The sequence below is a fragment of the Pyrus communis genome, chromosome 7 (assembly GCF_963583255.1).
Source record: "Pyrus communis chromosome 7, drPyrComm1.1, whole genome shotgun sequence".
NCBI classification, from domain to species: Eukaryota; Viridiplantae; Streptophyta; class Magnoliopsida; order Rosales; family Rosaceae; genus Pyrus; species Pyrus communis.
Genome location: NC_084809.1, coordinates 24,453,321 through 24,564,186, shown reverse-complemented (window position 1 = coordinate 24,564,186; position 110,866 = coordinate 24,453,321). Strand labels below are relative to the sequence as shown.

The following is a 110,866-nucleotide window of genomic DNA, read 5'->3' as shown; positions in this document are numbered from 1 at the left end:
CAATAATTACGCGAGCTTTATTTATGTCCACCTCGATACCACGATGGTGTACAAGAAAACCCAAGAAGTTACCAGCCAATACACCGAAGGCGTACTTGGCCAAGTTCATTTTGAGATTATGTTGGCGCATACGAATGAAAGCTTACTGAAGATCATCTAGATGTGTTCGGCGGCCCTTCGATTTGACTACCACATCGTCTCTATATACTTCTATGATCGTACCAATCAGGTCATGAAAGATGGTGTTCATATCACGTTGGTATATGGCACCAGCATTTGTAAGGCTGAATGGCATGACTACCCACTCGTAGGTCCCGAGTGCCCCTGGGCAATGAAAGGCAGTTTTGTGAATATCGGCTTCAGCGATAAAGATCTGGTTGTAACCAGCATAGCCGTCCATAAAGGACAACATTTCATGATTATCTGCAACGTCAATTAACAATTTTAAGATTGGCATCAGATATTCATCTTTGGGGGTTGCCAAATTTAAATTATGAAAATCGATGCAAATGTGTATAGTGCCATTTTTCTTTAACATTGGTACGATATTCGCCAACCATTCGACGTATCGAACGGTCCAAATAAACTTGGCTTTTAAAAGTTGAACTAATTCATCTTTTATGTCGAGTTGTACTTCAGTCGAGAATCGCCGACGGGGTTGGCGAAAAGGCTTACAACTAGCTTTGATGCGTAATTCATGCTCGACGAAGGTTTGATCTAGACTAGGCATCTCATGGTAACTCCGAGCAAAATAATCTTTAAACTCGTTAAGTAATCTACAAAGTTCGGTTTTCATGGATTGGGGTAACAATGCATTAATAAATAACGGCCAAGGGTTATTGGTCGTTCCAACATTTATTTCCTCTAGTGGGTATTTGACTTGGGGCCGACTGTCTTCGAGCTCAGCCAAGGCAGCTTAGACTTTGTCAAGGGAAAGGACGGGACCATTATATCCTTAGGTGAGAAACTTCACGAGGTTTACGCCTGATTTTGGTTGTTTGGACATAGTATACTAGTGGGCCAGCAGTCATTCTATGGTCGATGAAACTACGGCCCGGCGTTCAGCCTGCTTGGTGTCAGACATCGGGGTCATTAATAAGGTCAGCTAACCTGAGTGTCCCCGAATCCTGGTGAACAGTCTTGGTGCCAACCTCGATAACTTTCTGAGCTAAAATCTAAATCGGCCATCCTTAATCGTTAAAATCGTGTAAAATGATGTAGCCAATGTGATCGTCATAGTAACGTGCCTGGATCATGTTAGCTTCAAACGACTGATTGTCAGCCGGATGAACCACGACCGATTTTTCATCCCAGAAGATGAGGACTTGATATAAAGGTGAAATGATACAGCCTGTTTAATGGATTCAATCCCGACCAAGCTATGCGTATATTCAGTCTTTGAGTCGATTATGAAGAACGCAGTCATGTGATTGCGACCTGCAATATTTACTTCTAACAGAAGTACCCCCTTAGTTTGGGACTTATCATCGACGAAGCTACTCATGGTGATCCCTGATGGAATAAGTTCGTTGTTAGAGCAACGTAATGCTTTCATGATGGAGATGAACATGATATTAACTATTGCTTCGCAGTCGACGAAGATTTTGGAAATTGGATATCCTTTGATATGAGCTGTAACATACAACGGCTTCAAATGATAAAGGTTAACCAAATAAGAACTGGGAAACAGCTCAGCAAGAGCTGCTTTGAGTTTGTCTTCTCTACTTACTTTCTCCTCCTCCTCTATGACAACGAAGTCGACTTACGTCACTTCTTCAGCAACCACGTCACCATCTAAGAAATTTGGTTGGGATGTGGTTGGCTAAAATTCAGCCGGTAGAACGTGGACCATGCTAATCTCTATATTTTCGAGGCTCGACCAGCCCTTGCGTAGAGATGCAATTAGGGAGATGCGTCGTGGGTAGACCCTTTGGTATCGAAAAACCTCATGAGCAATAAGAATATTCTCACTTATATGCCTACCTGGCGGGGGCTGATTACCGAAAATCTTTCGATCCCATGCAGTCAATGCCAATGGGTGTGCTTAAGAGCTGGTGGCAACCGAATACCTTTCACACCTAACCCGGGCTTTTGAAGTATCCTGTTTTTTAGTGTCCTCGACCTGATCATTTTTCTTTTCAAGTAATTGCTCCTATGGTGCATCCATTGGACCTATTTCATTCTAATTGCTATCCCTGAGCTCGCTTGTCGTTAGCAACCAGTATTGCCCCCTGCGACGCTTTATGGGTACACTCTTGATAGGCGATTCGGGCGTCCATTTTGTCTAGGTAAGCATCTAACCGTGCCACGCGCTCTTTTTCATCGGCCGTCAGGTTGAAAAAGACGCAGTTAAGAAGACTTCAAAATGGTATCGTAAATATTGAAGGTCTTCGAGGGAGAAATGAAGCTCGGTGATTTCTATATCAGTATATAGATTGACCTCGAAGCCGAGAACTTGAGCTTCACGTATATACTGGAACCTAGCCTTCATCCCTAGATCAGTGGTCTTTTGAATAATCTGCTTGACATCAGGGCTAGTTAGTGCTAGGTCAAGATCTTCTTGAAACGCCTTTGGTAAGCCATACAGGTCATTAGCGAAATATTTCTTGTGAAACTCTCACATGTACTCCAAGGCTTCGCCAAGAAATGGGGGGTGTAGATTTCTTCGACTCTTATTAATGGCTCTTAGAAAGGCAACGAAGGAAGTTTGCTCTCCGCTTTTTGTTTGAAACAAGCTTTCATCTCCCCAGGCCGAAGAAGGAGTTTGATGTGCTTCTCAAATTCTTCTATTGTGGTCTCAAAGTCTTGATTAATCACCTTTTTTCCCTGGAGTAATTCAGCCATGATTGCTAGGGGTTGTTGGTCATCTTCATTACCTGTTATTTCCTTCGGCTGCCATTTTGTAATCGAGGTAGCTCGAGCCTCCTGTTGGTATGCCATGCAGTCTATTCGCTAGCACTGACATTTCTGCGATTTAGAAAGTGTGGTATATATGCCGGTAGGAGAATTATAACTATACCACCGTTGGTTGCGTGGCTCAGGTGGTTTGAAGGTTTTATGGTTCACGAATGAACTTGAGCTGCTAGAGTTAAACGCATAATAATCCTCGTTATAAAACGGCATGTCGAAATCAAGTCTCCGTCTCACTGAAGACGGTCCGTCAATCCTAATTTAAGGGTCGAGCCTTTTGAAAACTCCATGGCGTTGGCCTACATCAAGCGCCTTTTGAGGTGTCGGTGCAGCCATAGAAGGCAGCCGTTGTATTGTAGCCTGAGGTGGTTTCTTCTTTGGCTCGGTAAGGATGACGTTTGTCTTACACCGACTATATAAAACCATCGACCCATCCGATTCCTCTGCCCTGAAGTCTGACATAGGCTTGATGATAGCTAGTCCCGAAAAATCTTTAGGCGGCTGGTTTGAAAATAATTCAATCTTGAGTCGTGGTCGAGAGTTCTGCTTTGGGACGTGTTATATTGGAACGAAACTGGCCTATCATTTTCCTTTATCCCGGGGTAGACGAGCATCTACCATGCTCACTATTGCCGTGGGAAATGGATTGATGTCGACACCTATTTTCTTTTCTGGAAACTTGAGTTTACCTTTATCAATCTAGCTTTGGATGGCGTCTCGAAACATGAAGCGGTTGTTTGTCGTGTGCTTGTTCGAGTTATGGTACTTGCAATACGTTTTTTCTTTCAATTCTTCGGCCTTGGGGATACTATGTCGCGGCCGAAGTTTGATAATTTTGACAAGTAACAGTTGATCGAAGATGGCGTTAGCCTTAGTAACGTCGAAAGTATAAACTTTTGATGTTTTGACGGTAAACTTTTTAGGGGTCGAGCGAGTTTTGGCATCTTTAGAATTGGCATGAGCCAACACCTTACATATATATGGTTTGTTGATTATTATCTTGGCCGCATCTATACTGGCATATTCTTCAGCTTCAGCCAACGCATAACTGACTGTGGGGTTTTTGTAGATTGTTCATCGGGATGGAGACTTCGAAACCTTATCTTCTCGAAGTAAATAGTCGTATTGCTCGACATGTTGAGCTAGTTCGTACATGTCACGGAAGTCTGCCCTCAGGCATTTCTTTTTGTATTCCATGTCTAGCCTATTTAAAGCGAGCCTAACAAATTCGACATCAGGGAGAGGTACTCGGCACCAGTTTCTGGCCGATTTAAACCTTGTAAAATAATCCATTGGTGACTCATTAGATGCTTGAGCCATCTTGGCCAATGAAGAAACTAACATTTCCATTCCTTGCCGATATAATTGCTCATGAAATTTTTTGACTAATTCAACTTTGGATGGAGTTAGGTGGGAGGTTGATGTACTATGCGAATGCCGAGCTTGTCAATGAGAAGTTGAATAGTCACAGTTTATGGAAGTCACTATTAACATCTCCGCATTACGCAATGAACCGAGCTACATGTTTTAACGAGGTCAGGGACGATTCTCCAGCAAAAAGGCTGAAATTTGGGATCTATTTAGCCTTTATGATATTCGAACTTTCTAGATAAACTGGGTATGGATAAATGAATTTTGGGAACTTTGGCCCCTTTTTCAAGGCCGAATCGATCATTCTTTGGACCTCGATCATATCGACGGATGTTGTTTCTGCTCTCTAGTCGGATCCATCTGATCTACTGCTTGATCCTCCTCTTTTTTCTAAGTTGATTGTTTTGAGCTGAGCAGATTCTGTTTTTGCCTGTATCATTGATAACGGATTACCCTTAGGTGGAAGTTGTCAGGAATAATCGATGGGTCCACCTTCATAAGCTTTACTAACCAATAGTTCGAGCAATCTGTTGTGTGCATCACCATTACTACGTATTACCTCAAGTATGTTTTTTACTTGTCGACTGAAAATCTAAGATTGCTCTTCAAGTCTTCTCCGAAGAAACTATCTAGTTGGTGGATCAAAACCTTCACCACCATCCTCGTCGTAATCCTCTATTAAAATGCCCTTGGTTTTGTTAGGGGTTTCTGCATTATGAGGCTGGCAGCCGAGGCAAACTTCATTTTCTCAGTGTGTCACACTTATGGCCTCAAGTGTCACGGCAATAGGAGGATTATGTGCCTATGACGAGTCATCTTGTCCTGGGTCCTGGATTGGAAGGTTGGTCGTGGACTTTCCCATGATTGTTTTCTTTTTAACTGATTGTGTCTCAATGGTCATGAACTTCGTAGTTTTAGCACTGTGTCCTACCAGGCATGCCAAAATGTTGACCCTAAAAACTACCAAGCCTACGTGGCACGCATGCCGAGTAATTAATAAGCTAACTACGTCCTTAGATTATGTGCAGGGCGTGCCAACTCGTTGACCGAGTTCAGCCTGGGAGCAAAATATGTTGATGTCACATTAGGCACGATGCTGACTCCTTGATCTTGCAGCAATCGAGAATGTAACACGTCTCGGCCTTCGGGTTCTAAAGCTTGAAGACAAGGCTGCTAGTTTTGCGAAGTTCAATATCAAATTCGGCTTTCAATCAAGGTTCTAAAAAATGCTAGGCGTTATTCGGGCGGCGAGTTGGCGTTTAGCGCCTAGGATGCTAGGCGGGGTCTAGGTGGATTTAGGTAAATTTCTTGTATATCTTGTAAATAAATGCATATTGACACTTACAAAAAATTAAACTTGTATGAAATCCATGGATAAGATAATAATAAAATAATAAAATGCAAAAAGAGTATCCAACAAGTCCAAAATTTAAAAACACATTAAGGATATATGCCATATAACCATAGTGAGGAGTATTGTATGATGACACATATTTAATAAGTTCACAATTTAAACCCGCATAAAATGCAAAATAGGAGGAAAATAAGGAAATATAAAAATGTAGATAGGATTTATTTTTTTAATTTCAAAAAAAAAAAAAAAAAAAAAAAAAACCTTCTAGCTACCTAGCACCGCCTAGCCCGCCTAGAGCCCAACTGATTTTTCCAACCGATTTGCAAGAAAATACCTCTAGTCACCACCGCCTAGCGCTTAAGTGGCCGCCTAGGCCGTTTTTTAGAACATTGCTCTTAATGTATCGAATATAGTAACCTCATAACACCTCACTTTGCAGAGAAGGTTGATGAGATAACCTTTACCAACAAGGACTCGAAAATCCTTGTCAACCGAGACTTGGATAGGTAATCAGTCGGCCGAGAAGTAATGCTGTTTATCCAAACTGAAGGTGCTCCCTGATCGGCTGATTTTACGGCTCTAGTGCTGTTTATCCAAACTGAAGTTGTGCCGGTGGGAAAAAGAAAATAAAAATCTCAAGGTTGTTGAGAGGTTTCGTGTAGAGCGAGAGTTTGTGTAGGGCAGTTTGTGTGTTGAATTGGAAGGGCCCTGAATGATACACACCCTCCTCTATTTATAGCACCGAGAACCTCTATGGCCGAACTAGAAACATATTAGGATTAGAACTCCTCAAATTAATCTGATTAAACTTCAACCAATCCTAATCTCCATAGGACTCTGAACCAAACCTTCAAACAAACCAATTTCATCTCCTAATCCCAAGTACTTTAGCTTTGAGACTCCTTAATATACCAGGATTTGACTACTCCACCTTTATCCGAAACAATCCTCTTTGTAGCAGGATTTAGCCAACCTCGACAGGGCAGGCCCACGACAAGATTCTAAATAAACACCATTGGGCCGAGAATATCTGAACTCAGCCTAAAATAACATTTTGGGCCCAAACAATTATATTATACATATTATTTAAGTCGGATTTGAGGATGGATACGGATGAAGGACCCCTATAACCATATCCAAGACCATAACCGAATAATATTCATGGTTTTTCTTCATATTCAAACCAAACCTGAATTTTGCAAGTGACCCTTTACAACAGTGGTGGAGATGAGTGTTGCTCTTGCACCACAGCATGGGTTTGATCCTCATTGATTCTGTAATCTTATATCTAATCTAACAAATCCAACGTTTGACCAAAAAAAAAAAAGTATACCTGAATTTTCATACCCAAATCCATTCCATTCAGACGGTTATTAAGTTTAATGGTTTGAATTTTCATCCCTAAACTAGTTTTTGCTTTTTTGGTTGAATAATGTCATTGAGACACCTAAGCTACAGAAGATAGAGAGTTTGCAATTTCATTTTCCGACATGGGATAACTCTTGATGCACGTCCTCATGTGTATGGTTTTTAAGTGTAACACATGGACAATTTTGATGCTATATTAGAAAATGTGCATCAAAATCAAGGTTCTAAAAGACGCTAGGCACTAGTCGGGCGGCAAGCTGGGGCCTAGCGCCTAGGCGGACTAGGTGGATTTAATTAAATCAATTATATTTCGTGTAAATACGTATCTGTTTATACTTAAAATATATATGATTTCATCATACACTACAAAATGGAATGGCATATTGTTGACCCTAAAAACTATCAAGCCTACGTGGCACGCATGCCGAGTAATTAATAAACTAACTACGACTTTCAGTTATGTGCCTGGCGTGCCAACCCGTCGGTCGAGCTCGGCCAGGGTGTAGAATGTGTTGAAGTTGCGTCGGGGCGTTGCTGACTTCTTGATCTTGTGACTGCGGCCGAGGAAGAAACACGCCTCAGCCTTCGGGTTCTATAGCCTGAAGATAAGGCTACTAGTCTTGCGAAGTTCACAGATCGTCAGCGCTGGGTTCGGTCACAGTGATTATATTCGTGAGAGTATAAGCACACCAAACTGGCACCAAGCTATACAAACACAAGTACTCGAAATAGATATATGTCTTGATGGTGCATGTAATTCGGCTGTCAGAATACTGAACTCTAAAACTTACTTGTGAATATCCAATCATAAACAACTCGGCGTTCAATGTGCCGAGCCCTGTAACTTGTAACACCTCACTTCATCGAGAAGGCTAATGGTATGACCTCTACCAACAAAGACTCGAAAATCCTTGTCAGCTGAGACTTGGATAGGTAATCAGTTAGCCTCGACGCAATGCTGTTTATCCAAACTGAAGATGTTCGTCGGTCGCCTTCATAATGCTGTTTATCCAAAGTAAAGATGTGTTGGTGAAAAAGGAAAATAAAAATCTCGAGGTTGTTGAGAGATTTCACGTAAAGCGAGAGTTTGCGCAAGGCAGTTTATGTGTTGAATTGGAGGGCCCCCCCTTTTCGTTACTTGCAGCTTTGTATTTATAGCGAGTCTCCTTGATCGCCAATCCAATAAAGACCTTTTCCGAATATCCCAAAAACAATACCAAAATAACTGATATTATCTTTAATATATTTTGGCAAAAATCTCCTTAGTCTCTTTATGCATGTAGACTTTTACAAGAGGAACAACAGTTGTCCTTTTGAAATCTCAAAATACCATTTCACACGGTATGCATATTGTATTCCCACCATCAATTCTCATCACTTTGCACTCAATCTAACAACACCCATCACCATGCAAAAAAGGCTAGCCTACCTAGATTTCTTATCTCATCATCAGAGACGGAACCAAAAATTTCTTCTAGCGAGGACAACCGAAAACAACTAAGAAAATCTTATTATAATATGGTTATACGCAATATGATATTAAGGATGGTTTCAAATGATGATGTATCATAATTCCAATGTTACAAAAATTTCAATATAGTAGTGGAAAGTGGCAAAGTGATGAGAAAAATATAAGTACATGAAAGGTGGGAGAGGGTTTTTTCGGTTTGAATGATAGAACAAGAGCATGTATTGCTCATATAATATTTGATCTGGAGTATAAGTAGAATGAATGTATGTTGGATATTATATACATATATTTTCTTCAAAGATAACCCATGTATATTATATAATTGTAGTCTGCAACTAAACAAACGAATTACTTGAGTGGGGGCATCTGCCCCCAATGAGCCTTCATTGGCTCCGTCCATGCTCATCATTATCCAAGACCATGATTTTACTTTTGGAGATCATCAAATCTCATATGCTGATCTCCACTCCAAACTATTTTAATCTACACATTCGTTGCCAGTCATCCCAAATTAATTTGAACTGTACTGCTTGCTTCATTATCTAATGTCGTGCATATCCTTAATTTAGAGTAATATTAGGTTCAAATAATTTAATATATTAGTAAGAGATAATATATGATTAAAATCACAATATTATTTCTCAATAATAATTAAAAATTATTTCAACCACTTTATTGTTCAACAGTTTAAAATCATGCTCATTCAACGGCCTTGATCACTCGGGTCGATAGTGTAAAATCGGGTCCAAACATTGCCCCCCAGTTTCCTTCAGCTTTGGCTCTTAAGGCGAATGGTTAAGGAAATTAATCATCTATGCCAAAAAAGTGCCGTTGTATTACCGGAAAAAATCTCTCGGCAATAATCATATCACAACCAAATATCATCATGGTCCCTTCAGCCAATACAAATACCAAATGAATTATCATCACTAAATCTTTGCATGCCATGATTAATTTCTACATGCCATACTTTTTGGCCAAGATTCCACTTTGGTGGGATTTGTCCTATTGCAAACGTTGCCCCGCCGAATTATACTACAGTCGAGCTCGACCAATTCATATGGTCGAAAGACAAAACTTGCAAACAAGGCCGAGAAAAAGCTGGGCAGCCGAGAGAACTGGGTCATGAAAAACTGGGTAGCCAAAAGAACTAGGCCAAGCAAACTGATTCTTGGTAGCACCTAAACTACTGCCGAGTCGGTGCATGCAAATATAGCAAGAATGAGTTCACGCATATATTGTACTAAATTGGGACCACCAAATGGGCTCACCACTTCATTTGGTCAAATCGACTAAAGAAAATAGGACTGAGAAAAACTTGATACTCGACAGCTCGGTTTACCACCAATTCTCGGCCATCGCTTCGGTGAATATTGCTTTTTGCTTCATGCCTATTTTTCTGCAGCAGACAGTAAACAACAAATGCTCCCTTGCATGCTGACTTGCAATACAAATATATGTTGCATATATCTCTCGGTGAGTGCAAAAATATTTAGCCGTTTGTACCACACATCGCCCCCTGCGAACATGATCCTCCTGTTATCCCTCTTCTTGATTTTGTTACATAAAGAACTTCCACCTCGTATGATTCCATGTGCTATGAAAATTTGATTTTCTTTTTTTAGCAAGGCAAAGTAGCTGAGGCGTTGATGTCTGGGAAGAAAGATAAATCCCACCAATTGCATGTTAAAGTCCGAGGCCATTATGCACACTTTATACATCGTTGTCGATAACGAAGAAGTCTATCATTAAAGCTACGGTCGAAGAAATATATGGTTGAGGACAGTTATGGTCGAAGAAATATATGGCAGAAAGTTAAAGAAAGTATAACACCCCACCAAAGAAGTTTATCACCAAAACTCCACATATGCCAATATATATTTTTTCAACACTGGTGAGAGCCCATCATGGCACCATGCATGTATAATATTATCCACTCAATAAGTGCAGCCATATGTAAAGACTCAATAATCATATTTCCAAACGTGTAGGACTCGGCCGAGTGTAATTTTGAAGACTAGAGTGACACAATCACTACGGCCGAATACCAACCAACAAACCTTACCGCCCAACACAAATATTTATTCGGCGAAAAGCATCCTGATGTATTTAGTCGTGATAAAAACCCAACTGAATGTAAATCAGCATGACACAATGCTGCACCCCCATATTTTTTTACGTATCGGTTGAAAAACCAAATGGTTAAGAAAATAATTTATTCATTATATATATTTTAACAAACGAAAACGAAAGTGGCCGAACCATAATCAGGAGGAGGCCAACAATGCTTTACTCCTAGTCGAGATTTTTTTATATCAAAATTCTCAATTTGATTTCGCTTTAGGCCGAATAAAGAATCATTTCCAAATACTTTTGACTTGGCGAAATATTTTTTATTCTCAGCCGCTGAATGCATTGAACAATTATTAAGCCCCCCATGCATAATAATTTCGCCAATTTCGGCTTTTAACTCGAACACTTTAGTTGAATGAGATTTCTCTATATTAGCTTTATCGCCAATAATCATATCGATTGGCGTGGTTTGTCCGGCTAGGTCTATGTCTTGGCCTTGTTCGTCATTGGAGTACTCTGACAAATAATTTTGTAAGTCGATTTTTGGCTCAGAAACTTGAACTTTTTCTTTTAGGCCAACTGAACTTTCAGTCTTGACCGAAAAAATAGGTGGCCTAGGTTTTTCTTCAGCCGTCTTGACAATTTTTCTAGGCCGAATTTTGATTGTGGCTGGAGCGGAAAATTGCTCCCATCTTCTAGACAACTTCTCAAAGAGTTTTGCTTTTTTCTTGTAGCAATTCTTTACTTGGCGCCAAATCTCGTCCACTGGAACCTGATTGAGATCTTAATCTACCATGTGAATTTCATAGTTTTAGCACTGGGTCTCATTGGGCGTGCCAAAATGTTGACCCTAAAAACTACCAAGCCTACGTGGCATGCATACCGAGTAATTAATAAGCTAACTACTTCATTTGGTTGTGTGCGGGGCGTGCCAACTCGTCGGCCAAGCTCGGCCAGGGAGTAAAATGTGTTGATGTTGCATCGGGTGCGTTGCTGACTTCTTGATTCTTGAGACTGCGGACGAGGAAGGAACACGTATCGGTCTTCGAGTTCTAGAGCTTGAATACAAGGCTATTAGTCTTGCAAAGTTCACGGATCGTCGGTGTCGGGTTCGATCACAGTTATATTCATGAGAGTATAAGCACGTCGAACTGGCACCAAGTTATACAGACACATACTCAAAAGAGATGTATGTCTTGATGGTGAATGTGATTCAGCTGTTAGAATGTCGAACTCTAAAACTTACTTGTGAATATCCAATCATAAACAACTCGACGTTCAATGTGCCGAGCCTAGTAAATTGTAACACCTCAGTTCGCCAATAAGGCTAATGGGATGACCTCTACCAACAAAGACTTGAAAATCCTTGTCAACCTCGACGCAGTGCTGTTTATCCAAACTGAAGGTCTTTCGTGGTCAGCTGATTCTGCGGCAACAATGTTGTTTATCCAAACTGAAGATGTTCACCGGTTGCCTTCACAGTGCTGTTTATCCAAACTGAAGATGTGTTGGCGAAAAAGGAAAATAAAAATCTCAAGGTTGTTGAGAGATTTCGCGTAGAATGAGAGTTTGCGCAAGGCAGTTTATGTGTTGAATTGGAAGGGGCCCCCTTTTCGTTACTTGCAGCTTTGTATTTATAGCGAGTCTCTTTAATTGTCAATCCAATAAAGATTTTTTCTGAATATCCCAAAAACAATATCAAAATAACTGATATTATCTTTAATATATTTTGACAAAAATCTCCCTAGTCTCCTTATGCATTTAGACTTTTACAAGAGGAACAACATGTGTCCTTTTGAAATATCAAAATACCCTTTCACACGGTATGCACATTGTATTCCCACCATTAATTCTTATCACTTTGCACTCAATCTGATAACACCCATCACCATGCAAAAAAGGCTAGCCTACCTAAGTTTCTTATCTCATCATTATCCAAGACCATGATTTTACTTTTGGAGATCATCAAATCCCATATGCTGATCTCCACTCCAAACTGTTTCAATCTACACGTCCCTTGCTAGTCATCCCAAATTAATTTGAATTGTATTGCTTACTTCATTATCCGATGCCGTGGATATCCCAGATTTAGAGTAATATTAGGTTCAAATAATTTAATATGCGAATTATAATTGGCTCTCCAAAAATCTCATTCAACACTCCAAACTTTCTATATTTGAAAAAAAAAAAAAAACACTTGTGAGGAGTGTAGAATGAGATTTTTGGAGTGCCAATGACACTTTCCTTTAATATATTACTAAGAGATAATATCATGATTAAAATCAGAATATTATTTCTCAATAATAATTAAAAATTATTTCAACTACTTTATCGGTCAACGGTCTAAAATCATGCTCATTCAACGACCTTGATCACTCGGGGCAATAGTGTAAAATCGGGTCCAAACACATATAAATTATGAGCTATTGGAACATAGTGAAAATATGGGAAACAAATATATAATGTGTGTTCCTTTAAATATTCAACAAGTCTCTTATAATTTATTGAAAGAATAAAATGCAAAATGAAAGTTATCTATTTTTGGTTTAAGTGAGTTGCAACCTAGACGGGTGTCTAGGCGGGTCTGGTTGGGTTAGGCGGGTGCCTAGAGGGTCTAGGCGGGCGCCTTAGTAAGTCTAGGTGCCCTTTCTTTACTTTCAACGCCTAGACATTAATCGAGGCGGTGGTCAATTGCCTAGCGCCTAACCCAGCGCCTAGGCGGGGCCTGGCGGCACTAGGCAGAAAGTTTTAGAACAGTGATCAAATTAAAATCAATTCGTCAGGAAAAGAAAAGGCTTCAATTGGCAATGGTAAAGAGATGCTCAATATTATTTAAAGTATTATACTACCGTTCTTTCTATTAAGGAGGGAGTTTATTTTTGTTTTATTTTGATTTTTTTTTCCAATGTGACATCATTTAAGGGTATAAATACCGTATTTCGAACTCTTTGTTCTCTTTTCAACAACTAAAGATTATCTCTGGAAACAAATAATTTGATTTAGAGATCATTTAACCACCCATTTATAATATATCCAACCAATCAACTATTATGTTAATAAGTAGATTTATATGGAAGACCGAATAGTCTTCAAAATCAAATGAATTTTTCTAAAAATAATCATTAGATGGTAATATAGAAAATAGACTGTTCAAATTATAATATTTGAAATGTGAATAACACGTTAATGAAAAATTAAAAAAAAAAAACCAAAATTTAGAACCCATATTGAATTATAACTACTCTTTTAAATTTGTTATAATTGTAATCAAAACTTGATTTTACTAAATATTAATGACAAAAAATATAAAATAATTAGATATTTTTTTTTTGGCCATCAAGATATATATATATATATATATATATATTTTTTTTTTTATAAAAAAAAGGTCAACTAGTAGCAAACCATAATTATCCACCATTTTCGAGCTTAAGAAAAGTTATGAGGAATTTCATTTTACTCATGGCCAAATAGACTCAACAGCTCAGAACATCGAACTCGAAACTATCCACATTTTCTTTTGTCTGATTGACAACTAATGGCAAACCATAATTATCTATCCCTTTCCAGCCCAAGAATAGTGATGAGGAATTTCACCTTACTCATGACCAAACAAACTCAACAGCTCAGAATATAGAACTCGAAACCGTCCACATTTTCTTTCGTCTCATCGATAACTAGCCAAATTTTTTACCATAAAATGAATTTTAGCCTCCCTTTTACGGTTCCTGTAAATTTGGTTATTTTATTCTTCTATTAGGCAAAAGCAGTGTGTGCGTGCTCGAGAGAGAGAGCGAGGGAGAGAGAGAAACGCCTTCACACAGACACATCCACCGATCCATAGATCTGTGTGTGTTTCCATCGATCTGTGTCTGTGTTGTCGTATGCAATAGAATACCTCAATGCCTTCACAGAAGCGTTCGTCACCAGAGCAGCACAGCGACGATGAAGACCATCGCCACCACCAACGACCCAAGCAATCTCGACCGCAAGATGAACACCAACTGCTGCAACAAGAAGAAGAAGAGGAAGAAGAAGAAGTAGTAGTAGAAGAAAAAGATGAAGACGACGAACACGATGCCGGTTACACATCATCTCTCTCTCCCAATCTCTATTTCATCTGGGTCCTGTTCTGGTTTTCGATTGATTAACTTAACAAGTTTTTTGCTTTATTTTCCCACTTCAGATTCTGATGGCAGCGCATCTTCTACTTCTCAAGAAACTCCTGAGTACACTCTCCCTCTCTCTTTACTTTATTCAATGTCGTACTTAAATATCTTATTTGGGTAGTAGCTAGCTAGCTAGCTAGTTGTAGATTCATGCTGATTCTGCCACCATTTTCGAGCAGTTTATGAAAGCTCAGTGTGCTGAATGTTGATGGGCTTTCGACGTCTCTTGGTATAATAAAAATTGAAAATTGGTTTTGATAAATATTGGTTCGTCGTTGGTTGTCAAATGGGGTATTACCTACCAAGTTGTGGTTCTGCTTGATATAATGCTTGAGTGATTGTTCTATGTTGGGATCTTGTGCTTGTATTCACCGATATATTAAAATTCGACAAGGCAGGGACTAGTTTTCTGATTTTCTATTTTCTGGTAATGTTCTGTTACAAACTGTATTGTGTATCATCCAACTAGTGATATATATATATGTCTGTATGTATGTATGTATGTATGTATGTATGTATTAATGTATATATATAATTTGAATATTGCACCTTTTTGTATTTCTGAGAAATGAGTCTATATGTACTTCTTGTGCCTTTGCAGATTTATATTCATACAACTGCCAGAACTCCGTAAAGATGTACACTGTCCAATATGTCTTGGTAAATTTTGCTTCTCAACCTTTTGAGTTTAAATGAGATGTCATGCTTTAATCTTACAATTGCTATGTGTTCACTCACTGGACTCAACTGATGAAGATTCCCCCTTGTGGCATATGGATTTTTTTCTCTCTCTTTCTTTTCTGCTCAGAAAACATGAGTGTTGCTTGCTTTAAGGTTGTAAATAACAATTAATTATTGCACTATGATGTAATGCACCTGCATACATAGCTTAATTACTAATTCACTTTTCTTTTCGATGGTGGTTAACTGCTAAGCTATGCACTTGGGTTCTTGTTGTTGCATTGCATGCCTGCATTGTTGTCATGGATTCTCAGTGAGGTAGTGAATGAATTGTCTTTTGCCGATTCTTTTAGTGTTCGTTGTAGTTCCACCACTGTCTTCAAACTATAAAACACAATGTGGTATCTTCTGAGGCAAACTGTGTAGGGCCTGCCAGTTGAATAATTTGGTTGGCTCCATACATCCTTCATCTTGTCAACAAAACTGACTATCAGTTTGTGATTAGTCTATAACAAGAGGAAGGCTAAGAAGGGTGTGACTTAGTTGAAGAAGTGAGAAAACCTCGGTGATACATTGTTTAGCAAATGGCATGCCATTGACGGATAGCCTGATAGGTTTATAGAAGATTCATTCTGAATACTGAGAAACAGAATTACAAGATATTCAGCAAACAGTAGTAGGTGGGAAATTACAAGGATATAAATATTTGGAATGAATCTTCTCTAAACCATAAATAGAGAACCAGAATTACAATGATATAAATATTCAGAATGAATCTTCTCTATCGAGCTGCCTCCATGAGAGGATTTGGAAGTATAACAATGATTTTTATGTAAATGTGAGATTTTGATGCTTGATAGGTTGTGAAACACCAGAATCAAGTTCTTCTTTGGTGATGGTTAATCCATAGTAGTTGCCCACCCTGCTTCCACAAGAAAACAGACCTTAGCATACCTTCTACCCGCCACCACTCCTAATCACCTTTGTGCCCCCAACGAGGGTTCCCAGTCATGGCCAGCTTCTAGGGATGCTTTACCTTCTTATTTTTCTCAATTTCGGTCTTAAAGCCATTTTTTTATGTATTTCCTGTCTACACACATGTGCTAAAGGGTTTTTTTACCTTCTTTTTTCTTGCATGATGCTGAATTCTTGGCAGGCCCTTTGTTCTGGTCCTTCTAGTTGCTGATTGGAATTTCTGCCTCATTTTTTGGGGCTATATGGGACTGTTTTGAAATGATTTTTGATGCTCTTGGGTCATTTTTAAAGTTTTTGCTGCTGTTCTGCAGTTGCTTTCCTAATTTTTTTCACCTAGGTTCTTCGGTTCTGTTTCCTGTATTCTTCTGTTCCAGATTTGTTCCATCTATCCAAGATGCTTTTCTTGTAGTTTTATTTTGTTAAACTTTGTTTGAGTTTACTTGTAGGGACTCTATTTCATTCATTGGGTACTAGCTAAGATTGTGTTCTATAGTGAAAGAGAATGAAAAGTCTCTGTTAGGTAGTCAGGTTGATTCCAAGGTGACCCAAATTTATGTCATTATGCACCTGCTTAACATACTAGTACCATTTCTGAATGGTTGGAAGTTAGCATCATGTGTACAATTTGTTCCCCTCTATCTTGGCAGGAGGGGAATTTCTGATTGGTTATTGGATACTACTTCCAAGAAGTCGAGGGAGACAGACATCTTTTACTCTGTGCAGTATGCATAACTGTATCATATTGTTCTGGTGTTTCAATTAGACAAAAATAATGGTTCTGCAATATTTCATGTTTCATAATACTGTTGATGGCTCGCGAATAGCTGCTAGGCAGGTGTATGTAAATGTTTGGATGCAGAGACTTGTGGGTCTATACAGATAGTGCAGAGACTTCTTAAGGAAGACTTAGTGCTAGACTACTACACGGGTGTCTAAAGACTTAATGAAAATTTGAAATTTTAAAAACTATACAGAGGCTATCTTCTTCTTTAGGACATGGAGTATTTATTGAACTTAGAGCATTGAACAATTAGGTGAACTTTTTGGGATTTGAAATTTTGACAGGAGTAAGCATTGTTTGAATCTATCAATTATTTAAGAGAGGCTATTAGTTGAATTTTACATACACATTGAAGACCTGTATAGATTTTCCAAGATCTAAGTTTGTCAGCATTAGATACCACCTTTCCCCAGAAGTTCTCATTAAACATCACCAGCCATTTGGATGTGTATTTCTAATGTTCTGGTAAACTACTAGTTATCGCAGTTTTGTTAAAGAAGAAGACTCTGATTCTGCTTCTTGTTTCATCTCTTGTTGCTTGCTTACATTTCCTCTTCTGCTATTCGTAATGGGTATATCAATCTAGTAAGCAATCATTTTTCGATTTCTTCTCCTGGACAGGAATTATTAAGAAAACACGAACTGTAATGGGATGCCTACACAGGTTTTGCAGGGAATGTATCGACAAGTCAATGCGAATGGGGTATATACTGTTGAGCGCTTTCCCTCTTAACTTTTTGTTATTCTCTGATTAAAAGAACGAAAAAATATATTAGAATACGAGTTGAGAACCAATCAAGTTTATTGATTTAGCTGGATATATAATTTCAGGAACAATGAGTGTCCTGCTTGTCGCACACACTGTGCAAGTCGGCGTTCATTGAGAGATGATCCAAAGTATGATGCCCTAATAGCAGCTTTATATCCAGATATTGAGAAGTATGAGGAGGAGGTATAAGTTTAGGTGTTGTACTTTTATGTTTTGTAGAACATTGACGGCTGAAGTAGAGAGGATACTTCAAATTAGTGTCTTTACAATGAACTTTTAAGTTCATAAACTTGAATGGATGAATATCAAATTATTAACAGATTATATTGTTTTTCATTTGATACATTTTTGAACTATAAGATATTTAAATAACAAATATGCCGGTTATAGCAAGTTGATTTGTCACGGACATAATTTTTGCTTAATTAAGTTTTAGTCAACCGCACAATACACACACACACACGTACACAATAAATGAATGAGAAGGAATTTAATTTGTTCTCAATTTCTCAGAATGATGTAGTTTTAGTTAGGTATTTTTGTTTTGTGAATGTTACACATGTTTTGACTTCATATAGATGAGTGTAGTCTAATAAATTTGCAACATGGTTCAGGAATTGGCTTTCCATCAGGAGGAGAGGACTCGAAACGAGCAGGTTAGTTTTTTATTTTTTGGGTAAAAGTTTTCTTCCTAAGATTTGGATGGTGGTGTTTTCTTTGCTGACAATTTTAATTATGAAGTATCGCATAGCATCTTTTTTGGGACATGCCACTACCCAAGAAATATGTTCTCCAGATATGGTAATTATTTCACATTACAATATGTGGTTTTATGAGTAAGAAATTATCTTCGAACCATTAAGCTTAACCCTCGCCCAAAGAAAGCAGGCCTTTGCTTGGTGGAACATGTCAATGAGCCTACTCTTTGACCCCAAGGACCAACGCAATGGAGCAAGACCAATGACCTTACGTGCTTTTTAATGTTTTTTTTTTTTTTTTTTTTTTTTTTTGGCTCTCTAAATAGGTTCATACTTCATACTGAGTTTTGTTCCTGGTTCCATATTAATGCTCCAATACAGATCCAAGCATCAATTGCCAAAGTTGTTGAACAACAGTCAGAAGCTCTAATCAAGAGACGCGCATCTGGAAAAGATACACCAGATTCGTTTCCTGTGAGACCGCTGCGCAATAGTCGGAGTTCTGTTTTAAGGAGACGGAATTCTCGAGCCACTGATATTCAAGGATATAAAGACAATGAGGATGATAATGACAATGACAATAATAACATGGGCAAAAATTTATCTTCCACTGATGACCGGCGTGAAGTTAGGCCAAGACGGCGAAGAAGACGGGCAGGATTTCGATCCTCTCAGCCTACTTCATCTCTGGCCAATTCAAGTGGAGGATGCACTGAAAATGATATAGAAGGGAAACGAGAGAACCACGGAATTTCACCTGGTGTTGTCTGTAGCTCTGAAATGCTTGTTTGGGGGCGGGGTGGTGCCCGGAGTCACACACGGCATGGCATTGGTAGTGGTTGCAACAGTAAGAATTCTCGGAGCACGCGCATATCGAAGTTGGTTGATTATCTCCGGAGCTTAGAGGAAAACAATAATGAGGTATAGAGAAATGCTGTTGGATTATTTGTTTGGTCGTTAGTAGGTCCATTAGTTGCATGTGCCACCCATGTAGTACTCTTGCTGAATTTTAGTTTCTCAAGGGCAGATGGAATGAGATACCATCATACAAATAACTAGTTATTCTGGGTTTCTCTGAGCACCACATTGACCAAATTATAAACTGCACTGCTTTCTTTTTTGTGGTTTTGTTTCCTCTGATGAAATACTTCTTCGTCTGCAGTTAGATGTTCATCTCTTGCTTATTCCTAAGGATACAAGTCGTACACCAAAGTTGCAGCAGCCACACCTTTGCTGTCGGTCGAGTTTGTCAGTGAAGCACCTTTGTGAAGTAAGATTGTTCTCCTGATATTACTAACCTTAAACTTCTAAAGATGTAAACTTCATTTGTCAGACTTCCTTTGACTATGTAGCATGCAAATTTTCTTCTTATGCTTGTTTGGATGAGAGTTATAACGCCTTGTCTGTGAAACTTGCTTGTCACGCCTCTTTACCTTGTCTTGTGCTGGAATATTTGTGTGCATACAATTGATAGAAAATATATACCCCATTCATTTGAAACTCTGACTAGCCTTAAATTTTCTAGGAGCTTTGGTTCATTGTCAAAATGTTAATCTACCGCTCTATATATTTGGTATTTTTCTATTTTACAAAATATTTCCAGTGCCTGTGTAATTTTTATTTTCTGTACAGTATGTTTCTCACAAGACGTCTTTGAGGGCTGAAGAAGTTGAATTATTGGAAGTGCCTCAGAGTTTCAATCACATTTCAGATGATGAGGAATTGGATTTGGATTCTGTGATGGATCCGGTCAAAAATGACCTGAAAATTCTGCAAGAAGAAGAAACTTTGGCAGAGGTTAGAGCCAAAAGCATTTCCTGCAGGGACTATTTGGTGAGTAGACATAAGAAGGGTTCTTGTCCAAAATTTATAGTACATATTGTGCAAAGAACAAAATGCATTAGCTGGTTGACTTTTTCTCTTATTTAACGAGAGGGAACACTCCGACATACGTCGTTGCATTACATTTGATTGTTTTAAACTGCAGGAAGTATAGAATATGAGTTGGTTTGTTACTCTTTTCAGATTATAGCATACAGGCGGAAGGAGATTAGTTAGAAAATTGTGAACTTGCCAAAAGAATTCGGACGAGAAAATTGTTATATTGGCCGTTGATATCAGAGTTGCTGTAAATGTGGTTGAAGATATATAGATACCGGGATGCATTGATCCCCAGTTGAGACATTGTTTCTTGTATTCTTTGTGTTGTAAAACACTTGTTTGTATCAATAGTTTAATTTTATGTTAAGGAATCTGGACGAGTCCTATTTACGTTCACAAGTTCTGTATTCTAAGCTAACGCAGGTTCATGAAACGCCTGGCCTCGTTTTTTCTCGGGTTTTTTAACTGCTCCAAATGTGAAACGGAAACACAGGGATGATGATGGTGAAGCAGAATGAACTTGTTCCGTCCTCCAGGAATCCTAACAGCTGGGAGACAACATGATAAACACCCGATCGGCGATTGAGCTTTTAACAGCAATAAACACAATCTAAAATGAAGCTTCTGGAGCAACAAAGTTCAATTGAAAATGAAGCAATCAAAGGAAGAAAGGCTTCGTGGTTTTTGAGTTTTCGGATAATTTGATTTCGTCAATCTGCGGTGTACGGTAATAGTGAAAGAATTACGCAATGGTTAACATTGATATAAGAATTGGTTTTACATGGTAACTGAAACTTTACAGCAAAAGAATTGCGTTCGGTCGCCTTTAACAGAATGGTACACTAATGCTGCTAGTAAAAATTGGATCACTTAAACTCGAACGGCCCTTGTACAGGGTTCAAGAGTTCTTGAACAACAGCCACACACGGTAATGTAGGGAAAGGTTTCATTCATCGCATCTGTGCCGCAGCGCTGGAAACTGCAGAGTTGATCATCATTTTTCGTCTTTCTTTTCGTTGGAGCACACGTAGATGTGGTGATTTCGGTTTTGTTGCTTCCTTGGGGCACCTATTATGTCATAAAACGCACCAATCAATAAACTAGTCATTGAAATAATGCAGCAGCAACAGTTAAGATTGCATTTTTCCTTACTTTTGGGGACAGAATGGATGCTCAAAGTTGGGCACTGGCCTTGCATGGGGTACCAATGTCCTTCTGAGTTGTTTCAGTGCCTTTTCTTCCTCGACCTGCAAACAATAAGTAGACAATTTTTTAGTACATGCCAGTTTAAATGATGCAAGTTTACTAACAACTAAGCAGCAAAAAGTACGTATGAAAAACACACATACCATTCTCTCTGCCTCGCTCTCTTCTCTGTATCTCTTGTACATCATCTCTTTCTCCCTAACCTTTTGATCAAATTCGGCTCTATCAACAGCTCGATGATCAACTTGGAGATTGAACTCCTGAACTTGGGTGAGAGGCTTGCGCTCTTTTTTGGGAACAGGAATTGGGTCCCTGCATACAAAGGGATATCAGTCATTCGTCTCTTTAAGACTTGGACAATAAAATCCTGAACAATGTAAGTTTGCTTACTCTTTCAAGATTGGTTGTGCCTTGAACACTCTTATCTGGGCTTCTTCTTTCTCCTTCCGCTGTCTTTCTTCCATTTCCCTTTGCAATTCCTCCTCATGCCTCACTAAACTCTCTAGTTGGAAAGGTTCTGGTTTTGTGCATTGCTTCGGCTCTGGCTTGGGTGGGATCTGCATTAGAACAACAGGAATCATCATTTAACTGTCATTGTTCCAATTTTGTGTAATTAAACTCGGAAAAACAAATTAATAAGTATCTGTACCACAGGGTAATCTGTAGTATAAGGATATGGATTAGCTTTTGGAACCCTTGCTCTTTCTTCTTCCAATTGCTTATGCCAAACTTCAGTAATGAATTTCCTTTCTTTCTCGGCCCCTCTTTCCTGATGACACAAACCAAAAACCAATACGCAGGTTATGAGCAGACTGTATGCATCACTGAATGACCCTAACTTCTATAATACTGGAGGAAACAAAAGGAATTATCATACCTCTGTGTGGAGATGGAATGGGTTTGGCATTGTGTTTCTCGGAACTGGATTATGGTGAAGTTCTGAATTTAGTGACAGCTGGAAGACAAAACAAATGATGCGTAAGAGATGCTGTACAGATACTACTTTTCTTTTGTATGCTACGTCTGCAGTAGGATCGGTAAGAATCGTTTCACTTACTTTATCAAGTAGATCAACAACAGACGAAGATTGCAGTGGTATCCTTTCATTTGTTGCAAAATGGAATTCTTCAGGTTTGGTCACATGTTTCTTTGCATTACAGAACACCCCCATATCTCCTTTACTTTCAAATATCTGTGAACAATGTCAAAGGGAAAAAACATTTTGATAAATCAATTCAATTCCTAATGTTTCCAAGATGAATACCATCAAACAGAATTGAAGGGCTGGACTGGACATACCTTCTTATTCAAAGGCTTGGCCTTGAATTTTGGGATTCTTTCGAGTTCTTCCTGTTCAATTTCCAACGAACTTTTCACCCTGGGTGGACGAGCCCTCAATGATGTGTGTAGCATAGGGGTTTTAGGTTCAGTAAGATGATGAGGCTTCCATGGATTATTCTGTATTTCAACACAGAAAGAGAACATTGTCAATGGGATACCTCAACTGGCTTATCGAGAACAAAAAATGGAAATAGCAAATCTGATTCTGTCTAATACCTGACGGGACATTTCGGTTGAAGCTATCGAGGATGTTTCTGCGTTCTGATTGGCCCTTGCCATTGTCTCCAAATGGAATTCCTGCAACAATAAGAAATAAGAGACTTATTATCACCACTGCAACATTGTATATCCTTTTTTCTAACATCCAATCCACAGCAACTTACGTGAAATTCCGGTGGCTGGGGCATACTTCTTGGCATTGCAGGCAATGATGGGGATTCTAGAATCTGTAATGAGCAATAATGATCCAATAAACCCAACAGATATATACCGCAAATGAAACAGAAGTAAGAGTATAAAATTACAAGTTACCTTTTTGTTTAATGGTCGAGCCTTAAACTTCGGAATTTTAGCCATCATCTCTTCTTCAAGCTCAGCAGTACTCTTTACTCTCACTGATCGAACACGCTGGGATGTTTCAAATTCAGGCTCCTTAGGCCTAGTCAAGGTGAGTTTGGGTTTCGTCTGAAAAATATAAACAACATCGATCTTTGATCATTAACATGAAAAATATGAGGAGACATGAAAAGGAACTCAACGAGGCAGATGGAGAAAGATGCCTTACATGCGGCAATGACAAGTCTCTGGCACTTGATTGGAACCTTTTCATCATTTCGGCCATTGAAACAAATGGTGATGCAGGTTCCCTAACATAAACTTTTCGGTCCTCTTTTTTCACAGCAGCTGAAGAACATGTATGACCCAATTTTGACTTGTGGGGCAACGCGTGGGGTTTGGGATTAAGAATCTGTTTTTTTAGAGGACATAAGGGAAAAGAATTAGGGTAAACGCTGTCACAATCAAGTTGATAAAGCAGTACAGGAGTAAAGGTTACCTGTCTAGATCTTCCTTCGTCCAATTTCTGCCGCTTTATCGCCTGATTTTCCTGAACTAAAAGTGGAGTTCCAGATGCATTCTTCACATATGTTTCTCTAGAATTTCAAGTTAAGTAGCTAATCAGTCATGACTGTTAGAATAAATCAACACATCAATCAGGAAAAACGTAAACACACCAACCTTTTCACACTATTTGGTTTAATGTTTTTGGTTTGGGATGATTGTAAGTGACTTTTTTGCTTCAGTGCTGATGGGTTTCTGACCATGCTTGCTATCTTTTTAGCAGTCTGGTGCTTCTTGGAATAACTCATGGGTGGTTTTGGAGTGCAAGCTTCAATTTCAACTTGAATGATAGGTTTACCATTCTCCTTACCACTGGTCACAGCAGTTTTCTTATTTGAAGATACTGTACCCAAAACACTGCAAAACAGTAAGTAATAAATGAGAAACCGTCGAGCTCAACGTTATATTCTAATCCACTAGTACGAGTCAAGAGACTCGAGACAAAGCTTAAGAGGACCCCTAACCTTCCATTTCCGCTAGTACATTTGTCTTCCTTTTTGTCAACTTGGCTAATACTCTTATCAGCTGAGACCTAAAGGAGTTAAGAGTATGATTAGATGCCAAACGCAATCAAGAAAATTGGTTTTTCAGAAGAGTAAAGTTGAAATTAATACTACGAATTGGCTTATGTTGCTTTCTTCTTTCGCTTCGCTGGGGATTGTTTCGACCACTTCAGCAGGCACGATCTTTGATTCAGGCTTAGTTTCGATAGACTTATCAGCAACTACATCAGGCTTAGTTTCGATAGACTTATCATCAGCTTTTAAGTCAGATGATGATTCCAAGTTCTGCAAAACATAAACAACCATGAAGTTAGAGAGTTACAAAACAAGTCCAAGTTTTATAGTAAAGAACAAAAGGACGTAAAACACTACCACATTCTGCATTTGCTCTGCTTCACCAAAGTCACACATGCTCTCGATCGTAAAGGATCTACCAGCCTTGATCTTAGGCATAAAAGCTGCACAAAAATCTACAGGTCCCATTACAAACAGAACATTGCCACGGTTCTTATTGATTAAAGACAAAAATCATCCAAAAGCACAAATTGAATATCCATTGCTCCGTCAAACGAAAATTCCAGTCAAGTTCATACCATAAAACCTAGTTCAAATACTGCAACAAATTTGGGAAAGAAAAGAACGACAATCCGGAAAGTTTAAATCTAATTCCTTTTAACAAGTAACAACTTCCTTAAATGCCTAAGATTGTTGCCTAATTGAGAACTTTCTTGGTCTCTCTGAGAATCCTCTCTCTCTACTCTTAACAGAAAAAATAAAAAGATATCAGCCCTTAATCTTCTGCGGGCAAACACAACCTAGCAAAATTTTCTGATAATCAAACTCCAAAAAGCAGAGCAAGCATCCAGATTGTGGTATCGCTTCCTAATCTATTTCAATTTCAAGAAACGTTTGGAATTGTGACAAAATTGGCCACGAAACCAAAATTAAAACCCTCAAAATCCAATAATTTTACAGAAATTTTACACAATTGAGAGAAGAAAAGCGAAAAGCCCTAAAATCCGAATCAACAGATCTGAGAGAAACCCTAACAAAGAAGACGCAATAAACACACAGATGTAAGGCTATAAAGCACAACTGGAATGGAAGAAAAGTAAGATAGAAAGAAGCATTAGGGAAGCAGACGTACGTGAAGGAGCATAAGCGAGAGCGCAGTCAAACCAGAGCTCGGCCTTGCGCCTGTCATCTTCGCTCTCGTCCTTTATGAAGTCAAAGAAGCGCGGAGCCGAGAACTCGTACGTATCGTCGACGATCATCCCCGTGGCTGTCGGAGCCGGCGCGTTGGGTTCTTGGTCGGCCATTTCCTCGTTTTCGAAAACTTGTTTCGGGTTGGGGATTCCAGAGGAGGAATTAGAAAGATCTGGAAGATTAATGAAGAAATGAATAGAGAATAATGAATAAATGAAAGAGAGAGAGGGAGAGAGAGCGTCTGAGTGGGTGCGAGTCTGGGGGATTGGAGTATAACGTTAGGGGAAGGATCTCTCTAACGGTCTGATTTTTTTGAATTTGGTAGCCAACGGCCAACTATGTGACTGCTCGGCACTCGGCTGTGCGCTGTTTCTAACGGCTATATTTACTGGCATTTTTTAAGCGGCTGAACGATGTCGTTTGGCGGAATGATGTCGTTTGGGTTTGGGTAATACCCAAAAAAAAAGAGCAAAAAAAAAAAAAACAGAGGACAGAGGGATGCGGGGGAGGGAGGAGGCCTGGGACGGGAGATTTGGGATGTTGGGGGAGGGGTGGGGGAGATTTTTATTTCATTTATTTTTCGAAAGCTTTGTAAATATATTTAATTTTAATTTTAATTATTTTACTATAATTTGAACATTAATTGTCAGTGTTTAATAAAATAAAAAAAATACCGTTTATGTCTTATTTTTTCTAATTGTATATTTAATTAGGGATGGTTTCGGTTTTGTAAGGGAAACAAAATTTTGATTAACTAAAAACTTAAAACGAAATTGAATGGAGATTTTGTAAACTGAAAAATTGGATTGTGATTTGTTTGTTAGGCCAAGTTTTTTGGGCTCTCCAAATTTTAGCCCATATTTAAGTGACTTTGAGTGCCAAAGTTTGATGTTATTTTTATGGGTTTGACTTTGAGTGCCAAATTTTATATAACTTCAAAATTTATATGGCATAAAAAAATAAGTTCGAATTGAAACTTAAAATAGAAAGCAACTAAAGGAGATGGACTGAGAGTAAGACTTAGACGAGTCATTGATGAGTGTTGATAATGGTTTGAGAGACTAAGATTGAGTCGAGAGGGATGAGAGCAAGCAAGAATGAGTGGAAAAGAGAGAATGAGTCAGAGAGGGAAGAAAGAATAACTGAATGAGTTTGTCTTTATGAATCAATGGTTGAGATTATCTCAACCAAGTACACTAATATAATAATAATAATAATACTTTTTGATAAAACTGAACCGAAAAGTTTGGTAATTTTCGATTTCAGCAACTTCTGTGAAAAAAAATGCCAGCTCTATATTTAAGCGGTGTAATCAAATTCAGATTTGATAAGATTCTAATAGATTTAAAATAGGGGTGTAGTCCATTAGTGTTTTAAAAGAGCTGAGACCCACAAACTTCCTCCTGGACCTCCATGTAATGTAAATTATCTCAGCAAAAATACTATTTTTACTATATATTTACGGCATTTATTTAATAAAGATAGAACTTATATGTCAGTGACCAAAACTCTAGTAAAAAAAGTATAAAAATAATACAAATATATAATAAGGGTGCGATTGTTACGTTGTACTATATCGGATTGAACTAATTTTGGGGACTAAATTGGACTAATTTAGTAAAGTATTAGGTACAGCATCGGACTAAGAAGCTGTATTAACCTGAAAAAGAAACCCAGCTTCATGCGTCATGCCTGACCTGAGAAAACCATTTCCAATAAGCCATTAACAAAATTAATTCCAAGTTGCTAAATTTGCTTCTCAAAATTTCAGAATCTGAAGAAACAAACAAGAACTTCAATGATGAGCAGTTCATCCAACTTGAAACACTTATTAAAGCAGATAACATTTTGAGGTAGGACTTAGGACAGATCGATCCAAATTAATTTGACATTGCATCAACTGATGATATTCACGGAACTGTTTAATTGAGTACAAATTATTTTTTCATGAGATGGATCTTTGCTGCCTCTGCAATGGTAACGAATGGATCGATAGAGACAAGTGAGGAGGCGTTGGAAGCATCAGACGTCTCTTCCTTGACATCATATTCAACTGTGGTTTTGATGATGCAGCAGCAGGAAGGTTCCGAATCAACTGCAGCTCCTAATTTCTCTATGATTTCAAACCGAACCCGGTATAAGCTCAGTCCAAAATCCAGAAATCCACCTTCAATCACCTCCACTTCTTTCACTCGCGTCTCATTGTCTATCTTTGTGAACTTTTCCTTGTGTTCAGCACCTATATATATATAATCAATTAACATTAATTATATATATTTAACCAAATCATTTAGCATTATAAATTAAATTGGACACAAGAACAATCAAAAGATCGAACAAGATCAAGAAGGGGGAAAGCTCCGTTTAATAAGTTAATTATATTATATACGTAATAAACAAGGAAAATTAGTAATTAGCCTAAAATAAAAATATGAGGCGCATGCAGGCGAGAGGGCCTAAGTAAACCATTTCTCAATCCAAAATCCTGCTGGTTACAGTCAATATTTGAGAATTCGTAATTAAGGACAAGTAAATGAGATTCTTTATAAGGTAGCTAGCAAATTAATCATCAGCAAGAAGATTAGCGGGCATGCAGCATGCGTTTAATTAATTTAATTAAGTATACACCTGATACAAATTTGACATGGACAATAGTCCCAACCCCTCCATCACCATGAATGGCTTCAGCTTTTTCAATCATATCTGGAAGTTGTTGTTCCACGAATCTTGCCAGTGCAAGCGTGCTGAAGAGCTCCCAAGCTTCACTTGCAGGCACCTCCACTTCTAATTCATGCCAAACTTTCCCAATCGCCATCCCTAAACTCTAACTAATTAGTTTGATGAATGATCGATCGATTCGATGCTCTCGATCTCTATTTAACTTCTCTCTCTTCGTTTCTATCTTATGTAATATATAGGTAAGCAAGCTCAGCCGCTTGCTTCCTCAACTGATGATGATGCGTTTGCTTTCAACTAGGGTTATTTATGCGTAATATAACTTGGTAAAGGACAAGGTAGCTAGAGCCAGAATCGTTTCTCACCAGAAGATGCCCTTAATCGTTTCTCACCAGAAGATGCCCTTTCTATTGTCTAACCTGTCTCTGAAACTCTAAATTGGTAAAGGACAAGGCAGCTAGAGCCAGAATCGTTTCCCACCAGAAGATGCCCTTTTTATTATCTAACCTGTCTCTGTACATGAAACTCTCCATCAAATATATAATTAAGATATCTACCTAGCTATTAATTAATTGATTGAGTAATACGTATATTCTAGCCGGTAGGTATGTAAATATATATATTTGATTAAAATATGCTCAATTTAGAAGAATGACTTACATAAAATAGAGATGCCAAAATAGCGGTATTATAAATTAATCACAACATCATGTATGAATTGTGTTCTTGGTCCAAGAAGTCCTTCATCTAACTAAGACGTATGACTGGCATTCATTCAAGGAATTGGACCCGCTTCCGACCTTATGGACCCGCTTCCGACCTTAGTGTCTGAAGTTTAGGGATCAATTTATCTGGACCGCACAAATTGAATCCAACGGTCTCCATTAACTTTTTTTTTTGGCCCACTACACAAAAGCAACAGCTTTGATTTCTTTTACACACCAATCAGCGGCCTAGATGATTTGATCCCTATGCTCTACACACTAAGGTCCGGAGCGGATCCAATTCCTTAATTCAATCCGCGTTCTATCTTCATGAATAGAAAATAGCTACTATATCTACAATGTATTTCACATGTGTAATTATATATATAGGGAAGTGTTATTAGCACTCTAAAAATCTCATTCTATTCTCCTCACAAGTGTATTTTTCTTTCCTAATATAAAAAGTTTGGAGTATAGAATAAGATTTTTGGAATACTAATAACAATTCCCTATATTATATATATATGCAGGCCCTTTATGCAAGGGGATTCCAATTTTTTGAAAAAAAAATGGGGATTAGATGTGAGACCCACTTCACATCGAATTTCAACAATCTGAACCGTCTATTTTGTTAGTCTCGATTCATAGATCATCCTTGCAAAAGTCAATTCAATCCGAAACCATTTGCCTATTTAATTATCAAGATCAAATTTCATTGTTTCTTATATAACAAAGTATTCATTCATTTCTTTGAACTCAATTAGATGTCTTAAATATTTCCGATTTGACTAATATTTTGTAAGGATGATCTATGAGATACAACTTGAAAAATAGACGCTCGGTTCGTTAAAGTTCAATGTGGTGTAGACCCCCGCAACTAATCCCTATTTTTATAAAAAAAAAAAAAAATGGAAATCCCTTCCCTTAAAAACTTCCTATGTATATGTATGTATGTATGTATGTATGTATGTATGTATATAATCAAGGACTAAAGTGTGATAGAGTGCTGCTGTATAATTCAGGATTTCTACAACCAGAGTGCCAGCTGCGGACGATGTTTTATATATTCAGCTGTGTATTAATATATTATACATGCATATCATATGCTCTAAATTAAAAAGACTATATAAATCATTATATATACGTTTAAAATTAATGACGAAAGAGATGACTCCCTCTTTATATATATTTATATATAAACACATGTATGCATTCAGATTCCAGATTGACTCGGCCGGTCCCAAGAGAATAACGACGTTATAACTTATACATCGCTAGCCGGCATATGTTTCATAAACGTTCAGCTGTCCATATCGAATGACCTCTTCTCGAGTACTTATTCCAACAATATTCTACGATTATATTTGTGTATTGAAAATTAATGCCTCCGAGGAGAATGATCCATCTCTTTACGAATAATGTATCATTATTGTATAAATTTTATAATCACGAAGTTCAGTTTTTAAATCTTCATAATTTGAAAATCATCAACGTCTCCAGCAACTTCATTCCAACATTTTCAATCAGTGATTGAATCTGGGAGAGCTCAAAGGCCAGGACAAATAGTTCAATGCTTTAATCTTGAGAGGAAAACCCGATTTATTTTCTCATACAAATTGACAGCAGCTGTGAAATCCTGTCCCGAATTTAACATTCAATTTTTCATATTTTGTATTTTCAGGAAAATTATTCTTATTTTTCGTTAATTTTAGATTTTTGTTTAGTTTGTTACAAAATTTGATATTTAAACATTCATTAAAAATTCGTAGACCTTTTTTAACCAATCTTAGTATTTTTGGATAGAGTTCGATCCCACAAACGAGTAGGTGAAAATTATTTGTGAAATGGATTTGTAACGATAGAAAAATAAGCAAGTAAAGACAAAGGCAGATGGTCATTTGGACGTCTATAAATAGTAGGCCCCAGTTTGTTGAGAAGGGGGACTTTCCATTTTTGGAATGGTTGACTCACGCATCTCACCTGATGGCCCGTTTCGTGCAAACTGATCCGATTTCTCGGCAGTTTTTCCCATAGTTTTTTCAAGGGTAAATTACATTTTATCCTTTCAGTTTTCGATGCAATTACAACCTCATACAACATCTTTAAAACATTTTAATCTCATGCATTTAGTATTATTTTGTCTTCAATTTCATGCAACCGTTAAAAAATTTGTTAAGTTAACCATTAAGTGATGAAGTGGCAAATATGGGGTCCCCATTTGTGATGACGTGACTGCCACATTTGTGCCACGTGGCTAAACACTTAATAAAAATTTTAAAATATTAAAATAATGGGTAAATTACATTTTACCTCCTCAGGTTTGGGATCGATTTCAATTCCATACAACATCTTTAAAACATTTCAATTTCATACATTTATTTATCATTTTATTTCAATTTCATACATCTGTTAGAAAATCTGTTAAGTAAACCGTTAAGTAATGACGTGGCAAATATGGGATCCACATTTATGTCGACGTGGTTGCCACATTTGTGCCATGTGGCAAAAATAATAATTTTTTATGCATTTAAAATATAATAATATTTACCCTATTAAAAAAAAAAAAAAACCCAAAAACCCCCCGACCCCCGACCCACGTCTCCATCTCGTCCCTCTTCACCTCCCATCCCTTCCAATCCGTGCTTTCATTTGTCACCATGGCTTCCTTCAACAGTAAAGACTCGTTGAGAAATGTGTTTGTTAGAAAAACGATGAGTTGCGAGCCGTTCGATATACAAAAAACGACGTCTAGGTGTTTGAGAATACACGTTTTGGACGAGTTTATATTGCAATTGCTGGAGGAAAAGAAGCTTGAGGATGACGCAACGACGGTGGAGGCCAAAAGCGAGGTTTGTACAACGGCTCAGCTGCAAAAAGGCTACACACACCTTGTTGGGGCATGGTAGTGGAAGCCGAGGCTTGAGCCCATCAGAAAGGCTTGGGAGAATAGTAGAAAGCTTTCTTCTTTTGGGATGAGGAGATCTTCCAAGGAGAAATCTCAACCAAATTCATTGAAGGCTTCCCAAAAGCAAAAGAGTAGTTCTACTAATGGTTCTTCCAAAGCCAAGATCAAGATCAAATCGTCGAGAAAATGATGATTAGTGCCTTTTTAATGATTAGTTAGGATTTAGATGTTAATTACACCCCACCCCACCCAAAACCCCAAATAGTTGTAGTTGCACACATGGCGGTCGGAGTACCGGTGCTCAGAGTAGAAGAGCTCACCGCACCGGCACTGGAATCCGGTCAACCCGACCTTTCTCTAGCATCTAGAGTATTGATTGACCACACGCCTATTCGGTAATTCGCCCAATCTCGCGATCTCCGATCATGTTATCTTTTGGAAGGTCTCGGCTGGGGCCTCGAAGCTGAATGTGGGTCGGGGGGTGAAGAATGAGGAGTGGGTCTGGGGAGAGAGAAGGGATGGGAGGTGAAGAGGGAGGATATGGAGAAGTGGGTCGGGCAGGGGGGTTTCTGGGTTCGTTTGGTTTTTTTTTAATATCTTTTATAGGGTAAATATTATTATATTTTAAATGCATATAAAATTATTTTTTTTGCCACATGGCACAAATGTGGCAGCCACATCAATACAAATATGGAATCCATATTTGCCACATCATCACTTAACGGTTTACTTAATAGATTTCTAACGGATGTATGAAATTGAAATAAAATGATAAGTAAATGTAAGAAATTGAAATGTTTTAAAGATGTTGTAAGGAATTAAAATCAACCCCAAACCTGAGGGTAGGTAAAATGTAATTTACCGAATAAAATAATTAACTACAGAAAAGTTTAAAAAAAAAAAAAAAAAAAAAAAACAGAAATCCCCTTCGTCTTCCCATTCATCACCCACCCCCTTCTCCCATCCACCATTACCCACCCCCAAAAATCCCACCCAAGCCCACCCTCTACTCCTATCCCCCATCACCCCTCCCAAAAATCCCCCATCACCCACCCCAAAAAATCCCACCCGAGCCCACCCCCTCCATCCAAGCTTCTGCATTTTCTGTGGGAGCGAAAACCGCCAATGAGCGTCTTTATGAATCGATCGGCGATAGGAAGAGGAAGAAGAAGAGAGAGGAGTGCATGAGATTAGGGTTATGGTTTGAGGCTTTGTGCAAAAGCTCATCTCCTAGAGAGAGGAGAAAGATAAAAGAAGAAGAGCGGAGGAAGAAGCTATCATAAATGGTGAGTGAGGAGAGGGCTGAGAAGGGGATTTTTGGGAGGCGTGATGGGGGATGGGAGAAGGGGTGTGCTCGGGTGGGATTTTAAGGCGTGGGTGATGATGGATGGGAGAGAGGTGAGGTGAAGGGTGGGGAAGACAATTTCTGTTTTTTTTATTTATTATTTTTTTTAATACTTTTCTTCAGTTCATTATTTTAATATTTAATTTTTTTTTTATTAAGTGTTTAGCCACGTGGCACAAATGCAGCAGCCACGTCATCACAAAAGAGGACCTCATATTTGCCACATCATCACTTAATGGTTAACTTAACAGATTTTTTAACGATTGTATGAAATTGAAAACAAAATAATACTAAACGTATGAGATTGAAATATTATAAAGATGTTGTAAGAGGTTGTAATTGCATTGAAACTGAGGGGGTAAAATGTAATTTACCCTTTTTAAAACCATTTCAACGACTTCAGGCAATGCCACCACCTGGAAACAACTCTTCACCTCACCATGAATAAAACCGACCTAAGTTTTAATGGGTTAGACCACCATTACGCGGCAGTTCCAGATCGCAAATTCACTTTAGTAGCTGTAGGTACTTTTCGGTGAATCCACTGAATAGCGTTGGTCTTCACCATTTCGCTTGGACTCGCCTCAACCCCAGCTTCAAAATCCCAGTCTCTAGTTACCCATCAGACATCAGACGGCAGTGTGCAGTGGGTGCGCCATTCACGGCCTTCCAAGACTTCTCAGGTGATTTTCACTGCCTTTCGACCACCTTTGGGAGTCGGCTCAGGTATAAGAATTATTTCCCTTGTCTTGTTTGTGAAATTTGTTGATGTTTAGAGTTGGTTGGAATTATGCCGAGGCGGGGCACGTGGTTGATGACCTAGTTTTTCTTCTTAAGCTAATTTTGATGCCCTTAATCTATTTTTGATATCCGTTTGAAGAAATTCCATTACTGTCCCTTGACCCTTGATATGGGTAGATTTGACCGTTGGATTGTTATGAAACTTTAGTATGTTGTTGTGTAAGTAATGTGACGTTCTTAGATACTTTGGATTGGAAATTCGATGTGCAGATATTTAGAATGAGAATAATTATGGTAACTAACTTTAGTGAAAATCACCTTGACTGAAGGTTGACTTTTGATCTACATATCCAAAATCATTCTTAAGTACTGAAGTTAGCATAACTATAGGCCCAAGCCTAGTGGGCCTACCTTGGTTAACGTGCCATCATGGGGATGAGCACCTTTGTTTGCATGCAAGTAGCACCTTACCAAGATTTACGTGTTTATTGGGTATCTAGATGAGAGTAATGTTAATGTGTGAATGCTAGTATGAGGAGATGAGCCGGGGATCATATAGAGTTATTTTGTAAAACTTGTACATCGGTGTGACTAGATATTCATTTGTCACATGGAATTGTAGTCTATGTGCTTACAATTGTGATTCATGATGCGTTGATGTATGATGTGTGATAATGAAACTTCACCATGTAGCAGTGTGATCATGCTTGGTAAATCTGCAATGAGTGATCATACTATCACAAGCATGCCAATGGTTCTACTTGGGTAATCCGTATTAGGGAACCATACACATTTTAGGAGTGATCATGCTTAGTAAATTCGCAATGGATCGATGCCTATCTATTATTGTTTGGTATGGTCTTATTTGGTTAATCCGCATTAGGGGACCATACGCATTCTAGGGGTGACTCTACTTGGTTAGATTTCAGCTGAATTATATTTTCATTTCCTTGGTCATTACAATCTGCAGCTGAATATATCACATTCGAATGTCAAGGAAGATTGTGTTTCTGCGCTTAGAGTCCACTATTTTGGTTAGTTGGAATGCTAGGTTAGCCAAACTTGGTTCATTTGATTTAAGTATGATATTGAGATTTAATTTCGTAACTGAGGCAAGCCAAATTTGTTCAGGTTTCCATCTGGTCTGCTGTTGGGCATCAACTAAATGTAAAATTAATGGCCCAAGTTTGGCTAAATTGTTTAATTCTACTCAAGTTTGGCTAAGTTTGGGAAATGGAATTGCTTAATTGTTTAATTGTACTCAATTAAACAATTTAACATGCTTTGCAAATAACGAAAACCTGACCAAGTTGATATCAATCACAAATCCAAATGAATGTTAAATAATGAAGCAAAACACTTAAAACAAATATGGTTTAACCGGTTTAAAAACTGTGTGCTAAACCCAATCATGAAGGAAACTGTGAAAAAAAATGAAAAAAATAGGTAAAAACTAAAGAGAAGCAGAAAAAGAGAGGTGAATACGTTTGTTTTCCATGTGAGGTTTTTGGGTCGATGGAATTTGTGTACAAAACAATAGGATCAATTAAATTTTGGTTCTTGTGTTTTAAGACCAATCCCACCTCAAAAAATAAGAGTAAATTTGTATTGATACCAAAATGATAAAAATGGATAAGTTATATACATGGATGGTTACAAGAGTAAATTTGTATTGATACCACAATGATAAAAATGGATAAGTTATATACATGGATGGTTACAGAGTTATGGGCTGACCTGGTTCATGAAGAAAAATAAGAAAAACTTAAATATTGACAAAAAAAGATGAAGTTTTTTTTATGCTGTAAGTGACCATATCAGTATCTATTTAATAAAGGTTTTTTTAGAAATGCAAAAGGAAAAAATGTTGAAAAAGAAATTAAAAGTTGAGAGTAATCAATTTTATACCTTGAAGACAACAAATAGACGCAGTTCTTTCAGATTGATTCCAATTTGGCTGTAGGAAACTGAAACAGATCAAATTGTAAACATTTTGCACCAAGGATTGGATATGGAGAGACACAAATATTGTTTCCAATGAATAAAAGTGAGTGCAAATATAATCGTTTCACATAAGATAAGGTAAGGAAAAAGACGGTCGACATATTGGGATCTGATGATCATATGTTAAGAACAATCGATAATGGTGATTAATACAAAATTGTAGCCGCTAGCGGTTAAGATTGAAACAAAGAGGTAAAACATACTGATGCTAAATTTGATTTTAAAGGTTGGTCACAATCATGGAATGATGCTGGATATGATTATAGCCAATGATGAAGTTACTTTTATAATTATTTACTGGCTAACATTGCATTCATGGTATAGTTAAAGGTTTTATACGTCTTTAGTGCCAATTAAGTTTGGTTCCAATGCGTATAGAATGAAAATAAAATGTTGGGGTTAACATTGAACAATTTAAAGATTAAACTGGTTACAACAGTTTAAAATCAAAGATATCGCTTGAGAATAGATTGGGCGATCAGATTATTCAACGAAAGATTATAAAATGAGGACAATGGGTTGCATAAAAGTGAAAGAGAAGTGGATAAAAACGAAAAAAATAGAAAAAAAAAAAAAGGCAGGCAGCAACAAAAATAACAGAAAACTAACAACACAAAATACTTGATACATTGAAAACTAAATGTCTAAACGGATTATATACCTTCAATAAACACTGGTGCTTCTTGAAAGTGAAGAAGAATGAATCAATCAGCGATATCAACTATGTGATTACAGAGACAAAATCTGCAAGATCACAAAAAGAGAATTTAAATGTAGAATTTATTTGTAAAGCAAAAACTCCAAAAAGAAAAACAATGAATAAAAAAATTGAGGTACATCAAGAAAAGAAACCTTACCAAGATCAAAGCCCTAATGTCTAATCTAAATTAGAGAACACTAACCCAGAAGAAGTAGTAGTACTACACATTTCTTAGGAAATTACTTTGTGGTGGAGGCTATATATATAAGTGATAATTTCAATAACTTGTTGTTGAACCTCCGTTTATCAAAACATAATAAAGTAAAGCACATAGAAAAGACATCGTTAAATCTTCCTAACTATAAAGTACCTGAACATTTTTTTACTCACACCTGGGACATCACAAAGTAAAGGCACTAATAGCCCAACTAATTGGTTAATGTCCTTTAAACCTTCCACTTCTTGTTTATATGAGATATGGCTGCAACAAAAATAAATATAGTTAAAATAAATTCAACCAATATGGCATGGAAACTATGGGAATTAATTATATGAACCGAGTCAATTGACCGAAAACACAACACAAAACGCATCAAACCACCAAGAAAACAAAACAAATTGATGTCCAAAGTCTGGGGTAAACAACACACATAGAGACTTAAAAATTAACAGAAAAAAACAGTGACAATTTATCAAAAATACACCCAAAGAGTTAGTGAAATGAGATACAGATTATGCAAGCATTCATAAAATAACATGAATAAATAGTGGACAAATTAACTGCTCACCCCATTGAAATCAATCGAACACCGTAATCTTCAACTATATTACCCAATTACACAAGTTCTTTTATTCGTATTACTGAACACAAATGGACCCTTAAAACCAAACCCGCCCAAATTCAGATACAAGACAAGGTTTTACAAAAATAACTCATATGATTTTTTATTTGAAAACTTTAACGAAAAACTCTTGGTACTGTTCACTTTAACGAAAAACCATATTTTTACATTAAAAAGTCAATTTTGGTACTATTTACTTTACCTTTTATTTTATCTATATCATTAAAACTCAAAGTTTTCAAACTCTTTTCATTAGTTTTTTATTTTTTATTTTTTAAGGGAAAAAAAACTCGTGCTACTAGTTAAAGAAAACAAAAACGAAAGGGAAAGAATAGAAGAACATGCAACTGTTGTACTTTTGCGTCTTCACGCTAAACTTGTCTTTCGGTTCTTTTCTTGCTATAAAAATGACTTCTCACTCGTTATTGCTCAGTGTGCAGTCTGAATTAAGCAAAATTAGGAGAAGCTGCATGTGAGGGTTGGAGGAAATGAAATTAATCCCCGTCGCTTTGCTCCGTTTAACTGGATGTGTTACGCAGCCAAACTACAACCGTTGTACTTTTGCCACTTCACACGCTAAACTTGTCTATCGGTTTATATTCCTCCAATACCTCACCTCCAGTTTTTGCTGCAGTCTACCTTATATCCAAATTTCAACAAGAAACCAATGAAAAAATCGACGTGCGTAAGCTGTACGAAAGAATTGGCAGAAACAATCTCCATCTGCTTCTATTTGCAAAATGGATTTAATTTCATCCAATATTATCTCCAGCTTTCATCTGGTTCTTTCATGTAACCTAGTTTTTCAATTATAAGATGAGCAAAACCTATTTTATTGGAAATGCACCTTTGATAGCAAGCACATTTACCCAAAACATGAACATAACTTGGTCTAATGTTAGAGGAAATGCATCTTAGATAGAAAAGCACATTTATACACTAGTCACGAAAGGCAACGGCTATTGTATATAGACATACCGTGTCCAGTAGGTTCATACATGGAGCAACACAACACATTCTAAGCACATAACTATGTAAGCTTACCCTATGTGTCTCTCATAGTTAAACAAGGAACTTAGTCAGGCCTATATAAACCTCTTCCTTCATCTGTGTGAGCAAGCAACCCACGTTTGATCGCTCATGGGCAACACAGTGGTACCTTCAGGATATTCCATATTTGACTTGCGTGGGTAAACGGAGACCTTGTTATACATACTCCTTCTAGCTGGTGGGTCAGGAGAAGAGTCCATAATGCAATTAGTGGAGCCATTTTGGGACACAGGGCCAGCACCATTGTTCATCTCCTGCGCACGGCCATGTACAACATAAGAGGAAGAGAATCCTTCCCCACCTGATGTAGGGGTGAAAGGTCCAGAAGATACAGAGTGTTGACTTTTTCCTTGTGCAGTTACTGTAATCAAAGAAGATAAGGCCAGTGATTTGAAAACTTCAGTTACATGTAAGATTGTGATATTTATGGAGTATATGAAGACAAAATCATACAAAAATATAACAAATAGAGAGAAGGATATTTCAATATCAACATCTCTTATGCGCCTTCATAGTTCATACCCTATTTAAATTCTGAGTTAATCCTGCAATGCCATGAATTTCTGTGATACTTGGGGTCTGGGTTTGTTTTCTTTACTTGTTATCGTCTCCTTTGTATCAATCGGAGTTGTAAGCACGATTGTTTGTATTAATAAACTGAATTATTAGAAGTAGTCAACTACAAAGTCAACAGAGGGTATGTACTTCATCAGACATCTAAATTACAGATTGAGATGACGTTACGTTTCTTTACCCTATGTTTGGACGAGAAACTTAAGTTCCAAGGATGCATGCACTTAATTCATTAAGAATGCATGCACTACAAAGATTAGATAGAGGAATTTCAAAATTACTAGATATATTAAATTTGAGAGAACTCTTAAATGACACTTAAATTTTGAAAGTCCTTTGTTAAATGTCTTTGTAGCACATTTGTAGTGTTTCCGTAGTAGCTTTCATGTACATGTTAATTAATGTATGCAGGAAAAACAAGTTATAAATTCAATACAGAATTTGCTTTTCTAATGAATTATACTTCAATAGCTTTCCAATATATGCTTATTTGCATCTGAGCCTTTCAAGATGCAGCAATTGTGAAGTATTCACATATGCAAGACCATGAGTACTCTCACAAATATTGAATCTCGGCACAAGAGCTCAATTCTTTCATACTCCTTCTAGTATTAACAAAAACATAAATGGTAAAACAACATTTCAAAAGAATGAGAGAGAGAGAGAGAGAGAGAGAGAGAGAGAGAGAGAGAGAGAGAAAGAGACTGGAAAGGTCTTTGTTTCGTTCCAGACATCATGGGGATTTTCTGAAAGCTAACCACTGAGTGACATCTAGAATTCTAAGAGAACCCTCCAAAATCTAACAATTGATTGAGTGAAGAAACATGAACAAATACCCCTTCGAGGGAAGGGATCCCCATTTTTGCCAAAAAATGGGACTACACTCTCAGCCGTCTGATCTGTTTTAATGAAATCGTGCGGCTAGAAATATAACATGCCTTAATACCTCATCTGAATAGTAAAAGATGCCAGAAAGTTCTCTGCCTCCTCCATCGACAAAACCTATTGGGTTCTGAATGGGTTGAAGGATCTGGTTCTCGGTCGTGATTTTATTTATTTTTTAAGCTTAAGGTAACTATTAATATTTTCACAAATAAAAAGAATTTGAGCTGTCCAACACAAATGCAATTCGTGGCAAATAGAGAGTAGTTGCTGCTACTCTTCTTAAAACCAGAGCTCCTTTCAGAGAGCTGAGAGTTTAGTTAAAAAAACATCATAACTGTTTAATCAGACCTTTATAGCTAACCAGCACACTCTAATTTGATGTACTTATTTTGTCCCAACAAAAAAAAAAAAAATGAAACATATGAAAGCAATGATAGTACAGCAGTAGGGTATAAAAATAGAAAAGAGTTTTCGGGACAAACAATACCATTATTCTCCTTTTTCTTCTCTTTAGTATTCGTATTCGGAGACAAGATTGCATGTGCATTACGCCTGACTTGTTGATGTTGAACAGAAGCTGGATTTGACTGGGAACTTGAAGATAAGATCTCTGAAGCTTCTTGCCCTTTCTGAGAGGACAGGACCAAAGGTAGCTGACTTGATTTACCTGAAGAATAAGGCTCAGAATGTTGTGAAGCATACAATAGATCTATTCTTCAGCAAGTGTGAGGATGCGTAATCTTTTGCTTCTCCATCTCATCAGATATTATTTCTAATGGAAAAGGTCTTGCAAAGCACATCTTGTAAAAGAATTATTGCAAAGCACATCTTGTAGATATGAAACTGAATAAAGTCCATAAAACCTATAAAAAAACATATTTCATGGAATTTGATGTAACAAATGCATTGAAAAAAACAAACACAACTTGAATAAATAAAAGAATAGAAGTAAAATAACTGTTTTAAGCACTCAACTTCCATGGAGAAACATCGTAATAAATTACAAAGAATATAAATACCCAGCAGCTGACACTAATTTGAAGTGAAAAAGATACCCTTACGCTCTCTCAAGGTATGGTAAGCGACCTTTGCTGCACTCAACTCTGCCTGCTTTTTGCTTCTTGCTTCTTGACCCATAAAAGTTTCTCCTTCTATCTCCACAGATGAAACAAAAACTGGAATGTGAGGTTCACCAGACATCCTTGAGCTATAGATTGGTATAGAAAAACCTTCCTTCTGAATCAGTTCTTGTAAAAGGTTTTTGAATAAACCAGAATCATCCTACGGAAAGAAAAAGAGAAAAACACACAAAGATAAAAGATATTTAGAGATGCTCTAAACTATCATATTTAACAAAAACACGAAGAGCACATAATACATAATTTTCCACCTCTTGAACTCCATTTGGAAGAAGGGACATTAAAGCAGCTTTTGCAACTGCATGCTCAGCGTCCTTCAGTGTGGGAAGAAACTCTTGACCCTCATATGTCTGTCCATCAATAGTTACCCTACACTTGAAACGACAGTTATGTGGTGGACCTTCGCGCTCACAAGAGTACACAGGTAGAAGCAGATTTCTCTTTTGTGCATAAGTTTGCAGTTGATTCTTGTACAAATGTTGCAAATCTATACCCCATATTAGAAGAGTATTAGTTGTAAATCGACTTAATGATAATCAAGACGAAGTTCAGACAATTCACATACGCTAAAGAATTTAAGGCATTATATGCTTGTCCCATTTATGTTTTGCAAATCCGTTTAAATTAGCGTTTAATTTTCAACAGTCTCTAGCAAAGCTAGCTCCAAAATTGAGATAAAAAATGCTATTTCTAGGCTCGGTTGCCACCAATAATTAAATTCAAGGAGAAGCTTCTGCAAGATAACTTTTTTTTATTTGCAAAATAATCTTCAAAACGTTAAGGCTCATTGAAAAGGTGGCATTCGCCTGAGAATATACCGATCTTACCCGACAAGGTGGCATTCGCCTGATAAGCAGCACCTGATACGTTACCACTAAACTGAAGTGGCAGCTGAGGAATCGTTGGTTCCACTATCTCTATCTCTATCTCTTGAGTCTTCGGTTCCACTATCTCTATCTCTCGTGTAGTATTGGAATCTGTGGCCGGGGTCGAAGGAAGCGCTGGAATAACAGAACCCATATGTGAAAACAAAGTAATATATTGAACTCAGTTTCGAATTAGACATAAATTATCTCCTAGATAATCAAACTCAACTGGTAACTAACATAGTTAATCAACATTCCGAATTTCGGCATTCAATTGAGGATATGCAAACAGGATTAGGAAAATAGAAAAATCCTAAATACATGTAAATAAAAATTTCCTTTCATAGGCAGAATTATCTAGTAAATAACGGCGTCGTTTTGGGATCTAGCGTATACCTGAGAACGAGGAAGCGGAGGAGGAAGAGGGAGGACATGGTTGAGGGAAGGAGGAGGGGCTGGGAATGGGATTCCTGGGTTTGGGTTGGGGATTATCAGAGAGGTGGTCGAATGCAAGCTTAGCAGCGTCGTTTTGGGCTTCTTTGGAGGACCTGAAGATATCGGCAGTGTGGAAGTCGAGGCCGTTGATTGTGACGGTGGCGGAGAAGCGAGGGTTATGGTCGAGGCCAACCTTGGTGGAGTTGTACTCCGGCAACCGCCATTTCCTCTGCTGGCAGAGCTCCTGCAGCCTGGATTTGTACATCCTGCTCTTTCCTTTTAGCAAATAACAATGCAAGCTCTATCGTTTCTTGCGATGGGAAATGGAATATATATGGGAAAAGCCTTGTTGATGCGGTTTAAGCCTGGTTTGGTAGTAAAGTTATTCCGAAAAAAAAGTAGGTATAAAAAAAAGTTGGGAGTTATTTTTCTATTTGGTAAGCATTCAGTTTCAGCTTTTTTTCACAGTTTTGGGTGAAAAAAAGCCAAAAATAAGAAGCTGCAAAACCCAGCTTTGAAAACTGGCTTTTTTCACATTTGTTTTACATAAAAGTTTACCAAACACTATAATACTGCTTTTTTTTTTCAAAAGCACTTTTACAAAAAAGTTTACCAAATACTTTGCTGCTTTATTTCACAGCTGCTTATTCTCACAGCATAGCAGAATCAATTTTTTCTCAAAGCACAGCAATACCAAACCAGCCCTTACTCGGCTTCTTTTTTTATTTTCTTATTTCATATTCGTTTGGTTGCGAATAATTGTGAATTTCAATTTCTGAGTTTGCTGCTTGCTTGGTTATGTTTTTTTCGCCTTCTTGTTCAAGTTAACTAATTTGGGCTTGGGTTGTGTTCATTTGTCTTTATTGGGCCTTGTGATGGGCATTTCATTCACAAGATTGGTTTAGTTTTTGTTTTTTATGTTCGAACACTGTAAAATGTCATTTATCTCTCTTCATTAGTACGATGTTGCTACAACTTAGTATTATGATTGAGTGATATTATTTTTTCTTGTAACTAAGAAGTCTTTGAATCGGATTTGTAGATGATGACTTTAATACCAATTTATTCCTCTTATCCGTATTGTAAATAAGTCGTCGTAAAAAAATTTTAAAAAAAATTTAGTTTCTGGTAACATTAGTTTAACTCACAAGCGTAGCATGGGCGTGGAGGACATGCCTATGATTCTATGTTTTAGTAGATGTACTAGTAAGATTAATTTCTGTCAACAATTAATATTTTGTATTTGTTCGGCTTATAGTGGATTTGTTTGTGACTAGCAAAGTGCCCGAAAATTTTCTCTAGAGGATAGGTTTAGTTTTACCTGGTGAAAATTGTCGTACACTGTGTGTTGCTATTTTTTTAATGTTAGTTCATGGTTATAAGATTGTTTTAATCCTGCATTTGCATTCTGACTTGAACGAATTTGTGTGTACTATTTTAGGGTTTGTTTGTAAGTATGTTTAAAATGGCTGAAAAAATTCTTTTGTTGAAAATATTTTTGAAATCAATTTTTAGTAAAAATGAAAAATAAAGTTTAGAAAAATACTTAAAGTACTTCTTGTAAGAAACACCAGTTATGTAGTAATTGTGCGGCGCGTACTTCCACTTCTTCACGACTTTCAAAAGTCTTGTAGCGACTGTGCAGCTCGTTCTTCCACTTCTTCTTGACCCGCCACAATTTAGGACAAATTGTTTCGAAAAATTGGTCTGGAGTTAGGCGGCCGCCTAGGCCGCGGGCTAGGCCTCACCTACACGGCTTTGAATTTTTTTTTTTAATTAATTGTGTGCTTTTTTATTTTTTAGTTTCATGGTGGTATACTTATGGAAATGGTGTACCTGATTTGCAAGGGATGGATTGACTAGAAGTTCATCCAATTGTGAAATGAATTGGAGAACTTTTGAGGGGATACATACAAAAAAAATAAAAAATAAAAAAAATAAATAAGAAGAAATAACTAAATACAACAACGTTAAATAATTTAGTTTATGTCCAATCCAATGCAAGGATCATGAACAAGAAGAATTTAGTTCATCCAAGAATACCTCATTATGATTATATGTTTACTGTTTTTTAAATATTGAACTTGTTGGATGGATGTATTCTGTGTATTCTTCTACTTCTATTTTTGCATTTTATCATTCTTCTATTATCCATACAAATATAGTTTTTTTTTAAGTGTAAATATGCACTTATTTACAAGATATATAATAAATTTACATAAATCCGCCTAGGCCGTCTAGGTGCTAGGCCCCTATCCGTCGCCCAACTAGTGCCTAGCATTTTTTAGAACCTTGAACCTGGTAGTGTGTTAACCTTTTTATGTTGCTTGTGATAGTAGCTAACCAAAAGTAAAGACAAATTCAAAAGGCTAGCATTAAAATTCACAAAGTCTTCCAATGTAGTTTTTCTAACATTATCATATCCTAATTTCTGACCTTAATGTCTTACTACAACACATACGAAATAGATTCTTCATATTAAATTTTGTAAAAGATTAAGGATTGAATCTCGTATTCATTCCTCTTGTGCTTTTAAGAAATAATATACAACTTTAACACCTCTTTATGTGCATGTAATGTAATAGGTGTAGGCTTCTGAAACCAAATCCAAAAACATGTTGTGAGAAAACGGAGATGCTCCAATAAGCAAACACATAGCCAAGCTATTGCGTGACAAGTGAATTGTGAAGCTGCCACATACCCTTTTCGCATGCTCAACCCTAATGCTATGCAGCCACGCATCTCTCTGCCCATCCCCCTATCTCTGTCCTCGTCATCGATCATCCATCTCTCTCTCTCTCACTAAGCTTCTCTCCCTCAACCACCTATATAATCCACCCTCTTGTTCCCCTCTCATAAACACCACCACCACTCTCTCTCTAGCTAGGGAATCAATTTGGTTTATACACCCACGTTATTGTTATTATTGTTAATTAGGGTTTGCATCCATCATATCAATCAGAGATGAGTAGTGTTTGCGCCGAGCAGCACAAGTTCCACCCCTCCCACCAGCTCCTATCATTCAAGAAAACCCTCCTCAGGGACACCAACATTGACATCCCACCGAGGAAGCTCCTCACCAGCCGCAGACCCCAAGAATTTCCCTCTTCTGACATGTACGCCGCAGCTGACTGCGGATCCCCGCGCTTCTCCTCCGTTGACGAGGCCCTCCTCCGTAAATTCCTCCCCTACAACACCGGCTCTGATGGCTCTGATCGCTCTGATGACTCTGATGACGACGAGGTCGATCCCTACTCCTCCGACCACTTCCGCATGTTTGAGTTCAAGGTCCGCCGCTGCAGCCGCAGCCGCAGCCACGACTGGACTGACTGCCCTTTTGCCCACCCTGGAGAGAAGGCTCGCCGGAGGGACCCGCGCCGTCATAACTACTCAGGCACCGTGTGCGCGGACTATCGGCGTGGATCATGCAGCCGCGGCGACAGCTGTGAGTTTTCGCACGGAGTCTTTGAGTGCTGGCTACACCCGGCGAGGTATAGAACTGAGGCTTGCAAAGACGGGAAGAACTGCAAGAGGAAGGTGTGCTTCTTTGCGCACACGCCACGTCAGCTTAGGGTTTTGCCGGCGGATCAGGTGCTTTCCCCCATGGCTGGTTCCAAGAAGAAGTACCACCTGAACAACTCATCGGTGGGATCGCCCCGTTCCTGTTCGAACAACAATAAACAGTACTGCTGTTTGTTCTGTCATTCAGCAGCGGCGACGTCGTCTCCAACTTCGACTCTGTTGGGCGGTATGTCTCATCATTTGTCGCCGCCTGTGTCGCCAGCAGCTAAACACTACTCGTCGGTGGACGAGGTTCATAATTCGCCAGTTATGTCTCCCTGTGGTGGGTTAGGGTTGGGGGGTTTGGATCAGGTGCATGCAAGCACATGTGGGTTGATGAGCTACAACGAAGTGGTTGCTGAGCTCATGAGCTCCTTGGAGGCCATGAAATTCCATGAAGCTGCCGCTGCCTCTGCTGCAGCTTCTCAGAAGAGGTGGGTCGACATTTCATTTGATATGAATATGAATTATGCTGCTGCTGATGACGATCTGCAGCAGCAGCAACAACAGTTTATTCTTTCGCCGTCCACTCCGAGCCCAAGCCGACCATTTGGAGGCGGAGGAGGACGCGGAATCAATTTTTTTGACTGGGATGAAAATTGCTCATCAAGAAATGGAAGCTTATTGGGTTTTGATCGTGATACCAATATTCCCATTAACAATAAGGAGATCATTAACGGAGGAGGGTTTACCTCAGCCGGTGACTCGGACCCGGATCTTGGCTGGGTTAATGACCTCTTGATGTAAAGGACTTTGGTAACTCTCTGACTGCCATGATTTGGGAGCCAGTTGATCATCATCGTGTGATGTGAAGGACGGACGGACGGACGAGATCCAACTTAATAAAAGATGGATGGATGGATGGCGATCGTATCTGTCCATCCCATTCCCAGGCCAACTGTATATATTGCATGCTTCACCAGCCGTACGTACGTACGCGTATGCATACGGAATTGAGCCGTACATTATTAATTGTTGCCATTATTTTCTGTTTATTTGTTTCAATTAAGTATTAATTGTTGTTAATTTCTTTCTTGGAGATGCTTTTTTCTTTTCTGAAGTCGGAGGCCGAGTGTATTTATAATTAGCTGATGAGTTGATGATGTTAATTTCATGTATCTATTTGATATTGAAATGCTTTGGAGAGGAATTATCAATCAATAATATTCATATATATATATATATATATATTATGCAGTTTCTATTTCACAAGCTCTCTTTAATTAAATTTGGTTTCTTTAATCTTCTGCCTACAATTGATATTTGCGTGTCAAACCTAATCAGCCAAGACGATAGGGTTTGAGAATCATGTTTGTGATACTATTTTCTCGTGAGAACTTTCTATGCATAGGTGGCATGGAAAATCTTGATTAGCTACGTGGTAGACATGCAGCAGTGTTCGTTTCTGGCTTGATTTTGGATTTTCATTTATCCAAATACTACAAACACCTTGATTTGTTAGTCACCTGATAAGATAACATTGATGGGAACAAGGGGTTGCAAGCACAGCACAAGGCATACACCCTTAATTTCCCTTTTGATCCAAAACTACGCACTACTCATACCAACCAACTACGACTTGCATGTATATTCTCAAAGTCAAGAAGTTAATAAAATAGTGATTTATTTTTTGGTATCCAAAGAAGTTGAATATTCTCAAAGTCAACAAGTTAATAAAATAGTGATTTATTTTATGGTATCCAAAGAAGTTGAAGTTTGAGAGCAATATGATTACTTATTATAATTGGAAATACGAGAAGCAATATGATTACTTATTATAAGCACATGCAGGGTCCTGTATTTCTCAATATACTCTCAACATTCAAACTGAAGAGAGATTTTTTAATGTGATCGGAAAATAGAGTGATATACTACGTGTCACTATACAAATGGGAGGAATGTGTGTTAAAAAGTTAATAACTTAAAAAATAAAATTTCTCACCACTTATATAAAAATACGTGATGTACCACCTATGTTCCGGTCATAATGAAATTTTTTTCCAAATTGAACTTCTTTGTACCAAATTAACAATTCTGATATCTATACCATCTCTTTCTTTTCTTGGTGAGTCCTTCAAATAAACTAATTTGAGGAACACTTCGTAGGGTTCTACGTAACTTCTTTTAATGATTCAAATTATCTATATTTTACCATCATGCATATATAAGTCATCCTTTAAAAAAATGGGACAAATTCTTCTTCATTAAGACATCCAATTATTGGTAAAGAAAAAATAGCCGAACACAATAAGATGACCATTTAATATAACCATCACGTGTTTTTTTTATTTGAATGACTTTTGTTGAGATGATCATCAAGGAAAGATCTAAAATTTACGGCTGGATTGCAATCCTATCTGTAGTGTCTTACAAGAGTCATTTTTTTTTTTTTGGAACAAACGATGTTATCTACACTAAGAGAGATGAGGATGGGCTTAGTCTCATCATGGGCTAGCAAAATGTGGTTCAAATTCCTTTTTAGCGAGAATTGAACTTAAGACCTCTTACTTATGAAGTATTACGTGGCTTCAAATGTCATTTAAATAAGCATACTTTGAAACAAATGTTGTCCTTCGATATGTGAATACATATGATCCCTTCTACTAGTTGTTGGAAATTTTGAGTAGAAATTTCATTGTCCTACATTGGTCATTCCCAAAAGGTTTCCTCACTTTATAAGGCTTTGTCCCTTATAGAAAGTGATTGGAGCAATAGGCATTGGAGCATAAAATTGGGCTCATCCTTGGGGTTGGGTTTTGAAGTGTACTAATTAATTGATAATTAATTAATATATTAATTAATTATCAAAAGATGGGCCTTGGGGCTCTGAAAATTAAATTCTTTAATTAATTATTTTTAATTAATTTCGAATTTAATTAAATTATTTTTGAATAGACTCATTTTTTCAGATGAAGTCTGAAGCCAATGAAAAAAAACGCAGAGAGCACATCACCCCTCTGAGAAGATCTCCCAACGGATGCATCCCTTCCTCATACCTATTGCAAACAGGCATAATCATATTATAAATACATCCATCCATCTGTATGGCATTTAGAACACAGAAAATACAATTCTTCTTTTATAATCCAAAACTCCTTATTGAGAGAATCACATAGAAATTCGCCAGAAGTTAAGTTTTTCGGTGCTGGAATTCTGACTTGATCGTTGAATCCTAATGAAGCAGATGTCCGTAGAACTACAAGCACTGAGTAGGGACGAAATTTCTGTTTCAAGGACATTGCGGTATGCAAGCCTTAATCTTCAATATTTCTGTTCAATATTATTTCATTGTTCATACTCTGTTAATTTTCTATTTGCATTTTTTATTTAATAGCATATTTAATTATATCATAGATTGTTGACATATATCCAACACTAGTGAAATTTTCCACGTTAATATTATTTATTTTACAAGTGTTTCACAAAGTTTGAATTATATATACCACCATTTACACACTAAAAAGAAGAACAATTAACAAATGAAAGTAAAACAAAATTAACTACAACTTTTTTGGGATAAGATTTATAGTTTCTATTGTGCATTCATTCAATGGATCACATATCACACCGAAACGGCCATGAATATTGTGAGTAGCATGGAATTCAATTACTAAATCGTCATGTAGAGCATATAAAGCTTTATTGTTGTGGCAAAAAGTAATCATGCTTATGCACTATGGCGCGATTGAGTTCAATCCTCATCGATTCTCCTTCTTTCTAACAACTAACTATTTAACTTAGTGACGCTATTGTTTGCAAAAAAAAAAAAAAAAAAAATGGTCACTTAGAGCATGAGAATCTTAATAACGTATTCATCAAAAGTAGATCAAGGGAACGATGGATGTACTAGAACACTCTATTCTATATGCTCCCTAGGAGGGATACTTATCTGAAGGACAGCTGGGATATATGGTAATGGTAGGGAAATACCCCATGAGTCTCTGTAGTCTGTACCTAAGAGAAAACGAAATTCAAAAGAAAACAAATGCAACGCCCTTTTCTTGTAGGGTTGGTTTGTTGTTGGCTGCGTACTGGCTATAGGTGCAATGCAAATTATGCAATGCGCAATGGTCCCTAGTGATTGATTTAGGTGATGATTTGTCAGATACCACTTAAAAATAATACAAATGGTGTGGGGCGGGAGGGGGAGGAGCCCATGCTGAAATCCAACGACGATATCTGCATTATATAAAACGAATTCATCGTTATTGTATTACTTTGGTTTAGTTTCATATGCAATGTAATGTGTAAATTTTTTTTGACATAACATTATATTATTGAGTTGAAAGTCAACATTACATGATAAAATGATGTCGTTTCATCTAAGTTTTTTACGTGTGTTGATGCCCCAATCTCAATTTTCATTTGATCTATATATATATATATATATATATATATATATATATATATATATATATATAGATGAAGCCAGAAGACAAGAAAGTGAATTATTCATAATTCTAAAAATACTCATTTCTAATTAGGATTTTAAAATAAAACAAATTCTATTTAAAAACAAAAAAAATAAACTATCACAGCAAAACTATCATTTTTCTTCTTTATTTATTTTAAATAAAAAAATTATTTCAGAACAAAAACAAAAAGAATAAAAATTGCAAGTGAAGGAGCAAATTGTCATACAATTGGAAAGAGGATAGTTTCTTCATCAATTTTTTTATTTTTTTATTTTTTTTATTTTTTTATTTTTTGTTTGTTTGTTTGTTTGTTAAATTTAGGTTTGGGGACAAAAGCCCGTGCCATGCTCATCAGACATGAGTAATGCTCGTGACAGAATTTATTAGGTAATATGTATGGCTGACACCTGTAAATGGGTACATTTTTGTATAGGCCCCTTGTGTTTATCGAATTAGGTAATATGTATGGCTGGCACCTGTAAATGAGCTAATGGAGAGGATCTTCCTGACCCATCATCGTGGGTTGTTGGATTTTTATCCAACGGCTACAAACAGGGAGATCTTTTCAAAATTACAATAATTATAACCGTTGAATAAAAATTGAACGACCCATAATGATAGGTCAAGAGGATCCTCTCCATTAGCTCAGGAGATGATCCAAATCCGTGTTTATCGATCAATTTGTCTGCAGAGGCAGAAACTTTTAAGGTGACTCTTCTGACGTTCATGCAGATAATATGGACAGATCAAACTTTGTGAACTCATGCATTGCATTTTGCAAGTAAATAAGGATGTGTTTTTTATTTTTTATTTTTTTCCTTCTTCTTTCAAACTGAGAAAACATTACAAAGGAGATCATCCGTAGTTTCTAAAATAACATAACATCTAGAAAATTATTAAAACAAATACGTGAATGATTGTAGATCTTCTTTCACCTTGTATTTTTTGAATGGTGCTAAACTCATCTCATTGTATTATCGCTCCATCCACTTTAAAATATAAATGTTATTAACAAATGTGTCTTCTCTAATTTTTGGTCGAAGGATAAATTTTTATGAATTTTCTTTGTTTCTATAGAAATTCATAAAATTGTTGCAGTTACAACCAGAGACGAAACCAGAGATTTGCATGGATGAGGGCATCCTCAAACAACAAAGTCACAAATTAAAAAGCTCAAGAATATACTAAACAACAAACTTAATTCATAAGGTTTTTCATACAACATATTACAATATCAATTGATGTGTTTTTATGTTTCAAGTGTTGAACGCTAATCTTATTACCACTACCATCAAATATCGCTCTCTCTATAATAGTAACCATGTTATCATTCATCCATTGATCTTCCTTACAGTTTCACAATCTATCTTTATAAATTTCTTGGCCGAAAATGGTTTTTCAACAATAGAAGTAGCATATGGAAGAGTTAATGCTACTATTACAAAAAACAAAAAGAGTACATTTTTCACAACCACAAAAAAACAAAAAAACAAAAAAACAAAAAAACAAAAAAATAAAAACAAAATAGTGGGGGCATCCATCCCCTATGAGCCCAAGGTGGCTTCGTCCATTGTAACAACATTGTTAATATCGGAAAAGGATCCTCACCGGATCTTTTTCCTAGGAATCCCATGATCTTATCCATTCATCGTATATTATGCGGTCAATTTTTGTTAAGTACTATTCATATTTAATTTTAAATTTTAAATTTTAAAATGACTTCTGACCACACAATATACGATGAACGGGTGAGATCACATGATCCCTAGGAAAATGATTTGATGAGGATCCTTTTCCATTAACATCCTTCCAATTGCATATGGTCCAATATTTTAATGGATAAGATGTTGAGTTTCTATTCATACATCCCCGATTCGAAATTCTCCACTTTCCCTAAATTAATGTGATAGTTTCAAACTCTCTCATCCCCTTAATAATAGTAAATTTAAAAAAAAAAAAAATATATATATATATATATATATTTCAAATACAAGGAAATGCGTTTGCCTTGCCGACAAAGTTAACACAAAAACAATCCTAGCTCAAAGTACCAAACACTTCTTGCATCTGCAATTATATTTATTCACTTGGAATTTTTGGCACCCATGATTTGCAGTAATTGAATTATCATTTTCTTTACCATTAAAAAGGAAAACGCATACAATGCTTGAATTTAAGCCATGTATATTGACAGACTATACCTGCTACACACAATGACAGTTCAACCACTGTCGGCAAGTATAATGAGTTCAGTTGGTTAAATGCTGCTAAAGAATTGTACAACTCAGTTGTCCTTACAATTTCTTGCGTAATTCGACGTAGACAATCTCGACTGGGACTGAAAGAAATCGAAAGGTGCGCTTGAACCGAAGGACCTTCTAGTTGAATTTGGTGTATCTGATAGTAGAGGCTCAAAAATTGGATTTCTGTTCTGGGGTTGAGTTATTGATAATGGAGAAACATCTTTTTCAATGGTTCTGGGTTGTGGCTCAATGCTCCCAATAGACAGGATAGGACCACCCAATCGTTCCGCCTGCTGAAGCGTATTGATTTTGCTTGGCCTGTACGTATACCTGAAGTACTTCAGAGCAAGAATCGGACCCATCCCGGCTCCAACTATGAGCTGCAATGCACAAAAAGTTTCCATCAGTATCACCAAGTGTACATATAGTCTCGTTCCTCTCCAGTGCCATATTCTGGCCCTCCATTCTTGATTTAAAAAAGAACATGAACGAATAAATTAAATCATCTGTTGGATAATACAAGATTACTGAGCGATGAATGTTTCATCTCTCAGTAGACCATTTGGTGATTCTGTATAACCCAAAAGAAACCACTAAACTAATACAACATCGTGTACTGTTCTGCGAACCATTTGGTGGTTCATAGCGGTGCCCTTCCTGGAAACACCTATTCAACATGATTTCCCTACCGAGAAATCAATGATGATGATATTTAGAAGGAAGCCACACTGAAAAAATAACTGCAAAGAAAGGGGAACGGAAATTTACCAATATTGTCATCCAATAAGATGGCTGTCTACACAAGCGAAACATTATTGTATACATTCCTGATGATGGAATGGCACTGAAGATCCAGTTGATGATATAGAAGGCAGCTAAATTTCCCCATATAGCAAGATGTTGCAATAGTGTAAAGGAACTGCACAAAGCAAACAAAAACAGGTAGTCAGAAAAAAATCAAAAACATTTTTTCTCTTGAGTTTTATTTAATTCTATTAAACAAGGGATGATTCAAACAATTATATAATAATTACCAAGCAAGTCACACCGTGATTGCAAAGGATGTGTATATTTTTCTCTAGTAATTACTTGGAAACAGTAAAAGCTATACGAAAGCCAGGTATGATAACACTTACTTTGTCTCTAATGCCATAACAAAAGCTTGCAACCAAATACATCCGGAGAGAGCAACCATTGAAATCTCCTCCATTTCACTTTTTTCATAGGCATAGGCATGTATGCTAATCACAAACACAATAATTGCCTGGAAACCAAACCTGGTATTAGAATTGATGGAGAGAAGTAACAGGGAGAAAATCTAAACCAGAGCAGAACTAAAGTTGTTTTGAGAAATAAAAAGCCCTTTCATTGACTAGCCCCCGTAATCTTAGAGATAACTTGAATAACCAATTAGAAAATGCATCTTAACCAGTGCATCGCCACCATCACTTACCACATGCACGCAGATCATCAAGATGGAAAATCTAAAAAGTGATTGCCAACAAAACTATTCAGGCCAAAAGGGACTGCGACCAGTTCTATAGAAAAATCTCTTGAGATTCACTTCTCAGACGATAAATTCGCTTGGGAGTCTAAATGGTAAATCTAACAGTTTTGAGTGGTCCAACAAATTTTTTCCCGCATTAAACAAGGAAACTGTTAAAATCTGATGGTTTTCAATGAGCGTTAACAAGTAACAGCAAGCTTCAAATATCTATTACTAACACCCACATTTAGGGCCTGTTTGGGACTCCTTCATGAAGGGCTTAAAGTGTATTTTGAGAACCAAAAGCGCTTCTGACTATGTTTGGCAGAAAAACTTAAAAATGCTTTTGGGTCATCAAAGAAATTTCCAGGTGCTTTTGCAGGAAGCACTTTGATTTTCAAAACAACTCAACGTGTTCCTAATAAAAGGCATTTCCAGCTGAACTGATTATGAGAAGAAGTGCTTTCTAGAAAAGCAGACCCAAATGGGCGCTTTGTTTAGATTACTAAAGAGATTGAAAGGATGAGCACTCACATGAAAAAGGGATCGTCCAAACCATCCAGCAAATGTGCTAGGATTCAGAAGCCTGTTTCAAGAACATCAAAAAGTTCATTTTAAATGACCAATGGAAAGTATAACTTAGCTCAGACAGCAGATGCCCACTGCAGTTTAAAGTGAAAAAGTCTTGCACATATGGACTGTAAAACAGAACAAGGATAATGCAGCTTAAAACCAAACCTCCCCGCTTGGCAGTAAAACAAAATTTGTGGATGCTGCATCACGGTATCCTCACTGAGATCTTTATCAAGAACACTGACTAAAACTGGGACACTCGTGTAGAAAACATTATAAGCCATCAAGCTAACTGAATTGAAAAGACTGGTTCCAGAGACCCCTGAAACAAAAGAGAAACTGGCAGCGTTCCAATGTCAGAATAACAGAAAATAGTGATGATGCTGATGGCGAAGAAAAGGTATCAAGAAAAGATCAAACAACAAATGCTATCAGAAATAACTGAAACTAAGAATCAGCTAGAAAATGAGAAACGTTGCCCATGGAATTGGAAACTCACAAAATTTGGATGAAACATATCACCAGGGATTTATAAAAGGAGTACTGGGACAAAAATGCTGTACGATTGTATGAGTAACGCCCATGCACAAGTATTAGTCTTTTCAGAAACCTAAACTCTGCAAGCCAGGAGAAGCAGTCATACAGTCAGGGAGTTGAAAATACATACATATATATGTATTGAAGCAAGATACATACAATTACAACATTAATAAATGCATTCAAAAAGGACAAGAATATGATCTCCTTTGTAGGTTATGCTCATCCTAGAACTAACCAGGCATGCATGTACCTCTGCATTTCTTTTGTAAGAAACAAGAAAATTATTGAAGATGAAAAGAGAAGTACATAACAAAATGGCCAAGAGTCCATCAGAATCATACAACTAAAGATAACCCAAACACTCAAGCCAAATTAAATGCAAACTAAACCACTTAGTAACAGCAGAACAATCCAAATGAACCAAACTAAATGGAACGTCCTTAAAGTGCTTTGTCAAGGAAGCTAAAAGAGAAGCCAGAAATCTCTTCCTGTCCCACAGAGATACCCTTGAAGATTTTTCTGCTTTCATCCCATACAACCCCAATTAACAAGACAGCAAAGAAACTGTACTTTGGTGGGCACCCTCACTTTCCAAATTAACTTCTAAAGACCAGACAAAGAGGCTAGAATTTTCAACCAGGGAAACAAAAAGACTTGCAAGAAAACACCTTGAACAACCCAACATCTCCTATGATCAGAAAACAAGAGTGGACCACTAACACAGGACAACAGGGTTACAAGAAGTTATTTCTAGGTGCATAAATATTTAACGTCATGGAAAAGTTGGCCAAATAAAATAAGATAAATCATATTCTAGCAATATAAGCATCACAAAATACATCTGATAATTTTTAGACTGCAGAGACACATGCACACTGACACCAGCAACCACACACACAGAGCTATCATTAACTTACTTCCAATACTATAATCAGCTGCCCTAGCTGCTTGCAGTCCTTCTCTACCACTGATGCCAACCCCAATGTCAGCTTGTTGTATCATCCTCACGTCATTTCCACCATCCCCAATAGCCAATGTTCTATAGTCACATGATTTTAGAATCCGTACAAGCTGCAATATATAGCATCACATAAATCAAATTGTCTTCCAATATTTCCTGCCATGGCACAGAACCGCCCAGATATATATGATATGCCAGACAGTCATATCATATGATTAAAGAACATGAATTACTCAAGTGACACATATTGCTCCATATTAAACACACAGCCTCTACAAATGTGGAAAAACCATGATAATTTCAAAAAAATTATTCATTCAGTTAGCATCTCTACCAAGTAGAAATGTATGAAACCGGCACAATAGAAGCCCGTTAAGACCATTTAAAGAAATGGATGTGTACTGCTGATGCTATATAAAGAAAATCAAAGCATGATGGCAAATAAATCATAGAATTCATCATAAAAACTGGTCATTGCAATGTATGTTACAGTTGATTTGCAGCAACTTACTTTAGACATTAGTTAGAAGGAAGCATATGGTATCACCTATGGTTGTTACTGCATAGAGCATTCGGAAGCACATGCACGTATTGTTTTTTTTTTTTTTAACAAAGAGAAGTTTACTAGCTCACTATAATGAAAATTGGATAATCCAGGGCTTATTGCATATTTTTCTTGCATGGGAGCCTTCCCTGTCATAACTGAGGAAAAAGCACGTAACTAACTAAGCAAAGCATAACCAATGAACACTCTTAAAATTCCGCATTTAGACAGGAGGGACCAAGCTTGAAAGAAAAATTGGTACAAGAAAAACTGAAATTAATTATAAAATTAAATAAATCTAAAGAACACCTGTGCTTTTTGTGATGGCGTCACACGACAACATATAGCAGTCCTTGACAATATTGCTAATTCAGTAAAAGCTTTCCGATAATGCTTAAGTGCAATTTCAAGGGACCAGCCATCGATGGCAAATGCCACGTCCTGTTGAAGGAAAATGTAAAGAGTTACAAGTAAGAGAGCAGAAGAGCAGAATAATCACCACAAATCTAGTATGGTCAAACTAATTACATACTAAGCCAAAGAAACGGGAAAACAAAACACTTTTGAGAATACATAACAATGTATTTGAAAAAACAGGACCACCTGGGAGAAAATGTTTTATTAAGAAACCACAAAAGGATCTACAAGAAACATGACAGGCAGTCTATCAGACCCTAAAACAACAGAGAATAACTACGTACTCGATTATAATAGTTTAATATGACCACAAACCTTTCTCAATACTTTGATATAAAGGAGAAAATGTTTTATTAAGAAACCACAAAAGGAGCTACAAGAAACATGACAGGCAGTCTATCAGACCCTAAAACAACAGAGAATAACTACGTACTTGATTATAATAGTTTAATATGACCACAAACCTTTCTCAATACTTTGATATAAAGTTGCATTAGAAAATCACAAAGCAGGAATAAATTGAGTTTGTGATAAGTGTACAAGCTGTACCTTAGGTTCTGAAGTTGTTATCCTCATTGTAAGTAAAACTCTCTCTAGACTTCTACGAACTTCATCTTCAGTTTTGCCATCAATTAACAAAAGCTGACCTTTCGGTTCTGTCAATTGAGAGAGAGAGGGAGGGAGAGATTAATGGTGTAAAGAATATGGAGAAACAGAAAACCACATTTATTAAGAAGCAATATAATGAAAGTCCATTAAACTATATATATATACATATATTCTCAATTATTTATTCATACAAATTAAGAACTCATACATGTGGTATTTTCTTGTCAGTGACAACCTGAGTTTTATCATGTAAGTACAATCAGTCTTTATAGACAAGCAAAAAGAGAATATTACTGAGGGTGCACAAATTTTCTTGTCCATGTGACAAATTAGATGCGAAATAATCGAGATATTAAATATGAGTCACAGGCAAAGCAGTAAAACAAGATAGTTATACCTCTCTTACTGCTCTAACTCAGCTAAAAATAGCCTTGCTCATACAGGGCAGGTTTGTCACATGTATGTAACTAAGCTGGACAAAGTGCACAAAACATATACGAAAAACTGATACAAGAGATGTGATTGTAACTACCAGGGGAAATGAAATTGCACGAAAGAGCAATCTGTATGGCAGTGTTCTGCTTGTCCCCAGTCAGCATCCAAAAATTTATGCCAGCTTTTCTCAACGCCTCAATCGTCTCTGGTACACCATCCTGAAATTTACATACCAACGACAACATGACAAGTTAGGTATCCAGAAACTAACCGGAATTCAACACTCCAGAAAATTAGACATTAAGTAGAAATTAACAAAACCTACATCTAAGAAATAACTTTCAAAGGTCTACGGAGAGATTCACCTGCAGGCGATCCTCTATTGCAGTAACTCCAAGAACTTCAAAGTCATGCTCTAATCTTTGGCAGACCTCAGCAATTCTCCACTGCAAAAATAGTTAAATTAAATAAGCAAATGTATAGTATAGATGCACATAATTTCCATGTCTGCGTATCAGTGTATGTACATACCGATTACCAATGTAATGGACGTATGTATATCTGAGCAATCAATGTTAGGAAAAAATTTCAGACATTTTCTTTACCTCCCTATCAACTAATGTGCTGCTAGCCTCTTTGAACATCAAAGACCATTCTTGATATTCCTCTTCTTTTAGTTCACGCCATGCTAGACACAGAGTACGTAGTCCCAATTGAGCATATTGGTCAACCGCTTCAACAAATATCCTTGTTTGCTGTCCTGAGGTATATAATTGGGATTATTGAATGACAATGTAACTGGTATATGACAAACGCTAACAGAAAAATTTCAAGTAGATGCAATGTTAGACTATTCTCTTTTGTTTATTGAGAAGATACAAACTTTAGTAAAGCAAAAGCGACGTTCATAATCATGGATCATGAGAGTCATGCGACAACTGCGGACCACTTTCAATACAACAAAATAACACCGTAAAATTCTAAACCGACAACAGATTACACATTATCAAAGAAACAACTAAACCACAATAAACAAATTACAAGAAATATCATGTCACCGCAGCTAGCAAACCCAGCGTAATAGATGAATAAGGAATCCCCCAAAATCAATGACCACAATGCTGACGAAAATCAGACATGATCCCAAACATATTCCACACCTGCCCTATTGTAATCCTCAAAACTATCATATTCCCTCCATCAACTTTATCCAGAGATTGCATACACCAAACAACCCCACTTCCTTTCTTTCCCCAAAGCCTTTAACAGAATGCTCAACTATTTGAACACCAATTTGGAATGACCTAGAACTCATAAATTCCCTTAAACAGCTTCGATAAAAACTAAAAATGAATAATGAGCCAGTGAACAAACACTTGATCTGCACTCTCCTTGCCCTTTTTACGAAAGGTGTACCCGTGACGATAGAGAAATGTAAGGCCTTCGCTTCTGGACATGATACAGCAGGTGTTCACATTCCCACAAAGCCAGAGTTTCAAGGGAACATTTTGATTTCCAAAGCTGACTATAAGGTGGAAAGGAGATGAAACATAAGAAACTAGTGTGCGATTTTAAAGCAAACTGATGTAGGACAAAAGGGATAACATGTAAAACTTATTGATGTTTCTTAAAATAATAAGAATTGTTATTATTTTTACAGCTATAAGCTTGTGGAGAGGTTGTGAAGTAGGAGAGTGTGGACTAAATAATTCTAGAGTTGATATTTGATCCAGGTATTTAGTAGGTTATGGGATTATGAATCAATTAGCCTTCTGATTAATTATTTTATCACTTATTTATAAAAAATAGGAGTAAATTTGGGTGTTACGTTTTATTCCCTATGTTCTCTCCCAAGTCAGCTTTACATTTCTTGTATATATTTATTATTCTTACAGGATGGAGAAGAATACTAACAAAGAACAATGCATTTTCTTCAATTTTCCAACATTGAGGAAGACCAATCGGGAAATTTTATGGAATGATGAGATAAAAACCAAATAGCCCATAGGCACCACTTTTAGTTCAACGGTGTCTAACTTTTGCATTCCTTTTTGGACACGGATTGAGTGTAATGGATCCAGGTTCTTGTGTACTTGTAAAGCAGCAATCGTGATGCAGATACTATATAATGTGCTTTCTTTGTGGCTTAGTTTTAGTAATTGTATAGCTCATAACCGTATCGTATCAAAGTTGGATCACTTGTGGATGTGGTTGGGGACAAGGGGGTAAAATAGTAATTCAATTAATGGTCCTAAAAAGTTGCTAGAGGAGTTTTGTACTTTTTAGCCAAAAGGATAAGACTACAAACATCACACCAGTAGGGTTCTGAATCACACCTAAGGCTAGGATGTAGCACACAAACCCAGAGAGAAGCAAAGCTTCTCCAACCCCCAACTTTTTATTTTGGTACAACAATATTCTACTCTAAAAGGAGGGGGCTAAGCCACACAACAGGCCACCCATAATTATTACGTATCAAACTCACATGGATGTGAGTCGAACTTGAGACCTTCCACTTACGAGTGGAGAAAAATACCACTAGCCCACAGTGCTAATGGCCGAAATTACCCCCAACTTATATATCATTAATGGTGCGTTTGGATGAGGGACTTAAAAGTTCCATGGAACATAGGCCAAATTTGTTACGAACGCACTGCAAAAAAGGACTAGATGCAATACATTTGAGAGGACTTTCCAATGACACCTTCAAATGTGTCATTTGAAAGCCCTATGTTCAGAGTCTTTGTAGTACATTTGTAGTGTTTGAGTACTAGTTTTCTAGTGCTTGACTAATTCATTTAAAGTGCTCTTCCAGTGTAATTTTAACTATTGAGAAGAGTCCAACAGAAAACATAACAAAAGAGTCCCACAGAAAACATAACAGAAACCCTAGATAGCAAAAGTACGTAGTACCATAACATAGGTCCAATATCATCCAACATGTGCCAAATTATGGCACGAGACCTAGAACCACCTTTAGTTTGTGGCGGATAGCCTTCTAAGGCATGCTGTTGCTTATATTATCAGGAACCTCGCTCACCCATCTAACTTCCAACTCCAAAAATTTGCCCTTGAAGGAAACAAAGGAAAGGAGCCCCTTCCAACCTCCAAATCACTGACATTCCTCCTAAAGCTGAAATTCCAATTGTAAGGAAAACAAATAGTATCTAAACTGAAACACTCTCATTGTGTTTTATAGATAGCATCAGCATAAAAACTTCTTCCAGCCAAAAACTCTGAAACTTTTACCCTTTCACCATTACCCATTACAAACTAGCAGCAACTTAAAATTGATGCGTAGACTTCAGACATATCCTTCTCCTTTACCAACCACAATAGCAGACTATTCTAAGCACTATTCCCAACAAAAGACATTTAAACACCACCATGAAAACCCTGACAATTGGAAAACATATAATCCACATATAGTCTGGCAGAGGGCAAGTCCAATTATAAGAATCAACACCTAATGTGAAGGACGTATCAGTTTTCAAATCTGAAACCTGAGTCTTGAATGGCATCCTACACATTTTTATCTATTGCACCCTTTTTGGAAAAGCAATCAGCAGCAGCAGTAAGCAGGGTTTTCTTATATATACATAGTTATACTATTAAAAAAAAAAAAAAAAAAAAAAAAAAAAAAAAAAAACTATTACCAGCACATGCATAAGGGAGAATTGCTTCATCTGCCCCTTTTGACAAAAGGATAATCCTTCCATTTTGGCAATCCTTCACCACTACTGACATTCTTTTCCTATCAGAAGTGAACTCCAGAATTTCCAAAGCTTCATATTGAATTGTAGAAGCATTAAATTTGATCTCTGCAATTTATTAGAGGAAAATATATCATCTTTTCTGCAATTAGGACCAATCTATTCTATAATAGCCAAAGCAATTTACCAAGAATATTTGAATTTTTATTGACAAAAACCATATGTAGCTGAGCAGCAGCATGAACAAGAGCATCTTCATCTTGAGATTGTGCCTTGTACAAGATACTTCCACTTTTGCTACAAACAACAGAAAAAACAGACAAGAAAGATTTTCAGGCTCTCGCAGGGTGCACACTTAAGTGCATTTTTTATAATTATCTGATGCTTTTGCTTCAGGCATAAAGATCTCCTTATGGGAAGGTTACCTTTGAATAGGTATCACTGTATTACATATTGCCATAACTGTAAGGAAACGAATAACATCAGAAGAGCCACCAGCAACAGCATTTATGAGCTCCTCATCTGCATTTCAAAGGATTGAATACATCAGAAACTGAAGTTCATAAAATGTCCGCAAATCCCAAAGAGATAGTAAAAGTCTGTCACAAAAACAAGTACATCTCTACCAATAAGCTCACGCCTAACATAACCATAAATCAGCAATAAAATCTCCCATATTTGTAACAGAATGTGCTTGATTGCACTTAATGTTTGTTTAAATTGGTTGATACTGGCCTATCAAAGCAACAATTTCAAAATCCAGCTACAAGAACACTTCAACCAAAAGGAAAGAAGATAGTGGAACTAATCTTTATATAACAGTATTAGAACTCTAACAATATCAAAAGGCTGCTCCACTAGATTGCATAGCAATGGTCGGGTAGAATTATAATTATAATGAAGGAGCCATCTTCTTTAGACAGCTTTGTCCACTATTTTATCTCAGATTCTATTACCAGTGACTCAAAGATGGCACATGGAAAGCTGTAATTTTAATATTAAGTATTGGCAGCAACTCATGCCATCCATATACAAATATTTCCTCATACACCAGAACTTAACACTTAAAGGCAGAAACCCCTTCAGCTGATTCATCTGTCAAGGCATATACAAGTGGTCCATATTTGAAAGACATTTGTGTAATCATTTACCTGTCTCGCGATGGAAAAAAGAACGATTTATATATACGATAATTTTAGGGGAACCAGTATTAATCTTAGTTATTTTTTGTCAATATCATGTGCAGTGTAGAGGGTTAAAATACAAAAAACCAGGCATAAAAGAATATACAGCAAAAGTTGCATAAGTAGAAAGAACCAAACCTTTTAAGGCATTCCCATTTTCATTGCCATAGAAAATTCCATTGATACAGCATCTTCTAAATATCATTCTATTTTCGGTTAAGGTACCAGTTTTGTCAGTCAAAATGTACTCTACTTGTCCCAGGTCTTCACTTATTGCTGTGCTGCCACATACAGCATAGACATCTTATATACAATAATCAATCTTACACGATTCTTTCAGGAAAAAATGGATGTCATTCCTTCTTTTAATACCACTTGAACTTACTTTGTTGCATGGGCTGGAGTACTCGTTTCTCTGTCAATCATTTCATTATCCCAATCAATAAACTTCGCATACAAGCTCTTCACAAGGTCCAGAGATACCTTTGAGAAAGAAAAAAATGCCATTTCATTATTTTAAACATTAGAATGCAGTCCTCAAAACTGATAAGACAACAAATACATGACTAATTTGGAGTTCCTATAAGGAACAAAGATTTAAATGCTGCCAGTGCCACAATAGTATCATGATCACCTTAATGGGTAATGCATCCTAAGACATAACAGGCAGCCCGCCTCTTCTTCAAACTTAATGCAGGAATTCAATTAACTCTGTTTTTGCCGTAATAAATTCAAACTAACAGCTCTCTAGAGTTGATATATTTTTCAGTTCTGATATGCTCCGATTATTTAAAAAATTAAGTTACATTTGATCAAAATAAACTCTTAAAAGATTGGATCTCTATATTTAAAATGACAAAAAAAAAAAAAAATTCATATAAATATTTGTTGGACAAGAAATTGATCTTGGGTGTCATAGCAGCCATTCTTATAAGCAGTGCGGGCATTTCCTATGTAATATGTGGGATTTGAATTTCGCAAATTTCATAAAGACAGGGATGTCCACAGGAATTGTAATTCTGACCGGTTTGTCCCAAAAAATAATAAAAAATAAAAAATAAAAAAAAATCATTAATCGTTAACAATTAACAGTACTACCTGGATAAAAGTGCAGAGAAAGCGTATCTTTACAAAATCATTTACTTCCTTCATTTTGTGTGTTAAAGGTTGGAGTTGACAAAATTCTTCTAACAACAGTTCCTCTTCGCCAATATCATGTGTGAAATTGATGGTACTTTATCTACTCTTATGAAGACTTTATTTCCAAACATGAGAGAAGAGACCATTTTTAATATATCATAACATGATGATTCTAAAGATAGTTACTTGTAAGGTTGAGGAAAAAAAACAGGCAGACTCACAGAGAGGATCTGAGTCCAAGTTAAAAAGCATTTTTAGCAATAAGAGAGCAGAGCTATGGTAACGAAACTCTTTCCTAAGAAATAATTACGATCCAGAGTCCCTTTAGAGCAGATCTCTAGTGGTACACATTATGAAATTCTTAAGATCTTTTTTAATGATGAAAGAAAACCTCAAGATCTTAAAAAACATTCTCTTCCAAAATAGGCCTTGGCTGAATTTCAAAAAACAAAAAATGAGAATGGTGCAAAACCATGGGACGACACTGTAGTCAACAAAAACTATCAGCATAATATTCACAAGCATACCTTAATTGATATGGGTATCATGATGGAACAAAGTAGTTCAAATCGAAGAGGGATTACTAATAGTACCATGGGAAGACAATGTAGTCAACAAAAACTATCAGCATAATATTCACAAGCATACCTTAATTGATATGGGTATCATGATGGAACAAAGTAGTTCAAATCGAAGAGGGATTACTAATAGTTCGTACCACGGACCTTCCTCTGGATATAGAACATACCATTGCTGCAAAAAGAACAAAAAGATAAAATAAATTGGGATGCTTGATAATAAGGTTCAATAATTAAAAAGGCAAACGAAACTTTTTAAAAACAAATTCACATTTACATTACAAGTATGAGAAGAGCAATGTGCTTTAAGAGGCCAAGAAAAATTATAAAATCTGAGTAGAGTCAAACTGTCAAATAGATGGAAAAAAAAACTATGGAAAAGATAGACATCAGCTTAAGAAACCAATGCACACAGATAAGTCATATGTTCACTGTTTAACTGCCACTATAACTATCTCACAAGTTTGAAGTAATTTTTCATTTTGAAAATATGCAAATACTAGTTTTTTATTAGAAACAAATATTTAGTTGAAAGCTACTGACAAGAGTACAGCAAAATGCGGACAAGATGTCAACTGATGAAATACATACAACATCCACAACCTGGAAAGGGGATTGTAGCTCAAGTGGTTACGAGCATTTACCGCTGCAACCAAGGTCCTATGTTCAATCTTCCCCCCCCCCCCCCCTTCCCCCACCCTTGCTTGTATTAAAAAAGAAAACGCTGATAATGTGACAGCTTCCAAGAGCATCAAAACCAGTTTAATTAATCTGAAAACTAAAACCAAATAGCTAAAAGGACTATTAATCTTAAAATACCAAAGCCCTCCAATCCGTGTGAACAAAATGACCTGACAAAGATGCCCCGAAACAAACTTCCCATTATCCTCCACTTTCATAATCCCAATGGTTAAGTTGCTTTCAGTGGCCTTAAAGTCCTCACTATCATTATAGTCTTTATTAGCATGATATTATGCACCTCAGGAAAACTGTAAACTCAATACCAATGTCAAAAACAATTTGAATAGATGAACAGTTGAAAAATGCAAGCTTTCACACTTTGACATACCTTCCTTGCTTCTGTATCCTTCCACACATTACCAGCAACGCCTAGAACTATCACCACCACTATTTGGAAAACAAATATAGCTCCAGTCAACTTGTCAATCATGGCATCAACAGCTGTAAGCTTTGGCTCAGGTATGCCCCTGCTCATACCTAGCTTGGTTTCATTGCCTAAAAAGTAAAAAAGGAATTATAGAAGAGACAAAAATGAACAATTACTTTTTACTGATGGCAATATCATCACAGGCATAAACCGTACATAACTGTGGTGTACCTACAGTTTACCTACATCAAGAATATAGATCCAAACTTCTCCCAAGAGAGAAAAAGAAAGTGCACCCAAAAAAAATTAGCACTTAGTTTTCAGGAAAGAAATTCTTGAACTATTAAATTATGGTATTTTGGCTGAAAATGTTACAAAACTAGTTTTATAACATTTCTTCTCTTTTTTTGAAAATCCAATCAAAGATTCATCATAATATTGTGGAAAAACTAGGTCCTGTGATTAAACTCTATTGCATACTGCTCACAACTTTCCCACTAAATTGTTAAATAACTTCAAATCCAACAGGATCAACATGCAACCTAAATCCCATTTTTTATTTCACGGTGCCAACCAACAAAACATTAGACAACTTGTAACCACGGAAACTTATATCACCTCAAAAAGGTCAAGAATAGAAAAATTGGCCCAATAACAGAAAAATCAACACCAAGAATGAATATTCCCACAACCAAGAAATGAAATACTTAAATGTCAAGAATGAATGAAATGCTTGTCAATGGCTTCACCAACTTCAATTTTTGAGTAAATTTTACAAGAAGAAAAAACAATATAAAGGACACAAATAAAACAAATTAGTGTATCATTAGCTACAACTTGGCATTTTGTCTACTTACCAGTGTACACTGCTACTCCACAGGCCCACTCTGTATTCCGCAAGTAACAAGACTGAAGTAGTGTGTTTTTTATCGTTAATGGGCACATGTCATTATCAATAAACGGGGGAAACAACCGCAGATTTGCATCAAATCTTCTGATGTCCTTATCGGGATTGGGACACTCAATTAAACCCTGCAGAGCAAAAGTTTTAACAAATAAATAATCACAAAAATGATAATATGATATGATATACCAACAGAAAAATTTTCTTTTAATCTTGCCAAGAAATGTTGAACTTTTGATCCTGCTTAGCAATGAAAATTCTTGCCTTAATTTTGTGCAACAATTCAAGATCTATCCCCATGCAAGTTGGGGGTATAACCCTTGTCTTCAGATCAGTTTCGCCATCTAGGGCTGAAGTCTGCAAAAACGTGTCACCTTATTAGGTCCTTGAAATTCTTAAGGGCATCATATCCATAACATAGAAAAAGAAAATGAAAACAAGTTAATAACCGAAACTGTAGAATTGCTACCACACGTAGACTTAAATCGTAATGCAGCAAAAGTCTAAACAAATAGAGTGCAACATCAGGTCTTTTAAAATTTCTTCCAATCATGTTTTTCATGCATTGAATGTTTGGTATCTTTATGAAATATTGTGTCATCTTGGCTTTTTACTATAGCGTTTAACATAATTTCATCTATATATATAGGAACATGTTCTAAATGTGGACCAATCAAGTTGCATTTTGCCAGTTGTGCGATCCAGGATTCCAGATTCAGTCTGAAAACATGTGCACAAAAATCTGCCCAGAAAAACATTACTCTCTCTATCTCTCTGTGTACCCACACACAAATAATTATATATAAGAGATTCTCTGCGCAGAAAAACCTGTCATTTCTAAGGGCAACTTGAGATGAGAAAACCTCCTACTCAATTTTCTTCAACTTTGATCCCAATTATTGACAAAGTTGATCATTTAGGGTATAGAAGGATCCTGTAAGGCTACAATTACATACATAAATACATAATATATAGAGAGAGAGAGAGAGAGAGTCGTCTATTCGGAATCAAAATCAAAGAAGAGATTGAAATATTACCTCTACATAACACAGGCCTTGTGCTTCAGAGGTACCAATCAAAACAAGATCACATGGCACCTCATCATTCTCTCGGAGCCAGACTATGTTACCAACATGAATATCTTGTGCTTTTATCTAAGAATAGGGAAACCAATGCACAAAAATATAAAGATGTTAGTCCAGTAAAGCCTGAGGAAAGGAAGATGACAAATATCCATCCAAGAAGACATTGAAAGAGACACTGGCCAGCCCCCCCCCACCCACCACCACCACCACCCAAAACCACAAAAAAAAAAAATTGTAAAATCAGGCATCAGAAGGTAATATAAAAAAAATATAGATAACAGCACTTTCATTTTCATTCATTTATTCTTGTTTTGGAAAATTGTACCAATACCAAATGGAGTAGAACCCCTGCTGCAAATTGCTACCTCGAAACAAAAAATGAAGAACATTTCCACCTCAATTTGTTGCAATGTCTCACCTACTACTAACTCCCTCCATTTTTATCTCCAACAAGTTTCACTCGCTTTGCATGTGACCCTTTAAAGAAGTGTGCAATGTCAAAATAGGTTGTGCAATTTTTGGACGAAAAAGTTGAGGCAGGTGGCAATTTGCAACAATGCCTGTTGTTATAGTGGCATTAGTATAACTTCCCCTTTTCCCTTTATTGTCCATAAGAGTTATTGTTGGTTGTTCCCACTTTTAACACCCAAAAGAGATACACGCTACAAAACAATTCATCAATCAATTAAGTTCATGAACCAGTTTAAATGGTCTCACCAATATAGCATGTGCACAAGTTTTAGTGCATGTAGATGCACGTATTCAACCAAAGAAAAAGAAAAACAAGATATACATACAATAAGGCAATCATATAAACAGGAGGTCCATGCACACATGAAAGAAGACAATTGTTTAGATATAATCAGACATGATTCTATCTATCATCCTTTATGTCAGAACCATCCATCAAGTTAACTATAACAAAATGTTCGTTCAAAAATCTCATAAACCAGCCAACCACCATTTGGTAATAGCTAATGCATGAAGCAGATTAAAGAATGCTGGTTGATGCCAAGCTAGTTAACCCATTTTATTGATTGACAACAACTTGTAAATTAACTTTGTTATTCTATTTAACTTCAAAAGGTAAACAAAATCAAGAAGAAGGTCTAATACATGTTTCTTGATGCCCTGCCTAACAACCCAAACTTCTTTCCCATTTGCCTTCTTGTCTGAGAGGTATCGGTTGTAATCATCCCATGCCTCTTTTGTTGCAGAGACTGCAAAAATGAAGATAAGTGGACCCCATGTACTAGCAGGATTCACTGGAGTAATAAGTGACCACAGCTGAAGGCAAGCAATCAGCAGAAAATACTGATTCATGAAGCGGCTGAAAATAGAGATAAAATTTGTTAGAGAAAAGGATGGCTGGGGGACAAAAAAGGAGTGTTCAAAACATAAGATAAAACAAAACAAATTAGCTGAAGAAATTGTAAGCAAAAAAGCTATTTGTTGAACCACAACAATTTAAATCAAGGCGGCAAATTAGACAGATTTATGCAGTCTCTATAACACGAGACTAATTAATGCTCCACAAAAGTACAAATTAACAGTGGCAAAATAGAAAACATCACTTTTTTTTTTTAAATAAAAGAAACATCACATTATCCCAATAATCTTCATGAATGTTATGATGGATTCAAGAAAAACTTAAATATAGTAGAATCTAACAAATTGAGAGAGAGTATGTATGTTAATAGAATGGAGGTTTTATCTGTCTGAATCTCAACGCAATGGACATGAAGTGACTGAAGTCCACCGAACATCATATTCCAATTAAAATGTTTAAACATATACCCAATCAGAAGCTTATTGAATGAATATAAAAACAAAATTATCAATTCCTGAATCACCTGAATTGTTCCCATAAATTCTTTGGGAGAAAGTTCAACAGAGTATACTTTCTATTTGATATGCGATTGTCACAGTAAAGATACTGGGATGACTCATCGTCATTGATGTAGATGTAGCGCTTCATTGTTGAACTACAAGCATATGACGAGGTTCAAATGTTATTTCCAAGTTACCCACAGTGATCAGCAGCATGTAGAACCTTCATACAAGACACAAGAGGCTGAAAAGAAAAAAAAAAATTAATGAATCAGACGGTGAACTAGAACAAGAAATACATTATACAAGGAACAAATACCATGGCTGAATCTAAGTAAGACACAAAACAAGGTAACCCAACATGACATGATTTAGGCAACCTAATGCAGTAATATTTCCAAGAACACCGAAATTCACACAATGCCGATGTTTCATCTTACAAACTTCAAAGTTGCTAACCTCAAGTAAACACTAACAAATAGCTGAACCATGCTGTTCAAAAATTTAAGTACAAACAAGGATTCGAAAGTATTGGACTTTAAAACAAGCGACCTCGAAAGGGGAATGAAACCGGACTTTCACCCCGAATCACCAAAATTTCAGGAAATCGGCTAATTATCACCGTATAAATGACCCTATCAAAACAAAGAAACGAATGAATAAATGGAAATTTCCGAAATTTTGAAGGAAGTTCATAAATTTCACTTTAAATTCACGAAATTGAACACGAAAAAAGGGAGACGGAAGACATCCCGAAAACCCAACCCCAATTAGAGTTGTAAATTCCAAACGAAGCAAAATCTAAATAACACAAATTAAGATGGCAATCTAATCCACTAACCCAGCAAATGACACTAAGAAATCAATATTATGTCGAAAAGAGGAGGCAGAGTTGAGTCACCTCTGGCGCGTTATTCAGGTACTCTGAGCCCGTCAAGCATCCCTACCCAACTACCATTCAACACAGGTCGGCATGAAAGACCAGAAAACCCTAGCGAATTCAGAATTCAGAATTCAGAAAGCTAGGGCACCTAAATCCGACGCGGACTTGTTCGTCTTCAGATCACACTTTTGACTGTATTTCTTTTCCTTCTGTTGACGACGCGGCAGAAAGCACTAAACGAAAAATGTAACTTTTTTCTGCTGTCAGGAATCGAACCTGCGTTAAGTTGTTAACCCACTGGGGGCCCGTTGGAACCATCAGGTCCTGGGCTGCTTGGGTATGGGCAGTTGGGCACACTCTTACGCGACCCGCGCAAATGAGTGTTGATTAAAATTAGTCTCATTGTCCGCTATACGCACCCTCATAATTCATTGTACCAAGCTCATTGTCTGCTTTCTTAAACACTAGCCTTCACTTGATGTGCGCATGACATTTTTCGAATCAGAGAGGGCTATGCACGATTTACACGTTTAAAATATATTTATATGCGTAAATTGATAAAAAAAAAGGTTCAAATATTTGAAGTAAATGAATAATCTTAGAGCATGCTAAAAGAAACTCCTCATAACCTAATTAAAACAGCTGAATCCACATAATAAAATCGATATCTATTGAATTTATATTAAGAATAGAGAAAATAATATTTAATAAACAACTAATTGAATCACATTATTGCTAGTTCATTGTGAGGCTAAGTCCACTCTCTCCCCCTTAGTATATAGATAATATCATTTGTTAAAAAAAAAAAAAATTTATTTGACAACTAATTTAATCACATTATTATCCACATGCAAAATTTTTTTTTTATAACCGGCATCACATGTCTCTTAAGATGATTTGAACGTGTTTAAAAATAGAGAAAAATAATATTTAATGAATAACTGATTGAAGCCTATTGTGAGGTACAAATTATTTAAAAAAAACTATACACAAAAAAAATAATAATTATTAAAAAATATTGTTAAAATGACGAAAATACTCCTACCACATTTGATACATTATTTTGGGTTGCTTTTGAAGTTTTTTGTTTGAGATGCATTTTTGTCCCTTTCTTTTCTTTTTTTGTGAAGTTTGTGACACCAAAAAACGCTATTCATTGGGCCATTGGCTCACACATGATTATCTTCTTCCCCTAAACAATCTTCTTATCACAAAAATCTATACTAAACTTTATATTTGACAATTTCTCGAAAGCGCATGTTTAGTGCGCTTTTATTATACTCGTTAAGTATTTTTCTTTAGTAATTTATTGAATTGTGTTTTACTATGTATTTTTGGTCAACATGGCTTATTTGATTCATTTATGTAGGAGTAAATTATAAAAAACTACCTCAACTATGTATTGAACCATAATCTCATATTTCATGTTTTAAAAATTACAATGTCATACTTCATCTTATGAATTTGTTGAAATGTCAGACATGCGTCAGTTTTTTTGTCAATTTCTCTTTTAAGTGCTGATGTGGTGACACACCCCGATCCAAATATTGGGGCGTGCTGGCCGTCACGTGAGGATGACGTAGCCAAGTGCGCAATGCAGAAGTACTAGAGTGAAAAATATGAGAATATAAAGCCGAACAAGATAATTTACAATAAAAAGATCAGTGAGTGATAGTGACGAAAATAAAAGGAAAAAAACGCAAAGTAAAAGTTCAAGTATCCTTGGTGTAGTTCCGAATAAACAAGTACTACACAAGCGATGACTAGAAAATCCTTCATGGAGGGTACTCAATCAAAACTGCCCCAATGCCTCGTTCGCCACCAACGTCACCGCTACCTAAAACCTGGAGGGGCGCAAAACAGAAAACGTGAGTGGGCAAAAACAAAGTTTTTCCAAACCATTTCAATATCAAGTAATAACCTCTCTCTGTAAAACTCATATACTTTCCCAGAAAATACTATACGTACTTGTATATCAAATCATGCTAAAAAAACGATAAAGTTCAAATATGCCATGCCAGAATATGCCATGTCAAAATATCCAATCAAACAGTATAAGCATCAAGCAATTGAGATAAAACAAATCATAATATGCTAATAATATCAATACGTCAACCACTATCCTGCACACGAGTCGGAACCACCTATAGTGGTCTATACGATAGGCTGGTGTATATAAATACGCTCAGTGCTCCGATCATGTGAAGGTTGTGCGATGTATCGCAATTTACCTATGAGTTGGAACCACCTATCGTGGTATGTACGACAGGCTGGCACCTGCCTTGGATCCAAGGTGAGCATACGGTGCGGGAGGTGAACAATCACATAAAGGCTAGGCTTTACTCTGGCGGAGCACAAACACCGAGGTGCAGGAATATGAGCTATAACTCAATCTCGTCATCATCATAACTATCACTAACAAACATACTCACTTGACTTACCTGAGCATCCGCGGTACCAAAACATAACCAACACAATCACAATAATAATATCAACGATATTCAACATGGCATTTCAATTATAAACCATTTCGATTATAAAACCTTTAAATCGTAATTTCTGGAAAAATACCAATCATAATATATATATATATATATATATATATATATATATATATATATATATATATACTGAAAACAAAAGCCCACTCACTGATATGTAGAAGATTCGTAGGCCCCGAGCTTCGCGTGGCTGCGCTCGTCCTCAGGATAATCCTCACCTATATGTGAAACAACTATAAAACCGTCAATTTAATGCACATAACCAACCTTAGGTAATAACTTCTCATACATTGCTCAATTAGGGTGTTTGAATATACCAACATGCTCTACTTAATCCCACGAACACCCCCATATTTTTAGAAATTTTTTTTTGAAGCCTCACGCGCCCCCACGTGCCGGCCAAGGCACGGCCACACGCGCAGGGACGTGCCTGGCACACGGACGGAATCCCTAACGTCGTTAGGAAATATTCCGTCAAAACCAGAATATTCCGTTAACTTTAACCTGACACCGCTAGTCTTCGTTAGGAATATTCCGTCAACTTTGACGGAATATTCCGTGGTCTCCTACCTCAGGTCATCGAAATCCGGCGTCAACAGCGCTGCGTCGCCGGATTCTGGAAAAATCTTCAAACCTACTTTTCTTACTCATTTCTCAACCAAACTTCACAAAATTTATGTCAAAATGAAGCTTAGGACAAGTGAAAGAAGTTTATACCACTTTGAAGCACCAAAAATGCCGGAATCTCGCCGGAGAAATCTCACAAAATTCGGCCAACTTTAGAACTTGTTATCCCAACGTCCAAAATCCTTCAAACTTGCTCTCCGAGCTTCGTGATAAGGTTTTAAGACTCCCTGTGATCTTAAAACTCGATAAAACGTCCATGATCACGAGCATGTGAACAGTACCATCGACGGAGTCCACGGATTCAAAGGGTTTTCGAGGGTTCCAAGCCAAACTAAGGGTATGTGTGTGCTGGTTAGGTCACAAGGAACACAAAGAGGGTATTTGGAATCTCGATCCGTGCCAAAATTGTGAGGTGTGATGATGTCCGCACAAATATGGTGAAAATAGAAGAAGTGTCGAAAAGGATGAAAGAGACAGAACTAGGAAAGGAAGAAGAAAGGTGCACGTGTGCATGTGTGGACATGTGTGTGTATGTTTAAACCAATCCCTAAAGCCAACCCAAAACGTAGCCCATTCACATACACACAACCACTAACGAGTAAGGGCAAAAATGTCATACCCACACCATCGGTAAATTATTTCGGAACGGGCTGTCACACGTGGCTCGAGGCAGGGCCCACTCTTTAGCCCAACTGAATTAAAAAATTAATTAAATATTAAAAATAAAAATAAAATCATTTAAATATTTTTTTTTAAATATGGCCCCCAGCCTTACAAACCCATCACCCTTTTTCACCATCTACCCGTGTGCCCCCAAACCAAAACCAAAAACCCACCGCTGCCTTCTCCTCCTCTACCTCCATCTCCTCCACCACATTCTGTTCTAATCTCTATCGTTACACCCTCATCGTCCTTTCTAAATGTGTCAAAGACTCAAAATCCATAACAAAAAACTCTGAATTTAGAAAAACCCAATTGCCAACACTAGCAAGTAATTAATGACACAAAGCTTAAATCTAAAAATAAAATAAAATAAAATATAAAAAAAAAACCCTAAGATTCCAAAAATGACAGAGTAGCAAAAAATGGCAGACTTGGAAGAGAGAGGTGCACTTGGCCACCATGGATGACGTCACCCTGCCCATACATTCTCTTTTTCTCTACATCCACCACTCACTGACTCACTTTCTCTCTCTATCTCTTTCCATTTAATGGGAAAAAGAATGTAAATTTTGTTTTGGGTTTTTATGAATTGTTAGTGCGGGAAGTGAGTCCAGATTGACATCCCGACCCGTTTTCTAGGCGAGCTTCCTATGTGAGTTTATGGCGAACTCCGACAACAAACACCGTTGCCACCACCACCGTTCCACTGCTTTCAGTGCCACGAACATGAACCACTCATAGTTTTGTTGTTTGGCCACCGTTCATGGCAGATCGAACTATGATTTCCAGGATTTTGAAGTGGGCGATATTGCCCTTTAAGAGGGCTATGAGGGTGCATAGGATTAGAGTGGAATGTGGTGGAGAAGGAGGGGAAAAGCACCATGGGAGGGAGATGGAGATAGAGAATGAGAGGGCGGCAGCGGGGCTCTAGTTTTGGAGTGAAGGAAGGTAGGTTGGGGAACACGGATGGATGGGGAAGAAGGGTGATGGATTTTTTGGGGTGCATGGGTCCCACATTTAAAAAATATATTTAAATAATTTTATTTTTGTTTTTAAGTATTTAATTATTGTTTAATCCAATTGAGTTAGGGAGTAGGCTTCGTTTTAAGCCATGTTAACATTTAATAGAGAAATTAACAGAAAATTGACAAAGGTCTAACATTGCAATAAATTCGTAAAATGAGGTATGACATTGTAATTTTAAAAACATAAGGAATGCGATTGTGATTATACCCATAGTTGAGGTAGTTTTGTGTAATTTACCCTTTATTTAGCTTTGACGTAGATGTTATGGATCTTTATGTGCATGAACATAAGTGTGGTGCAAAGAAATTAAAAGATGAAGAAATTGTTTTGTGAGGTCTCGGCAAAGACAAGAAAGAATTGGGTTTTATGTTCAAGAGTAGCTTTATTACCTATTGACCTAGCCCATGAAAGAAGAGTGATTTCTCAAATTAAAAGGAGATGTGACGTTTACCAGGCCACAACGGCAAAAAGGATATAAAATGAAAAGGTTGATGAAGCTTCTGCTCTCTCGCCCATTTTCTATCAATTTTACTTTAAACTTTAGGTAAAGTACAAAAAACTACCTCAACTATTGGTATCACGACACTTTCATACCTTATCTTTTAAAATTGACAATGTCATACCTCATTTTTAGAATTTGGTCCAATGTTATACCTTCCGTTACTTGACCGTTTGCTTTTCAGTTAAATGCTAATGTGGCTTGATTCGGGACCTACTTTCTATTAAAAAATCATTAAAATATTATTAAAAACTAAAAAAAAATTATTTAATATTTTTTAAATATTAAAATAATAATAAAAAGTAAAAAAAAAACCCTCAGTTCATCACTCCCCTCCCCCTCCCCTCTCCTTTCTCTTCTCCCCATCTTCATCTTCTTCCCCCCACCTGCAAACCCCAAAAAAAAAAAAAAAAATTTTTGAAAACCCATCAACCCCCCCTGCGGAAGAAGGAGAAGGAGGAAGGAAAAAAAAAAAAAACATTCCGCCCCCCTCCGGTGCGCATGGGCGCGAAAGAAGAAGAAAGAGAAGGAAAAGGAGAAAGAGGGAGAAGTGTTGGAAATGTGCCCTAAAACCAATCATATGATGATACTTTACGGACATTTCACAAAGTTAAACTAATGTAGTTTAAATGTAAAGGGCAAAGATTATTGTTTGAGCCGTCTCATATAAATGTTATATGCTTGAACGATAAGTCCAATGAATATGTGATTGGAAGAATGCGATCTAAAGAAGTTAGATTCATGAGACCATTCTTTCGTTGACACATCCTAAACGTTCCTGATCATAGGATTGTCAATTGGGCATTGACAGTCTGTTAAGATCAGTACGTGCTATGTCTTCTCTCAGGGAGAGTGACTAGTCTCGAGTCATTGGTGTGTGTGACATCAAGACAAGTACGTAGGTGCTCAATAGAGAATGAGTTCACTGAACACGATCAACGAAGAGTTCTCATATTCATGTCACATGAGAACTCATGGTTGGGATAATGCAAATGAGTCTTTTGACCTGAGGCATCACAGTTGTCTTGTGGTTAGGTCCTTAATCTTTGATTATGTCAAAGTCACTCCATCAGGAGGGTGTCCACGATATCGTTGGGGTTAAGCCACTTAGCCATGGAGGCAAGTGAATGCGCAACAAGGGATCTCTAACCTTCAAACTGTTTGAGGGAGAATACTTTATGATATGATTAAGAATCTTTGGCCAAAGTATGAATGAGATTTAGGAATGTGTTCCAAATCACATTCAAGGTAATCATATAAGCACAAGACTCACATTGGATAGTAGACCTGAATAAACTATCAAACCAAACAATGTGGTCAAGAGTATTGTATTAGAGAAAGACCGTATTGCATTTGTAATCCTAAAACTGAATAGGTTCTCCACCTCTTCTGATTAGCTTGGGTAACCATGACATGCTGCTAGGCGTCAACCATGGTTTGTGGAAGCCCTAAAAGTGTATTATCACTAACGGGAGAATTGAAAGTAAGTTTCAATTCACAATCGATTTGAAAGAGCTTGAATCGCCCACTGCCTCGCTAAAAGGAACCTAATGGATCGTACACCGTGTAAGGTAGAGATTGAAGATTCAACGGAGATGAGTAAGAATAATTAAATGGTTTAATTATTTATGGCAAGGATTAATTAATATGTTAATTGATCAAACGAATAAGTTCGTTAAAGACCTCGGGATAGTTTTTGACCTTAAGGCCCAATGGGCTTCGAACGTCAAGTCCATTGACTTAAGTTGTATGACAACTTAATGAATAATGATTCACAAAGGCCCAAATAGCCCAATAAATCCCCTTAGGCCGGCCATTTAGAGGAGGGTAGTGAACTTGGCTTAATTGCAAGTTTGCCACTCCATTGTGAGGTGGCATAAAGACATCTTTATAGCCATTTCATTCTTAGGGTTTTCTTAGGAGTAAAGATGAGAACACAAACCTCCCTTTGCTCTCAAAGAGGCCGGCCAATCTAGAGGGGAAAAGCTAGCAATCTTACTTCCTCTAGGCCACTCATTTCTTCTACAATATGCCTTGGTGTGGAGACTTAGAGGTTCTCAATTTTGGGAACTTGGAGAAACCTTTTTCATCCATCCAAATCCATGGATTTAAGATGCAAGGAATGAAGGCCCTCTCTTTGGGTGATTAGCCTTTGCTTATGCAAAGAGGAATCTACAAAGGTATTGATTTCTCAACTCACTTTGTTTTGAGTTGAGTCTTGGTTCACCTATCTACTAGGCTTTGAAATTCATGGGTTAAGTTTTGTTTTTGAGTGCATATAAACATGATTCCGCCTTTTAATTGTTAATTACATGTTGTTGATGTTGCTCAAATGAACTTGTTTTTCACAAATCTTCCTTCAAGAAGAAGAAGAGGAAGAAAAAGAGAAGGAGGAAGAAAAAAAAAATTGAAAACCCATCAACCCCCCCACGGAAGAAGAAGAAGGAGAAGGAGAAGGATAAGGAGGAAGAAGAAGAAGGAGAAGGAGGAAGAAGAAGAATAAGAGGAAAAAAAAAGAGGAGGAAGAAAAAAAAAAAAAATTTGAAAACCCATTAAACCCCAAATCCACCTTCTCTGTGCACCCATCCTCCACCTTCTCTACACACCCATTTTCTCGCCGACGGGATCTGGGGGCTTATTTTTTATTTATTTTTTTTTTTGGGTTGCAGGAGGGAGAATAGGGGGTGGGGAGGGGGAAACTGAGTGTGGGTGTGGGGGAGAAGACAAATTCGAAATTTTTTTTTTTTTTTTTTTTTTGGGTTTTGCAGATGGGGGAGGAAGATGAAGATAGGGAGAAGAGAGAGGAGGGGGGAGCGGGAGGGGAGGGATGAAATGAGGGTTTTTTTTTTTTTTTTTTTACTTTTTATTATTATTTTAATATTTAATATATTTTTTTAGTTTTTAATAATATTTTAATGATTTTTTAATACAAAGTGGGCCCCGAATCAAGCCACGTCAGCATTTAATTGAAAAGTAAATGGCCAAATAACGGAAGGTATAACATTGGACCAAATTCTAAAGATGAGGTATGACATTGTCAATTTGAAAAGATAAGGTATGAAAGTGTCGTGACACCAATAATTGAGGTAGTTTTTTGTATTTTACCCTTAAACTTTTTACAGTGTGTTTTTTTTCATGGTGAACTAAGGCCATCTCCAACCTAAGGGTCCAGAGGGTCAGATGATCGACAATAACTCTAAAATTGTCTCCAACCGAAGGCCAAGCGAAAGAGCTTATGGGCCCCATTGGACAAAAAATGGTAAAAGGGCCAACTGGCCAGCTTAAACCAGCCAGCCAGCTGGCCCCGAGCCGGGCTGAAATTCAAATTTGCAATGGCTAGCTGCTAACGTCAACTAATCGTTATTTTAAATTATTTTTTTTTTTTACAGTTTTTTTCTTTTCAAAATCTGTTTTAAAAATTCTTTTTTTTTTCCCTATAACTTCCTAAACCATTAAACATTACATAACATTAAATAATATGAAACAACATTGAACAATTTTAAACAACATTAAATAACATTAAACAACATAAAAATTATACAACATAAAAATAAAACATTTAACAATGAACTTAAACAACATTTTTAAAAACATTTAACAACATAAAACTTAGTTGTTGAATTTGAATTTAAGTTGTAGTTTTGAAATAATAAATTATGTTTGGCTCTATGGCCCTCATTTTTGTGACAGAGTAAAAACATGAATGTGAAACAAATATAATTTGTACCTACAACATCTAATTTATTCAACATCTAATTTATTCTATATTTGAATTTGTGAATGCTAGTTATGATTCATAAGTTTAATCATGTGTTTCTTGTACTTTTGTTTCACATTCATGTTTTTAGTGAACATAATGGTACGATTTCGACAGAGTAATTTCTTAATAATTTGATGTTGTAGGTACAAATTATATTTGGGATTATTTCTATAAGGAATTGAATGGACATTTTGTTTTGAATATATCTAATGAAAATCACTTTTCAAGTTGTTTTATATGGATAAAACTCAATTGCTATATCTTCCAATTGAGAGCACTCATTCTTTTTATCTCATTTGAATTATAAAAAGGAATAGGAATAGTAAAATTGCATAGTTGTATGTGAGAGGAACCATGATGCTTTAGTGTTTTTCATTGTTGAATTTTTCTTCTACAAGTTATATCTCATTCGGTCTTGTACTTTGCTTCAGTTTTGATAAATTTGGCATTCTTTTTCAATGCTCTTTGAGGAATACGACACTCAGACTTCAAATTTATACTGCTATGCAACACTTGCACTTGGGTTTAGCAAGCAATTTTTGGCATTGTTGCTAAGACATTAACTTGGCAAAGAGCGCATGATTTTTCTCCACTCGGTAGGCTGGTACATTATTTCCATTTATTTGTATTTTTGTTTCTTTTTTATTTGTTTGTTTTGTATTGTTTTTAGCTTATTGTACTCTTTGTTTCTTCAATTTTCATGTGATATATCGAGGCAGATTTGTTAAGCATCCAAACCTTAAGCTAAAACTTTGTTTGGAGATCTTTTTTATAATGATGTGAGTTTGTCAACATGGGTGATCGTAAAGTCATGGAAGCGAGGGAAACCCGTCCCCAATCCCCCCTCCAGAACATTCAAAGACTATTTGCATCCAACTCGTGTTGCATGTCTTTCTTGCTAATATGCCAAATTATGAATTTAAATATGGAATGATTCATCTTTTTCCTTATTTTTCATGGTTTGGAGAATAAAGATCCTTATGTGCATGTTAGGGAATATGAAGATGTCGTTAGCACTTTTTATAATATTGAACCTGATCAACTGAATGGAGTGAGATTAAATTTTTTCCCTTCTCCTTGAAAGACAAAGCAAAAAGTTGATTGTATGAATTAAAGGCTAGGTCTATTTATTTGTGGTTTGAAATGACTGATGAATTTTTTCAAAACTTTTTTTCCGAATCATAAGACTACATCTAAAGCAACAAATTTCTACTATTATCAAAAAGAGTGAATCATTGTACCAAACGTAGCAAATATGTAAGAATCTCTTGAGTTTGTGCCCATATCATGATTTTGAAAATTGGCGCCTTGCTAGTTTCATATACGACAGTCTTCTCTCTCGATATCGTCAATTTCTTGAGTCTATGTGATGGGAATTTTATGTCAAAGGAACCTGATGATCCTTTAAAATTCTTAGATCAGATTGCTAAGAAAACCCATCAATGGGAAGGTCTTAACCCACTTGAGAGCGTTGATTGGCTCTAAGCCTCCCATATCTTCTAGTAGTGAAGGAATTTATCAATGAAGGGAAGAAGATGAATTAATAGTAAAATACAATAATCTTGCCAAAGAGGTAGTTGCATTAAAAAATTGAAAAATATAATACATTTCAACAAGTTTATCAATCTGATGCTGATCAAGTTTGTGATGTTTATTGTGAGATTGATCACTCCACTAAAAATTGTCAAATGTAGCAGAAAATGAAATGAGTTCATGAAGAACAATATGTTGCCACTGGAAGCTATCAGAATCAGTATTCTCCTTTTTCGAAGACATACAATTTGACAACTAGAAATCATCTAAATTTACTTCGGAGGAATGATTCATAACCTTAAGTGCCCTAACCACAAATTTTATGCTCCTAGTTCCTTTCAACATAAACAATCATATGAAAATCATGTTCAAGCATTAGGTCAAAAAGTAGATTCATTGTTCGGTCAACTTGTTGAGGAAATAAATAAATCAAGAGTCCACTTTCCAAATAATTAATTTTATGTTGGTTAATCAAAAAGGATGGTTCCTAGCAAACACTCAAGCTAATCCTAAAAATGTTAATTTAACTAAGACCGAATTTGAGCATGCTAAGTTTGTGGTTACTCTTAAGAGTGGTAAAATAGCCTTTACAAGGCAGTTGAGAAAATTAAGAGTAATGACAAACTTGACAAGCTCAAAGAATTTGAAAATGACAATGAATATCATGCACTTGTACCTTTTTTGAAAGCTTCTGTAAAGAAAGTCATTTATAAGTCTAATATTCTTTAGCTTTTTAAGCAAATAAAGATAAATATTCCTCTGTTAGATTCTATTAAGTAGGTTCCCATCTATTATGTCATTGGAATTAATTTTATTGATCATGTTTTGCTTGACTAGGTGCTAATGTGAATTTACTGCCTTACTCAGTGTATTTGCAGCTAGGTCTTGGTGAATTAAAGGCGACACATGTAAAATTGTAGTTGGCTAATCGTTCTACTAAAACTCCAAGATGGGTTATTGAGGATGTGTTAACCTAAGTAGACAAGTTTTACTATCTCTATCACACCCCAACCAGCAAATAAGGACTATTCATAAGTTAGGGTGTGAGCCATATCTTAGCTATAGAAATAAATTCTATAACCAAGACATGGTGAAGAAATGAAAAAAAAAAACTGGAACACAATACATCATACAACAAAATTTTACATAATAAACGCTTGAGTTTACTATATAAAATTCATTTAATATGCAGCGGAAATAGCATTAGTGCACAAATTACTTTACAAATGAAAGTAACAACAAAATAATAACTGAAATAAAATGTATGCTAAGATGCATGAATGTACTCACTCCCTTCTAATCTCGCTAACACATACCTAAGGCATCTAAGCCTGCACGTCCCATACCATGCTTATATCACTTGGCTCCGAATACCATAGCATATGAGTTAACTCCCGTTCATTCTTTAAGTCCAATTTTTAGAATTAAATTCTCAATTTCCACTTTATTTATATAGGAACTTCTCCCAACGCCCAATTGTATATTCAACCCCTTCCCCAATGCTTGACATATACAAGATTTCATTATTTTAAAATCATCCAATTGTATACTCAAGCCCTTCCCCCGACACCTGACATATACAAGGTTCATTATTTTAGATTCAAGGCATTCCCCAGCCCATGAATATCTTCACAACTCAAACACTTTACACAAGTGAGTGCTTGACACAACACTATTTTTCTTGCTTTGCAATGCATATATATGTATATGTTATGCTCACATAGATATGAATAATAACATTTTCTCTAACAAGCCTGCAAGCTTCACCATAAATCAAATTGGTTAGTAACAAGAGTAATATAATCATAATATTAACAACAAAGCAATAATCTTTAATATAAATGATAAGCAATATATTACCATTTGTCCTTTTGTTGATCCTCATTTTCCATTATGTTTCTCATTTAAAACTCAGTGTTTTATTAATAAATGGTTTGCTTAACTGAAATTTATTTCAATTAGACAAATGAATGCGGAGATTTAAGTGGTTCACCAATTTGGTTACGTCCACTAGGGTTGTGTTTGTATTTGTATTTCACCAGGTAATGAGGATTTACAAATACACAACACGAGGAGGCACAAGGTTGTCTAAGTAGCTTCAATGTTATGGTTTGCAGAGTAGGTGTAGAAGCTTCATGGACAATCCACCACATCACTGGTTCCAAATGCAACATATCATTCATAGCATCAATAGTTCCAATCCATTTTGAACTATAATACCTACAACAAAAGAAATAGCACTTTAAGAATATAAGTATAGAGCTAAAGTTAAATTAAAAAAAAATGTTCAAGAAAATTAGCAAACAATCATTACCTTGAATTTAAAAAATGCGTCAAACAATGAAGTGGAGTGCTATTTTTAGTCCATCTCTCCAATAAAAAAGTTGCTTTTTTATGTTGTGCCTTGCATTCATACCTATAGATAACAACTTTCACCTTTTCTATCATAGCATCCCATCATTCATTCACCAATTAGAGACAAGGTTTATTTGTTTCAGCAATTGTAAAGAAAAGAATATAATTAATCTTCTCCAAAAAATACTCATCCAATATCTTTTGCTTCACCATGTTTGCTTTAACCAAATATTCTTCTTTGTACAATGACCAATTTGGACTAATCATCATTTATAGTAAATCTCCGTTTATTTTCTTAAATCATTTAAGCATCACAAGTATGGACGAAAATGTAAAAATTAAAAAAAAAAAATTAGTACATCTCATAATTGAATTTAAAAAAAAAAAAAAAAGTAGAGTAAACAAACCTTGTTTCAGATGGAGAGCAACTTTAGTTTGCAGTCTTCATTAAACATAGACAATCTCATGCTATAGTTTAAAAAAATTTATGGACCAAGCATCACTAACAATGGTTTAAATCCAATTGCATTCATCATACCAAACATCTCAAAGCAAGATTAATGGTTTGAACAACACATGGTGTCCAAAAGATGTTAGCATAGTGAGCCTTAATAAGTAATCTAGCAGCTCTACTAACGGGGGCATTGTCAGTGATCACTAGAACTACATTTTCATAATCAATTTCTTTAATGGCTTCTACAAGGAAATTGGCAATACAATGCTTGTCTTCATATCCACATTTGCAATTATTTGCCCTCAAGAACATAGGCCTACTTTCACAAGTTGCCAAATATATTAGTTAGTGATCTCCTTCGAGCATATGTCCAACCATCACTACACAAATAGTGAAATTGTATAGTTGTATGTGGGTGGAACTTGATGCTTTAATGTTTTTAATTATTGAATTTTTTTTAAGTTATATATCATTCGATATTGTTCTTCGTTTCAGTTTCGATAAATTATACATTCTTTTTTAATGCTCTGAGGAATACGATACTTAAACTTCGAGTTTATAATCATACGCGACATCTACCCGTGGGTTTACCAAGCAATATCGAAGTTATTCCCTTGTGAACAAAGGTAGTCATCTCCCTTCACACTATCTTTATGCTCAAGTTGGGGTTTAAAAATCAGAAAAATCTGGGTATGTGAGTTGTTAACCTTTCTACCTATGTTGCTTGAACGTGAAATTAAGGGTTCATCGTACTTGAAGAAATCTGAGTTTAGGGATTTTTACAATTATATTAAGATATGGCATTAAAAAAAAAGCTCATATAGCTTGAATCTAAGACATATAAGGTATGAATTAACAACAATTCAAAGGTTGATACATGCCTGAAGGACTTACATAAGAGGTTTGATGGCAACGAAGGATAGATGATTAAATACTAGTGGTCAAATTTTAGCAGATCTGAGTCATATAAATTTTAGTGGTCAAATTGTCTATAGTATGACATAGCACCGAGTAGCAAAGAAGGGTGTAAGTGACAACATTGGACATAGTTACGCTATTAGCAATGACAATGTTGCAAAATTCACCGACTAAGACTTTGCTTTGATTACTGGGTTGCAATATGACAAAGAGCCGAACATAAATGTGTCAAATATGAACGGTTTAAATATGAACAAATACTCTCTTGTTAAAGGCATGTGATTAGAAAAATATTGTAAACTACGTTTAATAGTTGCCATGATAAGGATGATTTAGTGAAATTAAGTTTGTACATTTTCTGATTTGTGAGGTTGACCACATTGTAAATGTGAAGGACATTTACCTCCACTGAGCAAATTAACCAAACAATATCCTCTAATGGTTTCCAAATAATAAATATGATTTTATAACGGAAACAGTCATAAAAGGTATTTACATAATAATATAGAAGGCGTACACTTGCAAAATTACAATTATAATTATCAAGCTACACTTAATTAGAAGTACAAAACACTAACATTTCATGTACATCTACTAAGGCCTTCATGCTACACTTTGTAACACACCAACTCATCATTCGTGCTCCTTGAGCCAATCTTGAAACATCTCACACATGATAAACCATGGCATAGAAGCAAAACAGTTCCAAACAAAATATGCATATAGAGCATTAGTCAGTCTACTTTGAATGCACCATAGACAGAGCACGATGGTTATTCCTCTGTCATACAAATTAATTAAGTTGCATACATGTTAATCTTTAGTAAAGTTTGCCACACAATGATGTGCATCTTCTTGATCTCCTAACCCCTTTCTCAAGATCTTCATTGAATGTTTGAACATGTATGACATTTTTTGCATCTAAGAATTTGTCTTAGAATCTAATTTTTTTATTTTTTTAGGTATTTTGTTCCATTAATTAGGTATCTCATGTGCCCATTCATGCATGTCTTTTCAATTACAGATTTTTTATCATCTGCCCTCCTCATCACATGTCAAGCCCCTCTTGTTCATAGATGTAAAACATTGTCCGCTCTACTCCTTTCGGTATCTTTGCCCAAACATTGATCAACAACAATTATTATTTTGTGGAATCCATTTTCTAGTCTTTCTTGTTTTGCATGCACTCCAATTTTTGTTGTTTCTTGCTTGTGTGAAATAAAATTCAAGTGTAGCGATCATTTAAATTAGGGTTACATCAAATAAACACCATTTCCATTAATGAGCAAACAAAAATGAAGTTATCCCTGTTGCACCCCAAAAATCTTGAGATGTTTGACTATCTTCCTTTTCAAATCATACTAAAATGAAGTTGACCTGGTTGCACAACAATCCACCTCAAAAACATACCAACATATGATAGCAAAAAAGGTTGGAAATGTTTAAACTCACATAAGATCTCGTACAACTTAATGTAATAAAGCATATTCCAAGAAGGTTCTAATCCACATTCCTTCATAATCCACACCTGATGAACGACGTTGATATTATTAACACAAAAACACAAAGATCATCTCAAAACCACCAACCCATGAGTTGATAAATCTAGATATTCATTTTACCAGAGCTAGAAACGATTGATATGTCTCAATGGTCGAATAAAGTGTAACAACGATCAAAGTTTTCATTCCCCATCACCCTAATCTTTTGTGCATCAGCCAACAAAGAATACCACATAAAACATCAACACACTCAAACAATGCAAATTGACATCCTGTATACAGATAAAAACCATTACAAGGTAAGTCATCCATCATTTTCCAAGAATTTGATTTCAAACTATACATAGAAAGTTGTCAACACAGGACTTCATAAGTAAAACATCTAATAATTTTGAAAATGTCACAAATTTATAATCATCATTATCAGTATCATAGCATAATGGCAACTGTTGCAACACATTATCCATATCTGCCTTTGAGGAACTACTTCGGGGAACCATTTTGAACCTTTGAATGGAGGAATTTCATAAAGCAATTTGATTAAAATATGCACGGTGAAGGTAAATTGATAGAAGCATATTTATGCGACATTGTTAGCCTATTTCCTTGCATTTACTCAGTTAGTTTCTATTTATTAGAGTGTTTTAAGCCATTTTGTGTGTTTGTTGGTCCAAATGGTAAAGTTGGCAAGAAAAGGCAATTTGAAGCATTTTAGAGTAGTTTTACGCTTGGAATGGATAACACATGCATGGAGCAAGGTGGATGGATGTTTTTGAAGATCAAAAGAGTCTAGGAATGTGCTTAACATCTGGAAGAATTGATTCAGGACATTGAAGATAAGGAATCAACTAAAAGGAAGGAACATTATCCAAACCTTATCTTATCTTATCTTATCCTATCTTAATTCCAGCTACAAAGAAGACTCAATTCCACATTAAATCTCCTAAATATCTGGTTCTAGAAATCCTATCCCTTGCCCTAGATTGGTGCCGCATATCCTATCTCTTGTCCTTCTAGAAACCTATCACAATATTCCCTTTCTAGAAGCCCTAAAATATGCCGCACCCTCTCCTTATTCTCCCTGGTTTCTACCATGTAACTAATCCTTTTTCCAATACAAATCTGCCTTACCCTATCCTTGTTCTCCAAGGATTTCTGCCATGAAACCTTAGCCTATAAATACATAACATATCTACCGCAGAAGATAAAGAGTTTTTAGAAAGAATTTAAGAGAGAAAAATACAAAGAGTGCCGCAGCTTTGCAAGGAAGGAAGGAAGGAGAAGAAGAAGCTTAAAGCCGTGCCTACCATCCAAGGCCATTGGAGTGTTAGAGCGTTTCTAGGTGTATTCGATCCTTAGTTTTAGTCCAATGTTTGTTTTAATTTGGTTTTCAATTATGATGGACATGTCGAACTAATCTCTTTTTAGCTAGAGCTGAATTCGAAGCCATGAACATATGTTTTATATAAATTGATTACATCCAATTATTGTTTCGTAAAACATGAGTGTGATTTACTTATCTGCTTGATTGATAACTTATTCTTGTATGTTGATTAAGGGTGCACACTTAGTTTGCATGCATGAATCTGATGCTAAAATATAAGGGAATTTCACCTAATAGTTATGAACTTATATTTAAAAGTAGTGGAAATCACTAGTCATGATTGTGTTAAGTAAATTCATGGCAGAAGTATAATGCAGTTCATAGTTACGAATGCCTTGTCAATGCTTATGATTTTCATAGAACTTAATTATCTTTGATATGTATCTATATCATGCAGTTCATATAGGGAACTTAATAAGAATAATTTGATTGCGTCGCTGAGTCCAATTCAATGAATTTAGGAAAATTTGATGGTTAATTTGTGCAGTTCACGGTTAACTTGGGGCATTGTTATTCATGGTTTATAGGAATAGTAATTGGAAATCAATTTGTATGCATATGTGTCATGTGTGGAGAAGGACCCTTTAGCTAGCCTTTCACCTCCTTAATTCACCCATTTTCATACACTTTAGTTTGTTTCTGCAACCTACTTAGTTTTAGTTAAAATTTGTCAAAACAACCCTCATTTAGTATTCTGAGTCTTTTTAGTTTAATTTTCATCCAAACTTCTTTCTAGTGCTTATTTAAGTCAATTTAACTTACTTTTATGTTATTTGAGTCAATTTAGTTTGTTTTGAGTTGTTTGAGTCTAGTTTTCTGTTTTTGAGTTAAATAAGTGTAGACTAGCATCCCTCCTAATCCTTGGCCTAGAATGATCCCTATTTTCACATACTACAACTATCAAGAAGAGGTTTAATTTGTGTGTTAGTTTATACCACATCATAAATCAAACCATTAAAACAACCCAAATGCAAGTATGTACATGGTCTCTTAAAGTCTTCTTAAGCCAAGTTATCAATCATTTGGACAGGTTGTCATATTCATTAGAAAGTTATCAATACTCATAAAGGTCTAGTTGCGCAAGTAAATGATAGAATAAATAATTGATCCCCAGAGACCGTTTTGATATGTGCTTTGATAAAGTGCTGCAATTAGATTAAAACATTCCAACTTTTGGAAACACATAGGGATTGAATCATAATCCACATGATCCTTGTCTAGTAGGAGCTAGATCTTGCAATTTAATAGTAGTATCGCTTGATTTTTTTTAAGAATATTTGCTTTGTGTTTTTTTAATTTCCTCTAGGAGCTAGATCTGGCCATTTAGTAGTAGTATCGCTTACTTTTAGAAGAATACTTATCTTTGTGTTTTTTGTATTTCCTATAAGAGCTAAATCTGGTTATCTAGTAGTAGTATCGATTGATTTCTAAAGAATGTGAGCATTGTGTTTTTTGTGTTTCTTGTAGGAGCTAGATCTAGCAATTTGGTTGTATATCACTTGATTATTGAAGAATAAGATTTTGTGTTTCTTATAGGCTATGTAATGTTATTTTTTTACATATGTGAAATTTGGTAAATAACTCCTATTTAAGTGACTTCTGATATAGATTTTGTTTGTTCCTTTGAATGTTGTTTGATTTGTTCATTTGGCAAATGTTTCATGTTTTAGTGTAACTTTTTGATATAGATTTTGCTTCTTCTTTTTTCTTTTGATTTTAATTTTTTTTTCAATGTTGTTTCCTCTATTCATTTAGGAAATAGCTTATATTTTAGGAGACCTTTGTTTCAAATTTTGATTGTTATTCTCTATTCAGTTTAAGATTTTCTTTTTTGTAGTTTTCTTTGTTCATTTGACAAATAGTTCATCATTAATATTGACTTACTTTGTTTTATGAAATTGAACAATTTTTTTTGGTTGACAATTGATTTTCTCCTTGCCTTAGTTCAAATGTGACATTTGTAATGCTCATCCACTATCTTTGTTCAAATATGCTAAGAATGTTGTTGGAATTTACAGGAAATTGGTCTGTTCAACATGCTTGAAATGGTTTAAGAAAAAGAAATGACTTGAAGATTGATTATGATAGGTTGCACAACGCTCAATGTGGATATTGTGGCAAGGAGAAATGTATAAATCCCATGAAGACTGATGGCCAATATGAATGTCTAAAAGATGTAAGTTGAACCTAGTGGACAACAGTCTCACTCCATCATTCGTCGTTGGTGTATCATTATGGATACTCCTAGAGGTTTAACATTTAGGTAGCTTAACATGATCAACCATAAAGAAGAACACAAGCATAATGATGATCCTACGAAGTGACATACACATGACTAAGGAATCTTGTAAGTAATTCTCTTTGTCATCTTTCTTTGTTGCTTTATTGATTACAATCAATGGGTTATATAATGAATAACATATTGTATGCTATTTATTATTTTTCAGGGTGTATTTAATTATTCAAATCAAACTTATCCCTATAATATTCCCGGAAACCTAACACTCAAACCATGCTTAGGAGAGTTGGGTTGGGCAGGTTTCATGGGTTGGGCTTGTTTGGTTTGTTTTCTTATTCCTATTATGAGTATGAGAGACAAATAATCAATATTTATGTCAAATGAGGCCTATATCGTGTTTTTATATGACACACCCTGACCCGGAATGGCCACTTGGACTTCGAATCGAGTTATGCTGGCCGACATCTGGAGGGTGACGAAGCATAAAAGTGTAGTGTAGTGGAAAAAGGATGTGAATTAATTTAAACCTAAAAGTGCCTAATCAAAAAACTACGCAAGTGAGCGGGATTGAACCCATTTCACACGTGATGTCAGAGCATAAGACAATATAGAAATAGGATGAGGGTTATACCACTGAAGATAACCATCTCCTGAGATTTGCTAGAATCCTCGTTTACACGTAAGCATAGATACTAAACCTGAAAGGGCGAAAAACAAAGTTGAGTGGTCAGCAAAACAACGTTTGTAAGAAAACCTTTATTTTCGAACATAGTAACCCCTTGCTATAAAACATGTATAGTTTCCTTAAAATATACTACGTAAGTATGTAAACAATAGTAATATAACCAGAAATATGGCAAGTCATGATATTTCAAATGCCGCAAGTCGTGATAATCAAGTATAACTAAGTGCTCATCCATCTAAGCTGACACACGAGTTTGTACAGATGATTTCTGACATGAACATGATTGGGTGTAATCAATACGCTCTAGTACTACGATTACGTGAAGGTTGGTGCAGAAGCACGGTCACTTATGAGTTGGGATTGCCTAATGCAATATGTACGACAAAACTGGCACGTAACTTGGATCCAAGGCAAGCGAATGGTGCAAATGTGAACATACACGTGAAAGACTGGCCCTGGCTTGAGACAAGTACTAACACCAGGGTGTAGCAAGATGAGTATGTACAAATATGTATGAATGTCATGACAGTAATATCCCAACCATATAACAGCATTTATCACATTTAATATCACAATAACGATACTTGGCAATATAAGCGTAAAAATGGAGTAAATATGCATTTATGGAAACTATAACTATGCATAGATATAAAAACAAACTGCCCATTCACAAATACGCAATCGAAATGAATCCTCCGAACCTTGCTTGATGCCGTATGCCCTCGGGATACGTTTCCCTTACACACGTTGACCACATGCTAGCCAGAGGTTAGACGCACCACCACAAGTGGCTACACTGGCAGCCACGCGTTGCAAATACCGAAGGTCCACGTTAGCCCACGCGCTGTGAGTACAACCATACTCGCCTTCCTCGTGAAAACTTGCAATTTTTGCAGGTTTTTGTTTAACTTCCAAAGCTCCTAACGAGCTCGATTCTCAACCAAATTCAATTCTACAAAGACCAATTTAAGGCTATGAATGTAATGAATTGATCTATATTTACTGAAAGTTCGATTGTGGTCCGTGTTGATCTATATTTACTGAAAGTTCAATTGTGGTCTGTGTAACTGCAACAAAACACTACCACGACACAATCTTAAGGTTTAGAGCAAAACCAAAACATCACTAAGGTCCAAAGGAAGGAAGACAGAACTTACCCAAGTCGGAAAACCAAGAAATCTTGCCAGAGTTCCATGAAAGAGATGATGAATAGTGGCAACGTTCCTGTGTAGTGTCGAGCTCCACGTCTGGATTGATGCTCACGGCCTAAGCTTACAAAAATAGGGAAGGACAGGGCATGGTGGTGGTCCGACAGTTTAACTCGCCGGAGAAGTCGAGTGTTTTGATTGGGTGCCAGTTGAAAGGAAACAATTTGATTGGTGTGGAGGGAAATCGGGGAAAGGATTGGAGGGGAGTAAAAGGTGGAATGTGAATGGTGAAAAAAAAAACAAATTAAATAACTTGATTGGTGGTTGATTGGGGGACCGGATCCACTTTTTAGAGATTTTATGGTTTTTGTACAATTTTAAATGTACAAATCTGTCCACTTGACAGTGTTTCTGATACAGTAAATTTGTACGTGTGTGTACAAAATTACCCATGATTAAAGTACTTTAACGGAGCGTAACTTTCTTGTTACAAATCCGATTCGAGTCCAACACGTGTTCGTAGTGACGAATACTAATATAGTATGAACCCAGGAAAATGAAACTGAAACCCGAAACCGCGTGTACGTCAGATTCCACTTTTGTCCAAAAAGGGTAAAATTGTCAACTCACACCAACGAAAAATAAATTGCAATGAAAAGTATGGACGGGTCATCACATTATATCACTACAAGTTACTAATACATAAAATCTACATGCTATTAATACATAAATTCATTAGTCAAATCAAGCAATAATAAACAAATGCATTTAAATTTTTGTATAAATCTATTTAATATACAATTATGTTTAAGAATTATTGTCATTCAGGTGGGTCAATCTCAATCGGGTTAAAATGCTTCAACTCAACCCAACCCAACCCAACTATTAAACGGGTGGTTGAGTTTTTACCAAAAAAATAAAGTTTTAACGCTAAGAACACAACCCATATTGGGTGGGTTGGCAAGTAGACCCACTAAAATGCCCACCCCTAACATCTATTAATACTAGTTAAAGGACATAATTACTTACACCCCAAGTAATACAGATACTAATACTAATTGAATAAATCTTCTAGGTCCTTTAAGACTAGTACATTATCTCTATTATCGCTTTAACAGATTTCCACAATCACACATGCTAACACAATAGCTTTTAGTTTTTATGCTATTTTGATAAAATTCAAAATAAGAAATCATACTTGATGCTTTAACTCAAGGCAAGTTATGAGACTTTGTTCTTACCTTATAGTTCATCCTTATCAGTTTTTTCTGTTCGTTTTTACCTTTTGTTCTTTTCTTTTAGTTTATCCTTTCATTTAGTTCATCACATAATCATATGGTAACAGCAGCATCAACAACACCAACCTTGAAACCCAAGGCCATGACATTTCGTTGGGTTGGCCTTCGTATTTTTTCTTTTTATATTTATTTAATACAGGCTCCATACTCATTGCCCAGGGCCTTTACTTGAGCATTTCTTATACACCTTATTTTGCTTAATCGAAGTATCTATTATTTGTCAACGTACAATACGAAATACAATGCTAACAAATGGCATCACTAATACCTAATTGGACAAAATGCTTCCTAAAAGAAGCAAAACATAGGTGAGGAAAAGAGCACCACACACCAAATCAAAACATATTAGCGTCTAAATCACTACAAGCATTCAACAAAAATGACATTAACGAAGGGGTGCCCAAATGCAGAATCTCATTTGAAACTATGTGCTATAAAATCCATGAACTGTGTCTGAAATATCTTGAACCAAACTACCATAAGCCCGTTTGTAGAAAAACCTTTGAACTTAGTTAGTATAGAATTTTGGGCATCAAATTCAACCCACACTAATCTGAAATTCCTTCTTCTTGAGGCGACATCAAACCTTCTTTTGACATAAGCCCAAATATTTGTTAATGCATAATTCCAATCCAACAAAAAATTAATAACATAAATCCAATTTCATATTAAATCTGAATTTTCCTATGACTAAAAAAGATTTTGTTGGTCCCACCCAAAAATCTAAAAAGATTTAATTTGTCGAGATATGGAATGTCAACTTCAACTAATCAATCAGGTCTTCTTTATTTATGTTTTTTAAATTCAACTGCCAGGTCATATCTGGCCCGTTGCAGGTCTTTGTAGTTATCTTATTCACTATGTATTGATTTTATAATAGTCCCCTGTGTTCGAGAAAACCCTCGTTTATATTTTTTAATTATTATTATTATTTTTAATTTGCAGCATTTTCTTTTGAGTGAATTGATTAATATTATGGTGACGCGGTGTGGTCATATTTTAAATTTTCTTTCTCCATGATTTTCAAAGCTTCCAAATTTTGATGTTGTGAATTGTGAGAAGACTATGCAAAATTTTAACTCTAGTGATATTTTTTTTAAGGTAGACGTACCGCAGATGGATAAAGAACTTAAAAACAGCCTGCATGGATGACCATTTGTTTGATAATTTTCAGGTTTAAATCTAGAATGCTGTCAGCTGATCACACTAAAATTGTCAAAAATTGATTTGGATTTATATTGTAGTCTGGTAGTTAGCGAATATGCAAACATTACGTGCACTTGATTTAGTCTCCTTGCCAATTAGATAAAGCTAGTATAGAATATCTTATTGTTTGTGAACAAAAAAGTTAGAACATGTAGTTAGAATATTCGGAAATAATTTTTCCACATATATCTTTTTATTTCTATGCACTCATACAAACTTATATTTTTTATGATTCTAAATTTCGATTTGATTATATATTCAATTTAAATACTTATATAAAAAAAAAGAAGAAAAAATGTGTTCACGGAAATAACTTCCCTTTATTTAAACGGATTCACACTTCGTTCTTAAATCCAACCACATGCTAATTAACTAGGTTAACTAGTGTTGACTGAGTTTACAATTCCCAAATATTCACTGATTTTTTCTTCCCCTTTCAAAATGTATAACAGGATTCCCATTTGATCGTGTTGTTGTACTAATTTACAAAAAAATTTATCCGAGCAATATGTCTCCTGTTATGCAAGTAGCCATTTATCACAATGGTGGAAATGAATTGAGCTATTGCATCGAACTTAGTCAGTGGTTATATAACATCTAATCTAACAGAATTTATCGTTGGACCCAAAAAAAAAAAAAGAAAAAAAAAGAAAAAAAAAAGCAATATATCTCCTGTTTATTACCTAAGTTGAAGGTTGCGTCATTACATGAAAATGTGAATAATTATCCTTGATAAAAATTTAAGAAATTTTGCCAGAACTAATTGAGCAGGTTATTGTGATTGCCAATTAATTTTAGGATTGAAATCTCAATTTTATTACGGTATCACTCAATTTTATTATGATATCATTTTTGACTTCATGACACCACCATGAACATTATAGCACGAGAATGTAACATACATATATATGCATTTCAAAATGGAAACTAATATTAGTACTCTAAAATCTTATTCTATACTTCTTATAAGTGTATTTTTCTTTATAATTATAGAAATTTTGGAGTGCCAAATGAGATTTTTAGAGTACTAATAACAATTCCCTTCAAAATATACAACTAATAACAATTGTAAGAAGGTAACACCAAGAAAAATAGAAGATTTCTAAGTTGGAAATTTAGTATTGGTTTGGAGAAAAGACGAACGCGAAGAATTAATGACTGTCTAGAGCTTTTGGTTGAAATATAAGATAAACTTGTGTTATCCTGAAATATAAGATAAACGAGCAAATCCTGGAGAGAGAATTTCCAAACTCATAGATAAATATATAATTTTTTTCATTTGACAATCCATGAAGCTCAAGATCCTATTTGAAATCAAGCAATAAAAGAACAGTTTTATATAGCCATATAAAATAATTTAATCTGGATAGGTGCAATTCATTAAGTGTTGGATTAGCAAGTGGCTACATATGATAGTCTTTCTCTTAGAAATAATAAACAAGGAATGGGCACCGGTGATTTCCTTCTTCAATTCTTTATGCATCAATGAATTAAGCTTTGGTTGGTCACCATTGAGTATGGGTGGACGAAACAAGAAAATGAGGAGTAAGGTGGTGACAAATATAGAGCGGCTGAAAAATGGTTGAAGAGGAAGAAATGGCAGCAAATAGTTGGGGATGTAAGGTTGGAGGAAAGAATCATAAAAAATAAGTCACCCAAAAAAGTGTATCTTCTGATGTAAAATCTTAGGGTTCTGATAGTAACCCTATTTTCCCATCTTGCTATAAAAATCCATCAAAATCATAAATCAAGTCAATAGAAATCCTAAAAATCAATATGGAATTCTAGGAATTTTCAAATTCTTATCAAATTATTCAGATCTATTACTTTTAAAATCTTTTAATTAAAATCTTTCTAAATCATAAGTTTACTACACATTCTTCGATTTGAAGGCAACTAATTTTGACATTGACCATGATATCCAATAGAAATGCACCACACACATTAGTGGCCAAACGGGGAAGGTGCGTAGGAGACATGATAATCTGATAATTAATTGTAACTCTAGACTGAAAAGGTGCATGGAAATAAAAAAAATTGGCAACTATGCATGTAGCAGATTCCGCGACGGGTAGAAATACCAAATGAGATTTAAGTGCAATTCACTATTATCTTAAACAATTGCAAGAGATTCCAGGAAATACATATATTCCAAAAAGTCACATAGTTCTATGTTCTAATATGTAACGAACAAAACTCATGTCTTTAGAATAATGTTAGGAAATTTAATATAATAATAACACCATCACGGCTTGCAAAGTCAAAGCGTTTCACCATTTCATAGATTATTCAAATTAATTACTTTTACTTAATTTCTACTGCACGTATAAGATTATTTTTATTTCTTTTCACCAAAAGAAACCAATGCAAAATAGAGCAGAGAAGTATGAAAACACATAATTACATTCTGTATGTACAACATACCAATGTATTTCTTCCAAAAATAAAATTCATTAATAATTTAGTTGACATACAAAATCTGCTCCAGTCAAACAAATAGTTCATGCCAAGCATCGTAACCTTAACGCTCAAGCTTCACAAAATTGAAATTCAATGCAAGGCAAAGAGGTAACCAACTAACTAAGAATATAATAATTATTTTTGCAGAAACAAAACAAAACCACCACTTTATATGCAAGATAATCAGGAAGAAAATTCACGCCCATAGGACCAAGTATTATACCATGTATAATTTAATTCTCAAAAAACATAGCAATCAAACCAAAAACTTGTCTTAAGATTGTTTCAAAAATCAGGTTTAATTGCTATATTAAATCACAAAGAAAATTAAGAAATAATTTATGCAATATATATCAAAAGTAATGCATGCGCATAAGTAGCCAATGTTAAATGAACATGACATAATGGATTAAAAAAAAATTGAGTCAAGGCAGTGTTGGACACATTGTCCTTAGAACAAATTTGAGTCAAGGCTAGTATAGAATATCTTATTGTTTGTGAACAAAAAAGTTAGAACAGGTAGTTAGAATATTCGGAAATAATTTTTCCACATATATCTTTTTCTTTCTATGCACTCATAGAAACTTATATTTTTTTATAATTCTAAATTTCGATTTGATTATATATTCAATTTAAATACTTATATGAAAAAAAGAAGAAAAAATGTGTTCGCGGAAATAACTTCCCTTTATTTAAACGGATTCACACTTCGTTCTTCAATCCAACCACATGCTAATTAACTAGGTTAACTAGTGTTGACTGAGTTTACAATTGCCACTGATTTTTTCTTCCCTTTTCCAAATGTATAACAGGATTCCCTTTTGATCATGTTGTTGCACTAATTTACAAAAAAATTTATACGAGCAATATGTCTCCTGTTATCCAAGTAGCCATTCATCACAATGGTGGAAATGAATTGAGCTATTGCATTGAACTTAGTCGGTGGCTAATATAACATCTAATCTAACAAAAATTTTCGTTGGACCAAAAAAAAAAAAAAAAAGCAATATATCTCCTGTTTATTACCTAAGTTGAAGGTTGCGTCATTACATGAAAATGTGAACAATTATCCTTGATAAAAAATTAAGAAATTTGCCAGAACTAATTGAGCAGGTTATTGTGATTGCCAATTAGTTTTAGGATTGAAATCTCAATTTTTTTACGGTATCACTCAATTTTATTACGATATCATTTTTGACTTCATGACACCACCAAATGTAACATACATATATATGCATTTCAAAATGGAAACTGATAATAGTACTCTAAAATCTTATTCTATACTTCTTATAAGTGTATTTTTCTTTATAATTATAGAAAGTTTGGAGTGCCAAATGAGATTTTTAGAGCGCTAATAACAATTCCCTTCAAAATATACAACTAATAACAACATTAGGTACTTATCTATATTAAATTGTAAGAAGATAAGACCAAGAAAAATAGAAGATTTCTAAGTTGGAAATTTAGTATTGGTTTGAAGAAAAGAAGAACGCGAAGAATTAATGACTGTCTAGAGCTTTTGGTTGAAATATAAGATAAACTTGTGTTATCCTGAAATATAAGATAAACGAGCAAATCCTGGAGAGAGATTTTTCAAACTCATAGATAAATATATAATTTTTTTCATTTGACAATCCAAGAAGCTCAAGATCCTATTTGAAATCAAGCAATAAAAGAACAGTTTTATATAGCCATATAAAATAATTTAATCTGGATAGGTGCAATTCAACAAGTGTTGGATCAGCAAGTGGCTACACATGATAGTCTTTCTCTTAGAAATAATAAACAAGGAATGGGCACCGGTGATTTCCTTCTTCAATTCTTTATGCATCAATGAATTAAGCTTTGGTTGGTCACCATTGAGTATGGGTGGACGAAACAAGAAAATGAGGTGTAAGGCGGTGACAAATATAGAGCGGCAGAAAAATGGTTGAAGAGGAAAAAATGGCTGCAAAGAGTTGGGGATGCAAGGTTGGAGGAAAGAATCATAAAAAATAAGTCACCCAAAAAAGTGTATCTTCTGATGTAAAATCTTAGGGTTCTGATAGTAACCCTATTTTCCCATCTTGCTATAAAAATCCATCCAAATCATAAATCAAGTCAATAGAAATCCTAAAAATCAATATGGAATTGTAGGAATTTTCAAATCTTATCAAATGATTCAGATCTATTACTTTTAAAATCTTTTAATTAAAATCATTCTTAATCATAAGTTGACTACACATTCTTCGATTTGAAGGCAACTAATTTTGACATTGACCATGATATCCAATAGAAATGCACCACACACATTAGTGGCCAAACGGGGAAGGTGCGTAGGAGACATGATAATCTGATAATTAATTGTAACTCTAGCTGAAAAGATGCATGGAAATAAAACAAACTGGCAACTATGCATGTAGCAGATTCCGCGACGGGTGGAAATGCCAAATGAGATTTAAGTGCAATTCACTATTATCTTAAACAATTGCAAGAGATTCCAGGAAATACATATATTCCAAAAAGTCACATAGTTATATGTTCTAATATGTAACGAACAAAACTCATGTCTTTAGAATAATGTCAGGAAATTTAATATAATAATAACACCATCACGGCTTGCAAAGTCAAAGCGTTTCACCATTTCATAGATTATTCAAATTAATTACTTTTACTTAATTTCTACTGCACGTATAAGATTATTTTTATTTCTTTTCACCAAAAGAAACCAATGCAAAATAGAGCGGAGAAGCATGAAAACACATAATTACATTCTGTATGCACAACATACCAATGTATTTCTTCCAAAAATAAAATTCATTAATAATTTAGTTGACATACAAAATCTGCTCCAGTCAAACAAATAGTTCATGCCAAGCATCGTAACCTTAACGCTCAAGCTTCACAAAATTGAAATTCAATGCAAGGCAAAGAGGTAACCAACTAACTAAGAATATAATAATTATTTTTGCAGAAACAAAACAAAACCACCACTTTATATGCAAGATAATCAGGAAGAAAATTCACGCCCATAGGACCAAGTATTATACCATGTACAATTTAATTCTCGAAAAACATAGCAATCAAACCAAAAACTTGTCTTAAGATTGTTTCAAAAATCAGGTTTAATTGCTATATTAAATCACAAAGAAAATTAAGAAATAATTCATGCAATATATATCAAAAGTAATGCATGCGCATAAGTAGCCAATGTTAAATGAACATGACATAATGGATTAAAAAAAATTTGAGTCAAGGCAAGTGTTGGACACATTGTCCTTAGAATAAATTTACGCCCCGCTACGGTGCTCATGATTGATTGGCGCTTCTCTCCTAAGATACAACGACCTTGTCCTTGTAATAGTAGCACTCCAAATCACCAGACTCCATGAACCACGATTGTGTTGAAAGCTCTCTCATATGACTCAATGAGACACTCTAATATTTAATGCACTATATGTGTGTATAATCAAAAGTTGTTTTATGATTATAAGGGGCTTCCCTATTTATAGAAGTGTTAGCCTTATAAGGTTATACAATTAAAACACAAAAGAAGAGGTGACAAACCTGATTCTCGTTTTAATCATCGTACTCGAGCAAGGAAATAGAAAGGGCATGGCAACACCAAGATCTTCTATAAGCTCCTAGCCAAATACAATTACTTTATGGGAAGCATTATGTTATGTGTTCTAGGGCTTATTGGGACCGGTGTTTATATATAGGCTAAAAGTTAGGGTTTCCATCCATAAAGGAAACCTAAACTTTACTTTCTTAGCCTCCAAGTCAAGTATCATAATCATATTCAATTAAGGATTTCATCAATCCTATTTTCAATATAAGACACCTTATATAGGGTTGATATCTTTAAGAGACCAAATCCCAATTGACATTATTCTCCAATATTACATTCCTATTACATGTAGTGGACAACATAAAAGTTGATTTATATTGGATAAATCCAACATTCTCCCACTTGGTCTACAAAATGTAATATTCATGTTTACACTTGAGATTAGAGACTAATGTCACTTTAGTGGCCATGTAATAGTGATTACATCTCATCCTTAACGTTGTTTCTATCAAATGCATTTCTTAACATGGAACTAACAAGGTTGTAGGATTTACACAACCCAGAACCTTCATAATCACACATGCTAAGATCCTCATTCACATGAAACACAAATTATGATCAAGAGATGAAACTTTAAATTAACCAAAATGTCTTACTTTATATCATCTCAGGTCCACCTTATTGTAACTCACAAGTTACACTTTATACTGCTTTGAAGCATTAAATCTGCCAATGCAGATATCCTTCATCTAATGAAACCACCATAACCTGCAAGTGTGAATACATCTCCAAAACAATCATGCATCACTTTCATGAGATCAGTAACAATACAAACAATGTTTGTAGCCAATGGACACAACTGAAAATACCAAATAGGCACAAGTCCAAGTAAAATATCCCAAAAACTTCATAAGACAAATTAATTCAACACTTGTGAGCAAGATGAATTAATATGTTTTTGACACTGATCTATGCACTATACTAGTTACTTTCATAGTGATTTCCAACACCTGCGGGCAAGATGGAAATCCTCACAACTGAGGCAGTGCACAAACCATGTCATGCCATTTAATATGCAATTTGATAACAACTTGGTATCTGATATATATTTCATAAGATAATTGATTAGCACACGAAAAATGTGACTTAATGAATCCAACTGGAGATTAAAATGAATACATGGATTCTATACATTCCTTATAGGTCATCTGCAAATGTAAGGCATTACTAACATGAAACTCAAACTCCCACTGATCTGCAACATCGTTACTTAATTTGCAAATCAATACTTAAATCATACTTTTGAAAATATGCCTTTGGGAATGGCCTTACTTAGTCAATGAATGCATATTACCTCAATGAAAGGTACAACTAAGCATGAAAGCATACACTGCTATTACACAAAAAACGTGCATCCAACAACCATCTTATATGTATTAATAAGTCCACATTTATGCTAAGTCCTTATGAGCCCCAAAACAAAATGATCAATCAAGAAATCTAAGTCATTGCAAGTAACAGAAATATGTACACATGTACTAAGTAGCCATTCGTGCAACTTAAACATATTATTGTTATTCGAGTAACACCAATTCATGGAAGATAGAATAACGCTTTAATAAATTCATGCAAATCCACTTAATGCTCAAAATTTTAGAACAACTACCACTAAGTTTTTAGAGTTTATACTTGCAAATAAGTTAATGAGTGTGAAGCCCAATTTTTGTTCACTAATTCTCCTACTTGGGCAAACACTCGTTAATATATTCTTTCAAAGATGTACCTAAAGAAAATTGCTCTATATTTTAGACATAATAAAATAGACATCTCAACCAACATAAAGTTGTCAAACAGAATTTCAGCAATGAGTTACACTTACATTAGAATTTATCATAATTAATTTACATGCTTGATTGCTACCAAAGTTATACTGATCAAAATAGACGTACTAATCTTCATAAAATAAAAATATAGAGCTGTTTTGGATCAAAATAGTAGTCTAAAGTGACGTCTCAAAAAGACCAACACAATCTGCCAGTAAAACACTCTATACGACCATGGGTTACTAGTAAATTCACCATAATTAAAATACAAGGTGAAAAATTACGAAGATTTGCAGACACATAGTAGACATATATATTTTGAACATATAAAAAATTCAGGTCATTTGGTGACCATTAGTCATGTCATTCATCCGACTGTAATCAAGACACACAATCTGCCAGAAAAATTATGTTCATCTATCATGAATCTAAACATCTCTAACAAATTCAATTTTGATGTCCAAAGGAAACTCAAGTAATCAAATTTCATCCTCTAAACAGACATCATAAATCAAATTGAAAATATTTACAAGAATTATACTTAAACAATGCGTACCTTAGCAATCCTTGATTAACTTTCATGGGTTCAATACTTTGCATCAACAAGTCTCATGAAGAGACACAAAAATATGTCATGATGCGACCGATTTCCATGCCTTCAAACCACAACCTTTTATGGGGCTCATTGTGGAAATATTTGTAACTAATGGCATGGAACTTTATCCCAATAAACTTCATGAAACTAAATTAATTTACACCTGTAGGCAAGAAAATTAACTAATTTCTAGTACTAGATTTTATGTCACAAAAGTACCTTCATGAAAAACTTCAACACTTGTAGGCAAGGTGAAGATTTTCACAACTTCTGTGAAATAAAACTCATACTATGCCATCTTAATTAAACTAAAAGAAGTAATCCACACTTGTAGGCAATAAGATTATGCCTTTTATTCTAATTAAGATGCAAAGTTGACCGACGTAACTAAAAAACACAGGCCCATCGTCAACTAAGCCACAAACAATAATACATGTTTGAAAATTCATGCTTATCAATTTAGTCACATACTTTGAATAAAATACATACCTCATGCCTTCATATGTTCACTACTTTATAAACATATATAATCACATGACCACCATAATTCTCATATGAGAATAAATAGAATACAAGTAAGAAGTGTCACATAAATACTGCAAACCTCATTCATATGTATAATGTACTTGTTCTTGTCACCGGATGCTTTTTGTCACTCTTAGTCAATCCACAAGTTATGCATCAATTTCATAGTTAACTAGTCATGTACAATTAAATGACTACTGAGACAGACAAGCAAAATTGTAGACAAAACTAATTTGATTAGTCATGTTATGAAGTTAATATCATTATAAATCGTACTTAAATTAATCCCCAATCATACTTAAGTACTAGTATACAGCATCACTAATCTACACATGTGTGTCTTTACATAAGATCATCTCAAGCTTAAAGCAATATAAGACAACCCAATCCCTTTAATAAAACACGCCATATGTCAATTTTGCTCCATGTTTGCATACTTAAAATTGAATCCATATTAGATATTTCCGACAGCAACCAATGACATGGCTATTCAATTCAGTCTATATATATTTCCTACACATAATCATGTAATGTAAAAGGAAAATAGAACCCGCAATAATCAGTGAGGCATTTGAAGGGTGATTAGTGTCCCCTTGTCGCTTGTCCACCCAGGACACACCTCACACAGGTGTTCTCGCGTGTGGCAGTAAAAAACCCCCCTTAAACATGCAGCTGGAGCTTTTGTTTCCAGCAAGCTCGCTCTCGAGTGAAACTAACAAAATTAGCCACGAACAAACAAGATAGATTTGACATTTACATGCTTCTTGGCATGTCTGCATATACCATTTGCCGAAACTTATGCAATTATTTCTTGTTAAATTGGAGTATCACCTCAAGCCATTTTCTAGAGAACAAATAAGTGAATGTGTAATAGAAGTTTATGGCAACCAAATTTATCATAACGGTACCTTTACTGGAGTAATAATTCAGATAAATTGCAAAATATATTTTAAACTTATAACCAATTTAAGCTTCAGGGATCCAACCAAATACATATCAACCAAAATACAATACCATAAACCAACATGAAATTGAAGTCAATGAAACAAACCATTTTGCTATGGTAGATGACTTTATTCAACCTGAACGAAAACATGGTGATATGGATATGATTTTAATTAGCATAATCCAGTAAAAAAAAAAAAAAAAAAAAGCAGAGATTAAAACCATGCTCTGTGATTTATGACCCTGTGTTGCCGCAAGAGAAAAGGAATATGACGGTCAAATATGATGATGTTACACACGGCAATTGATGTTGTGGGTTAAACGATTGCACAATTTTTTCAAGACATGTGAACTATATATTTCTCTACACTTAATAATACAATGAATTATATATAGAAAAGTATACGCAATGTTATTGCCTAATCAGGATTTCCCTTCCTAATCAGCTTTTAGTCATCGTCGTAAAGACGAAGAAACCTGACATCTGCATCAATTTTTCACGACAACTTTAATCAAATTTCAGTTTTAATAGGTTTTAGTCATATAACCGGTGGCTCTAATACCAACTGTTAGCCTTATAAGGTTATACAATTAAAATACAAAAGAAGAAGTGACAAACCTGATTCTCGTTGTAATCATGGTACTCAAGCAAGGAAATAGAAAGGGCACGGCAACACCAAAATCTTCTATAAGCTCTTAGCTGAATACAACTACTCTATGGGAAGCATTATGTTGTGCGTTCTAGGGCTTATAGGGACCAGTGTTTATATATAGACTAAAAGCTACGGCTTCCATCCATAAATGAAAACTAAACTTTACTTTCTTAGCCTGCAAGTCAAGTATCATAATCATATTCAATTAAGGATTTCATCAATCCTATTTCCAATATAAGACACCTTATATAGGATTGATATCTTTAAGAGATCAAATCACAATCGACATTATTCTCCAATATTACATTCCTATTACATGTAGTAGACCACTTAAAGGTTGACTTATATTGGATAAATCCAACAAGAAGTTGATCAAAAGTTGTTTTATGATTGTTGGGGCTTCTCTATTTATAGAAGTTGAGATACCTCTTTGAAAACTATGTGATTATTCATGAAGAGTGAAAAGTTATACCACTTCATTAGGATAGACACATATTTTCCACCAAAAGACATCACTTATATTTTCCATTCAATTAATAAATTTAAGATGATGATGATGATGATAAATTTTCCAACATGCAAGTCATCATTTGGTCTCAATTAGAGATGGATTCTATCCTATGTACTTTTTTTTAGTACATCGATATTTTTACACTAAGGGAAAGATGAGTTCGGCTAAACCAGACAATGGGCAGCCTAATTGGTATCGAATTTGCCATCAACGAGATTTGAACCTAAGACCTCTCACTTCCAAGTAAAGAGAAATACCACCAAACTGTAGTACTGAGTGGCTATTCTTGTAAGAACTCACTAATCAATATTACAGGTTGACAAAAAAAACATATTATACTGTATTATAACATAAAAGAGCATTTTCTATACATGTACACATGTATTAACCCAACTTAATTATCATTTTGACAAAAAAAAAAAAAAAAAAAAAAACCTTAATTATACATTCGTTTGCCCAATACTTCAACTTTCATTAATAATACGTGATTAATTGACCGTTGAATGTATGGTAAAGATGTCTTCACCTTCACTACTACGTTTAACATTTAGCACGATAAACACAAATTAGTTGCCCAAAGCTTATCCCTGTTCCACAAATGTCAAAGCGACGAAAATTTTGTTACGCAGAATCGGTCGCACAATGATCGCGAAGAAAGACTTTGCACGACGAATAAACACATTGGTCATGGAGAAGAAGGTGCGGCGGTTCCATCTTCATTGCATCGAATTTTTAGGAACGAAGATCTTCATCGCACAAAATGTTAGGATACAAGTAGCAGCCGTCATGATACATACGTGGGACGACTAATCTTCGTTTCTAAGAACTTTGTGCAATGAAATGTTATTCTTGCGTGACAAAATCTATTAGTCACAAAAAATTATGCAAGACGAAAGTATTCGTCGCACAAAAAATAAATTTTTTTTTTTTTAATTTTTAATTTTTTGGTTTTAATTTTGTAATAAAATGATGAAATTAAATTGCAATTAAAAAATGTAATGTATAGGAAAATAATAATTTAAAATAAAAAGAAAATGTACATACAAGGAAAAAGTTTAAAAAGTAAGGGAGTAAAAAACTAAGAAAAGGGGTGAAGTTCGTAGGCAGCTGGAAATCTTGGGGCAAGAAGGCATCGGGGAAGAGGATAGGCTTAGAGGTTGAAGGGGTGGAGCTTTGGGCATGCTCGGGTTGGAGGTGCTCGAATGTCGACGGGGTACGAATATCCGAGAGACGAATGTCGGATTCACTAAGGGCCTTTACGATCAGTGACATATGGCTCTTATAAGGTCGGCCACCTCTTCTGTCAAAGTTGTCACCTTGCCATTCGACTGCGAGGATGAAGAGGCTCTAGGTTCCCGTCGGTGGTCATTCCCCATCCCTTTACAATACGTCCCCGACATACAATCGAGAGTCTGATCCAAGGTGTTTGTAAGGATCTAAAACCCCACATCCTCGGGGGGATCCACAGACTCGATCAGAGTGTCGGAAGGAAGCTGGGAGGCAGACTCTTAAAGAACTAACTGCTTCTTCTCCGTCATTGTTGTCTGTGTAATATAACATGAATTATTAGTAATAACATTGAAATAATAATCATGATACTTGATGCGTAATATAGTAATTACAATTGAAGAATACTTATATGAAGGGACTCGGCCAACTCATCCCTGGGTCGAACATGTCTGCAAAGACATTGATCTCTAGGAATTTTGAACCCCCCTGAATAGAACAAGATAAGAAAAATGTTACTATGAAAAAGATTAATATTATTGACATATTAAAAATTGAATATCAAAAGCTTTATTATTACCTGCTGCTGCGCCTCCATCCTATATGAGAAGGGCCTCGAACTCAAATGGTGGAGAAGAGTCTTCTTTCTCCTTATTGATCTTGTTGGCTTTCGCCTTCTTCTGTTATACAAAAAATAAACGTATTAGTTGTAATTTAAATGAAATATAAAAAAAAATCAATAAACATTAGTAAGAAACTTATAATACTTTTAGACTTAATATAAAAAACGTACCATATAGCTGGGCTTCTGAAAATGATTGCAGAGCCACACCTAATTTTCTTCCTAGTCCTCAAACTCCTTCGGGTAAACCTCCTCAAGAGCGACCTGCGGATGATCAAACATCTCAAAATATTGGTGCAGGTCGCTCTTCCGCTACTTGTATCGTTCAGCGAAAAGCCTGTTGACGTACTCCAACATATTGTCGTTGATGTCGTCGAAATTGTAGTTCATCTGCAATGTAACAAATTAATTACATACATTAATTAATATAAGTATATAAAGTTTAAAGGAAAAGCAATAAAAAGTCAAGATACTTACCGACAAATAATCGTGCACATATGTCCTCACCTCATCTGGCATCGCCTTCCAAGACTTCCATTGCATAGGGCAATAGTTCCGAACGACATGACCAATGTCGTGGGCCGATGCGATATGCTGCTCCGTTGTTGGAGCAGCCTGATGCTGGTCATCGTATTTGATTGTGATACGTTCGTTGGTCACCCGGGTGACCTTTGCCATTTTCAACTAGCGACAAGGTCCCTGGGTATTTTTCTCTGTTGAAAAAAAAATAAAAAAAAGTCAAACGAACACTACAAATTATACCAAAATTTCGGCAGAACCTCCCCTAAAATTATAACATTTCCCAAACCCGACATTGTAATGAATAATATATGATATCCAACAACAATCACAACAGTTGAATAAGCCAAATTTGAACCTAACACACAATTGCAGTATGTAACAATTTTGATTGCTTCTTGAAGAACTAAATTCATAAGGAAATAAGGGGAGTTATTTAACTTTACTTGGTTGTGACCCCAACGCATTAGTAGTGGATGCCGATGTTATGTCGGGCGTGCGGGGGCGGCGGTTAGCAGGTTTGGTGCTAATAGGTAGCGCCACTAAAGATGCTGATGACGCGGGCACCTGAGAAACCCGGGGACCAACCAGATCAATCGGATTAACCGGCCTGGGGTTCATTTTTGTGCGGCTGAAGTAGGAGGAGGAGGAATTGAACAGGGTGTAGTCGTCACCTTCTTACAACTTCTAATAAGATGCGACATCTACACAATTAGAAAAAAAAATTCAATGCATATATATATATTATAATACGGTAGCAGCACAAAACCCTTTTTTTTTTCTTTTTTTTTTTTTTAAATCATCTGTAGCAGCCTTTAGAAATCCTATCTAATGCCTATCTATAGGCTTCCAACAAATCAATACAAACACGCTGACTTAGGAAAACTATTTTCAACCAAATCAAATATGCATGCCAATCAGATACGCATGTTATTAGGGTGAGGACTTATCATCCTAGCTTAGATGAAAAAACTCACGGGATAAAAAGACACGGTTTTATCAGCCTATAAACAACTGCTAAGATAAGTAGCACAACTAGGATTCTACGCCGACTTAAAATCATGTAATTCTAATTAATATGCATTGAATTAGATGTGGTTATTGAGCCTTGAGTATAAAGTACATACAAAAATCAGCAAGGTGATATATATGCAGAGTACAAAGTACATACTAAAAACTGAGTACTTTCCTGACGTATATAAAATTGATTAGCACAAAGCTTCCAACACTTCCTCTATCGTATAAACATGTCTAACTTAAGTGGCACAAAGCTTCCAAGAGCAACAATTTTAAAAAGAAATAAACAGAAACAAAGCTAAATTGTTAGCAAGCTCCTAACAAGGGCATCTGACAATTGATAACAAGGGCATCTAACAATTGAAAATACACATAGCAAAAAGACTCCCAACAGATGCAAAACCAGCAAGGTGATATATATGTAGGGATGGTGAGGAACCGTAATTTCTAACTTTACCAAATACTAGAATTACAAATTCCTATCCCTAATTTGAAATTAAGAAATAATATGCATTGAATTAGATGTGCGATATTTGAAATAGTTGGATTAGGAATCTATGAATATTATCCAATTTACTCTTCCATGCATCCAGATCTCTCGTATACAAAAAAGATCCTGAAGTTTTAAGAACTAGTGGAAGGCCTCTGGCATATTTTAGGAAACGCTCAGAGAGTTCCAAAAAATCTTCCTCAGGTTGTTATTTTCTAAAGGCATTCAGGCTAAAGAGCTAAGGTCATTTCTAACTGAAGGGTCCAAAGGGCCAGAGGGGCGAAAATAGCCAGAAAACCATTTCCAACCAAGGGCTAGGCCAGAGGGCTTGTGGAATCTGGGAGGGCCAAACAGCTAGTTGCAGCCAGCCCGAGACTGGCAAAAAAAACATTAATCCTGTAGGTTATAACTGACAGGAATACTTAAGCTAAAACTCAAATGCAACAGCTAGCCGTTGCAATTGATTATTATTATTATTATTTTTTTTACAGTTTTATTATTATTCTTTTTACAAAATTTTTCGTATAACTTCTATTTTTAATTTTTTTTTAAATTCTATTTTTTTTCCTATAACTTCTATTTCACAAAATTTGTTTCATATTTTTTTTAAATTATATTTTTTTACTATAACTTCCAAAGCCATTATACAACATTAAATTAAATTAAGTAACATGAAACAACATTAAACAATATGAAACAACATTAAATAACATTAACCAACATACAAATTATACATCATAAAAAAAAAAACATTTAACAACATGAAACTTGAAACAAAATTTTTAAAAACATTTAACAACATAAAACTTAAACACCTACTTCATGCTTCTTTTGGCCCAAAGATGTGCAACAAGATCCTATTGTAGGTACTTATTTGTGGCATGAGAACGTATCATTCTATAATGCCTCATGTACTCATTTATAGAGATACTACTAGTTCTTGGATTGAAAGGCAAATTAGGCCCATCATATATTTTTGCATGAGCCCTTCTTGACCTATTTGGATCTTCTTGGTCGTCATCGGACTCTCCATCAATATACCCATCTCGCTTATCCTCCACGATCATATTGTGTAATATGATGCAAGACATCATGATGGAGTCTAAATTTTCTCGACTCTACCCTCTTCTCGGTTCACTGATGATCTTCCACCGTGCTTGTAGAATACCGAAAGCTCTCTC

The 110,866-nt window shown here is 35.8% G+C and overlaps 5 protein-coding genes and 1 pseudogene across 9 annotated transcripts; 2 read left to right on the top strand and 4 right to left on the bottom strand.

Annotated features, from left to right (window-relative positions):
* The first annotated feature begins 14,322 nt into the window (after nt 1-14,322).
* Nucleotides 14,323-20,927, top strand: LOC137739526 (putative E3 ubiquitin-protein ligase RING1a). Of its 3 annotated transcripts, XM_068479123.1 has the most exons (10): nt 14,323-14,630; nt 14,734-14,776; nt 15,318-15,376; nt 17,775-17,856; nt 17,985-18,105; nt 18,537-18,578; nt 19,002-19,541; nt 19,783-19,890; nt 20,253-20,453; nt 20,646-20,927. In XM_068479123.1, exons 1-10 carry the CDS (start codon nt 14,450-14,452, stop codon nt 20,676-20,678), a joined length of 1,410 nt encoding a protein of 469 aa, XP_068335224.1. In that variant the 5' UTR covers nt 14,323-14,449; the 3' UTR covers nt 20,679-20,927. The 3 variants fall into 3 exon arrangements, with proteins under 3 accessions (XP_068335224.1, XP_068335223.1, XP_068335222.1); XM_068479122.1 differs by lacking the exon at nt 20,646-20,927 and having other exon boundaries at nt 14,323-14,626; nt 14,736-14,776; nt 20,253-20,617; XM_068479121.1 differs by lacking the exon at nt 20,646-20,927 and having other exon boundaries at nt 20,253-20,617.
* A 368-nt stretch (nt 20,928-21,295) lies between these two features.
* Nucleotides 21,296-26,094, bottom strand: LOC137741004 (protein TPX2). Its single transcript, XM_068480812.1, has 18 exons — nt 25,818-26,094; nt 25,043-25,128; nt 24,782-24,955; nt 24,632-24,699; nt 24,285-24,524; nt 24,103-24,199; nt 23,833-24,015; nt 23,580-23,732; nt 23,432-23,494; nt 23,265-23,345; nt 23,007-23,165; nt 22,765-22,899; nt 22,585-22,662; nt 22,357-22,476; nt 22,098-22,264; nt 21,851-22,019; nt 21,654-21,748; nt 21,296-21,569 (listed from the first exon to the last, which is right to left on the bottom strand). Exons 1-18 carry the CDS (start codon nt 25,987-25,989, stop codon nt 21,452-21,454), a joined length of 2,358 nt encoding a protein of 785 aa, XP_068336913.1. The 5' UTR covers nt 25,990-26,094; the 3' UTR covers nt 21,296-21,451.
* Nucleotides 26,095-27,555: 1,461 nt separating this feature from the next.
* LOC137741167 (norbelladine synthase-like) lies at nt 27,556-28,821 on the bottom strand (annotated as a pseudogene).
* A 9,868-nt stretch (nt 28,822-38,689) lies between these two features.
* LOC137739969 (double-stranded RNA-binding protein 1-like) lies at nt 38,690-43,097 on the bottom strand. 3 transcript variants are annotated; one of them, XM_068479732.1, is made up of 6 exons: nt 42,703-43,097; nt 42,259-42,441; nt 41,692-41,927; nt 41,357-41,582; nt 40,789-40,968; nt 38,690-39,204 (listed from the first exon to the last, which is right to left on the bottom strand). In XM_068479732.1, exons 1-6 carry the CDS (start codon nt 43,004-43,006, stop codon nt 38,897-38,899), a joined length of 1,437 nt encoding a protein of 478 aa, XP_068335833.1. In that variant the 5' UTR covers nt 43,007-43,097; the 3' UTR covers nt 38,690-38,896. The 3 variants fall into 3 exon arrangements, with proteins under 3 accessions (XP_068335833.1, XP_068335834.1, XP_068335835.1); XM_068479733.1 differs by having other exon boundaries at nt 41,363-41,582; XM_068479734.1 differs by having other exon boundaries at nt 42,268-42,441.
* A 2,362-nt stretch (nt 43,098-45,459) lies between these two features.
* LOC137741008 (zinc finger CCCH domain-containing protein 2-like) lies at nt 45,460-47,460 on the top strand. Its single transcript, XM_068480817.1, has one exon. The coding sequence runs from the start codon at nt 45,706-45,708 to the stop codon at nt 47,047-47,049; it is 1,344 nt and encodes a 447-aa protein (XP_068336918.1). The 5' UTR covers nt 45,460-45,705; the 3' UTR covers nt 47,050-47,460.
* A 5,366-nt stretch (nt 47,461-52,826) lies between these two features.
* On the bottom strand, nt 52,827-71,185 carry LOC137739090 (phospholipid-transporting ATPase 2-like). Its single transcript, XM_068478578.1, has 25 exons — nt 70,969-71,185; nt 70,091-70,311; nt 69,354-69,567; nt 68,190-68,306; nt 67,417-67,509; nt 67,106-67,280; nt 66,210-66,376; nt 65,211-65,315; nt 63,808-63,905; nt 63,561-63,703; nt 62,664-62,760; nt 62,426-62,535; nt 62,182-62,346; nt 59,131-59,285; nt 58,891-58,971; nt 58,623-58,743; nt 58,031-58,137; nt 57,374-57,505; nt 56,477-56,630; nt 55,519-55,636; nt 55,185-55,358; nt 54,981-55,032; nt 54,097-54,224; nt 53,729-53,879; nt 52,827-53,340 (listed from the first exon to the last, which is right to left on the bottom strand). The coding sequence occupies exons 2-25, from the start codon at nt 70,213-70,215 to the stop codon at nt 53,002-53,004; spliced, it is 3,321 nt and encodes a 1,106-aa protein (XP_068334679.1). The 5' UTR covers nt 70,216-70,311; nt 70,969-71,185; the 3' UTR covers nt 52,827-53,001.
* Nucleotides 71,186-110,866: the final 39,681 nt, after the last annotated feature.

What these genes read in the sequence shown, in the direction of transcription:
- LOC137739526 (XM_068479121.1), top strand. Translation starts at nt 14,450, where the DNA reads ATGCCTTCACAGAAGCGTTCGTCACCAGAGCAGCACAGCGACGATGAA. An exon ending in ACACTGTCCAATATGTCTTG is followed by an intron (nt 15,377 to 17,774) that starts GTAAATTTTGCT and finishes TCTCCTGGACAG; the next exon opens with GAATTATTAAGAAAACACGA. An exon ending in CAGTGAAGCACCTTTGTGAA is followed by an intron (nt 19,891 to 20,252) that starts GTAAGATTGTTC and finishes TTTTCTGTACAG; the next exon opens with TATGTTTCTCACAAGACGTC.
- LOC137741004 (XM_068480812.1), bottom strand. Translation starts at nt 25,989, where the DNA reads ATGGCCGACCAAGAACCCAACGCGCCGGCTCCGACAGCCACGGGGATG. An exon ending in CCAAGCCTTTGAATAAGAAG is followed by an intron (nt 22,900 to 23,006) that starts GTATGTCCAGTC and finishes CATTGTTCACAG; the next exon opens with ATATTTGAAAGTAAAGGAGA. An exon ending in GCACAACCAATCTTGAAAGA is followed by an intron (nt 22,020 to 22,097) that starts GTAAGCAAACTT and finishes CTTTGTATGCAG; the next exon opens with GGACCCAATTCCTGTTCCCA.
- LOC137739969 (XM_068479732.1), bottom strand. Translation starts at nt 43,006, where the DNA reads ATGTACAAATCCAGGCTGCAGGAGCTCTGCCAGCAGAGGAAATGGCGG. An exon ending in CACCTTGTCGGGTAAGATCG is followed by an intron (nt 41,928 to 42,258) that starts GTATATTCTCAG and finishes TATGGGGTATAG; the next exon opens with ATTTGCAACATTTGTACAAG. An exon ending in GAAGAAAAAGGAGAATAATG is followed by an intron (nt 39,205 to 40,788) that starts GTATTGTTTGTC and finishes CTTTGATTACAG; the next exon opens with TAACTGCACAAGGAAAAAGT.
- LOC137741008 (XM_068480817.1), top strand. Translation starts at nt 45,706, where the DNA reads ATGAGTAGTGTTTGCGCCGAGCAGCACAAGTTCCACCCCTCCCACCAG.
- LOC137739090 (XM_068478578.1), bottom strand. Translation starts at nt 70,215, where the DNA reads ATGAAGCGCTACATCTACATCAATGACGATGAGTCATCCCAGTATCTT. An exon ending in TGATACCCATATCAATTAAG is followed by an intron (nt 63,906 to 65,210) that starts GTATGCTTGTGA and finishes TCTTTCTCAAAG; the next exon opens with GTATCTCTGGACCTTGTGAA. An exon ending in CAATAGAGGATCGCCTGCAG is followed by an intron (nt 58,744 to 58,890) that starts GTGAATCTCTCC and finishes TGTAAATTTCAG; the next exon opens with GATGGTGTACCAGAGACGAT.